Source organism: Cynocephalus volans, chromosome 6 (genome assembly GCF_027409185.1).
Source record: "Cynocephalus volans isolate mCynVol1 chromosome 6, mCynVol1.pri, whole genome shotgun sequence".
NCBI lineage: Eukaryota > Metazoa > Chordata > Mammalia > Dermoptera > Cynocephalidae > Cynocephalus > Cynocephalus volans.
In genome coordinates this window covers 32,206,349-32,346,729 of record NC_084465.1, presented here as the reverse complement: position 1 = coordinate 32,346,729, position 140,381 = coordinate 32,206,349, and the positions used below count along the sequence as shown (strand labels likewise).

Sequence of the window (140,381 nt, the reverse complement as noted above, 5' to 3'; positions counted from 1 at the left end):
AAAGAGGAAATGTACAAGGAAATCAATGTCCTGAAAAAAAATATAGCAGAACTTGCTGAACTGAAGAAGTTATTCAGCGAAATAAAAAACACAACGGAGAGTTTAACCAGCAGGCTTGTCAAAGTTGAAGAGAGAACCTCTGAACTTGAAGATGGGCTGTTTGAAATAACACAAGCAGACAAAAAATAAAGAAAAAGAATCAAAGACATTGAAGAAAATCTGAGAGAGATATCAGACAACCTTAAGCGCTCAAATATCCGAGTCATGGGTATTACAGAAGGGGAGGAAAACGGAGATTGCATTGAAAACATATTCAACAAAATAGTGGCAGAAAACTTCCCAGGTATAGGAAAAATCACAGATATTCAGATCCAGGAAGCTCAACGATCTCCAAACCTATTCAACCCAAAAAGGCCCTCTCCAAGACATGTTATAGTCAAACTGACAAAACTCAGAGACAAAGAGAGAATCTTAAAAGCTGCAAGAGAGAAGCATCAAATCACCTATAAGGGAGCCCCAATCAGGCTAACATCAGACTTTTCATCACAATCCCTAAAAGTCCAAAGGAATGGGATGATATATTCAAAATACTAAAAGACAAAGATTGCCAGCCAAGAATACTCTACCCTGCAAGGCTATCCTTCCGAAATGAAGGGCAAATTGTATATTTCTCAGACAAACAAAAACTGTGGGAGTTCACTACCACACGACCACCCTTACAAGAAATCCTCAAGGGAGTACTGGGTTTGATTCCTAAAAAATAACTACCACTGCACTAAAAACCCAAGAAAAATGAAAACCCACTAGTATAATAAAAATGGCATTCATGAAGAGAAAACAAGCAAACAAAAACGCTATCTACAACCTAAGAAACCAACAAACACAGAAACCAATCAGTAAATCAGAAAACAAGGAACAAAAGAGACCTAAGACAACCAAACAACCAACAAAATGCTAGGAATAAATCAACACCTTTCAATAACAACTCTTAATGTAAAATGCTTAAATTCCCCAATCAAAAGACACAGACTGGCTGAGTGGATTAAAAAGGAGGACCCAACTATATGCTGCCTACAAGAGACCCACCTCAGCCATAAAGATTCACACAGACTAAGAGTGAAAGGATGGAAAAAGATTTACCATGCAAACAGAAAAGAAAAATGAGCTGGAGTAGCTATTCTTATATCTGACAAAATAGACTTTAAACTAAAAACCATAAAAAGAGACAATGAGGGACACTACTTAATGATAAAAGGACTGATCCATCAAGAAGACATAAGAACCATAAATATGTACGCCCCCAATGTTGGAGCAGCCAGATTTATAAAACAGGCTCTATTAGACCTAAAGAAGGAAATAGACACTAATATCATAATAGCAGGGGACCTGAACACCCCACTGTCAATATTAGACACATCATCTAGGCAAAGAATCAGTAGAGAAAAACAAGATCTAAACAATACTCTAGACCAATTTGAATTGGCAGGTATCTACATAACATTCCATCCAACAACCTCAGAATATTCATTCTTCTCATCAGCACATGGATCATTCTCCAGGATAGATCACATATTAGGCCACAAATCAAGTCTCAACAAATTCAAAAAAATTGGAATTATCCCATGTATTTTCTCAGACCATAATGGATTAAAACTAGAAATTAATAACAAATGAAACTCTGGAAACTATACAAACACATGGAAATTAAATAGCATTCTACTTAATGACATATGGGTCCAAGAAGAAATCAAACAGGAAATCAAAAAATTTATTGAAACTAATGAAAACAATGATACATCATACCAAAACCTGTGGGATACTGCAAAAGCAGTATTAAGGGGGAAATTTATTGCATTAAATGCTCACCTCAGAAGAATGGAAAGATGGCAAGTGAACAACCTAACACTTCACCTTAAAGAACTAGAAAAACAAGAACAATCCAAACCTAAAGTTAGCAGACGGAAAGAAATCATTAAGATCAGAGCAGAACTGAATGAAATTGAAACCAAAAAAACAATACAAAAGATCAACGAATCAAAAAGTTGGTTTTTTGAAAAGATAAATCAAATTGACAAACCATTAGCATGGCTAACAAAAAAAAGAAGACAGAAGATTCAAATAACCAAAATTAGAAATGAAAAAGGCGATATTACAACTGATTCATCTGAAATACAAGGAATCATTCGAGACTACAATAAACAACTATACGCCAACAAATTTGAAAATCTGGAGGAAATGGATAAATTTCTGGACACACACAAGTTCCCAAAACTGAACCATGAAGATGTAGAAAATTTGAACAGACCAATAACAATAAAGGAGATTGAAGCTGTTATCAGAAGGCTCCCAACAAAGAAAAGCCCAAGACCAGATGGATTCACAGCAGAATTTTACCAAACATTCAAAGAGGAATTGACACCGATTCTTTACAAACTATTCCAAAAGATTGAAACTGACGCAAATCTCCCAAACTCATTCTATGAAGCAAATATCATCCTGATACCAAAACCAGGTAAAGAAATAACTAAAAAAGAAAACTACAGGCCAATATCCTTGATGAATATAGATGCAAAAATCCTCACTAAAATACTAGCAAACAGAATACAGCAACACATACATAAAATTATTCACCACGATCAAGTGGGATTCATCCCAGGGATGCAAGGTTGGTTCAACATATGCAAATCAATAAATTAATAAATATTAATAAAGTCAAACACAAGGACCATATGATCATCTCTATAGATGCTGAAAAACCATCTGATAAAATTCAGCACTCATTCATGACAAAGACCATCCATACGTTAGGTATAGAGGGAAAGTATCTCAACATAATTAAAGCCATATATGACAAACCCACTGCCAATATCATCCTGAATGGGGAAAAGCTGAAAGCTTTTCCTTTAAGAACAGTAACTAGACAAAGATGCCCATTCTCACCACTCCTATTCAACATAGTGTTGCAAGTACTAGCCAGAGCAATCAGAGAAGAGAAGGAAATAAAGGGCATCCAGATTGGAAAAGATGAAGTCAAACTGTCCCTGTTTGCAGATGACATGATCCTATATATCGAACAGCCTAAAACCTCTACAAAAAAACTCTTGGAGTTCATAAATGATTTCAGCACAGTAGCAGGATACAAAATCAACACACAAAAATCAGTAGCATTTCTTTTCTCCAATAGTGAACATGCAGAATGAGAAATCAAGAAAGCCTGCCATTTACAATAGCCACCAAAAAAATAAAATACTTAGGAATTGAGTTAACCAAGGATGTGAAAAATCTCTATAATGAGAACTACAAACCACTGCTGAAAGAAATTAGAGAGGATACAAGAAGATGGAAAGATATCCCATGCTATTGGATTGGAAGAATCAACATAGTGAAAATGTCCATACTACCCAAAGTGATATACAAATTCAATGCAATCCCCATCAAAATTCCAAAGACATTTTTCTCAGAAATGGAAAGAAGCATTCAGACATTTATATGGAACAATAAAAGACCACGCATAGCCAAAGCAATGCTGAGCAAAAAAAATAAAGCTGGAGGCATAACACTACCCGACTTTAAGCTATACTACAATGCTATAATAAACAAAACAGTATGGTACTGGCATAAAAACAGACACACTGACCAATGGAATAGAATAGAGAATCCAGAAATCAACCCATACACCTACACCTATCTGATCTTTGAGAAAGGCACCAAGCCTATACACTGGGGAAGAGACTGCCTCTTTAGCAAATGGTGCTGGGAGAACTGGATATCAATATGCAACAGAATGAAACTAGATCCATACCTCTCACCGTATACTAAAATCAACTCAAAATGGATTAAGGATTTAAATATACACCCTGAAACAATGAAACTTCTTAAAGAAAACATAGGAGAGACACTTCAGGAAATAAGACTGGACAGAGACTTCATGAATATGACCCCAAAAGCACAGGCAACCAAAGGAAAAATAAACAAATGTGATTATATCAAACTAAAGAGCTTCTGCACAGCAAAAGAAACAATTAACAGAGTTAAAAGACAACCAACAGAGTGGGAGAAAATATTTGCAAAATATACATCTGACAAAGGATTAATATCCAGAATATACAAGGAACTCAAACAACTTTACAAGAAAAAGACAAGCAACCCAATTGAAAAATGGGCAAAAGAGCTAAGCAGGCATTTCTCTTAGGAAGATATACAAATGGCCAACAAACATATGAAAAAATGCTCAACATCACTCAGCATCCGGGAAATGCAAATCAAAACTACACTGAGATACCATCTCACCCCAGTTAGGATGGCTAAAATCCAAAAGACTCTGAACGATAAATGCTGGCGCGGTTGGGGAGAAAAAGGAACTCTCATACATTGTTGGTGGGACTGCAAAATGGTGCAGCCTCTATGGAAAATGGTATGGAGGTTCCTCAAACAATTGCAGATAGATCTGCCATATGACCCAGCTATCCCACTGCTTGGAATATACCCAGAGGAATGGAAATCATCAAGTCGAAGGTATACCTGTTCCCCAATGTTCATCGCAGCACTCTTTACAATAGCCAAGAGTTGGAACCAGCCCAAATGTCCACCATCGGATGAGTGGATATGGAAAATGTGGTATATCTACACAATGGAATACTACTCAGCTATAAAAACGAATGAAATACTGCTATTTGCAACAACGTGGATGGACCTTGAGAGAATTATATTAAGTGAAACGAGTCAGGCACAGAAAGAGAAATACCACATGTTCTCACTTATTGGTGGGAGCTAAAAATAAATAAATAAATTCACACACACACACACAAACCGGGGGGGGGGGGGGGGGAGAAGACATAACAACTACAATTACTTGAAGTTGATACGACAAGCAAACAGAAAGGACATTGTTGGGAGGGAGTGGGGAGAGGGAGGAGGGAGGGAGGTTTCGGTAATGGGCCACAATATTCAACCACATTGTATATCAACAAAATAAAATTAAGAAAAAAAAATACACATAGTAGTTCTGTACATAGGCATTACTGAATAAATGTTGATGGCTAGCTAAAAAAAAAAAAAAAAAAAAAGACTCTGAATGATAAGTGCTGGTGAGGTTGCGGAGAAAAAGGAACTCTCATACATTGTTGGTGGGACTGCAAAATGGTGCAGTCTCTATGGAAAATGGTATGGAGGTTCCTCAAACAATTGCAGATAGATTTACCATATGACCCAGGTATCCAACTGCTGGGAATATACCCAGAGGAATGGAAATCATCAAGTCGAAGGTATACCTGTTCCCCAATATTCATTGCAGCACTCTTTACAATAGCCAAGAGTTGGAACCAGCCCAAATGTCCATCATCGGATGAGTGGATACGGAAAATGTGGTACATCTACACAATGGAATACTACTCAGCTATAAAAACGAATGAAATACTGCCATTTGCAACAACATGGATGGACCTTGAGAGAATTATATTAAGTGAAACGAGTCAGGCACAGAAAGAGAAATACCACATGTTCTCACTTATTGGTGGGAGCTAAAAATTAATATATAAATTCACACACAAAAAAAAAAAACTGGGGGGGGGAAGAAGATATAACAACCACAATTACTTGAAGTCGATACGACAAGCAAACAGAAAGGACATTGTTGGGGGGGAGGGAGGAGAGGGAGGAGGGAGGGAGGTTTTGGTAAGGGGCAACAATAATCAACCACAATGTATATTGACAAAATAAAAGTTAAAAAATAAAATAAAATAAAACTGGCACAGTATTTACGCTTCTGGCATTGCAAATGATTACAAGCTTCAAGGAACCAGCCAGCTCCACAGTGAATATATCCTGAATAGAATACACTCTTTACAATAGCCCTGCTCTTCACAAATTGTAGCAGAGGTCTCCAGTGACCTTTGCCCCCAAAACAAACACATTAATAACAAATGTAGGTTGAGCTTGAAGCTAATTAGAGCCAGAGCTACAGCAATGAAGAACTGGGACTTGGGAGAGATAAGATGACAGCAACCAGAAGCTTGGGCCAGGGTGGCCCAGGGCATATGAGCCAGACTATAGAGTCATGAACTGGATCAGAGCAGTGGAAATCCAATACAGCAGGGAGCATACCTACAGAAGATGGCAGCCAGGAAGGAAGGATAGAGAAGGTGGGCCTGAGACCAGATTTCTGTGGCAACAGCAAGAGGAAGATTAAACCCTGGAATGCTAAGGAGGTGGAAAAGCTCTTTCTGGGGCTTCCACTTTGAGCAGAAATCCTTACAGAGAAAAAAAAAAAAAATCACCCTTAGTCAGTGAAGTTCTCTGGTTACTGGATGACAAATCTTAAAAAAACAGAACATCCAAAATAAAAATACATTTTTATTGTTGAACTCAATGAATGAGCTATATAGGATTAGAGAGAGTTAAAGAGAGAACTAGTAAACTGAAAGATAGATAAAAAAGATTTTACATAGAATGTTGCAAAGAGATAAGTATATTAAAAATATGAAAGATTAAAGGACATGGAGAACAGAAAAAGAAAGTCTAGCATATGTTTTTGCTAAGCATATATTTTTCTGCAGCTAAGCATGGTTTTGTGTTGTTAAAACAAAAAACAATAAAAAATATGTAACAGAGACTACATGTGACCTATGATGCCTGAAAAGGCCTGTGAAGCCCTTTTTAGAAAAAGTTCACCAGCTCCTGATCTAGCATGTGTCAAAATGAAGTCCGAAAAGAAGAAAACAGAAAAATGAAGAAATATTTTGAAAGGTAATCACTGAGAATTTTTCAAAACTGATAAAAGAAATATGGATCCACAGGTCCAGGAAGTACAATATAAATATATATGACAGGATAAATAAAAATAATCCATAGCCATGAACACTGTAATGAAATTACAGAATACCAAAGACAGAGAGAAGTTCCTAAAAGCAAATAGTGATAAAGGATATATCTACTGTTTTGAATCATATTAATTTGTTGACATTAATACCCAGGAAAGAAAAGTAAAATGATGCAGGCTTCTCATCAGATAAATAGAAGCCAAGGTAACAATGTACTAATTGAAAGAACATAACTATCGACCTAGAATTGTGCACTCAGCAAAATTATCTTTGAAGAAAGAAAACAAGCATTTACAAGTAAGTTACCACCCTCGTATCTACTGTAAAGGAACTTCTAAGAGATATATTTGAAGGAGAAAAATAATCCCAAAGAAAGACTGAAATGCAAGAAGAAAAGGTGAATACATAAAATCATAAACAGATGGGTGAGTCCAAATAAATATTGTCAACACAAAATAATTGTAGAAAGTTGAAATATTAGACAGTAATATGTAATTGGAAGGGAAAGAGCAAACTAAACCATTCTCAAATCCTTATACTGATTACAAAATTGAGGGATATATTCTTAACCCTAGACTTTGTTAAGTTAAATATACATAGTTAAATCTGAAGTACAACTGATAAAAGAATGGAAATAAAGATTTAAAATTTCAAAACAATAGAGAAAAAAGTGGAATGACAAAAAACTGAACAAAAACTCAATTTTTAAAAAGTTCAAGAAACTTCTTTAGGTTTTCATCCACAAAAAAAATCCTCATTTTGATTATTTTCTCCCATAATAGAGCTTACTGGCCTGATTAGAAAGAGAATATCATAAAGAAGCCCAAACTCCTAGCAATATATTCACCTTCCCTCTTTAGAGAGTTCGAGATAATGCTTTTGTTTCTATCTGGTTGGTCATCCTTCCCCCAAAATGGCCAAGATGGCATCTTCTAAAACAGAAACGGCAACAAAATCAAGACTTCTGCTTTTCAGAATATACAACTAAAAGAATAAAAAGACAAACTATACACTGGGGCATAATTTTTGCAAAATGCTTGTATGATAAAAGACTTGTTTCCAGAATATATAGAGAATTTAAGAAAAAATAAAAGTAAAAAATGGTAAAAGATTTAAACACACACTTCACCAAAGAATACGTACAGAAGGCAAATAAGCAGGGCCAAGACTAGGTTGAGGTGCGTGAGGCACCTGCACTGCTCTACACTTGCACTTGCACCTGAGAATGAATGCCCCCTAAAATTCTGAACCTAGGGGCTTCATTTGCCCTGAGAACAAGCACATAAAAAGATGCCCAATATCATTATTCGTTCCAGAAATGCAACTTCAGATCACAATGAGATAGCACTACACATCTATTAGAATAGTTAAAATAATATTTTTAGAAAGTCAGTAATAACAAGGGCTACTGAGTGAGTATGAAGACAAGTGGAGTTCTCATACCTTACTGGTACAAATAAAAATTGATATCGCACTTGGGATAACTGTTTGTCAGTTTTCTTATAAAGTTAAACATACACATACCATATGACCCAGCAATTTGTGTCCTTTACCCAAATGGAATAAAAACCTACATTTGTGCAAAACTTGCACACAGATGTTTAAAGAGGCTTTATTCTTAATCGCCTAAGAATGGAAACAACACAAATATCCCTTAAGTGGGGAATGAACACATGTGTTATGATACATTCATAAAATGGAATAGTACTAATCTATAAAAAGGAACAGACTATTGATATACACAGCAACATGGATAAATCGCAAATGAATTATGTTAAGTGAAGAATCCAACTCTAAGGCTGCATACTGTATGATTCAACTTATGTGACAAATTGTAGGGTCAGAAAATGTATCAAAGCCTAAGGGTAAGGATAGGAGTTGATTATGGAAGGGTATGGGGAATTTTTTCATGTGATGGAATTATTCAAAATCCCAATTGTAGCAGTGGTTACACAACTGTATGTGCTTATTAAAATTCATAACACTCCACACTAAAAAGTGTAAAATTTACTGTATCTAAATTACACCTTAATAGAAAAATAAAATGAAGAACAAATACAAAACAATTATCTTTTTAGTAAAAAAAAAAAAAAGAAAAACATTTGCTATTAAGACTAACACTGAAAGAATCTCAACAACTATAATAACAAAAAAATTGACTTCAGGCATTAAAAAAAAACTGATCCCACATAGAAGATCAGAGATGCAGGAAAAAATAAATATCAAAGAAAGTGAAAATAAGCAGGTAAATATAAATGAACATTGGCTAGATAAAAATAATGTCATAAAGTCATACACACACAACACACAAAAATATAAAAGTACAATAATCATATAACATATCAGTTGTGAGCAGTCAAATGCTGAAAAGGGTATTTGCCTTCTCATAATTCATTAGGCTATATATGTGTTTTATGTGGTTTTCTGATTCTCTGTTATATTTAACAATAAAGAAACTAAATTTAAAAGAGAAGAAAGAGGAGGATGAGGAGGAGAAAATATTCTATATGCTGATATGAATCACACTCCCAGATATGTTAAGTGAACAAAAGAAAGAAGGTGCAATGAGAATATATATTTGTATTTGCTTCTATGTGCATAAAGACATTCAGAAAAGTATGAAAGAAATTTAAAAAACTAGTCAAGGTGAGTGGAAACAATGTGGCCAGAACAAGGATGGGCTCCAGATTTCTCAATGCATTCCTTTCAACATTGTTTTAATTTCTGAACCATGTGAATGTATTATCTCTTTTAAAAAAGTACACATTAAGACATCATTGGCTAGGAAATAGAGTACAGGAGACACAAAACGGATGGGAGAGTATATAATCAAAAGTGCTAAAGCCTGAATAGAAATTGTCAAGAATTGTGAAGGGTCTGAGATTTCATCCTCCCTGCAAGCTAACAAGCTAGCCAGCCATAATTTTATAGACGCTGTCAGAAGACATGAGACTCCTGGTTCAGAGGAAAAGGACTTTATTACTCATGGCACAGCAGAGAACATGAGCTTGATATTCATATAGGAGCTGCATGTCCTATAGCCCAATGTTGAATGGCCCAATTAAATACTGTGCACACAGTAGTTTGCATCACAGCTGGGGAAATCCAAACTTAGAAACACCAATCCTTTATAATGGACTTCAAGCAAATCTGCCCAACCTTTGCCCCACAGGAAGATATTATCGTTATTAAACTAGACAACAGATAAATCTGACCTTGGTTCTAGAAGAAGGCACTATCTCCGTCTCCCAAGGCTGTTCATTACACAAATAGCCTTGAAAAGAAAGTCCAGAACAAAGCTGTCAGTGCTTCTCAAGCAGAAATGCAAGAGAACCATAGAGAATTTTTTCCCATAAGGAATAACAACTGCCCATCAGAGAGTAACAAGGAGCCTCTGAGAGTCAGAATCTCGTGATTATTCTCATAGCTATCCAGTAAGGATGACCATTTCACAACATCAACTGTATTGTCTCACACAGCCAGTCAGAGCTATGCTTTCTCATCTACACTCTGAAATGTTGTCAGGTTTCATCTGACCCTACCCAGTATAAATAACGCCTCTTTAATGTCCTGCAACATTCAAAAGCACTTGCAGAGTAGACACCTAAAGGGGAAGTTATGCCTGTGTCCAATCAAGGTGGAAAGAGATCAAAGCAAGTGGATGCCCACCAAGGTAGTAGAGTAGATCCCACTATGCCTGAGAAAATAAATTTCATAACTGTGAGTAAATTATATCCAATAGTGTAATGAAAAATAATGTAACACAACCAAGTAAGGTTTACTTTTGGAGTCATCCTTAATTCTTCCCTTTCTCTCATCCATTATCCAGTCATTGGACAAGCCATGTCGTTAATGACCTGAAAACTTAGTGCTGTGAACTGATTGAGTTGCATTCCCCAAATTTCATATATTAGAAGCTTAATCCCCATTGTAACTGTTGAGAGTGGGAAATCCTATTATGGTAATTGAAAGGTGGGGCCTTGAAGAAGTGATTAAGTTGTAGGACCATGCAGTAGTGAATGGGTTTAAAATGGTGGTCATGGGCATGGTTTGGAGGGTCTTAAAAAGAGAGTGAGTGAGGAAGTTACTCTCTGCTCTTTCTGCTCCACCATTTTGCAATGTGATACTCTATTGTCACTGTCACCACCACCAAGGCTACCACCAGATGTGCTCCCTGGACTTTGGACTTCCCAGCTTCAGAAACTGTAAGCAATAAATTTTGTTTTCTTTATAAATCACCCAGTTTCAAGTATTTTGTTATAAGCAACAGAAACAGACTAATACACTTAGTCTCAATCTACTTTTGTCCATCACTCTTATTTTAACATATTATTTTAGTCTTATTTTAAAATGTCATATTTTAACAGTATTATTGCAACATCCTCTTAGCTGGTGACCTTAATTTCATTCCTGAACCACCATCCCTCCCCAGAAGAAAATCCGTTATTCTCACAGCAGCCAGAGCAATACATTTTAAGTAAATCAGATAATGTCCCTCTCATAATTAAACATCTCCAGAATAAAACGCTTCCTAGACTAAAATCCAAATTGCTCACCATGGCACTAAAGATCCTAAATGATCTACTCTCTGCCTACCTCTGTGACCTCATCTTGTAACCAGCCCCTTGTCTTACTATATCTAGGGTTGATATCCACCTTGGGGATTTTGCATTTTCTATTTCCTCTTGCAAGAATGTGCTACGACAGATCTTTACGACTACTCATTCTAATCTTCCATGTCTCAGCTCAAATGCAGCTTCTCCGGGGAGGCCTCCCTAATATACCCCAATCACCACCTAGTTTATTTTCTTCATAGCTCTATTCACTATTGAAAACTATAGTTTATTCATTTGCTTACTTGTTCACTGTCTGTTATCCCCTACTAGAATAACAGTTTCACAGGAGGCAGAATCTTTTCTGCCTTATCAATGCTGCTCTTCCACACCCAGAAACAGGCCTGATAATTAGTATGTGCTCAAAAATTCTTGACTTTGATATGTGAATAAATAAATACAGGATGCAAATATCAACATTATGAAATCTGTTAACATCACTCACTAAATTAAGCAAAAGAGAAAAAAAAATTGAATATCGACCTATGGCAAAAAGTCAATACATATTCCTGATTTTTAAAAAAATAATAAGCTAAAAATAAAATCAAACTTTCTTTTTCTGGTAAAGGGTATATACTTGTAACATCATGCTTAATTAAACACTGGAAGCATTCTCATTGATGTTAGGAACAAAAGGTCTGTTATTGTGGATATTAAACACTGTTAAAAAGAAATGAGGTATAAATACTTGGAAGACAGTGTCAACATTTTGCCATTTACAGTAGTCCTTTTCAACTTGGAATAATAAAATTGGTACAAACTTCTACTATTAAAGGAAACACTCAGAAATTAGAAAATGGAATGTGTTATTACACCTTCTCCATCAAACTAAATTAGTAAAATGTATATATCGGGTCAGATAAAGATAAGTTCCAGAAAAATACTAAAGCAAAGACAGTGGCTAGGAAGTATGAGAGTGTCAGGAGGGTTTAGAGGAGTGGGGTTTTGCTGAAGTAGATGTGGTGGGGAAAGAATGCCTCACTGGTAAGATGACATTTTAGTAGGGGACTGAAGTGAGAAAATATGCAAGGAATGAGGACAAATGGGAAAATAAGAAACAGTAAATATCTAAGGAACAGCTAGTCATCTCATGTGCCTGGAAAGCAGTGAGATAAAGGAAGAATAGTAGAAAATAAAGTCAGAGAAGAGGTTGTAGGGAGAGGGCAATGGATCAAACTGGGCCTTGTAGACCATTGTAGATACTTTGGCTTTGACTCTGAGTGATCCCAGCAGAAGATTTTGAGCACAGAAATAATGATCTAACTCATAATTTAACAGACTCCCTCAGGCTTCTCTGCTGTCAAAGAGATCATGGGAGGAAGAGTAGTGGACCATTAGGATAAACCATTAGGATCCACTGGAATCCACTGCAGTAACCCAGACATGAGGTGAAATGGACCAGGATGATAGTGGAGGGGATGATGAGAAGTGGTCAGATTCTGTACATATTTTGAAGATAGAGCTAAAAGGATTTGGTGATGGACTAGATGTGAACTGTGAGATAAAGAGAGGAAACAAGGATACTGCTAACATTTTTAGGCTGGGCAACTGGAAGGATAGAGTCGAATCTATAGAAATGAGGAAAACCGCAAATAAAGCAGGTTTGGGGTGTGGGTGGGTGTTAGATCACAGTTTGGTTTCGAGTGTACTGAGTTGGAGATGCCCACTGGACACTCAATGTAGTGTTGGTGTTTGAAATTCTCAGAAGAATCTGGCCTGAAAATAGGAATAGGAGAAACAGAAATCTATAGATGGTATTTGCATGCCACTGGACACATGAAATCAATGCAGTCACAAACAGAAGCCACACACTATAAAGCAGTTCATTTGACAGGACTGAATAAATTGACACACCTCCACCATCCTTGTCAAGGCAACAGACTCCATTTCCTAGTTGCTGTGGTTTCCAATTCTTATATTTACCTCACTACTAGTTTAATATGTTAAATATCCTAGATTACTCCCCTCCAAGCAAGAGATCTCCTTACAATCTCTTTATGGTACTAATCACACTTCTCTGTAACCTGTAGTTTTTTACATATGGTAGTGCCTAAGATCCATCAGAGGTGCTGCTTAATTAATAACATGAATAAGTGACCTAAATAATGACATAAAACACTTTCAAGTTGTTATTTGTTTTTAACGAGAGTGGTTAGCAGTATCTTTAAAATAATTAGCAGCAATAAGCATCTACTCAACCTAAAAATAAGAAATTTCAAGATTTATAAATCATAAAAGTCACGGAGATTATAGACCAGAAAGGATTATCACTGCCATCAAGTACACTGATTCTCAGTTCTGGTTTCCCTAAGTGGGCTTTCAGGTGAGTCAACTCTGGAACCAGACTGCTTGGGTTTTAATCCTAACTTAGCAACTTTCTTTTGAGAGGAGCAATCTGCCATGGGCCTTGAGTGTCCCTACATGTTCTTGCAGGCTGCTATGACAAAAATGCAAGGCCATGACCACTGTTTACCCAGTTCATTTCACAGGGTTGTGTTTGCAAAAGAAACCATGACGGTTGAGATAACATCTTCATCCAAACAAAGAGCAGGCTTTCTTCTTTGGTTCACTATAAAAGCAGTAAAAGTGCCGGCATTCATGTAGGCTCATTTGTGTTGCCCTGTAGGACTTGGGGGACATGGGAAATTGGCACAGACTTGAAGGACTGGCTACTGCTTTTGCCATGAATCCTTTGTCTCCAACCCAGCACCCAAGAAACAGTGACAGGCTAACTTATTAGCCTGCAAGTAGGGTAAAATACCTGACGCCTCAAAGTACTTGATACTTAGTAGCTATGTGACTTTGAGATAAAGAGGTTTCTTAACCTAAATTTCATTTTCCTCACTTGCAAAATGAGATATTAATATAACAGTTTCAACATCGAAAGGTCTTGTAAGAATTAAATAATATATATAAAGTACTTAGCAAATAATGTCTGGCATACAGTAAGCACTTAATAAATGTTAGCAACTAATAAACTATTTCTAAAATTTCCAAAAGGTTAGTGATAATTATACATTAATAACTCCTTAGAAGCATTACATAGTTACTCATTTTACTCAGCAGGAAAAAATACTTTTAAAATAAAGCAAAATGTTAGCAAATACATGCATTAAATTATTTAATCCTCACAGGCAGATGATATTATTATGCTCATTTTATAGATAAAGAAATCAGCACAGAGAGGTTAGGTAATATACAAGGTCACAGAGCTAGGAAGCTGTAGGTCTGGGATCCAAATCCAGGCAGTCTGGAACCAGACCCATGTTCTTAACCACTACACTGGGTCGCATCTCAGTGTAGGAATCCACATGGGTGGGGAAGAATAGAAAAGAGGTACTGATGACTAAGAAAAAGTCTAGGAACTGCTGATTTTCCTTTAGACGAGGAAGCTAAGACCCACGGATGTTGTGGTAAGTTAGTGGTAGTCAGATCCAGAATTAAAATGATTATTTTAATATCAGACACATTATCAGAGGCTCTTATTTGATATGAGAAAAATAAGTATGATTTTAAATTGAGAAAAAAATATCCAACAGATTTTTTTTTTCTTTGTTATGGAATGGATTTGACAAAGAAGTGGTTGGCACTCAGAGGGTTGGAGAGTCAGGTATTTTATTATGCAGTCGGGACTATATGAATTAGCGCTCCAAAATCTGAGCCCCAAGTTTAGGTCTTACAGGGTTTATATAGGCTTTTATATAGGTTTATAAAAGATATATAGGGTTTATATATCTTTTGCTTTCTCAGCATTCGTGTAGCTATTGTAGTAGCTATTGTGACAAGCAAGCACAGTTTACAGAAGTGGGAGTACAGTGCAGTTGATTATCAGTAAAGCTGATATAATAAGCAGGTTTTGTTTTAAAGGCAAAACAAGCTACTGAAAGAATTAATTTTGGATTTTCCCAACATTTCCTCCCTTTGATGCTCTCTCTAAACATTGGAGTGAGCATCACCTTCAGAATTTTTGTGTTTTTTTAGGGGCATATAAGTGGATTCTTGTGATGACAAGGCCATCTGTAATTTGACTCTAAATGAGTCAAAATGAAACTGACAAGGCAATTTAAAATACATGGGCCAAACAAGAGAGCTAAGAATAAAATAAATAGTGGACCAGCTAGCGGCAAAAGCCAGCATAGTCAGCTCCAAGTGTCTGTCCATGAGAACCAAGACTTTTTAAATTTTAGCCCCTTTGTATACATTTTCCCTGGCCTGGAGCAGGAGACAGTATGTGTGGTGGGGTCAGTAAGCTAAGTCCATGTGTTCAAGGAAGAGGCTATCTTTAGAAGGCACATTGCCACCATGAGATGGTTAAAAAACATTCCATTGACAGGAAATAAAGGAGTACTAGCAAAAACTTTTCTATACTATTTCAATCTTTTGGGGTTACTGTAGTCAATTCTATGGCATAAAGCAAAACAAGTAATACAATGAAAACTAAAGGCTAGGGGTGACATATGCTTATCATTTCATGAAAATAAATCAGTGTACTTGTCATGTCCCACAGCAGCAAGAACCTCAGGCTTCAGCCGTGTGTGTGGTTCAGCCAGCCCATGGAGTGGCTGAGGCAGGTTTTGTCAATTTGCAGGGCATCTCTGGAATTAGATCTTGAGCAGGTCAGAGAGGTCAGCCTTCATGGACCATGAGGGGGCACTGTCTGAGGAAGCTGCATGTTTTACCAGTGTATGATGGACCCAAGGAATTAAACCTGCAACCTTAACTACAGTAGGGGTAGTTCATAAAACTACGTGTGGCCTGTCCAGGTTGGCTTTGAAAAAGCCTTTTTCCAGTCTTTTACCCATACTATGTTACCAGTTGGAACTGGTGTGCCCAATTTCCTAAAGGAATGGGAGCTCGTTCTAAAACTGTCCTGATTATCTGTCTGAAGGTCCTGGCCAGTGACTGCAAGTATTGAGATATTTGTATCTCCCTCAACTAGTGGGGATGTCCCTGTAGTCTAACTATAAGTGGGGGTGCTCTCCCATACATGATTTGAAAAGGGGAGTATCCTGTTGGCCCCATCATACACTGAACCCATAACAAGGCTAAGGGAAGCATATCTATTCAGGGTAGTCCCACCTCCTGGCAAAGCCTGGCTAAAATGATCTTTAGAGAATGATTCATACGTTCCACTTTCCCTGAGCTTTGTGGCCAGTATGCTGTGTGGAGCTTTCATTGTATCCCCAGCATTTTGGCCAGTCCTTGAATGACCTCTGCAACAAATGCTCGCACATTGTCTGAACCTATAGTCAGAGGGAGTCCATATCTTGGTACAGTTTCGCTTATAAGGGTCTTCACGACCTCCCAGGCTTGCTTGGAACGTGGGCAGTGCCTCCGTCCATCCGGTGAATGAACATATCATTACTAACAAGTATTTGTAACCCTTGCAGGACTCTACTTTGGTGAAGTCTACTACCAAGTCTTTGAAGGGTGATGTCCTGACTGGCTGGACTCCAGGTGCCAGCCATTGCTTGGCATTGTTTTGGATGAAGGTCGAGGATCAGGACCTGACCTGGGCATAGAGGGAAGCCAATCCCGGGATGAAATAGTAATGACTCAGCATAGTCTTGAGGGCCCTTTTCCCCCAGTGAGTAAGTTCATGATACTCCAGGACTAGTCGGTGGGCCAGTCACTGAGGAATCATTAGTCTGTGGTCTGGGAGCTTCCACCATCCTTTGGGGGCTTTAATTCCACCTTATTTTTCTGCCCATTGTCTCTTTCTTTGTGTACTTTAATTGCTGTGCCATCTCTTGCACCAGCATAATTTTGGCAGTCTCATTCTGGTCTGTTGCAGGCTCTGTTTGGACAGCTGATTTTTTGGGTGTCTGGTTGGCCAACTGGTTTCCTTCAATGATCTTGTCAGTCTCCTTTTGGTATCCCCTGCAGTGTATAATGGCCACTTGGGTGGGCTCCCACACTGCTTTGTAGAGCTGGAGAATTTCTTTCTCATTTTTAACTGTCTTTCCTCCTGCCATCAGGCAGGGCCCCCTCTTTGTGCAGGGCTCCATGGACATGTAAGGTTGTAAAGGCATATCCAGAGTCAATGTAAATGTTGACTCACCCTCCTTTCAAGAGTCTGAGTACTTGGATTAGTGCCCATAGCTCCGTTCACTGTGCTGACCATCCTTGTGGCAAGGATTTTGCCTCTATAACCTCTTTATGAGTTGTTACCACATATCCGGCTCTTCATTGTCCTTCCTGAACATAACTGCTCCCATCTCTGAACAGTTTCTTGTCTGGGTCAGTTAAGGACAAGTCCATCAAATCAGGCCTGCTGAAGTATACCTCATCCATTAGTTCTTCACAATTGCAGTCCAGGGGGCCAGACTCTGGAGGCAGGAGGGTGGCTTGGTTCAGAGTCTGCACCATTTTGAGGCGCATCCAGGGGTTTTCACAGAGGAGTCCTTGACAGTGACTCATCCTGGAGTTGGTCAGCCATTTGTATCCCCAACTGTTTATTAGGGTGGTCACCGCATGTGGTGGCATGCTCTTGCTTTGGACCCCACACTAGGGGTTCCTTTTCAGCTCCTTTGGTTGCCTCACACAGGGGGTTAGCATTTTCTGAGTAACCCGGTATCCATATTTGACAGAAGCCAGCAGTCCCAAGGAACTCAGACTTTCCTCTTGTTATCTGGTCAGGGTATAGCACAAATATCTTGTTTCCTTTCTATTTCCAGTGAGTGGCGTCCTTTGGAGATGTGATATCCTAGGCACCTGACCTTCTGTTGACATATCTGCATTTCCCCAGGACACCTTATATCCTAAGTCGGACAGCAGGCTCAGCAGGGCTCTTGTTCCTTCCCAGCAGTTTTCTTGTGTGGGACTGGCCAGGAAGATGTCATCAACATACTGAAGCAGGGTGCAATTCAACCTGTCTCCTGGGAAAGCAGCGAGGTCTGAGGCTACCGCTTCTCCAAAGAGTGTAGATGAGTTTTTGAACCCTTGTGGCAGTCTAGTCCAGGTCAGTTGAGTCTTCCTTCCTGTGCAGGGATTTTCCCATTCAAAGGCAAACAGCAGCTGGTCTCTGGGTGCCAGTCAGAGGCAGAAGAAGGTGTCTTTGAGGTCAAGATAGGAGAACCATCTAGCCTGCACAGGGAGTAGACTCAGGAGTGTGTAAGGATTGGGTACTGTGGGGTGGATGGTGACAGCTGCCATGTTCACAGCTCGCAGATCCTGAACTAGACAGTACCCCTTTCTGTTGGGCTTCTTGACCAGCAGGAGTGGTATGTTCCAAGGCAATTAGCACTAGACCAGAATTCCTGCTTCCTGTAACCAGTGGATATGTTCCTGGATTCCCAGTTGGACTTCCTGAGGGACTGGATACTGTTTTACCCTGACTGGTATGGCCCCTGGTTTCAGCTCTATAATTATAAGGGCATGTCTTTTTGCCATACCTGGGGGTCCCAATTCCACCCAGATAGAAGGAAAGTCTCTAAAGAAGCAGTCTCTTAAGAGGTCTGATGGTCCTGTGTTTGAGTCTTCTTCGGCCTTGATGTATAGGTGCCATTCCTCTTCCCTGGTCACCGTTACAGCCATCACTAAGGTCTTCTATTTAAAGTCCAGTGAGCTGCTTCACCAGCTGTGAAGGCTATTAGTGCCCTTAGTTTTCTCAACAAATCTCTAGTAGGCGTACTGGACAATTGGGCAAATATAGGAATTCGTGAGTCACCCTGTGACCCCTAAGGTGACAAGTCCAGGCCCTGCAGAATGGCTGGTCTGCTTGTGGCCCCATAGCACCAATAATGGTGGTTTTCAGCCTGAGAATGGGGCCACTGAGCTGGTGACTACAGAGTGTTCTGTCCCATTGTCCACCATGAAAGTCATAGGTTGTTCTCCTACTGTCATTTTTACCATGGGCTCCTGGGGGCCCAGGAACAGGAAGACCTGTCTCCCCTAACCTAACCCCTAGTCCATGCCCGCAAAGCCAATGAGGTTCTGGAACTCTTGGCTTGACAGCTTAGACACATACTTTTTCTTTCCAGAGTGTGTCTTGCCTTGGAACGTTGGTTGGAGTTTCTCCCCACTTTTGGTCATTCATTTTTCCAATGCCAAGCTCCTTGTGGAAATCACACTGATTGGACTACAGGGGTGCCTGTCCTCCTCAGCAGTGGTTCTTATTCTTTGATGAAAAGTTCCGGTCTGGATTGAGTGCTGCTGCCAAGAGTGCCACCTTCTGTCTTAGGCATTTATCTGCTTCCTTTTGGGCCTGAGTCTCAACTGATGAATATCTTCTTGGCCACCTCCAGGAGCTATGTGGCATTCATCCCAGCAAAACCTTCTGGCTTTTGAAGTTTGTGACAGATATTGGCACAGGACTGGGCCACAAAGGCTGTGTTGACCATCCGTTGATTCTCAGCTGCCTCAGGATTGAATGGTGTGTAAACCTGGAAGGCCTTGTTTATCCTTTCATAGAACTTTGCAGGTGGCTTGTCCAGTTTCTGGGTCATGATGGTTGTTTTGGACATGTTAGTGGGTTTTCTGGCCCCTACTCTCAGCCCTTAGAGGATGGCCTCTCTATATCAGTGGAGGTGATTTCTCCCTTCTTCTTCATTAAAGTCCCAGTTTGGCATGGCATCCAGTGTTGCATCTTTTGCCCAGGTCTCAGGATCCAGGGTAGCTGCAGGCACCTGGTCTTGTAACCATTTCCTGGATCCTGCAAGGATGTGTCACCATTCCTCAGTGTTGAAGAGGGTAAGGAGTAGCTGATGACAGTCTCCCCAGGTGGGCTGATGGGTGAGGAAAATCAACTCCAAGAGACTGATGAGAACGTGGGGTTTTTCTGAATATGACAGAGTATGGCGTTTTCAATTCAGAAGGTCTGTAGTTGTAAAGGGCTGGTAGTAGAAGAGGGGGCACTCTGGCTGTATGTTGCCATCCAGGTTGATCTGCTGTGGGCCTTGGGTATCTTGCAGGGGCATCTGGAGGACTGGGATCTGTTGGGCAGAGTGGATTCACCTTCCCACCAGTTCAGGACTCTCTGGACTCTCTGGTGACAATGCCGGTGGGGCCTATGGAACTAAAGCCAGAGGGCTATTTGGCAGGCGATTCCTGGGGCCAGGCATCCCCGAAGGAGCAGGATACAATGGAGGCAACAGGTTTTGACCTGGATCTCCTTGATATATAGGACTTTTCGTTTCTTGCTGGTTGTGCTCCAACTTCCGGACTGCTTGTGCAGTGAGAACCTTACACCTTCCCTCAGGAATACAGAATCCAACCCAGGGTGGCAGAAGGGTCAGAGCTATTGTCAACCAGGAGTCTGTGTATGGAAATTGGTCTGGGTGCCTTGGCTTCCCTGTCACAACCTCATAAATCTGCTCAACGCTTCTGGAGGTCTATGGTCCCTTCTGAAGGTCACCCAACCCCAAAGGTGGGCCATTTCACATAGGGTCTGCAGTTTCTTGGGGGTCATTTTGATTCTGTACTCCCCAGAGTAGCCCTTCTGAAAATTCTTTAACATGTATTTAAGGATAGTAGGTTTTGAGGCACTTGTCCCCATATCAAATTCTAGCCTCCTATGCCTGTCTCAGGCACTTATATCCCAAATAGCATTGGTGCTGCCACTCAACAAAGGTCCAGAGTGCCCAAACAGCTCTCTCATAAACTGGTGTAAGAAGTCTGCAGGAGGCTAGGGATTGCAATGAAGGAACAAAGCCGATTTCATGTGCCAGATGGCAAGGCTTCCACATGTAAGGGAAGTGGCAGCCTGAGTCTTTTATCACCTGGCAGGCCAGGTGGATTTGTAGGATGTGCACAGAGACCAACAGCCCATAGACTAGTCCCCCTTTTCACAGGCAAATGACCAAATTCCAGGGGAATAAAGGTGACAGGGGAAGGTCGGATGGTGACAGAAAAGGTGTACTAGGATATGGCTCCAATCTGGGTTTCCTTCCAGGTAGCTGAGTGGAGGCTTCACCCCTGGGGATGTACAGAACTCATGAGTGGGGAGGGGAACTCTATGGCAGAGTGGGCAATGGATCTCCCAGAGCAAACAATGTGAAAAGATGTGTCACTCCTCAGGAGTCAAGTAAATGTAACCTAGGTCTGAAAAGAATCATTCGCCTCTCTTTTGGGGGATCTAGGAGGTGCTCAGACATAAATAAAGGCTCTTTTCTCCACCGCATGTGGGACCTCTCCCAGATACCTCCCTGCAGCAGAGATGCAAACAAAAGATGGGGGTTCCCTCTCCCTTGCAGAAGGGGAAGCAATCTGGCATCTGCCTGGCTGCATACCCAGGGGGACTTTAGATCCATCTTGGCTAAGGTGTACCCATATAAATCCCAGGCCTGGTCTCAGTCCATTCTGGACCTGAATCGCCATTATGCTGTATGATGTGACCATGGAACCACAGGTTAGGACCCACTCAGAAACCACAGCAGAGACTTGATTCCATATACAAACACTCATATATACTCACACAGAAGTTGAGATACTTTTCCCTCCCCCAATCCTGATCTAAACTAAACACAGCGACCTCACAACAAGGTCCCGACCAGATGGGCCTTACTATAAGGTCCTGCACAGATGGAATGACAAGGTCCAGACCAGATGGACCTCACTACAAGTTCCTTAACCCATACGGGTCTTCAAGGAGACCCTTTTGGGAGGTGATCAAGCTCCCCTTCCACCCGAAGGTGGGCCTGAACTGAACTGATAATTGGGGTGGGGGTCCTACCTGTCCTGCAGGTGGCGGGGGTCTGACTGGTCCTTCCCTCTGTTGAGTCCTGTCAAACAGGTGCTCCCTAGGATAAGTGAGGTCCCGTTCTCTGAGGTCCAGACAAAATGGCTGGGCAATGACTCCTCAGTCCTCTGTGGCGTTGCCAATCTGCCAGGTCTCCCCGCTTGGACTGGTGGCTCAAGAGGGCAGTCCGAATCACTTCCCAATAAACACACCAGAAAATATTATGGAACAGACTTGACAAAGAAGCAGTTGGCACTCGGAGGGTTGAAGAATCAGGTATTTTATTATGCCTGCAGGCCCAGATGAGCTAGCGCTCAGATTGAGCCCCAAGTTTAGGTCTCACAGGGTTTATATATACAGACTGTTCCACTTTCTCAGCATTCATGCAGCTAGCACATGAATATGTTTCGTTTTTTCAGCATTCATGTAGCTATTGTAGTAGCTATTGAGATAAGCAAGCACAGTTTACAGAAGGAGTGCAGAGCGACTGATTATCAGTAAAGCTGATACAATAAGTAGGTTCTGTTTTAAAGGCAAAACAAGCTACTGAAAGAATTAATTTTGAATTTTTCCAACACCTTTATCCATCTAGAATAAGGAGCTAATTATATTGGTTTCTATTACTCCCCATATGTATATTAACATGTTCTACTTACATAAATATGAATAAACTCTCACTACAGCAGATATTAAATGTAAATGACAAGGCACACATTATAGTGTGAAATGTAAAATGTTGTGAAATTCCAGCCCAAACAGGTAGCAAAAACATCATAGCTATAGTTTGAAAAGACTTTTTGAAATTGATGTTTTTTTCATTATTGTTATTGTTAAATGTGTTGTTGCTGCTGTTGTTTTTAAGAGAGCAATATATGCTTATAGAAAAACAAACCTAACAGAACAGAAGGGGATAAAATCAAAAGTAAAAGTAAAAGCATACCCTTATTGGCCTGATACCCTGATTTTATTCCTCATTATTAGGCAGTGTTAACAGTTTATCTTTCCAAAAATTGTCTATCAAGCTACAATTATATAATATCATATATATATTTATATTTGCTTATGATCATATGGTATACTTTAAATATATAAATTAGATTTCTGTGCAGTTTTAAACTTTAACACTATTTTACAACTTATCTGTAATTTAATATACTTAACATATTTAACATTTATTAACATGATCCTGCCTCATTCTTTTCAACAACCTCATAGTAATTTCATTGTAGGACTAAGCCATATTATTCAGCTGTTGCCCTGTTGTTGGACATTTGAGCTATCTCCAGCTTCTTATTTATTATTAAAAAATGGTGCTATAACAAACACCTTGTACATTTATCTCTGTATACCTGTGTAAGCATACTATAAAATAAGTCTCCAGAATAAGGATGGATAAGTCAAAGGGTATGCAGATTTTAATTCTGTTAAATACCATCAAATTGCTTTTCAAAAAGGCAACACTGTATTACAGCCTCAAGAACAACTCCTTGACTGTTTCCATACATCCTTATATTGTTTTATGAGCCTTAATAATTAAATACCCCTTTGTTGTGTGTTGCAATTTTATTTCCCATTATGCATTTGATGTTATGTTGTCTTTTACTATATAGCAGTTTTGGACTGTTAGGTAGTGAAATTTATCAACGTTTTTGCTTATGAGACTTTCCAAATTTCATGATAGGCTTAGAAACACCTTCTCACAACGAAACGTAAATGCATACATTCATTCATACATACATAAAATAAGGCATATCTCTTAATACTCATACTGATAGAAAACAATTCCAAGATACACAGTGTTAAGTGAAAAGCGCAGAATAACGTTACAGGTGACAACTACGTATTTGTCTTTGCATTGAAGACCTCTGGAAAGTGAACTGGTTGAGGGGAGGAATGGGTAGAAGGCAAATTTTCACTGTTCATCCTTTTTTATTGTTTGAGTTTTATTATCTTTACGTATTCTCTATTCAAACATAAATGATTTAATCTTATTGTTTAAAAACAAAAAAGCAGTCTACTATGTTTGCTTACAACAAAAGTCCCTCTTTCACCCATAACGCGTGATTCCATTTGAAGCCTGATATATCTAGAATGTTAGTGTCAGTACTAAAGCAGTAATCTAGTCTTGCCTTCTACCAAATAGATAGGTTTGCTGGATTTTTAAGTGTGTTAAGAGGCAAAGACCACGGATGGAGGAAAGGAGTAAGAGTGCCGGGTGAGGAAAGTTTGAAAGCCTTCGATTTACTAAAGATGAAAATGGTCAGCACGGAAGACTAAACGTTTCCTAATGCCACATCTGGGTTACACACACGCCTTGCTTCCACACTAGTACTATAACCGTGGTAAGCATTCGGGATGCGAGATGACGTACACCTCCTAGCTTGATGCTGCTGCCTCCAAATCCCAAATCAGAGAGGCGGAGCCAGAAAAGAAGCCAAGGATGGGATGCTTTGCACGGTTTTTCAAGTAAAGGAGAAACATTCCCGACCGGCCGGGCAGCCCCAGGAGCCCCGGCGGTATCAGCGCTCTGCTAATAGCCCTCGGAGTCCAGCTGCCTCGAAGTACAGTCATCGGCTCAAGGCCGGGTCTAAGCGTCCAGCCAGGGGAAGGCAGCCAGAACCTGTCCTCCTACCTGACCGAGAAACGCAGCTACTCCTGTCGAAGCGGTTTCGCAGGCTCCTTGAAAGCAGCTTCCTTCCTCTCCTCCGGATTCTGTTGCCGGCCGTATCCTAGCAGCGGCCCTGGCACCACCTCCTCTCGCCAGGGCACCGCCCCCAGGGGAAGAGGTGCCGCCCGCGCGGCAAAGGAACTCAGCGCGGGGTATGGGGGTGGGGGCAGAGGCGAGGCGGTCTGGGAGGAGAAACGCGACAAGGGGAAGCGGAGGGGCCAGAGGCTAGGGTTGTTAGCTGCTGGTTAGCTGATGCTAACCTCCCTCCAACATCCCTTTTACACTTGTGAAAGTTCCCAGTTCTCCAAACCAAACGCTGACAGCAATTTAAGCTTACAGATATAAGAAATCAGAATGAAAGGAAATATAAATATGAAGTGAGAGGCGAGAAATTGACAAAGGAGAACGCAGGTGCACAATAGGTGCCTACTTGCTTTTGATGAATTTAGAACTTGGCTCTTAGCTTGCTGGTAGCTGTTAAATAATTCCTCTTCTAAGTCAGGAGAAACAAAGCTTTTGTTAATAACTAAATTATAAAGGGCTTTTTTTTTTAATCAGTAAATTCTTAAAATTAAGTTTTTAAAGAAGCACAGCTTAGTATTGGGGGAAGGTCAAGTATGTTTCTGTTGCACATGCAGTAACAAATGCAGCTAACACTTATTGTCACTAAGCACCTTACATTTATTTCTATTTATCCTTACACGATTTTATTAAAGAGGAACTGATCTTAGCCCCATTTTACTAATGAGGAAACTAAGGCACACAAAGATTTAGTGAATCAGGATTAAACTTAAGCAGTCTGACTCTAGACCCTAGATTTTAAATCACTATTCTATGCTACTGCAAGGGTACTTCAAAAAGTTCATGGAAAAACAGAATTAAATGATAATAGGAATCTTTCCATAAACTTTTTGAAGTACCCTTTGATATTTAAAAAGGATGGTAGGATAATAAAATTTTTTAAAAATTATACATAGTACAGGTCCATTTCTTCATAATGTTCAGTGTCTTCATTTCTTCATACCATTTAGTGGAAATCACACTATTCATCTCCCCAATAACTTCTTAATGTCCAGTTTCATTTTTTTCAGTCTTCATCCCACTTTTAGATATTTCTTACTAGGATATGAAATGTGTATTATATATTATTCTCTCAGATAAAATTGGCTTTGTTTTAGTAACGATCTTAAGTAAAAACAAATGCATTTTAATCACTTCCACACATTTATGAAGAGCAAAGAAAAAAAGGGAATACAGGTAACCACTAGGTACACCAGCTGTGTGTGGACAAGTTTTACCAAACATTCACCCACTCCCATCTCCAAAATCATAATGTAGCATAAATTATAGTAGTAATGAAAATTCCACTGGTTTTAAACACTCACTTTTCTGGTTCTCCTCTTTAAAATTTATCATTCACTGTCCTCCATGTTAGGGACAGTACGAAAACTTTCAGTTTAGGAACAGAGGCAGGAAATGAGGGAAGAAAAACAGGTAGTAGATAACTTCAAGTGCTTCACAGTGTTAAAGGTGACTTGATACCCACTATGTGTTCATATTTTATTTATAGCTTGCTGTGGAACTGACTTTATTCAGTCTGACAACAGAACTCCCTGGGTAGTCTATGCAGCTTGGAAGCATAAGACACACACACACACACACACACACACACACACACACACACACCACACACACACACACACCACACACACACACACACACACACACACACACACACAGTTGTTTGGTTACATTGAATACATGTAAATGCAAACTGAATGATAAGACACACACACACACACACACACACACACACACCACACACACACACACACACACACACACACACACACACACAGTTGTTTGGTTACATTGAATACATGTAAATGCAAACTGAATGAAAACATCCAATAGGAAAAAGACTCTCAAAGTCAAAGAGTAATTTTACAATATTATTTTCCATTTTACTTTTTACAATAAATCAGGATTTCTTGCCGAAAATGACTTATCTTTATTTTTCATGAAATATCTGCCTTTATCTCATCATTTATTTATACAATAAACATTTCTTTTAATGTACTTTTATTTTTACAAAGATGCCACCTAGTGACTTTATGAAGTCAAGCATTTCAGTTATTTTCCATTGTTATTCCAGGCTAAACTTTTTCTTGATATAAACGAATAATGAACTAGAAAAAATATTAGAAGAATAATTTAGAAAAATAAACACCTGAAAATTACGCTTTGGAAATTATCTGTGGACTAAATTTGGATCATAGTACCTTTTGAGAGCTCAAGAGATTGGAAACATTGGCCCATGGTATGTGTTTGATATTCAGGATTTTCCAAATTTTTGGAAAGTAATATGGACATATACTTTATATTATGTAACACATTCATTGGGTCTAGGGAAGTAGTCCAGAAATTAATATTTCTGTGGCAAAATATATTAATATTTAAATTAAAGTGGGTTAAAGACCACAAATAGCCTTATATGAATTCAGGTCAAGTTTGCTTCCAAATGAGTTATGAAAGAATTTCATTTGCAGAGATTTTTGGAATTTGGAATTTAGGTAAAAATTGTGGGCACATTTTATCCTGAAAAAAAGGAATCCACCTTCCAGTTGTAGAAAAACAGTAAAATGCAATATTCTCTAATAAAATAATATTTATCTTTAGAAAAGCTAAAAGGATCACCTTAAGAAAACATTTGAAGATCATGAGGAATCCCAAAAAAGAATCTTTGCAATGCTTTCCATATACAGTCATAAATAGAAACTAATCTCTCATAAATTACGCTTAAGCACACCACAAAAAAATTGGCTAATTTAAACCTAAAGATCACTTCAAAAATTATTACCAATGCATGACAAGCTCAATTTATGAATTCTATGGCAATTCAAACAATTTTGACTTTGGTTTTGTTTCTTTTTTGTTTCTGTGTGATTTGCTATGTTCCCATTCCCCATCACTATGGTCATGGAAGCACGTGTTGATACGACGCCATGCTCAGCCTGGATCCCTTTATGACTCCTGTGTGCACTCTCTGCCAACCCTCCGTAGATATGCAGTATGAACAAGAAACACACTTTTGTTAAGACACTGGGATTCAGGAGTAACCTACACTAAGTCACTACTTTCCTTACTACTTTTCTCCACTATCTAGAGTTTTGGCTTACTCCTTCTAAATACACTTTCAGATAAATTTCTCCAATCCCAATCAATAATTCAAATCCCTTTGACATTCCCACTTGGATTTCCTGTGAATCCTGTCTAAAACAAAACCTCATCCTCCTCTAAACCAAACTCCAATCTTCTCATTTATTTTTCCCCCCCAAAATTAGCATTACTAAACTATTACTGTAGCATGGGCTACAATCTCATTGAACACTGAGTTTTAATGGAAAGATCACTCAGCAAATGCAAAATACTAGTGATACGTTCAGCAATTTAGTACTTAACCCTAGACCCCAAAACATAGTTGTGTAGGATGTTAATTTCTGTTTGTCTTTATAACCATGGAAGCTGGTAGGAAAAAAAAGCTGATATTAGCCTATATGTGGGAATTTTCCTATACAGATATTGTTGGTTTTCTCCCTTTGAAAAGAGACACATTCATAGATATTGTTATTGGCATAATTAGCTTCACTTCTCTGACTGCACCTCATGATTAGAAAAGGAAATAGATAACAAAATATAAACTCCTTCTCTTCTATCCCCCAATTCTGTGGGAAAGGCAAGGTGAGGGGGAATTAAGAATTAAAAGTTAAGGGACACAATGAAACTTGAGGCCTGGTTGCACATGATGGCTGCTACTGTTGGCATCATGTTCATTCTATTCAGATGACAGACTACTTGTTCCTCCTGGTGTAGGAAGGATGGCAACACTGAGACCTGAGACTTACTCCTGTAGGGTCCCATACATCATGTTTGCTCAGGACAGTCATGGTGTATACCCGTTGTCTTTATGAAGTTATTAATTCTTTCTTTCACGTCAAAATCATTCCAGGTTAAATGATAAATTATATGGTTATCCTAGATATAAGCTATTTTCACCCCCCAAAAAAGAATGCCCAGAAATTGGAATCTTTTGCACTAAGTCCAGGTGTGGAAGAACCAGGGCATCAACTTTGCTGACATTTTCTTCTCTGTTTGCAAAGTTTAAATTGATTAGCTTCTCCTTTTGAAGTACGGTATCTGGAGTACAGTGATTACCTTGAATGAAGTCTATGGAGAAAACTGAAATAGGCCACTCTGAAAATTACTCAAATTAGTCTCGAAGCCTCCAGACAACAATGAAGATCTCTGAACAGAAGAATCATCTACACAGATCAGGATGTTTAATCTGGAAGTTTACAGAAAGCAACCGGAAAAAGATTTGAAAGAGTAAAAATAATCAGGTGTAAGGTTGTGTGGGGAGTTGGAACAGCAGTTAGTAAATGCGAAAGAATTATGGGCCAAATTGTGATGCCTTTTAGACACCTACCTTATTAACATTATTTGTGGGCAATATAAGATCTTTGCACAAAATGAAATCCAGTTTACTAGTTCTGTTCACATTTGTTCTTTACAAGTAACTTTGACAGAAAAAGTCAAGAGAGCGGGATTTAGGTTCACATGGTGCAGCCTATACAGTAGGCAGGAGTGACAGCATCCCAAGCACATTCACAAAGAATAACATAATAGTAAGAGCATGAGTTCTAGAGCTAGACTGTCTAGGTTTAAAATTTAGCTCTACATCTTGCTAGCTATGTGACCTTGGATTTGTTACTAAACCATCTCTTTGCCTCAGTTCCTCCAGGGCCCCATGTTGCATAATTGCAGGGGAGTAGTACTCACATTGGATTCTGGTTTCCTTATCTGGAAAATGAAGATAATTTGCAGTATCTCACTCTTGCTGTTGCAGTGCATATTTAATGAGTGAAATCAGTCAAGTACTTATGACAGTGCATGGCATTCATATTAAAGTGTCAACAAAAACTATTATTACCATCATACTATTTTTACAATGAGTATCACTATTGTACCATTAGCATTTCTAATGCAAACACCAGTAAGGTACGCTTTTATCAATAAAACTACGGTAGCACTGCTGGTGAAACATAAAAGATGCCCGAGAATCATAGCAAAAGTGGGACTGACAGTATGACAAAGGCATAACAAGCCACCTTTCTGTTTTTATGTGACCAAAGAACCTGAAAAATTGGTTGGTTAGAAAATTAACTTGAAAGCATTCATGCAAACATACTTTAGGATCATATATTTTGATCTCAATAAATATAATGTATTATATATTACAGGAAATTTTTAGAACTGAAAAAGTTGTTATAATGCATAAGTTCTATTTCTTTTACAGAGAAGGAAATAGGCCATTCTGAGAGGTCGACAGCTTGCCTCAATTTAGTCACTGAGTTCATGATCGCACTAGAACCATGGGAATGAGAACCCCTGGGCTTCTGACTCTCCCTCTAATGCTTTTCCTACTTTTCCACCAGAAAGAGCTTTCTCGCAATCTAACCTCTAGGAAGTAACTCAATCCATCTTATTTAATACTTATTTAGCATTCATCTTACAGCTCTATCAGGAAGAGATACACCAGAAAAAAGAAAAAATACAATTTTTTTCTCATTCTGAAAGGTTCTGTTTTGCCACAAGAGATAGCAAAATATACACACACATGCACGCATACAAACACACACACACACACACACACACAAATACACAGAAAAACAAAAGTATTATCTATGAAGGAAAGAGATACCAATTAAATTTAACCAGGCATTTAGAAATGATGGTGGGCCAGGAAGAAAAAGTGAGGACAAATGAAAAGTAATTTTACTTTTGTTTAACCTTAAGCTTGCCAGTTTCTTCTTTCCTTGAACAGCATTTGTCTTTTGTTTGATGTCCAGCTGTACTCATATTAGAAATTCAGTGAAAATTACTTAGCGATCCCACTTTGAAGTTATAGCTATATGACTTAGAAGTTTTGAATATAAGCCTATCCATATACCAGGTAAACTTCAGGAACTCTTAATATTTCCTCTTTTACAGAAATTCTAACTCTATCATGATACAGTTGGGTTGATCAAGAAAATTAAAGTCTAAGTGCCAGAAAGCTAACTTTCTTAAATGAGACAAAAGGAAAAACTTTCCAATTACCTTTGTACAGTAAGAAATCTTTTTTCCAAATAACAAATCAGTTTCTTCTGCACAATGAATTCTAATTTGATGGCCTTCAAAGATAATAGAGTAATAACAAAATATGATAAAATGAAGACAATATGAAAACAAAGTAAATGGAATAAATAATTCAAATATAGGCTAAAACAAAATGACATAATGAATTTGGTAATCAGTATGTAAATATATATTTAAATTTTACTTTATATTCATAGGATCACAGCTAAAGAGGTTAATCACAATTTTAAATTTTATCACCAGGTACTTTTGACATTTATCACATTTGAAAATATTCTCTTATTACCTCACTTCAAACAGTGACCTATAAATCTATTTAGACAATAATAATCAAGTGCCTTTTCTCTTTCTTTTCAGGATAAAAAAAATTAAATGACATATTGAAGATACTACTAAAGATACTTTACCTTTCAATTATGGCATCTGCAATAAAGATCTGTAGAAATTTTTCTAATTAACTTACAAATCTTCCCACAACTTCTCTGTTCAAAGAAATATAATCTTTGAAATAATTTGAGTGAATACAAACTAAAAACTGATTCACGACCCTATAACCATAATCACTAATTTTAACAAGTTTCCTAAATATGTTTTTATCAGTTTTCTTGATGTCAATAATATGGAAATATTTTTAATATAACAGAACACTTAATCATATTAGCTTCCCATCAACCCACCAAAGTCATTTAATGATTATATTGGCCATTTCCATTGGTTGGCGGGAGGCTCTTCCACTAACGGCTCCCATGGTTTCCACTGAATCATTTTTCTCGCCAGACTTAGTTCATTTTCTGCCTGTAAATAAAAATTTTTTTAAAGATTATTTGGTTTTACTGTTCAACAGATATTTATCGAAGCTAATAACTGAAATTATTAGAGCTAATAGGTTCATATTAATACCTCGTGATCTATTCCACCATCAAATACTGGACAAAACCATAATCAAATCACCCTAATCCTTATAGCCACAGGATCCTGAGTAAGAAAGAATATATTTTTGTCTCTTCTGTTTGATTGAAATCTGCTATAACTAGTGTTCAAAAGTGTAACTGGTGAGTTTTCAGTCTTGATTACATTTCAGAAGTTTTTCGAGGATCAGAAGTATGTCTCTTCATCTGTCAGTGGCTTTCAAACTTTATTTTACCACAGTCCACAGTAAAACAAACAAACAAAAACAAAAACATCTAACTGTGGGATCCACAATGCACACAATTAACTAAAATAAAAAAATTTTAAATCATTATCTTTACTAGCTATTTTCTACTGTGTTTTTTGAATGCTAATCACATTCCACCTAACTGATTTCATGACCCATAATCACTTGAGACCTAGAGTTTGTAAAATAGTGATCTGTGGAATGTAGACAAACACAGTAGGTGTATAATAAATATTTACTGATTAAATTAATTCCTTAATAAGATTATGTTTCATTTAGTTTTTCCTTTCAAACACAATTTATAACATACTTAAATATATTTTAGGTACCTTGTTATTTCACATTTTTCCTATAACAAAAAGACCTATGACAACTCTAGCCAAGAAGATGAACATTATTAAATACTTGTCAGGATGTCAGAGAAGGAATTCAAACACAGAATAACTGCTTAGATTATATCAGAGGCTATTGTATGGTTAAAAGGCAATGCCCCATTTATGCCAGTGATCCAGAAAGCCAATCTATGTTTAGCAACAACTATACAAACAATGAGTTAAAGAGTAGATTTATGGAAATCTAGGGGTAGAGTTAGTGCCAATGCTGAAATAAGAAAATAACTTAAATACTGATAAAATATTCCCTCCATATTTCCGACTGCCTTGTGCCCTAGGTCTCTCTTGAACATTCACGCATTCACTATCTCCCTGCAGTGGATTGAATTATGTCCCCCCCAAACTCATCAAAGACTGAATTGTGTCCCCCAAGTTTTACGTATTAGAAACTTGGTCCCCACTGTGATTGTTAAGAAGGTGGGAAATCCTATTACGGTAATTGAAAGGTGGGGCCTTGAAGAGGTGATTAGATTGTAGGACCATGCAGGAGTGAAAGGATTAAAAATGGTGGTCAGGGATGTGGTTCTGAGGGCTTTAAAAGAAAAGAGAGGCTGTCTCTATCTCTCTGTCTCTGCTCTGCTCTGCTCCACCATTTTCACAATGTCATAGTCTGCCAATACTGTCACCACCACCAAGGCTCTCCCCAGATGTGTTCCCTAGACTCTGGACTTCCTAGCCTCAGAAACTGTAAGCAATAAATTTCGTTCTCTTTATAAATCACCCAGTTCCGTAGCATTTTCTTATAAGCATCAGAAACGAACTAATGCATTCCCTAAGACATTGCAGGTTGTGGGAAGGGTGCCTAACCTTGATCATCATGGAGAACCAGCCCTATTTCAGGGACCTGAACCCAGCTGCATCTGGTCCCATTTGCCCACTTCTTCCCTATTCTTTGGCTTCTGACATGCTATCCTTTCCTCCTTCTTCTCATACCATTCCTCTAGAAATGGGCTGTCCAATATGGTAGCCATCTCCCACATTCACTATTGAACACTTGAAATAATAGCTAGTCCAAATTCAGATGTACTGCAAGTGTAAAATATATACCAAATTTTAAAGACTTAGTATAAAAAAGAAAGTAAAAGATCTCAATATTTTTTATGATGATCATATATCTAAATAATAATATTTTGGATATATTGGGTTGAATAAAACATATTGAAATTAATTTAACCTTAATACTACCCATGAAAATGTGGAGAACAGCACAGCTAACTTAAAAATACTTAATATGCTTTAGGAGGGTACTGCATGATAAATTAATGTATCAGCTAAACTAAAGTTGCAATCAAAATAAAATCAGCCCCCACAGAAAAGAGAAACAGTAAGAAGACAATAGTAAGAGGTATGCAGTAAGTTCCCATAACCCTATTCTCTAGAACCACAGCCAACCTGACAAATGAACATAAAGGCCAATCTCCACAATAACCAACCACAAAAAAAAAAAAAAAAGGGCCAGGAAAACAGATCTTCAAATAATGGAAACAGTCTACATTCATATAAAGCTGTCTGTAACCATATTTCTTTTTTTTTTTTTCCAGAGCCATCTAACAATTCTTTTGAACTGGTATATTGTGTCTGTTAGTGATATACCTCCCTAATCTCCATACTACCCAATATTTCCTTTTATTTGTGCATTGATAAAAGGCAAGAAAGGAAGAAATGATTACATTTTAAAAAGATACAAAAAATACGAAAATAAAATGAAAGAGAACTGAATATTTACCAGACTCATATAAGAGGAAGACATTCTAAAACTATAATATTAGAAAGGGGGGGAAGATTGTGTACAACAAAATTTGACTAAGTAAAAATTTTTAAAACCTCTACACAAAGTATGTGCAGACAATATGTCAAAAGTTTAGGGTTAATAATCTTTTATTATAAAAAACACTCAGAGAAATATGTTTTAAAAATAAAGAGCAAATGATAAAGCAAAAATATTAACAATAAAATTTATAAAATACAAAATACAAGAACATATTTTTAAAGTTTAACTTTATTAATAATTGGAGGAAAAAATGAAAAAATTAAAAAAAGAAAAATATTAGGCATAATTTTCCCTGATTATATTAAAATAGTATTCTTACCAGCATAGATGTGTTAAAACTGATATTCTGAAGCACTGCTGTGGCACTAGAAATTAAATGCTTTTAGAAAATAATTTGGTAATTAGGACCAAGAATTTAATTCACATTATGTAAGAGATGTTTGACTAGTAATTTTATTCAAGGTACTGATTCTAATGAAATAATAGAAAAATGGAAAAGCTGTTTGTACAAACATATCAATCAAAGCATTATTCATAAAAGCAAAAGGCTTTTCTCTATTTTTAAAAATGTTCTGTAATGACATAAAATATTCTTATAAAAAAAATTTCTACAAAAAGTTAAGCATTTGATTCAAATATTATTTCCCAGGCTGTTGGCCATGTTTCACTGAAAAAAGGGGTCATTTTGCCACATATTCAGCTCTTAAATTATGTAAAATAGGCAGGGAGTAAGAAATTATTCTGATGAAAAAAATTTATTCAAGATAGCTAAAAATACTATAGATGATTTAGAAAACCAACTATCAAATCCTCAAACAGTATTTATCTAGCCTAATACTTTTGTAGCTTATTTCTGTAACATATCTATAACCTAAGGGAAAAAATTAAAATTCAGGTTGAACAAATTTAAACTGCAAGTTTTCTTCTTCTTGAATAAATAATGACTACACAGAGAGGGAAAGGAAAAAAATATTTCCAAACAGAGTAATTTAAGATTTAAATATTCTGAATGTAATTAACAATGTTAGTGATAATTTTCTCAATCCCAGTGTTTCTTTATAATCATGCTTATATTTTACTATTCAATATCATTATTTGTTAGGGTAAATAGTTGGGAAACAAAGTAAAATCAAGCTCTCAAATACACCGTGCAATTAATTTGGTCAAAAAGCTCCAACAGCTAAAAATAAAAAGTACAGTTTAATCTTATGATTCAAAATACCTATATTTTTCCATATTAAAAATATGCCACGTCCTTAAAATAAGCAACTGTGTCTAAAAAGATAAAACTACTAATATAACAGTAATATAGTGTTACTAATTTAAACAGGTAGGGCTAACAAGAACATGCTGATTAAATTCAAAGAGGGTATCAAATGCCAAACTTCCAATAGAAGCCTAACAAATTCAAGCTATAATCAGTGATAATATTTAACTGACATACGAGGGTACTTCAAGTTCGTGTGAAAATAGCATTAAAAGACAACATGAAACTTTCTATGAACTTTTCAAAGTACCTTTCTAAAAATTAGAAGTACCGCATTTTCTAAATGTAATTAGTCTTATATTTGATGAGTTGATATAAATAAAGAAATTTTATTTTCCTTTCTTTCTGGAATGTTAGTTTTGTGCCTCTATACAAAATGAACATTTAAAACTAAACATCTAAACATTCAACTTTTTCCTTACCTGAAGAATTACCTCTTCTATTTGGCCATATTGAAGTTGGTCTTCTAATTTTTTAACATCTGGCTCCTATAATTTCAGAAAGAAAAAGACATTTAAACAAAGGAGTATGATATCTGAATGTTTTAATATCCTGTTTTAAAAATCCATACATTAAAAAAAACTTATAACAAGCATAATTATTCTTTCATCATACCCTTACTAAGTTTTTACCAAATATTTGGTGGAAACCCATTTCATCTCTCTGCTATTTTATTGTTTTTCTGTCTTAATATTAAAAGTGTTAAATGTTTATTGACGTGATTATCAAGGGTAAGAAATATGATGCCTAATTCAGTATTTCTAAAATACAGATTTTAAAATATCACTTTGTTTTTCTTAGTATTTCCCATATTTCCTCTGAGAGCATTAGCATTAAAAATAAATGCTACCCAATTACTCAGAAATTCCACCCCTAGGTATATACCAAACAGAAATGAACTCAGACATTAAACAAATGACATGTTCAAGAATGTTCACATCAGCACAAATTATAACCCCAAACTAGGAAAAAACCCAATGACCATCTAAAATAGAATGGATTAAAAAATTATGGTATTTAGATATGACAGAACAGTACACAGCAATGAGAATGAACAAACTATATGCAACATAGGTGACTCTTTTAAACATGATATTAAGCAAAAGAAACCAGACACAGAAGAGTACATACTGTTTCCATTTACATGAAATTCAAAAATAGGCAAAATAAATCCGTGACGTTAGAAGTTCCATTCATATAAAGTTCAAAGACAGGCAAAATAAATCTGTGACGTTAGAAGTCAGAGTGATAGTTACCTTAGGAGGGTGATAATTTGGAAGGGAACAAGGGAGGGTTTTGGGTTCTGCAAATGTCCTCGAATCACTTTGTGAAAATTCATCAAGCTCTATACTTATGATTTCTGCACATTTTCTATGTACATTAGTCTTTAATAAAACATTTTTTTAAATGCTAATAAATATAGTACCTAGACCATTCAATAACGTTTATTTTCTAGAAGTTTTTTGAGAGCCAAAAACCACACCCTATTCATATACATGCATATATAATAAGGCTTTGACATTATCAGGGTATTTTTTGGCCCATAAATGAAATGAAAAGAGGTAGAAAAAACCAAAGTTGTTGTTTTCTGGTTATTTTTACAGGAAATGGCATGTTCCTGGCCTCAGGGCACCTGCTAGAGAACCCAGAATATCTTCTCCATGGCTTATTCCTTCACTCGCAAATTTTTAAGTATCACCTTCTTAGTAAGGACTACACTAATTCATATTGTGATAGGCTGAATAATGATGCACAAGGTATATATTTGTTAATCCCTGGAACCTATGAATGTTACCTTATATGGCAAAGACTTTGCAGATGTGTTTAAGTTACAGATCTTGATATAGGGACATTTTCCTGCATTATCCACATGGGCCCTAAATGCAATTATAAGTGTCCTTATAAGAGAGAAGCAGAGGGAAATTAGATACAGAAAAAGAAAAGGTAATATGACTATAGAGGCAGAAAGCAGTGATGCAGCCATGAGCCAAGGAATGCCAAAAGCCACAAGAAGCTAAAAGAGCCAAGAAATGAACTCTACCCTAGAGCCTCCAGAGGGAGCCCAGACCTGACATCATCTTGATTTGGGTCCCTGACACCAATTTCAGACTTTTGGCCTCCAGAAATATAAGAGAATAAATTTTTACTGTTTTAAGCCACCAAGTTTGTGCTAATCTGTTACATCAGCCATAGGAAATTAATATAATACATATTGTAACATCCCCTGTCCCCACAGTGGCACACACCAACATTACTTACTTTCCTTCAGTGCACTTACTATCTTCTAACATTATATGTACTCAATGCTGGGGACTGAATGTCCCCCCAAACTCACTGAAGTTTAAATTGTGTCACCCAAAGTTCCAGGTATTGGTAACTTGGCCCCCACTGTGACTATTGGGAGGGTGGGAAATTCTATTATAGTAATTGAAAGGTGGGGCCTTAAAGAGGTGATTAGATTGTAAGGACCATGCCACAGTGAATGGACTAATAATGGTGGTCATGGGTGTGGTTCTGAGGGCTTTAAAAGGACAGCATATGAAAGTCTGTCTCTCTGCTCCACCATTTTTTGACATGTGAGACCCCGCATTGCTGTAACCAGATGTCTTCTTTGGATTTCCCAACCTCTTGAAACTGCAAGCAATAAATTTCATTTTCTTACAAATCACCCAGTTCCAGGTATTTTGTTATAAGCAACAGAAATGGACTAATACACTGATTTACTTACTTCTTTTCTTATATATATTTTTTACCTCCCATCACTAACGTGTAATCTCCAACAGGGCATTTTATCTGTTTTGGTCACTGCCACATAGCTAGGCACAAGCTTCTATGCCTAGAATCATACATGGCATAGTCATTCAATGTTTCTTGGTTAAATAAATAAATAATAATTGAAAAGGTGGAAAGAAGGGAAAAAAAAGATGAGCATGTTTGAGAAAGATTATTTAGCAGAGATTTAATTCAGCTATGAGGTCAAAAACCAAAATCAAAAACAAAACAAGGAAGCTATGCACTGTTATAAGAGACCTGTGAAAGTAAAGAAGGCAAGACATGTTCCATGATATCTCCAACTCAGGAAAAGCCTGTGTTAGGAAAACAACTTAAAATTTGTCTCACTGATAGTTAATCAATAATATAATTTTTATTTACCAATGACATGATGGCATTAAGCTTAATAATGTACTGAATGCTCACTATATGCTTGGGACTATGTTTAGCTTTTTACATAGACCTCTCTCAGTCCTAACAATAAGTGTTCAAAATACACTTATTAAAGAAATTGAAACAGGGAACATGATCAATATGCCAAGTCACTCAGAGAGTAAGTATTAGAGCTAAGATGAAACTCTTGAACAGGATACAAACCAATGCTCTTCACCAATATGTTACTACTGTCTCTAGTGGTAATCTGAAAAATAATAATTTTATTTCCACTTCTGGCACAGTATATAGATACTTTATAATCACAACAATATTCACTGAAGATTTTCTTTGTGGCTCTACGCAGGGTTAAAAAACTGATAGTTTTACCAAAAATAGGAATCAGCCATACAATTGTTATGAAGTGCCTGGGGTTGTTAAAAACTAATTATATTTAGCCTTTTGGATAAACAAACTTTTCCAAGGGATCTTATGTGCCAGGTACTATGCTAGATTTTCAGGATACAAAGATGAATCCAATATCATTCACAAGTAGCTTACGACTAGTAGAGGAGTCATAAGTAAAATACAGTGTGACAGGTACAACAGGAGAGAAGTGAGGAAGTTGTCAAACTGTACTTAGAAAGGTAAGAAAAGGCTTTACAGAGGAAGTAATGACTCTTGAGGTCTGAGTAAGAACTACCAGACAGATAGGGTAAGGGCATTACAGGAAGAGAAAAGAGGAAATGCAAATGAACACAAAAATAAAATTGAATGGAATCCACAGAACTGCCAGTAGTTTGGTACTGCTGAAGTACAGGGTAGAAAATAGGAAACAACAGGATAGGATTGAGAAGACAACCAAGAATCAGACCTTGGAGGGCCTTCCATAACATGCTAAGGACTTTATTCAATTAAGTCAGTGATTCTCAAACGTGACTATACATCAAAAATCACGCAGATACAGGTAGCTAGGTGAGTTTCATACAACCAGCTCAGAATAAATCCTTAAACTTAACCTTTGAGAAATACTGAACAGGAAACCACACTAAGATGTTATGCAAGAAAGTACCACGTTAAGATTTACAGATTGAGGGGGGTTAATGAGAAATAAGAAAATGGTTAACAAACACAAAGAATGATTATACACTGTAATGATGAATAAGCTAACTATCCTGACTTGACCATCACACATTGTACACAACTATTGATAGTCAAGTTTGTATCCCACAAATATGTACAATAAATTATCTTTCAATAAAATAAAATAAAAATATTTACAGACTGAATAAAAGCACTCTGTTATTGGCAGTGTGGGGCATATTATGAGGTATGATGGAACTCCAAACAGACAAATGTTGAAACAGCAGAGAAAAGGATTTTAAAACTCATCAATGAAGAAGTAACAACAATGAACTATTCTTTGTTTGACATTAGCTATGAGAGAAAAGAGAAAAATAGGACAATAAGTAAATGAAAATATAGAGATAGCAGTTTTTCTTTTCAGGTAGGAACAATCTAAATACATTTTGAGACTATATGAAAGATGATAAAATGGGAGAGGCTAGAGAAAGCATAGAGCATAAATGAGTAAAGGGAAACAGGTTACAGAGAAGGAAAACAGATAAAGAATCAGGGCAGAGTTGAAGAGATTCACCTCATGAAAGAAAAAGGGACTCTGTGATGCGAAAAAAATGAATAAGCTTCTTTTCCTTAAGAAAAACATGAAAACAAAAGAAATGTCAACTTCCGCTTTAGAGTCTTTAATCTGTAAATTACTAACAGAATTGCTAAGCTAAGAACAAATGTTCCAAATCAAATTGCATTGTTTTGCTGTGTACCTCAAAAAAAGATAAAAATTCTCTTTGAACTAGTTTAGTAATCTAATAAGAAATACACACTAGGATCAATTATGTATGTATGTAAATTACTTTCAGAGTTCATAAACACTATTTTGGATAATTACATAAAGTCCATGAAATAATCACTAATGTGAAAATTTAACAATAATGAACTGTGTGCCTGTCTAGGGCTTTTGATTAAGAAGCTATAAAACACTTGCATTAGTCTGTTTGGGCTGCCATAACAAAATACCATAGACTGAGTGGCTTAAACAACTGAAATTTATTTTCTCACAGTTCTGGATACTGGAAGTCCAAGATCAAAGTGATAGTTTGGTGTCTGGTGAGGGCTCTTCCCTTGGTTTGCAGCAGACAGCTGCCTTTTTTTTTTTTTTTTTTTGTCGTTTTTTCGTGACCGGCACTCAGCCAGTGAGTGCACCGGTCATTCCTATATAGGATCTGAACCCGAGACGGAGCGTCGCCGCGCTCCCAGCGCAGCACTCTACCGAGTGCGCCACGGGCTCAGTCCAGACAGCTGCCTTTTTGCTGTATCTTCATGCAGAGAGAGATCAAGCACGTAGTCTCTGGTATCTCTTCTCATAAGAACACTAATAATCCTATCGAATCATTCCCCCTCCCCTCAAACCTCATTTAACCTTAATTACTTCTTTAGAGGCTGCATCTCTAAATAAAGCCACAATAAGGGTTAGGGCTTCAACATATGAATTTTCAGGGGACACAAACATTTAGTCTCAGCATAACAATGCTCAATATAACTTTTGTTAGTTAAGACAAACTAACTTGGTTCTCTTCTTTTTGCAGCAAAGCGCTTTTTAAAATAATTTTTTTGACAGTTTTCTTTAAAACACCACATTTTTTTTTGTTTTGCTTTCATTCTTCTCCACTCTGAGACTAGAAAAAAGAGATCAGGATTGATGTATCTATAGATAAGAAGCAAAAGATCAATAAGGGACTAGATAGAGAAGTAAAAAGACAAGCTGCAAAGTTACCTCAGAGCAAGGCCTTGATCTTATTGTTGCACTCCAGTCCTTAATACTGCCTTGCATATAGAAAGCATTTTATAAACAGGAGTTTGCTGAATGAAAGGGAGAAAGGATGGAAGAAAAGCACTGAAGGAAGTAGAATAAAAATAAAAAGTGTGGCAAATATGCAAAAAACAAGCAAATGAATTTTTTATTGCTGTTTAATATTACATTGCATACCATAAATCCAAGAAAACAAAACTGATTTAGCTACTTACCGCTTCAACAATATCCAGCCTCTCATTTGTAATCTGTTCTGTATACTTCCTATATGCTGCATTTTTTGGAATTTGCTCAAGAATACCAAGAATCTTTCTGTATAATATTCTTAGCTTCTGAAAAGACAAACCATACAAATTTCCATAGGTTAAAATATCACCAAATATTTAATGGAACACTTTAAAAAGTCTCACAGACAAAAAAAAAAAATACTGCACATTTTTTAAAAAAACATTTAAGTCTTTGCTGAAATTTCTTCATGTCCATGCCCTATCCCCACCCTTTACAACTTAGGAAAAATGTAAGTATAAATGTAGAAACCCCTTCTGTATGTTCTTTGTATAAAAAAAGTTGTATATAATTCAAAGGTATAACAAGTAATAATAAAACTAACTTATTGCTAAAGACCTTTTTCACAATCAAATCACTTACTAAATCATTTCTCAATTAAGGTCCTAGGCATTACAAATTCTTTTTCAATTTTTCTTATTTAAACTTCTGGAGAAATATATTTCACATTTGTTTTAGTTTAATTGTATAAAATCCATAGACGCTAATACCTAGTTTCATTCACAAGTTAGAATCATGTGGGTCTACTTATACAAACAGTGAATTTTTTTTTTAAAAAAACAAGTATATTGGAAAATTTGGGGCTATTAGCAGTTAACTACTACTTAAGAAATGACAAGCCAGCCCAGCTCCAGGGCACATATGCAAATTTTTGACTGGGGGATGGTTATGTTTGGTGGTCCTAAGGTCTCCTCAGCCCCCTCATTGTTCAAGGGTCAACTGTATATAGTCATGCATCACTTAATGACAGGGAGACATTCTGAGAAATGCTTTGATAGGCAATTTAGTCGTTGTGGAAACATCACAGAGGTATACGTACACAAGCCTAGATGGTATAGCCTACTACACACCTCGCCTATTGCTCTGACCACTCTACTATATGCAGTCCCTCACTGACTGTGTGCATGGCCGTATAGCTATCAAATACACACACACACCCCTTGAGGGTCTTTAGGAACTGTTTTTTTTTTTTTTTTTTTAAAGTAGTCTGCATATTTAGCCATTATTATTTATTTATATATTTGAATATGCTGTTCCATAATACAGAGTATTTTATTAATTCAATGTAGAGATTGTCAGATAATATATAATCACAATGGGGGGGAGCCATTTAACCTCATTTTTTTAAATTTTAGCAAAGTGTATGATAATTGAAAAGCCTGATCAAGAGACTAGGGTTCTAATTATTCCCTTTCTATTTCTGCAACCATCACTTGGGGATAAATCTGACAAAGTCTCTAACAGTCACCTGTGCAGTCTATCTTGTATGTTGCTTTCATTATGTTCTATAACAAGTCATCACAATTATTATCTGTGTTCCAGAATGCGCAGGTACCAGTATGCACAGGTACAAAGAAGAAAGCACATCACAGATAATCCCACCTCCCTAAAACACTCGCTAGTCATACTTTGTTTTATTCTTTACTAGATACTTATAAAAATAATTTTTAACCCCCCCCCAAAAAAATGGATGTACACATTAAAATTTGATTAAGTAGATATTTCATTCTTATTTTCCTAATATAAACAATACACACAGTTTTTTTAGAAAATATCTAAATGCAAAAGTCTTCATCTGATTTAAACTTTAAATTTTGATTCACAAATACTTTTCATTCTTATCCTCTTTAATTTAAAAATACCATGCACATATTAGTTTTTAACATTGGATTTTAATAAAGTTTCAATCTGATTAAAATTTGGCTTTTCTTTTTTTTTAATTTTCATCTTTCCTGATTAAAAATATGTCTGGTCCTAGAGAAATACAGATGAGAAACAGGGATGATTAATATAATATAAAGGAAGAATGTTATGAATAGGTGGATATCTAATTTATCATCCAAACTGGGACACTTGTGAAAGTGAAAGGATACATTATTAATCCTTATGCCAAAACATAGGTGCAAACCAAAACAGTAAAGGCAAACAAGACATATGGTCACTCTGAGTGTGAACATTTCAATAATTACGTATATGAACCCTTCTAAAGAACATTCATTTTTTCAGTAAAAACACACTCCTCAGTACTCCCATGTATAGTAAATACTACACTATGTGCTACTTGGACATAAAGATAGACTGGACATGGATCCCACTCTCAACTATGTTTAAGGCTTTGTAGGTAAGACACAGAAGAAAAATGATAAATACTATAAAATAAAAAATAAGTGTGTGTGCAGCAGGAGTAGGAAAAACGTAGAGCAGAGAAACAGTACTTAACAATGGTTAAGAGTATAAGAGTATGCTAACTGGTTATGTGAATTTTTATTTTGTATTTATTTATTTTTTGGGGGGGTGGCTGGTGGGTATGGGGATCCAAACCCTTGACCTTGGTATACAAGAGTGTGCTAACAACTGGAACCTGACTGCCTGGCTTTATATTGGTCCCACTCCTTAACTGCTCGGGATAAGTTACTTCCATCTCTATGCCTTCATTCCTCATCTATAAAATGGGGATAATAATACCTGCTTCATAGGGTATTGTATAACATAGAACAGTACCTGGTACACATTGTTTCAATAAATGTTAGTATTATTATTCTATGAGGGAAGAAGAAATCACTTCAGCAGAGACCAGAGAAGGGTTCATAGAAAAGGTAGCATCAATTATGATACCCAAATTCCCAGCCTGGGGAGCAGAAAGATTCTGATACCATCAAGAAAAATAAGTTCACAGAGGAAGAAACATATTTACAGTAGGAGAAAATCATGAGTTTAGTTTTAGACAATAATGAGTCTAAAGTCATTATGAACTCATCATAATGAGTGCAAGACATTGATTCAAACATTGTTGAGCACATACTGTGCTAGTCAGAGTTCTAGCACTGAACAAAACAATAAAAAAAAATCCCTACCTTTATGAAACCTACATTCTAGTAGACACAGACAACTAACAAGATAAATCAGTAGAATACAGTATGTTGAACAGTGATCTGAAGGATGATTATAAGAACTCTGACTTTTATTTAGAACGGAATGGAAAGACATTTGAGGGTTCTAAGGAAGGGACTGGCATGACCTGACATATTTTAGCTGACTGACTAGTCACTTGGCTGAAAGAACACCAAACTGAGGCAGTAACAAGCAAAGAGAGGCAATAACAAGCAAGGAGAGGCAGTTAGGAAATTAATGCAATCGTCCACAGCAGTGATGACAGTGGCTAAGAGGGTAGTAGCAGAAGGTAGTGAGATGTAGTCAAAATCTGGACGTATTTTGAAGGTAGATTTCAGAGGATTTACTGAAGTACCAAATGTGAGGTGTGAGAGAAAGGAAGAAATAAAAAATGATTTCAAGGTTTTTGACTTCAGTCAAAAGAATGGAGCTGCCATTCACAGAGATGAGCAAGCCTGAGGGAAGAGAAGGTTTTAGGGACAATATCAGGAACTCCATTTTGGACATGTTGTTGTCTGACATACAAGTGGTGATGTCCACTAAGCAATTAAATATACAAGACTTTCATAAAGGAAGTGGTCAGTGCTCGATATGGAAATCTAAGAGTTGTCGGTATACAGACGGTATTTAAAAACATTAAACTCGGTCCAGTCACCAAGAGAGACCAAATCTAAATAAAGATCCAAGAACTAAGTCCTGAAGAACTCCAAAATTTAAAAGTGGGGATATAAGGAATAACCAGAAAAGGAGAAAGCAAAAGTAAGGGGGAAAGCACGAGACTAAAGAGTCCTAAATCCCAGTAAAGTGCTTGATGGAAGGAGTACCAAATGTGTTACATGCTGCTATTAGGTCAGTTAAGATGAGAAATGTGAGCTGACCATTTGGATTTAGCAGCATGGAGATCACTGTGACCTTGAAAAGAATAGCTGTGGCCAAGACTGACTGAAGTGCATTGAGGAGGAATAAGAGAAATTGGGGACAGTAAGACAGACAACTTTTTTGAGTTATATATAAAGGGAAGGAGAAAAATGGTGTCATTATTGAAGGAAGGAGAAAAATCAAGAAAGTTTTATTTTTTTTGATGGAGGCATTTCTGAATATCGATGGGAAAGACCTAGTAGAAGAGAAAAGGGGACAATTGCTAGTGCGATACTTTCGGTAAGCTTTGGTGTATGGAATCCAGGGCACCTAAGCAGAAACGGTGAGGCGGGGTTAAAGTTGGAAGGTGAGATTTGGGAGGGCGCTGACACAAGTACGCACGAGTGAAGCCACGAGAATGCCAAGGACAAAGCCAATAAGAAAAGTGGTCGAATTAAGAGATCATGGCAAAACAGAAAAAAAAGAAAAAGAAAAAGAAAAGTGGCATCTGATCAACGAACGACGTTGATACCGTCCTGTCTGAAGAGCTCTCGTGGGATTGTAACTTGGGGTTTGAACTATCCGAACCCTGTTCACTTTGCAACAAGGTCGCAGGGTTGTAGTCTCCCTTGGGCACTCAGGAATGAAGGGGGAAAAAAAGAGGTACATACCTCGTGTGGAGTCTCACATACAGCCAACCCCACAAGGCCCGTGGTCTGTTCAAAAACAAAACACGATTCATGCTGTTTACTATGATTGTCACCCGTCCACCACGCTAAGAAAAAGCAAAACCACGACTCCCCTGGCTACACCCGGTCTACTGCCAGCTACACGTCTCTCAGTACCGCTGGCTCGGAGCTCTGTTTCTCCGAGCGTAGCCACTAACCCGATCATCTGAGGGCAGTGCTAAACGAGGCCCCCCAAAACACAACCGAGTCGGTCCCTGTTAGGGCCACCACCCTCCGGAAGAGGGGCTATCGGGCTGACTCTACCCCCGCGGTCTAAATTCCAACAGTGACCTCCATTCGTCTCACCTTCTTCAGCGCACCCGCCATGACAGCGCCGACGAGCCGACGACGCGCGGCTCTCTGGGAACCTCGCTCAGACCCGCTCAATCGACCACCGAGGCCGCCGCTCCGTCACCTTGGAAACAGCTCGGCTCCACCCCCTCAGAATTTCTCGAGGAGCAAAGACTGCCTTGCTCATCCCAGAAGGGGAAAATTGACGCGTGCGCGACGAGAACACACGCCTCTAAACAAGGCTTGGGGGCAACAATCGGGGAAAGGCTTACGGGTTAGTTGTCTTTTGTCTCTACCTCCGTCCTTGCCACGGCTGACAGCTTGCTCAGAGGTTGAGGGAAGCCACCAGATTACCAAAACGCTTCTCCGACATAGTCGCTCTAAGAACCTGCACTCGGCTTAAGCTTTGGCGAATTTCTCAACCTGCCTTCATAAGTTTAGTAATATGAGGCTGGTTCTGGAGCTTGAGCATCGTCTAAAGTGATCTCTAGGCTGCAAAGGTTAAGCCCAAACACGAGGATGTCAGTATTCTCGCTCTCACGAACCAAAGCAGTATGAGGTGTGAGGCCCTTTCCCATCGCTCTTTTCCATTTCACTCGCTGAAATACATCAACCATTTTCTCATTTTCCCAGTGGAAGTGATACCAGACCGTACCACTTTTCCCCGCTTACTTCCACACACATTTATTGAACACTCATATGTATCAGTTACTGGGACATAATTTGTAAGACAGGATCTCAGATCCTGAAATTCACAGAACAATAATGAAGGCATGCGTTAATAAATAATTTGGTAAGGACTTTAAAAAGTGGCTTGTGCCAAGTGCAATGGCAGCAGGGAAGAGGAAATAACTAAGCAGAAAGTGTGGCTGATTGGAGTTTATGCATTGTCTAAAACGTCAGTGAGAGAAAAGCACAACAAGTTGAGAAAACGTATAAGAACAGACGTAATTGATGTACATATAATTGTACCTGGTTTGATGTGAGCGGAAAGGTAGATTTGATCTAGTAAGGTAAACTGGTTAAGATCATGAATGACTTTGTATACCGTTCTACAGAATTTGAATTTTACTCTGTAAAGAATGAGAATTAGAAGATTTTAAGCATCTGAATGGCACCATCAAATTTGTGTCTCAGATACACAAATAACTCTGGCAACAGTTGAGGAAGATGAGTTGGAAGAGGTGGGGCAAGATTAGAGGCATGTAACTAAAAAAGGAAGAGAAATCTAAATCAAACCTAAGCAGATGAAAGGAAATTATAAAGATTGGAGCAAAAAATAAACAGAATATCAAAGAGAAAATCAATGAAACCAAAAGTTGGTTCTTTGAGAAGATCAACAAAATCCTCAAGTCTTAAGTGAGACTAAGAAATAAAGAGATAAAATTCAAATTAATAAAAATCAAGAAAAAAGAACCATTACTAAAACATACAACTTAGAAAAATAAATAGGAATAATAAGGAATACTATGAACAACCATTGCTAACAAATTAGATCACTTCAATAAAATGGGAAAATTCCTAGAAAGACACAAACTACCTAACCTGACTCAAGAAGGAAAAAAACCTGAACAGATTTATAATAAGTAAAGAGATTGAATTAACAACAACAAAAAACCCCAAAACAAACAAATAAACAAAAAAACTATCCAGAAAGAAAAGCCCAACTCCAGATGGCTTCCCTGCTAAATTCCCAAACATTTGAAGAATAATCCTTCAGAAACTATTTCAAAATATAGAAAAGTAGGAAACACTTCATAACTCATTCTGGCAAGGATTACTCTGACACCAACCAAACAAAGAAATCACAAGAAAAGAAAACTTCAGACAAACATCTTTTAAAAATAGACACAAAAGAGCTGGCTGGTTAGTACATGGTGCTGATAACACCAAGGTCAGGAGTTTGGATCTCGGCACTGGCCAGCTGTCCACCACCCTCTACCTCCCCCCTCCCAAAAAAGTTACAAAAATCCTCAAAAAAAAAAAAAAAAAAAACTAGCAAACCAAATTCAGCAACATATATTCATAAAAAAGGACTGTAGGGCCGAGCCCGTGGCGCACTCGGTAGAGTGCTGCGCTGGGAGCGCAGCGACGCTCCCGCCGCGGGTTGGGATCCTATATAGGAATGACCGGTGCACTCACTGGCTGAGTGCCGGTCACGAAAAAACGACAAAAAATAAATAAATAAATAAATAAATAAATAAATAAATAAAAAAGGACTGTACACCATGACAAAGTGGAATTTATTACAAGAATGCAAGGTTGGTTTAACATTCAAAAATCAATTAATTTGATGTGTCATTTAATAGAAAAAAGAACAAAATTGATGATTTCAATAGATGCAGAAAAGCATTTAACAAAATCCAACAACCTTTCATAATAAAAGAACACTCAACTAGCTAGAAATAAAAGAGAAATGCTTCAACCTGATCAGTTATTTAGGAAAACCTCACAGCTAACATAATACTTAAGGATGAAAGACTGAATTATTTCCTCCTAAAATTAGTAACAAGACAAAGATGCTTACTCTCGCCATCTCTATTCAACATTGTATTGAAAGTTTTAGACATGGCAATTAGGCAAGGAAAAAATGGGAATAGGCATCCAGAATAGACAGAAAGAAGTAAAACTATCTCCATTCACAAATACATGATTTTGCATACAGAAATATTAAAGGATACACACACACACACACACACACTATTAGAACAAATAAATTCAGCAAGGTTGCACTATATATGATCAATCAGGGTCAGCTCAGGCATCCATAACAAAATATCATAGACTGAGTGGCTTAAACAACAACAAAAAACTTACTTCTCACAGTTCTGGAGGCTGGGAAGTCCAAGATCAAGGCTAGCAAGTTAGGTTTCAATCTGAGGCCTTTTCTCTTGGCTTGTCAGTGGCTGCCATCTCTCCGTGTGCTCACATTTACCTTTCTTTATGTGTGCTGAGGGTGAGGGGAGTAGGTGGAGAGCAAACTCTTTGGTGTCTATTCTTATAAAGGCACTAAACCCATCATGAGGTCCCCCCTCTCCTGACCTCATCTAAACCTAATTATTTCCCAAAGTCCCCATCTCCAAATACGATATCATTGGGGGTTAGAACTTTAATGTATGAATTTGGGGGAAAATAATTCAATCCATACCAATCAACACACAAAAATATATTCTATTCAATTTTATCAATGAATAATCTGAAAATGAAATTAAGAAAACAATTGCATTTACAATAGTAGCAAAAAGAACAAACACTTAGGAATAAATTTAACAAAATAAGTGCAACACTTGTGCACTGAAAACTTTAAAACATTAAAAAATACTAAAGATCTAAGTATATACAAAGATATCCCATATTCATAGATTTGAAGACAATATTGTCAGGATGGCAATATTCATCAAATTGATCCAGAGTTTTAACACAATTCCTATCAAAATCCCAGCTGTCTTTTCTGCAGAAGTTGACAAAATGGTCCTAAAATTCATATGGAAATGCACAGGACCCAGAATAGCCAAAACAAACTTGAAAAAGAACAAAGTTGGAAGGTGCACACTTTCCTGTTTCAAAATGTATTAGTCCATTTTCTGTTACTTATAACAAAATACCAGAAACTGGGTAGCTTATAAAGAAATGAAATTTATTTCTTACAATTTTGGAGGCTGGGAAGTTCAATGTCCAGGCAACACGTCTGGTAAGGGCCTTCTTGATGGCAGGAGCTCTCTACAAGGTCTAATGGTGACCAAGGTATCACATGGCAAGCATGACATGAGCAAGAGAGCTAACCTACTCACTTGCCCTCCTTAGAAAGCTATGAGAAACACTTCCAGATAACCCATTAAACCATTAACCCATTAATAGTTTAATCAAGTCATAAGGGCAGTCACAATCCAATCACCTTCTAAAGACCCCACCTGTTAATTCCATAACCAGGTTTCCCACTGTCTATTACAGTGGGGATCAAGTTCCCAGTGCATGAATTTTGGGGGGTCACATTCAACCCATAGCACAAAACTTACTGCAATGCTACATTAATCAAGATGGTGAAGTATTGACATAAAGATAGACATTCAGATCAACAAAATAAAATTTAGAGTCCAGAAGTAAACCTTAACAATATGTTCAATTGATTTTCAACAAAGTGACAAGATAATTCAATGGGAAAAACAGTCCTTTCAATTGCTAGTGCTGGGACAACTGCATAGCCACATGTGAAAGAATGAAGGTGGATCCCCTCCTCACACCATAAAAATTTTAACTCAAAGTGAAGCACAGGTCTAAATGTAAGAGCCAAATTCTTGGAAGAAACGTCATAAGAAACACTGAGGAATAAATGTTTATAATCTTGGGTTAGTCAATGGTTGATTAGACACAATACCAAAAGCACAAACAACAAAAGAAAATAAATAGATAAATTAGACTTCATCAAAATTCGGTTAAAATCCCACCCCAAATGAGTTTAGACTCTGTGGTATGAATGGTGGCATGTGTTTGGGAAAGCAGTTCAATATTTCAGGAAGACCAAGTATAAGAGTCTAAGAAAAATGAAAAAAAAACTATTCAAAAAAAAAAAAGGTGGTGAATTTGACCATGTTAACATTTTAAACTTCTGAATAACAAAATGTACAACTTAAATAGTAGAACAACCCACAGACTAGGAAAAGATATTTGCAACTGCATATACTCAGCAAAAGATAAGTGATGCTTAGAATATATGAGGGTACTTCAAAAAGTTTATGGAAAAGATAATGTGAATCTTTCCTGAGACTTTTTGAAGTACCCTCTTATGGGGGAATATCCATAATTCAGTAAAAAAAAAAAAAAAAAAGAATAACCTGAACAGGTCTCCGTGCTTCTATTCTTGCCCCGCTCTCTGGAGTACATTAAATGAGTTAATATACATAAAGCAACTGACTTAGTGCACGGAGATAGCACCACACACTTGATTTGTACTAATTTATCATTTTGCTGTATTATTCTCAACCCAGTAGCTAAAATAATTCTTTTAAAAAGTACTTTGCTGAAAATTCTCCTGTGATTTATCACTCAGGGTGTAAAAACCAAAGTCTTTACGTTTGCCTGCAAGGCCCTGCATGAACTTGCCCCCTCTGCCCCTCACACACACACACATACACACACCCACACACACGTATACATACACATACATGAGGGTACTTCGAAAGGTTGATGGAAAGATGTAGAATTGAAAGATAACATGAATCCTTCCATCAACTTTTTGAACTACCCTGGGGGGGGTGGGGGTCAGGGAGAGAAAGAAAGAAAGATTTATACAAATCAACTCACACAATTACAGATGCCTAGAAGTCCCGTGATCTGCCATCTGCAAACTGGAGAACAGAAAAGCTGGTGATAGCATTCAGTCTAAGTCCAAAGGCCTGACAACCAGAGAAGCCAATGCTTTAAGTCCTGGTTAGAATCTGAAGGCCAGGAACAAGGAGTACTGATATTCGAGGACAGAAGAAGATGTACATTCCTGCTCAAACAAGATTGAATCCACCCTTCTTCTGCCTCTTTGTTTGGTCCTTCAATGGACTGGATGATGTCCAGCCACACTGGGGAGGGTAATGATCTTCTCTGCCTCAGTCTACAGATTCAAATGCTAATTTCCTCTGGAAACACTCTCGAAGACAAAAGACATACCCCGAAATAATATTTTACTGGAAATCTGGGCATCCCTAAGCACAGTCAATTTTGAGTCAACAGGAGGAGAGAGAGAGAGAGGGAGAGAGAGAGAGAGAGAGAGAGAATGATTTTGGAATATATATATATATACACACACACACATACATATATATGGTGTGTATATATATATATCCCATAAGTCCTATATATCTCCTATTAGTTCTGCTTCTCTGGAGAACCCTGACTAACACAAATTGTATCCCCCAAAACTCGAATGTTGACATCCTAACCCCCACTACCTCAGAAGGTGAACCTTCTTTGAAAACAGGGTCATTGTGAGTGATGAAAATGATGATGGTAATTATGGTAAAGGCTTATTCTTATGCAATCTGAATTAGAATCTAAGATTTTAAATCATGCACAATTATAATTTAGGATAGAGGAGAGCTGTATTAACACACACATATATATATTAATGACATTTTAAAGATACATGCATGTGCATGTATATATACACATACATAAATATAAAGAAACTCTTAAATTGTAACTAACAATCTGATGCGTCCATTTGCTTCTCTGAAGTGAGTCATATATTTGAATACATTAGATCACTCTTTTCAGGAAATCACATTAGGATTGGGAGGAAACTTCCTTATTTTTCAAATCAGACAATGCCAATAAAGTCACTGGAACTGAAATCAATTGAAGTTTATGAGGTCATGGTCTTTGTTCCCTGTCCCTCCAAATTCTAAGAATTTTCTCATTGTGGCATGTGTTCTAGAATACAGAATCATGTGATTATAAAAGAAGTACATATTTTCATTTGTTGTGACCTTGGATTCAGGTTTCTACTGGACCATATTTGCTAAAGACATCAAGGCTAGATAGACTTAGCTGGCCCCGGCTAAGTTAATGTGTAGCTGACCGATTCCACACAGTGGGAAAATGTGTAGACTTTCTGAGCCAATCCTTTTGCAGAAGGTGGGACTATGTATGGAGTTGCCTAGAGAGTCATATTCTATAACTAATGACAGCGGAATTAGCTACAAAGAGACATTGTCCCTGGCATCTGTGATATCAAAAGGAGATTTGGAAATGTCTTAATGTGAGTAACGAGGGGATCAAATGCACTATATTCTTAGGTGGGAGAGATTCTCTAGAGGGATAAATGTTCTGGACCTCCTCTGGAAGGAGACAGATTTTAGGAAGTTCCTTCTGCAAATAAAGTTAGTAGACCAGGCTACTGAGAGCAAAATCTGGGTCTCATATTTTACCCAATTTGTTCTTCAGGACCTCTAGCCTGTCCAAGAAGAGAGCTCTTGTTTTTCCAAAATTAAGTAACTGGGAGAGTTGGGACCTCCTACACTGCTTCCCCATGATGCAAGGCTCTTTTGTGAGGGGCTTGATCTCACCAAAGTTAGGCAGTTAAAAAGTTTCCCTAGAATCTAGGGCTCCACAGCCAGTTACTGAGAGAGGCACGAGGCCTAATCACTGAAAAGGAAGAAAGCATGTCATTTTTCAAGGCGTGAGGGACTCATTCCTGAAAATCTGCAGGAGACAAGTACTGCCCTTGCAAGTTTCCCCTTAATTTTCATGATCAGGGAGCAAAGGTGAAAATAATCTCAAATCAGAATGTGTTCCTTCCTCTCCCATCCTTGGAAAGAAAAACATACAAACAAACAGACAGACAGACAACCCCACATATTCTGCTTAATTATTAAAATAGACTACGATATTCAAATTCCAATAGTGTAGGTATTATCCATCTCTTGTGCCTCCAGCTATATCAGCTATGTTCCAAATGATTTGTATTTTTTCCTGTCCTCTTCTCTATCTATGCTATGGACAATTTTTAAAAATGTCCTTAACCAGATAATTGTGTGTTTCAGATATGACGGTTTTCAGAACCTCATTCTATAACCGTCTGAAACTCACCCCGTTTTATCTTAGTGACTATCAGCTTCCATATATTTGAGTTAACCAATGTGAAAATGGGGATATCAAACATTCCCACCCATATTAGGATGAAGTTTAATATTGAGGTTAAATGTAGGTATCTCTATTGAAAAATAGAATGAATCTATGCGAGGATTGAGTATAAAAATTTCCAGCCACCTTACCCCTGCCATCGGGTGATAACCCCACGTCTGCATACCAAATGCTATTGCTTCCCATTTAAAAAGCAATAAATAAATAAATAGAAATAAGTGATAAAAGGCAAAGAAATTTGTTTAGTAGATAAAAGCTATGTTATGAGATTAAAGTAATCAAACACTATTAGCATAAATGGTAATGACTATAGTAATAAAATGATAGTAAAATAATTACTTTAAAAATAAATACCTTAACAGAATTTAGAAATAGAGAGATAAAGATAAAATGAAGTATAAGAAAAAAGTTGAAAATGGTAAAAAAAAAAATTATAAACATTAATACTGTATTTTTAACTAATCTTATCCAACATAAAATGACAAATTAAGTGAAATAAACAAGACAAAATGGGAGGGGGAACAGTAGCTAAAACAGAGAAAGGACTTCAGAAACCTGAGATGAAAGATATGATCATTTTGAAAAACTGGATAAACAGCAGAACAACTAAAATCATCATTCATTAAGCAAATGTAGGAGAGTACTTCAAAAAAGTCATGGAAAGATTTGTATTATCTTTTAATTCTATTTTTCCACAAACTGTTTGAAGTACCCTCACATGTTGATTGTTTACTCTGTGTCAGAAACTACCATAGGAACTAGGGATACCAGGTATCTGTCAAAGAACTAGATTGGTAGGTCTCAGTCATCAAGGAGCTTTGTTCTAGTGGCCAGACACAAAGTAAACAAGTAAACGAATTAATAAATAAAATTAGCAAAAGGAACCATTTCCAAAAGGGAATGAACAGCGTACCTAGTTAAGAAGACAAGAAAACCTTTCTAAGAAGGTGACATTTGAGACATAAAGGAAAAGTGGGACCAAGTCATACAAAAACCAGCTAAAGAGTGTTCCAGGCAGAGGCAACAGGAAGGTCAAGAGCACTGAGGAGGGAAAGTGCTGATGGAAGCGTGGCTGGAGTAGGAGAATAAACAGCAGGGCAACAGGGAATGATTTGAAAAGATCATGTAATGGGAATGGTTTAAATATAGCGTAGTATGATCTGATTCACAGTTTTAAAAGATTTTCCAGTTGATATATGGGAAGAACGGATTGGAGCAGGGAAAGAATAGATGAAAGAAATGGTTGGGCGACCACTGTAGGACTCCGGACGAGAATAATGATGGCCTGAGCTGAATTGTTGGCAGTGGAAGTGGGTGAATTGATTGTATAACCTGGAGATAAAATGAACAAGGTTTACAGCTTGATTTGGATGTGGGAGGTGAAGGAAAGGGCAGAATGGAAGAATGGCTCCTAGATTTCCGGCTTCAGCAACAAGGTGGGTAAAAATTCATCTGGAACATTTAAAAAAAAAAAAAAAGAAGAAGAAGAACAAAAGAAAACAGAACAACTTTTAAAAGTTAAAGCAGACCAATGAATATTTGCCAAGTTACACACTAGAAAATTAAAATAGTGAAACAAAACAATGACTTAAAAAACTAATGTCAGAAGTAAACAAAGAATGAAGTCCTATATTTTACACCCTCATACAAAGTAAAACAAAGGTCTTTGGGCTAAAGCAGCTACCAAAACCCCAAAGATATTCCCTTTGTTACATCCAAGGATAGGGTTCACTATATTAAACTACATAGGAGCTAAGGTTTGTGGGTAACTTCAGGACCAAAAACATTTGACCAGAAGAGGCATTTTTTATAATATTAAGGACAATGACTGCCAGATTGCTCCAGCTGACTCTCCCTCCCGCCTCAAATTCAGCAAGGCGTACTTATGCAGAAGATTCCGCCAGAGGAAAGCAAACTGAGAAAAAGTTATGTTTTACTGGGGGCTCTGGGCAAGACTCTCAGAGAGTAATAAAAGAAAGCAATAAAAGGATAAATTTAACTGACCTAAGGGAAATGTACAAAAACAACTGGAGTAATGATTAAAAAGAAAAAAAATTGGTAGGGACCCCAAAATTGTGACTGAAACTATTGAATTTGTTATAAAGGTATCACAGTGGAATTTTTAACAGTCTTTTAGTGTACAAATTTCCAATCTTCCTTTAAAATATTATGTTAGCATCATGCATATGAATCCATATACTTTGAAAAGCTTGGTAAATACTTTAATTATGGAATTTTTTTCTAGATTTCATAATCAACATAGCTTTAATTCCTAAGTGCACCATTTTTTTACAATATATAGCATTTTATAATATGCAATATATAATATTATATAATATATGTGTAATATATAATGTAGTAAGAGTCTCAGGAATCTTATTATGCATTCAGGCAACTTGCCCTTTCTCTGTTTCAATGTAATTCTGTAATATAGAAATATTATAAAATATCAAAGCTGAGTCTTTGTTTTCCACAGAGAACTAGTTAAGATGACTTCATAAGCCAGACAGTTATTTGCCAGTAGATGGTGACAAAGATACAGATGTTAATGGCAGTCTTGGCAACCTTATACCACTGAGGGGACAAAGAACTTTTTTTCTTTTAGATGTTCTAGCAAATTCGTTTGGGAAAAAACATAACAACCAGTACAACATAAGGGGGTCTGGGCTAAAAGATCTCAGATACATATAAACAGGAGGAAAAAAGAAATCTGGAACAGGAATAACTGACACCCAAAAAGAGCCCACTTGCTATGTAAAAAGTCATTACTAATAACAGGATAAGGAGGACTTGATAATGTAGCCCTATATAATCTTAAAACGCTATTGCTTGCATTGTTGATAGTTGGAGGATGTATGAGATTGACTTAAGGGGCATAAGAGAGGGAAGGAAACAGGGGAGTCAGTATGTTTCTGTCAGTGCCTAGAGGAAAGGGAGTAGGCAGGGAAAAGGAACAGGCCAAAGAAAGGTGGATACGGTTAGAATAAAATCCAGCTGAGCAAGAAGTGGAGCCAGCACACCCACAGTAGTTCAAGGCAAGTAAACACGGTGGAGAAAGGGAGCCAAATGGAATTTACATAATGTCTTAAAAGCATAGTGTAGCTGTGACGGCTGTGGGGACATGGTGGAGAAACTCAAGGACACTGAGAGGCAAGCACATCAAATAAAACCGATTTCCCTGTGAGTTACGAGAAAGAGGATGCAGAAGGGAACGAGAGTGTGATGTGCTTGCAACTATTACCATGTAACTATGTAAAACAGCTTATAACTATTACCATATCTCTTAAATGGTGGAAGGCAGCTCTTTCTTTCAGACCACATCACCCACACTGACGGTTCCCAGCCTGCCCGTTCTACCGGGGACTGCAGGGGCTGCTGCTGTGACAGTACCCATGGGAGCAGTCATGCAACGATGCCTCCTTAAATGGCTCTTTATTTCTGGGATCCTCTAGGCATGAGCAAGGAAACCCTTATGTAGAAAGAAGCTGGCTTTCAATGTCCTCGTATACTCCACCAGGTATGCCTGCTCACCTCTACCTGTAGGCTTGAACTGACTCACCTTGACAAATTATGGACCTGAGCAAAATGGCTCTAAAGAGTCCTTTGAGAAATCATTTGTTAGTTCTGCAAGGAACACAATGCAAAAGAGATAGCAGGCAATTTCTCCCTCCCTGTTCTTAATTTGGAAGAGTCAGGTAGGTTTATATGTCTTTGCTTCCTGAGCTCCACCCATTTCCCATTCCCACTGAAATTCACATAACCTTCTTCTAACAAGTTTACCTGCCCATATGCCAGGTAACTTCCAAACTTCCATATGGGAAGTTTGCTTTCTCTTCAAAGTCATTGAAACGGAGAAGAACCCTCAGCAGAAATATAGCTCTACAACTTACCAGGCTTATGGCTTGGGCGAGTGAGTGCTTTAACATCTCTGGATCTCGGCCAATATTTCTATCTGTAAAGCACACAATGAGTGGACGAGGTCATTGTTTCCTGATGGTGGTTCAAGAACCCCTGGCTGTTCAAGTCTGTGTTCCAAGTCATTCAGTTCAATGAAAGTTGTAATATTTGTTTCCACTTACATTTTTAAGTAATAAATAAAAATTATTTTCAATTTAACATTAAAACAAAAATATTTGAGAGCCTCCAACAGTACAGCAGGTGAGTGCATGCTGTGGTTAGTGGAGGTCAGATGAAATTGGAAGCACTTTATCAAACCTGTACACAGAATACCTCAACAGTTTGACTGCTTTTTTGGTATTAAGTTGTTTTAAATTTTGGTCTCACTGGGCTTTTTAATTGCACTGAATTATTGCTTAAGACAGAAAGTATAAGGAGCTCTGAAGTCAATCTTTGAGTTAAGGAAAAATACAAAAATGCTAGTATGTAAAATTTACTTCAAAACATTTGGATTTTTATCTACCTGATAAAAGTATTAAAAATCATAGCAATACATCGCTAGGATAATAAAAAAAAATTTTTAAGAAAAAAATATAATGATTTTTTCCATCCAATTTCTCTTTTCATGTATAGAGAGAATAAAGTAAATCTAAGCCAAAATGTGGGTTCAATTCACCAAAAGAGAAATACTATATCAAAAAATGTGAACAATTAAGGCCCTTGATATACCTTTGCAAACTGCTTTTTAAGTAGTGGTATTAATTTACAATACAACCAGCAACATGCAAGAGATGCTGTTTCACCAAGCCTCTGCCACCACTATTTTTTAATTTTAAAGAATTGTTAAAAAGAAAAGTGCAAATTAATATATGACATAGTCCTACTTGTCTATTTTTGTTTTTGTTGTCTGTGTTTTCAATGTCATATCAAAGAAATCATTGCCAAGACCAATGTTATGAAGATTTTCCCCTATGTTTCTTTCTAGTAGTTTTGCAGTTTCAGGTCCTTCGTTTAAGGCCTTAATTCATTTTGAGTTGATTTTTGTGTGATTTTGGATATGATAAGGGACCAATTTTATTCTTTTGTATGTGAATATCTGGTTTCCCCAACACCATTTATTGAAGAGATTATCCTTCCCCCATTGTATATTCTTGGCACCCTTGTCAAAGATCGGTTTTCCGTATATATGTGGATTTATTTCTGGGCTCACTATTCTGTTCCATTGGACTATGTGTCAGTTTTTAGGCAATTACTAAACTGTTTTAATTCTGTGGCCTCGTAATATATTTTGAAACAAGGAAGCAAGTAGGATTCCCCCAGCTTTGTTCTTCTCTCTCAAGATTGCTTTGACTATTTGGAATCGTGTGTGATTCCATATGAATTTTAGGATCCACCCATCCCACTTCTGGGTATGTATCCAAAAGAACTGAAATCAGGATCTCAAAGAGATGTCTGCTCTCCCATGTTCAATTATAGCTTTACTCACAATAGCCAAAATATGGAAATAACCTGAATGTTCATCGACAGATAAATGAATAAAGAAAATGGAATATTACTCGATTTAAAAGAAAAAAGGAAATCCTGCCATATGTGACAACATGGACCAACCTAGAGAACATTATGCTAAATAAAATAAGCCAGTTACAGAAAGACAAATACTACCTAACTCCACTTCCATGAGATAGCTAAACGAATCTAACTCATAGAAGCAGAGAGCAGAATGGTGGCTGTCAGGGGCTGCAGGGAGGGAGAAATGGAGAAGTGATGGTCAGTAGGCACAAAGTTTCAGTTACGTGAGGTGAATAAGTTCTACAGATCTGCTGTACAACACAGTGCCTATAGTTTACACGGTATTGTGCACTTAAAAAATTTGGTAAGAAGATACATCTCATGTTACGTGTTCTTATCACATAAAAAAGTACATGATAAACACCCAGAATTAATGTTAGCATGTTTCATATATGCTTTAAGTTAAAAAAAACCCAAATTATTATGAATAAAGTTGAAGTACCACAGTTTACTTTTCCCTCTTGAAGGTAACAACTGTGAGTCTTTGATATATACTCAGTCTGTATCTACCTATCTATCTATATTTTTTGTATGTATACATAGTATTTTTATACTTTTTCTGCATAGAACTATTTTTTTATATTTGTTAAAAGGTAAGTAATTATTTGCTATACGTATTCGGCAACATCCCCTTTTCTATTAACATTTTGTTTATAAGACCATTCATACTGACACTTAGATATTGATTTATTGTTTTTAATTTCTGCATATTATGTTATTATGTTATACATTTATTTCTCTTTAATAGGTAAATTTCACTGTTTCCAATTATTTTCAATTGCAAATTATGCCACATGTTTCCTTGTGCTTATGTACAAAAGCTATTTTAGTGTTAATACCCAAAAATGGAATTGCTGAGTTGTGAAGTAAACAAATCTCCACATTTTATAGACAGTGCCAAATAGTTTTCCAAGTGGTTGTTCTAGTTTTCACACCCATCAGCAGTATCTGAGAGGTCCTCATCCTTCTAATACTGGTGTTAGTAGAGTTTTAAACTAATAGCTGTGAAATGTATCTTCTTCTTGTTTTAATTTTCATGTCCCTGATTTCTAAAAAGGTTGAGCATTTATTTATAAGTTTAATGACCATTGAGATTTCTCTTCTATGAATTGCTCCTTTTTATATCCTTTATTTATTTTTCTATTGGGTTGGTTGTCTTTTTTCACAGTAATTGTGGGAGTTCTTTATGTATTCTGGATGCTATTTCTCCTTACAATTCTGTCAGGTTTTGCTTTATATATTACATGCTGTTTTCAGGTGCACACAAGTATAAGATTAATATACCTTCTTCTTTTTCTTTTCTTTTTTTTTTTTTTTTGGCAGCTGGTCAGTACAGGGATTGAACCCTAGACCTTGGTGTTTTCAGCACCACGCTCTAACCAATTGAGCTAACCAACCAGCCCTGGTATAGCTTCTTGGTGGTTGTTCCCTATATCTTTATGAGTTTTCTTCCCTTTCCTTATTCTTTTAATTTGTGATATTTCTGATATTAATATTATTTTTAACATTTACTTGGTATATTCTATCCCTTCTTTAAAAAATTTCTGCAAAATGTTATTTTAAATGTGTCTACTTTAAGCAGCATACAATTATTTTTGATAAGTGTGTTAATACATTTTTTACAATAGATTTATTATAATTACTGAGTTATTTATATTTCTTACCTTTTTTTAACTTATGCTTCTCTTTGCTTTTTATTTCCTTATTTTGTGCTGATTAAATTTTTTTTCCTATTTTCTGTTTTGAAAGCTATTTACCTTTTATTTTTCAGTGGTAACCTATCATATTTTAACAAACATTTTATTTTTATTTTTTATTTATTTATTTATTTATTTATTTATTTTTAAGATGACCGGTAAGGGGATCTTAACCCTTGACTTGGTGTTGTCAGCACCACACTCAGCCAGCGAGCTAACCAGCCATCCCTATATGGGATCCGAACCCAGGGCCTTGGTGTTCTCAACACCGCACTCTCCTGAGTGAGCCACGGGCCGGCCCTTAACAAACATTTTAACTGTGTGTTTTTAACAGCATCTAAATGTAATCTGTAAAAGTTTAGCTTCCTACTGAAAAAAAGGCATGGATTCATCATGCTCAGATCACACCTTCCTTGTTCCTTTACATTATTGTCTACAATTTTAATTCCATCATTTTTATGTGAAAGTAGGGTTTTTTCTACAGGCAAGAGTTAATTTTATTTTCTAATATAATTTCATTATTATTGTTGTTGTTGTTGTACCCTTCTCTTCCACCTGGATTTGTTTTTTCTTCATAGTCTTAGTGTTTGGAATTTTAGTTCGAAGGTTCATCTTAAGTGAAATTTCCTCTCTCTCCCCTTCTCTGTCCAGGGATTTTGTCTGAAGTTCCAAGTCTAAAACTAAGTGGTACTTTTTGGCTCTGGGCCTCTGTTTCTTTGCGATACTGCAGATGTCACAGTTCTAGTCCACAGACAAAGAGCCAGCTTGGCCCATGTGCTGATCTGGGGAGAAGGACTGTCTCTGCTCCGCCACTCCCCAATATCCCTCCCTCTCCCAGTCATCCCAGACATTTGGTTTATAAGAGCTGTGGCCAGCAAAGGTCACAATTTTTCTTAGCTTCCTTTTCAAGGCAGGAAGTCTGGCCCCAGTCTCAAATTTCATGTGGTCAGCCTGGCCTCTGTATCCTTTCACGGTTGTTTTTGGTTTCCATTACCCAGAAAGTCAATTCCTACAGTCTTGAAAGACAAGCAGGTCTGCAACTTCAATCATCACCTAAGTGTATGTTTCCTTTTTGTTTCTGCCCTACAGAAATGTTTATATTATTTTTAACATGGCTATGTCTTGTTAATTAAAAAAAAAAAAAACCTACTGTTGCTTTGTGTTTGGGTCAAAGCGGTGGGCAAAATTTACAAACCTACAAAATTATTTTGACTAAATTTCATTTAATCACTTTTAAAATAAATATTTGGTAATATAACAGACAAAAAAAAATAGACGTTACTCATTGAATTTGCATTGCTTCTCTTAAAAGTAAGGTTAATCTATTTCCACATGATTGTTAACCAATTAAATATCCTCTTTTTTGGAAATGCTTGTTCATATTCTTTGCCTTTGTGTCTATTAGAATCTTTTTAACATTTCTCCTTCTTTTACAGAAAATTGATCTCTAGCTTCTGTCTTCCTTTGTGTGACTCACTGTCTCAACACTTCTACCCCACTTCTATTCCAGGTTCTCAAAGCTTCATACCTGTACTGGATAACAGCCTTCTGACCATCTTCTTCACCCATGACAATTGTTCACACAGTGAACACACAGTGGTTCTTCAACCTTAGTGTGCATCAAAATCATCCAAGGGCCTGTTAAAACACAGATTGCTGAACCCCAACAAACACCTGCCCCAGCCTGTCTCCAAGCCCCAAATTTCTGATTCAGTAAGTCTGGAGTAGAGTCTGAATCTGAATTTCTAACAAGTTCCCAGGTGATGATGATGATGTTGGTTTGTGAGCCACACTTGAAGAACCACTGTTCATGCTGTCTATCCTAAGTGAATCATTGTGCACTACATGCATGGATTGAAACAACACACTGTACCCCACAAATATGTACAAATAAGTGTTTCTTTAAAAAAAAAAACCAAAAAACAACATTGCTTACATTCCAGCACTCCATTACTCAGTACCCTCCAGAAGTTTCCTACTGCCAATAGCATCATGTCCACATATCCATGTTTGAGGCTCTCCAACTTTGAACCTTATTCTACCTACCAATTTTATTTCCAGTCTCTCTCCAGCAGTCTTACAGCTATGCAGTGAATTCCTCAACCCACTATACTTTTTTCAAAAGATTTTATATAAAGTAAATTTTTTTCTTGAAGAATGAATTCAGTTCTTATTCAGTAACAAGCAGTTCATGTGTTTAAATAGTTCCAGACTTATTTTTGTCCACAAAACTCTTTTTATTTTATTTTTTTCTATTTCAGTCTTGAAGACTTTATTGGATTTACATCCCACTGTTAACTGCCAGTTCCCTTGGGTTCTATTTAAGACACACAAGGAAGAGAAATATGGGGAGAGAGGTAAGAATTCACCATGAGTGTGTTAAATCAAGCTTTTTCTTTAATCAATGAGTTAGGCTCATTTACATTTAATGATATGACAGATATATTTGCTCTGTTTTTTATAGTTTTTAAAAATATTTTTCCTATGCAGTCTGTTTTTATTTTTATGTAGTTCTTCAGTACTTAGGAAGGCTAGCATTTTTTTATTTTGTGGTTAACTTTATATTTATAATATTACGTAACTCTTGGTTTTTAATTTTTCTAGACAGTAGCGATAAGCTCCCTGCCAGGAAAAGAATGATAAAACTATCATGTTTTTTCTTCCTTTCCACTCCTTTTCATATCCTCCTCCACTGATTTTAGTATAAAATTCCTTTCTTAGTGTTTGCCTTCATATATTAAATATGATTATACTTCCATTTTTCGATATTTCATATTTAATGTATCTCTTTTTACTCCCAGCTACTCCAGATGAGGCAAACAATAGCACTCACCTCCTCTTGCTTTCCTCTTAGGTGTATCATTTCTATATTGTCAGGGCATATAACATCAACATTCTGCTTGGTAACACTAATTCCTACATTTCTATTATTATTAATTCTAGTAAAATATTTTCAGTGTTCTCTGCTGATCCATTTGTCAGAGTTATCCCAGTCTTTACTGTTTGACTGAAATAATTCTCTAGCGGTTTCCTAAAAGGTCTCATGGAAACTTTCCTATTTCTAGGTAAGAAACAGGCCTGAGTTTTACAAATTCAAAGCTTTTATGTTTATTTATAACCGCTATCCTTCAAGGATAGCTTGGCTAGATAGAAAATTATTTGCTTATATTTTCTTTCCTTGAGTGTCTTGTAGGTGTTGCTTTGGAGAAATAGTATGTCGGATTGCTTTTTCCCCTTATAAGTCATTTGATTTTTTTCTTAACCTGGCAATACAAACTTTTCTTTTTTAAATAGTTAGAATTCACTGACATTACTAGGTTTTATCTCCATATTGATTTTTTAGGTCATTTGTCCCTGGCACACACAGTGAATCCTGTGAGTATCTGAATTTAAATATTTTATTTAAGGAAAATTTTCTTGGTTTACATGTTTCAATTATTGCTCGCTCCTATTTTTTTAGCTTCCTTCCTTAGGGTCTCCAACTATGCATTTGTTGAACCTTACTTAACTGTTTTATTTGTAGATACAGACATAAATATTTATCTATCATAAATATAGGATATAGCCATGCATTTCTTAATGACAGGGATTATTTTCAGAAATGCATCATTGGGTGATTTTGTCATTGTGTGAACATCATAAAGTGTACTTACACAAACCTAGATAGCATAGCTACCACATGCCTATATAGTATAGCCTAACGCTCATAGGCTATAAACTTGTACAAAATGTTACTGTACTTAATACTGTAGTCAGTTGTATCACAATGAGAAGTATTTGTGTATCTAAACATAGAAAAAGTACAGTAAAAAATATAGTATAAAAAATAAAAAATGGTACATCTATACCACTTAGCATGAATGGAGCATGCAGGACTGGAAGTTGCTCTGGGCGGGTCAGTGAGTGAGTGCTGAATGAATGTGAAGGCTTAGGACATTACTGTACACGACTGTAGACTTTATAAACACATTTAGGCTACACTTAACTTATTGAAAAATAAAGTAATTGCAATATGACATTAGGACAGCTACAACATCATTAAGCAATAGGAATTTTTGAGCTCCATTATAATCTTATGGGACCACTCTCCTATACATGATTTGTCATTGACTGAAACATTGTTATGTGGTGCATAAATGTATACAGGAATATGCTTTACTGTCCTATTTTTAATGTATTATTTATTTCCATTTCCTTTTGTTTGCTTTTCTCATTTTTAACCTAAGTGTTTCTTACTGTGTCCTCCCTTTAAACCTTCAAATTTAATCTTCACCTCTGTGAGTTTTTTCCTTTTCTGAGTTTAAGTCTTTAATTTTATCTTCTATTTTCATTTCTTCACTGAGTTCTCGCATTTATACTTTTTAGACTTCCTCGATAGATAAAGTTGTGCTGTTTTTGTTTTAATTAATGGTAAAATACATGATTATAATATTCATCTGCTCAATGGCAACATTTTCCAGGCAACTGTAATGAATCTGTTGGGAAGTTTTACTGGTTTTCTCCTTATCTTTCATAGTATTTTTATATCTATGCAATAAGAATTTCATGTTTATTACTCATTTTAAAATAAGTTGTATGTTCCTGGACCATCTGTGTCCGAGAGATAAAGAGACCGCTTCTCACAGCTATGATTTGTATGTGATTCTTGGCGTAGTTCCACCTCCACTCTGAACCAGGCCAGATTCAAGGTGAGAGTATCACCACCTTCCTCTCTGTAGTTTCTACTCAGATTGCTGCAATTAAAGGAAGTTACTCTTGCTATAGACCTCACTCTGAGTTCTTCACCTTCAGAAAGTATATAATTGCTGGTATGTCTAAGATTTGCTGATGCCAGGTTTTCTCCCTATTCTATACTTCCTGCAGTCCTTGCAGTTTTTGCAGTCTGCTGATTTTATTACTTCTGGTTTTCTGAGTTTGTTTTGCATTGTTTCATTTTTTGTCATTTTTCTTGTTACTTTTGCATATATTTACAGGGTAAAAAGAGACGGATATCAACAAGTCCTAGTATCTATTTTGATATGGAAACTATTCTTTTATTAATATTCCATAATGTTGCACTCAATGTTGTGAAAATAGCAATTGCATAACTAACGTCTATTCAATTTAATAACTGAATTCTCTGTCTTTTTCATGTTATTTGCTATTAAGCTAGATCTTCACTTCATATACCTAAGTGACTGATAATTTGAACTTAAATGTAAAGCTTTTTCATATCCTTGATAAATTCCATTATTGAGTTTCCCCCATTATTTCAGCATATGACATGATTTTGCATTTTGATTAAAAAAAAGTTAGCAATTGTGTTTTATGTTATTTTGAAGGATATTATTCATTCTCATTTTGATACTAAGAACTGTCACTCTTCTAGAACAAGCACTATGTTTTATGTCAAATACTTCTATAACTGGCCTGGTTTCCCTTTTCTTAACAGCTGTTAGAAAACTTATGACACAATTTTTGGTTCACTTAAGGTAAGTGAACACATCACAGTGCTATGCATTTTTATTCTAGCTACACTTTTGTATTCAGATCCATTTTAATTCATGCCATTTTGTTATATTTTATTCATTACTGTAAGTCAATTTTAATTCTTTCTGCAACAATTTTTTTCTTCTCGGGTTTTGAAAACCCCAAAATTTGATGCTCATAGAAATTGACCAAAAATGTTAATAAATATTTATAAGCAAGTTGAACTTATTCAACAATACAGAATCAAATTGACATCAACCCATTATTAAGATTTTCTTTGGATATGCTTATTCAAAGTATGGTTATTCTCCATCCCGTTCACTTTTCTTCATCTTATTCCCAGTGTTGCTAGGAGAGTTTCTGTCAAAGAAATTTTAGAAATCATGACCTTAGTCTAGTGTTCTTTTTGAAAAAAATACCAAGCACATATTAATTAATTTTAAAATGTTCAAGGAATAAAAGGATAGATGAACAGTTCTAAAAATAAGGTTCTAACAATAAATTTAAAATAAGGTTCAAACGATAAATTTATTCACAACCCATACTGGAGAATCTATTTCTGTCCTAACTGCTTACAAACTACCTGCTTATATTCTATGCCAGATGGAAAAAATCATGACAACATCTCCCCATCCAAAACCTCCTTATGCCCTTTCATTCTCTATGCTGCTCAAAAATTACCAGCACTATTTCTGTGATCAGAACTGCATGTTTTTTTGTCCCAGGAATTAACTTGCCTTGGCCTAGACACCTGTCACTTTAATGTTTGCCATTTGCCTAAGATGTGAACATATCTCTCTTCTCTCCTTTTACTTTTTTTAATGGACCTTTAAAAAGTTCTCTTTATACTTTTAATTCTTGCTTATTTATTCATCTACTCATTCATTTGTGCAAGTTTAGCTAACTTAAGACTTTAGCTTCTGTAACACTGTTATCACCAGTCTTCATATTTATCCTTGTTATAGAGACCTTTGCCACCTTTTGTATACATATACTCTTAAAATCTGAGCTCATGAGAGCGGTTGCTCTATATCACAGTGATTTCATTCAATGCTTCACCCTTTTCTTTCTCAGCGAGACCTTTGTGTACATGGTTAGGAGTTTATGTGCTTCAGTCTACCCACTTCTTGCAGAGGCTCAGGCTATTGAATCACTGCTGTCTTTAAACTCTACCAAGTCTTTTTTCTCTTATTTCAGCAACCTGTCTGAGATACCCAGTTCTGTTTTTCTTCACTAATATAAATCTATGATAATAGAATTTATATGAAAGATATTTCATATGTAAAGGTGAGAATCAAGTAACAGTACCAATAGTAAATATTACCCAATATATAAAAATGTGGATCATTTGTTTTACCAATTATATTTGAATACATTGATTTCATATTAACAGTATGTTTTCCCTCACTTGTTTCAAAGTTTAATTGAAAAAATCTTAGGTAAAATATCTTCTTAGATATGATTTAAGAATAAAAATATTAAAGTTATTTTATTTTATTGTATTTTATTTTATTTTATTTATTTATTTATTTATTTTTTAAATTTTATTTTGTCAATATACATTGTGGCTGATTATTGCTCCCCATCACCAAAACCTCCCTCCCTTCTCCCTCCCCCCCTCCCCCCCAACAATGTCCTTTCTGTTTGCTTGTCCTATCAACTTCAAGTAATTGTGGTTGTTATATCTTCTTCCCCCCCCCCCGGTTTGTGTGTGTGTGTGTGTGCGTGTGTGTGTGTGTGTGAATTTATATATTAATTTTTAGCTCCCACCAATAAGTGAGAACATGTGGTATTTCTCTTTCTGTGCCTGACTTGTTTCACTTAATATAATTCTCTCAAGGTCCATCCATGTTGTTGCAAATGGCAGTATTTCATTCGTTTTTATAGCTGAGTAGTATTCCATTGCGTAGATGTACCACATTTTCCGTATCCACTCATCTGATGATGGGCATTTGGGCTGGTTCCAACTCTTGGCTATTGTAAAGAGTGCTGCGATAAACATTGGGAAACGGGTATACCTTCGACTTGATGATTTCCATTCCTCTGGGTATATTCCCAGCAGTGGGATAGCTGGGTCATATGGTAGATCTATCTGCAATTGTTTGAGGAACCTCCATACCATTTTCCATAGAGGCTGCACCATTTTGCAGTCCCACTAACAATGTATGAGAGTTCCTTTTTCTCCGCAGCCTCGCCAGCATTTATCGTTCAGAGTCTTTTGGATTTTAGCCATCCTAACTGGGGTTAGATGGTATCTCAATGTGGTTTTGATTTGCATTTCCCGGATGCTGAGTGATGTTGAGCATTTTTTCATATGTCTGTTGGCCATTTGTATATCTTCCTTAGAGAAATGCCTACTTAGCTCTTTTGCCCATTTTTTAATTGGGTTGCTTGTTTTCTTCTTGTAAAGTTGTTTGAGTTCCTTATATATTCTGGATATTAATCCTTTGTCAGATGTATATTTTGCAAATATTTTCTCCCACTCTGTTGGTTGTCTTTTAACTCTTTTAATTGTTTCTTTTGCTGTGCAGAAGCTTTTTAGTTTGATATAATCCCATTTGTTTATTTTTCCTTTGGTTGCCCGTGCTTTTGGGGTCATATTCATGAAGTCTGTGCCCAGTCCTTATATAAATAACTATTGCTAAATTTATTTCTTTCTTTCTTTTTTTTTTTTTTTTTTTGTCTTTTTGTGACCGGCCGCACCTCGCTCAGCCAGTGAGCGCACCAGCCATCCCTATATAGGATCTGAACCCGCGGCGGGAGCACTGCTGTGCTCCCAGCACCGCACTCTCCCGAGTGCGCCATGGGGTCGGCCCCCTATTGCTAAATTTCTATATTGCTACATATTCACTACAGAGATTCTGGTAGTTACATGTTTGTTTTCTGAATTCTTTTTTATTACCAATTCATTTCTATGCAAAATAAAGTCTCTATAAATATTCCCAGAAATACCCTGAACAGTTTTTCTATTTTTTGCTTCTACTTAATCTCTGCCTGACTCTAGCTTGAGGTCTTAATAGATAATTGTAGTCAAAATGAAAGTTAGAAATTAACTCAGAACAATTTGCAACCTACCTGCTAGCATGGGATTTGTAAATCTATAACTACTTCAGCTCCTGGGAGCTTAGTTAATTACGGTGAATCAAACTAATTAAATTATTTACTAGGTCTTTATTAAAAACAAGTCCTTTATGCTATAGAATGCATCGTGGAATTGGCTTAAGACACTAACTTATCCTAAGTGAGAACATATGGCATGTGGTGAAGCTGCAGGTTTCTCTAGCCATTGTTTAGATCCCCAGGCCTTCAATTCAATTCACATTTATTGAATGCCCACATTGTACTGTGAACTTAGAAGAAAACAGAGGCACCACAGAGGCACCACTTAAACAGCAAAGAGTTTCTTTTGAGCTACATTTTAGTGACTGCGGCCCAGGAGGCACTTCTAAGTTACCTTGAGAAATGCTCCAAAGAAACCAAGAAGTTGGGCGTATAAAGAAAAAAGGGTCAGTCAGAAGGGGAGGAAGTTACAAAATTGTTTGTCTAATATTATGATTGACGCCAGCTAGCATTTTTAAGTAATCTTGGCAGTAAGGGATTTGTTGTAACAGCCCATGAGACAACCCTCAGCTAGAAATTCTACATTTTGACAAGAGAAATAACAGTCAACAGATGGCTGGCAGATGTTGGTCATTACTCTGCCAAGAGGTTGTGACCCTTGTGATTGATTAGGAAAGTTTATAAGTTTAGGATGTCTTTGGATATGACGGATTGCAAGAGTTCAAGAGTTCAGGCTACACTTGCATGAGATGTACCTGAAGCTGAAGCTAAAACGGGCTCTTGGCCATACTGATGCCATTTTCCTTCATCAGTACAAAGCCCAAGGGTTACAGCTCCTGTCCTCAGAGAAGTTACAGTAAAACCTGATGTAGCAAATGTACATACATAATTACTACACGAGGCAAAAAAAAACTATGATAGGGAAATAAAAGAGGAAAAGAGATGGGTTCTGGAGGATTAGAAAAAGTTCATGGAGATGGAGAAGGAAAGTTTAAGTTGGGTTGTAAAGGAGCAGAAGGACTTCTAGACAGAAATGAATGAGTGGCAAAGAAGGGCGTTTGAGACAGGTGACAAGGAGAACAAGAACCCAGAGGGAAGAATGTGCATCACCCATTCAGAGAGTAAACGGAAGTTAAGCTAAGGTAGCAGGTGGAGTCCTGAGGTGCATGGCAAGCCCAGGTTGTCTAATGCAGTGCTTGGTAAGTCGTTGGTCTGGCTACTTATTGAATTGTTAGTCACTGAGTGAAGCTGTCATCACAATCAAACTTGCTAGGCACAGGGGCGGCTCTGAGCTTGCCTCCACTCTGGGCCACTTACACAAGGACAACTGAGGGTGAGAAGATACTGCACAGCATCTCTCCTCCTAAGGTGGAGCCTTGCAATGGGGAGGGCCAAAATTCTACCATGTATTTGCCTGTGCACATTCACACTCACACTTCTGGAAGCATGTAGCATAATGATTAAGTCTGTCTGGGTTAACATCCTAGCTGTTCCCCTCACTAGCTGTTTGAACTTGGGCAATTTTACTTAACCCTCTAAGCCTTATTTCCTCCTTGAAACATGGTCACAATAATATACCACCTACTTTGCAGGAATGCTGTGAGGATTAAATGAGATAATACATATAAAGGACCAGGACTACATTACACAGCACCTTTGTGCAGTTTAGAAAATTTTGACCATTTCTCCAGTTGGATATGACTCTTCACCAAGGTACTCATATTGGTGAGTGAAGATGAAGATGGATATACATTTTTCACTCCTTCAACCCAAGCATGCTTCTGCAGGGTGCAACCGGCACAGTTGCACACAGAAGCCATGAGGAAAGGGTTTAGCATGATGCTTAGTTACCACAAAAGCTCAGTAAATATTAGCCATCATTATAATTATTAATTGGCAAACCATTCCAAAACACAGTGTTGAAGCTCAGTCGGTAACCATCTGGTTAAGTCTGTTATGAAAAGAGACCAATATTCATAATGCACACCTAAGTCTTAGAAGAGTTCAAAATACAGAATTGGAAAGGAAACCAAAGGGTGTCCACTACAGTGTAACTCTCCTCCCACTAGATGGCGCTGGCTTTCAGCTGTACACAGCTTCAGCTTGTTGCAAGGGAACTGACTTCTGTTCAGAAATGTTTTCTATTTTCCAATAACTCAATAGCCACGTGGTATTTGTCTGCCACAGGCTTCCTCCGGCTCTTCTCAGGGAAGGAGTTATAACATCTCTCCCAGAGCATGTAAGTTGCAGAATATACTTAATCACAGCTCAGAGGAAATTATTCTAACTTGTTAGTGGAAGGCTATAGGAGGTCTCTAAGCTGCTTTGGAGAAATTCCATTAACTTCTTAACACTTTGGTGCTGGTGGGTTAGCTCAGTTTCTTAGATTATGGTTTTGTAACACCAAGGTCAAGGGTTTGGGTCCCTGTGCCAGCCAGCCACCAAAAAAACAAAAACAAAACCTTTCTAACACTTTGAATTTGAAACCAGAATATTATCAACTATGAATTTACCAAATAACAGCATCACTTTACTATTTGACCTCCTTGGGCATTGTTAGAGTGTGGGAGTGGAGGCAGCACATGATAACTGTGTAGTTATTAAAAAGTTATTCTCCAGATAGATACCTAGTCTCCATGCCAGAGGAAGGGGATCCTGCCCAACTCAAGTCCTGAGAATAAATATTTTGTTATTTTTACCTTCATCTTTCTTGATGTGCCAGGTTCTAAAGAACATGTGGGAACAATAGACAGGCTTCTGAAAAATCTTTTGGTTGAAGTTGTGTATACAAATTATGAGAATTTGCTACTTAAGAAATAATTTAACAAATTTCTTTGTAAAATCAAAATTTTCTTGTATTGCTTTTAAGTCCAGTTGTGAATATACCACGTTTGCGTATTTTCTCCCTTTTTGTCATTTCCAAGTCCGACAAGTTTTGAGGACAAAACATGAAATCTCAAGGGTACTTTTTAAGAGATTCTGCAAACCACACAAATGAACTTTGTAGGTAAAGCAAATGGATTGATTAGCAATCTGTACAGAGACTTTTGTCTGTTCCAGCTGTGCATTCTGGGGCAGGCATTGTGTTGCTGCTGCTCCATGTCCATTTGTGAACAGAGAGCACCCTTTAATTTGGAGCAAAATCTGCATCTAAATTTTAATGCTAAAATACCTGCAAAATGAAGAGACGGAGGAAAGGTTGTGGAATCTGATTCTACCTGAAATGCTCCTGTGGCTTCCTCTTGCCTCCTGTAGTGGTTCTCAGGCCCAGAACAGTTGAGGGACAGGCTCATCCCATGGTGTTTGAAGGTAACAACGCTGTAAAGGAAGGATGTGTGAAGATGGGGTGGGGGGAGTATACTAGAGTATCGAAAGGGAGTGTGTATTTCAAAATGCTCAGACTAAACACACAGCCTTTGGAGGTTCTGATGAATAACACCACTCACCCTAGGTCACCCCAAGAAGAAAGCCTTTTCTCATCTCCACTGCCCTAAAGGAAGAAATAAAGCCCTGAATTTGTTAGTTTAGTGTATAGTGTTCTACATGTTCTAACTCTTTCCTAAATCTCTTGGTCATTTTATGCAGGCTCTTCAATGCATTTTGTGACCAGATATAGTCAATGTCCATAATTCCCCCATATATGCAACATAATAGCTAATAAATACATGCTTAATGCATAAATGAATGCAGTATTATTGAGAGGGGGATACACATCATTTAGATTGCTCAGAAATAATAGCTTAGGACTAAAATAAACCAGTCTAAATCTTGTTTAAGAAATCTGTTAGCCTCTGTTTTAAGATCTAATTAATATCGGATGCAAAGAGATGGCAGACATTACAAACACATATTTTAAAGAATCTGAGACTTTAAAAGTAAAAAATGTTCAGATTACAGGACATACAATGATAGCTTTGTAGATTCTAAAATTGAAAAGGAAATCGATGTTCATCTAATTCCAGGCTTAACTGCAATATTTCAGCTGAGAAAGGGAGGATTTAAAGAAGTAAGAGACGGCCCCATTTGGAAGTGTCTAGGCACTTTTCTTCCTGGTGATCTTACATCTGGTGAGGAAATACCAAAGGGAAGGAAGCAAGCTCTAAGGAGAAGCTGGAACTGAGGACCACAAAGCATAGCAAAATTCTGAACAGCTCTGACAGTGGTTACTATGCCTTCCTGACAACTTGCCACCCAATGTTTGACGATTCTCTAAGAAATTATGATAAAAGAGTTTTAAATTCTACTTAAATTTCTGTTAAATGACATTCTTCTTTTTATTCTACAGAAGTTGCTAGTATAAAGTTTTAAAAAACTGACTTTTGTAAATCAAAGGCTGTTATAAAATAAGTCTAACAAAATGAGCTGAGGACATCTTCCGAGAGAGAAGGCACAGGAAAAGGAGGGAACATTCCTAGATTTAGGAAGTTATATATGTGTCTTGCAATTCCCTAAACCTAAGAACACTGTATCTCTTCCTCATAACATCATGATATACCGAGAAGCAGAGTAGAGGGGGGGAAAGGATGGGAAACCACGAAATGGAAGTCTAGGGAGTTAGTGAGATGGTTCTGGAATAGAAAACAAACCCAAAGGTTGCCAGATCTAATGGTTAGTTCTTAGTCCTCATCTTACTTGACCTGCTAGCAGAATTTGATACAGTTGATCACTCCCTTCAGCTGCAAGTATTTTTCTCCCTTTGGCTTACATTCTATCTCTTAGCTTTGGTTAGCCTCAGGGCTCATCCCTTAATCGTTTTTATTTTTATGTCTATGTGTACTTGTTTGACGAACTATTGTAGCCTCATGGCTTTAAGTATCACTAATTTATTTCTTCAGCTCGGATGTCTCTAACCTTGGACTCACATCCATCTGCCTATTTAACCTTTCCTCTTGGATTTTGATAGGTATTTTGAATTTTACATGATCTAAACTGAGTTCCTGTTCCTTCTCTTTAAAGCTTTTTCATTTTAGTTAATGGCAATTCTATCCTTCCAGTTGCTTAAGTTCTACCCTGGTCTACTTACCCTCTCACAAATCCAGTGTCCAATCCAAGAAAAATACTGTAAATTTTACTTTCAAACAGATAAAAATCCCTGCATGTTAGATGGTGATGTGTTCTACTCATTATTATATTCTCAGTACATAGAACAGTATTCTGGAGCATAACACTGCTCAGAAAATACCTGTTGAATACGTGAATGGATGTAAACACATGTAAGAAAAGTAAGTAAAAATGGGTACATGTAAGATGATTCTTTTAAAAAAACAAGAATTAGATAAGTCAAAGGGCAAAGTTAACAATTAGATTTTTTTTTTTAAACAACAAACTTATTTTTGCTTACTCTAGAGAAATGCTTCCTAAGCTTGGCAACACATTAGAATCACTGTGGAGTTTTTAGTATCCTGATGACCAGGAATTAAATTAGAGTATCTGGTGGAAAGCCCCAGGCACCAGTGTTTACTAAATCTTCCCAGGTGATTTCAGTGCAAGCCAAGCCTGAGAACCACTTTTCTATAGAAATCATACATAGTGTTTATATACTAATTCCTTGTTCTAAATGTTTTACAATAGAATCTATGTCTTTTTTCCTCCTAAGGAGCTAGTCTAATATTTCTTATAAGGTTTCCAACCACCCAGCATGATGGCACTGTATACAGAACATGAGAAAATGAACCTAAAATTATTAGAACAAATGAATACTGAAAGGAGCTGAATCAAAATAAATATGTAAATAAAGTTAGCTTTCTATGTGCCAGCAATAACCAATTCAAATATACTGGGGAAAAACAATTCTATTTAAAAAGAAATAAAAATTACAAAATACTGAAGAATAGATACAAAAGGAATATTTGAGACCTCAATTTTAAAAGTAAGAAACTTTATATTAATTCAAAAGAAAAGTTTTGAATAGATTGAGACATCCTTTTCCTGGGTGGAGAGACTCAGTATTTTAAACATGTTGACTTTTGAGCCTCATATTTCTGAATGTCCATATCTCTCCTAAGACTGGAACATTTTCCTTCATTATTATTTTTTTAAACTAAGCTTTTTCCTTCTTTCTCTCTTCTTTATCTTGTATTGCTGTAATGTATATATTTTTCTTGATGATGGCCCATAAATCTCATAAGATTTCTTTATTCTTTCTCATTCTTTTTTCTTTTTTCTCCTCTGACTAGATAATTTTAAGTGACCTATTTTTAAGTTCACAGATTCTTCTGCTTAATCAAGTCTGCTGTTGAAGCTCTCTATTGCATTTTTCATGTCATTTATTGTATTCTTTACCTCCAGAATTTGTTTTTTAAAAGTTGTTTCTGCCTCTGTTAAATTTCTCATTTTGTTCATGTATTGTTATTTCACATTTTGTTGAGTTGTCTGTGTTTTGTTTTAGCTTGTTGAAAATCCTTAAAACAATTATTTTGAACTCTTTGTCAGGCAATTCGTAGATCTCCATCTTGGGGGTTCAGTTACTGCAAAATTATCATGTTCTTCTGGAGGTATCATGTTTCCTTGGTTTTTCATATTTCTTGAAGTCTTGTGTTGCTGTCTTCATATTTGAAGGAATTGCTTCCTGTAATATTTACTGACTAGCTTTGCAAGGGAAACATATTCACCAGTCTGCCTGGATAGGGATTCTGAGTCTCTCTCAGATCTTTTCTATGGGTGGCCTACTCAATCTTTTTTGTTCTTTGTTGGGGTCTGGAGGGGGTAATTTTTAAGACTGTATGCCTTATTTTGATTCTGTAATGCTAGGTCAGGTTCAGAGTCTCCCATTTGTTTTCCTTAGTGTGCCCTAAAATGCTCAAGTTTGTGTTCCTTCTCCCAATCCCACAAAGTCAAACTAGCTGAATGCATGTGCTTATGAGCTTCCTGCAAAAGTCTCACCTTTGTCATCCAGGAGGGCATGCCTGGGGAGCCAGCCATGGGAGAGGGTGAGGTGAGGCATGTGGGGTATTGGTGGTAACTGTGAGCCAATTGGAGGGGTCTCCACTGGGAAGACATCCTAAGTAGCTTGTGGGCAGACCTCTTGATGGAGTCTAAGAAGTGGATAGTAGGATACACAGGTCTTCGTTGAGTTTTGACACCTGGTTGCTCACTACACTCTCATTTTCTCCCATGGGAGGAATCACTTGGTCAAGGGGGTCTCTTTTAGCACTGAGCTGTACCACCTTGGAAAAGGGGTGATGTGGGTAAAGAAAAACTGTTCTTGACCTCTTCAATGAATCTATTCTTGAATTTTATGATCTCATGATATACTGAAACTTCTCTGATAGACTCCTGGATTCCCACAAAATTTCTCTTCATCTGTGATTCCCACAAAGGTGTTCTCATCTGTGGGCGGTTGTCAAAATTGGTGCACTGTGAGGAGCTGGCAGTAGAAAACTCTTATTCCTCCATCTTGCCAATGCCACTCCTCAATTTTTCTTTTTTTTTGTCTTTTTTGTGACTGGTACTCAGCCAGTGAGCGCACTGGCCATTCCTATATAGGATCCTAACCCGTGGCGGGAGCGTCGCTGCATTCCCAGCACCGCACTCTCCCAAGTGCGCCATGGGGTCGGCCCCCACTCCTCAATTTTAACCCTCTTACACTTCAACTCAGTTTGGCAAGGTACACAAACTGTGGGCAGAGCCACTAAACAACCAAGTTTAACCCCTTGGTGCTAAAGCTAGAAATTCAACTTTGAGAACAATGCATCACGGCAACAAAACAGATCTGAGGTGTTTTAACTGTAGTTATATTGAGGGGAGGGCAGAATTTGCTTTCTTGAACTTAACTTTAAGCCAATGTTGAAATGACTATTTGCCCTGAGTGATGTTTCCCATCTTTGAAATAACAAACCAGATTATTCATCCCCTACTTAAAACCATTCAATTCACTCCCCATTACACTTGGAATAAAAATGAGTCTTCCATCCATGACCTATCTCTCATCCTTACCTTTCCTCACTGAACTTCACATTCTCTCACTGATTTCTTAAATAAGACACATTATTTTTGCCTCAGACAAAAAGAAAAGATAAAACTTGAAGTTCCTGAAGTTTCTGCCTGAAAGTTTGTCCTATTTGCCTTTCTGTGGCTGGTAATTTCTCTTCGTAAATGGTCTCAGCACAAATGTGTTCCCTCTCAGTCCATCCTTTCTAAAGGAAGCTTCCCCAAATCAGTTACCAACTATTGTCATGCATATTTTCTTCATAGAATTATCACAATTTATTTTCTTACTTATTAAACATTCACCTTACCAGTTTAAATGTTAATTTTGAGAATAGAAATCTGATAGGTCATTGGTATACCTAGTGCCTGGTGCAGTACCGACATTATAGAGCCTCAATAAATATTTGTCAAATATTTCATTGGTGAGAATCTGACATTCATCTAATTCTCTGGGTGGGTCTTACCATTCTTAACTTTTTAAGATGTTCTACAGCCAGTGAACTGGTTCACTACTGTTTCTCACCCAAAGCCCCTTTGAAAGTCGGCTCCCTCTGAGAGTGAATGGGCCAAATCTCTAAGATTGAAGAACTACCCAGACATTCCAAGCTGCCACCTCAACAGAACCCCAACCCTCAACTTGATTTTAATACTTTTAATATTACAGCATATGTGAAAGAATTGTGAAAATTTGCTTTATTTGTGTCATAATTACATATTGAATCCTCAAGTGAAGCCACAACTAAGAAAAATATTTAGTAGAAATATCTTTTGGAAAATCCAGAGTATTTTGTACCAGGACTTACACTATTCTACTAGTGATAAATTTAAGTTTAGAAGAAATGATCACATTTTTTCTAATTTCTTAAAAGAATCATGAAGCTTACCTTTTATACTAAAATTGTTTTAACATACATGAAATGGTGAGTCAAATTTGAAGTGTAAAACATAAAAATCTGAATGCAAAAGGGTCAAGAGTGGGATCTTTTAATGGTAGAAAGGATGGATTTTCATTGAAATTTTTGAATTTTAGCATGGTAAGTTTTCTTCATCAATATTCTTCACTATATAATTTCTTCTGTAATAGGCAATGTTAAAATGCTCTTTTTCATAATCAAATATCAATGAAATGTCATTGTGCATTAGCAACTTCAATTAACATTAAAACCTAACAGGTATACACAAAAAGATCAACTCTTTTCAGAAAGAATGAAATACAATACTGAATTTTCAATAATTCAAAATTTACTTTGGTTTCCAATAGAGAGCTTTATTATGCATTCTTATGATTATGTTTGATTTGTATTAAATAAGATACTAAGAATAGTTCAAGTCTCCTTGCCTTAGAACTATCAATTTGGGATAAGTAAGAGGCCAGAATTATAAGAGAGTAGAAGAAAAAGAAAGGTTCTTAAAGCATGGTCCATTATTATAAAACCATTTTATCTTTTCAAAGCTCAAATTGTATGTGTGTGTGCACGTTCGTGTGTGTGTGTGTGTGTGTGTGTGTGTGTGTGTGTTTGTTCTCTGACTCTCTCCTCTTCAGCCTACTACGTGTTATCTCTTTTACCAAATTCTGGCTTTTATATTTACTTCTTTTCTACCCAATGTTAAATTTCTGGGACTAGAACCATGTGTTTCACACATCTCAGCATGCCCTCAAGTGTCTAGGATCACATTCTGCATATACTAAAAAGTGCGTCTGCATGTACAGAATAGACAACCAAATGGGACAGTTTCTTTAATGTTTATTTTATGTCCTAGACGTATGATATTGTAATAGTAAGTTCTGTATTTGTATAGGGATTACTATTTTTTCATAACTTTCATAATTATGCTCTTTACTCTCATAACAATGATGTGAAATAACAAGAACAGTATTATTACATAGGAGAAAATTGAGGCACAGACATTGAAATGATTTCCTTAATTCACAAAAACGTTGACAGGTCTTACACTAAAATACATATTCCCTGCCTTCTTTTAATACAAGTTTGTTTCCCTTAGATACATTTGAAATGCCTCTCACGGTGAAAATTAAGAGCTTGGTACTAAAAAAAGATAAGAAAGAAATATCAACCACCTTTTAAAAAAATTACTATGACACAATTTTAATTGAATTAAACTTTTGTTAAATTAGACAGGAAATAGCTGCTAACCCATATGAACAAATCACCAGGGTTCAGCAAAACATTTAACACATATTTGGTGAGTGCTTTCTATGTGCCAAGTACTTTACTAGACACTGATGACAAAGGGTGGATGTAACTGAGACCCAGTACAGCATACTCCCTACTTTTTGTTCCTCATTGGTTTGGTATTACTACATGTAGCACTGCCTTACCAAAAACTACCCTCTTCTCATTTGCCTTTGTGCTGCTGCGTGGCAACTAAATGACCAGGGTAATGTCAACAATGTGAGTTCTTCCAGGGACCTGTGACATCAACACTCCTGATGAAGTTCGATGCTAATACATTTAACCCACAGTGTCAGGTTGACTTTTAGTCTGAAAATACAGTGCACAGCACAGCAAACAAACAATTATCAAAGTTCTGGGAAGCATACTAGAAATAAAAGATTTATTTTCTTATTTTTTTACTCTGTTTTATGCACAATTGAAATAAAATTGTTCATTTTTATCACAAACCCCAAGGAGAAGATAATGAACAAGTGCAAAAAGGGAGAAAGAAAGAGGAGAAAGTCTAAAATAGGCCAAAGTAAGAATGGAGCCAAGGGAGATATATATTGGTATTGCTTACTAAACAACAAAATAATAGGATATCTTAGAGGAGGACCCTCCGAGGTGTTTGAACAACAGCATTTTGCCCAGAAAGCAGAGATAAATCTGCAGTTCTGACAGGCTTTATAAAGAATGGGCTGAATCAGGAGTGTGTTAAATGGCTTTGTTGAGGGTGGATGTGATTGTAAGAGTAATCATAGCAAGAGCCAAATTTTTAATTCACAGTGAAAGGCAAGGAACTTGTCCTCAGAAACCCATAGTACCTGTGGGCAAAGTTCAGAGTATAGTAGCAGCAGATGCCTTAAGCATGAAGGCCTGGGTGCCACACTGCTCCCTGGTAGTTCATGTACAATGCTACCCAAATCCCTCATTCCCAAAATAGAAATGGTTGGGTCCAAGGACAATTCCTCTAACACTGTGCTCTAACCATTTTAACCTAAGACTCTTCATATCAGTTGCTATAATTATCATCTTGAAACAGGACATGGCTTTCTTACTATATATGGATAGAAAGGACGTGTATTTGGATGTTAGTATCGTTGTATGAGTATGTGACTTTCTCAGAGCAACAGTTCTATTCAATAGTCCTTTACTGTTAAATCACATCTATCCCTGAAACTCACCCTCTCCAGACAAACCAGAGGCACATCATTCAAAAATCTAGGATATACTATGTTTCCACTTTGAGCAAACCCACAAGAAGAACCAACTTCCAAAACAGTCAAATGTGGAGGTGATTATTAACATTATAAACAGATCATTATTTCAAATATTTGAGATACTCAAAGTATGTTTAATTGTGTGTGTATAGATGACTAACTATTCGAGAAATAAACCTCATAAAAATGGAGGGTGTCATGGTCATTGTGTTATTATTGTTATTATAAATCACTCACATATTATAGATGAATAAATTGAATCTCAAAAATTTGAATAACAAATTTAAAGTGACAGAGACAGTAAGTGGTAAAGACTTGTTCTTAGGTCTGTCTTCATAACATGTTCTCATTTATTTTTATCATACTGTCTTTCTTTTTTGTCTTTTCTATCATTTTAAGCATTATTTTATTATTTTTAAATGTTTTTCTTTGCATTTTATTCATTTATATTTATTGGAACATAGTTGATTGTACATATCTGTGGGGTACAGCTTTGAATATCAATACCTTTGTGCAATATTTGATGTTCAAATCAGGATAGTTACTATATTAAACAATATATAATGTAATCTATTTTCATGGCCCTTTATCAATTCCTCCCTTACCCCCCTCTCCCTCTCCTTCCTCTGGTAACCTCAGTTCTGTTCTATTCTTTTGAAAGTTCAACATATTATTGTGACTATTGTTTCTTTCTTTCTTTCTTTCTTTCTTTCTTTCTTTCATTTATTTTTTAGCTCCCACTTATGAGTGAAGACATGCGGTATTTCTCTTTCTGTGCCTGGCTTGTTTCACTTGACATAATTTTCTCTAAGTTCATCCATGTTGCTGCAAATGGCAGTATTTCAATCTTCTTTATGGCAGAGTAGTATTCCATTGTGTAAATACATCTCATTTTCCTTATCCAGTCATCCAACGATGGACATTTAGGTTGGTTCCATGTCTTGGCTATTGTAAATAGAGCTGCAATGAACATGGGAGTGCAGGTATCCCTTTGACATCATGATTTCCATTCCTTCAGGCTTATACCCAGCAGTGGAATCACTGGATCATATGGCAGTTTGTCTGTAGTTGTTTGAGGAGCCTCCATTCCATTTCCCATGATGGCTGCACCAATTTACAGTTCCACCAACAGTGTACGAGGGTTCCCTTTTCTACACATCCTTGTCAGCTTTTGTTATTCTCTGTCTTTTTATTAATAGCCAGTCTAACTGGGGTGAAATGATATCTCACTGTTTTTTGGATTTGTATTTTCCTGATGCTGAGTGATGTTGAACATTTTTTCATGTGTCTGTTGGCCATTCCTTTCAGAAATGCCTATTCAGCTCCCTTGCTCATTTTTTAATCAAATTATTTGGTTTTTTTTACTGTTACATTGTTTGAGTTCCTTTTATATTCTGGATATTAATCCTTTGTCAGATGAATAGTTTGCAAATATTTTCTCCCACTTTGTAGATTGTCTTTTCGCTCTGTTAGTTGTTTCTTTTGCTGTGCAGAAGCTTTTTAGTTTAACATAACCCCATTTCTTTATTTTTCCTTTTGTTGTCTTTGCTTTGGGGGTCATATTCATAAAGTCTTTGCTCAGTCCTACTTCCTGAAGTGTTTCCCCTATGTTTTCTTTTAGGAATTTTATGTTTCAGAATGTTTGTTTATGTCTTTAATCCATTCTGAGTTGATTCTGTTATATGGTGAGAGGTATGGGTCTACTTTCATTCTTCAACATATGGATGCCCAGTTTTCCCTGCACCGCTTATTGAAGAGGCAGTCTTTTCTCCAATGTGTGTTCTTGGTGCCTTTGCCAAAGATCAGTTGTCTGTATGTGTGGGTTGATTTCTGGGTGTTCTATTCTGTTCCACTGGTCAAGTGGCTGTTTTTATGCCAGTACCATGCTGATTTGGTTACTATAGTTTTACAGTGTAATTTGAAGTCAGATAGTGTTACACCATGTCAACAAAATCAAGGACAAAAACCATGTGATTATATCAATAGGTGCAGAAAAGGTATTTGACAAAATTCAATATCTCTTCATAATAAAGACTCAGCAAATTAGGTATAGAAGGAAATTATTTCAAAACAATGAAAGCCGTGTACAACAAACCCACTGCCAACATCATCCTGAATGGGGAAAAGTTGAAATGTTTTCCCTTAAGAATGGGAACAGGACAAGGATGCCCACTCTCACCACTTGTGTTTAACATAGTATTGGAAGTACTAGCCAGAGCAATCAAGCAAGAGAAAGAAGTAAAAGGCATCTAAATTGGAAAAAACAATGTCAAATTGTCCCTGTTTGCAGATGAAATGATCCTATATATAGAAAAGCCTAGAGTCTGCCAAAAAAAAAAAAAACTCTTAGAGTTGATAAACAATTTCAGTAAAGTTGCAGGATACAAAATTAACATGCAAAAATCCCTAGTATTTTTATACTCCAATAACGAGCTAGCAGAAAGAAAAAAACAAATAAACTAGACCATTTACAATAGTCACCAAATAAGAAATGGAAAGCATTTAGTAACCTTAGAAATTAGGAAAGCACTGAGACCCTCAAAAGAGTTTTCTTAGTGAGGTGGAGGGGACAGAGCCAGATAGCTTTGTGAATGCTGACAGTGGCCCAGGTTAGCCCAAGGATAGCCATGTCTGAACAAATTTAAGGCAGATTATTTTCATTAGAAAATCAGTAAGACAGTAACTTTATTGGGTTTTTTGTTTGTTTTTGTTTTTATTTTTGTTTTAGAAAAAAATCAGCCATCCTCAATTAAAATCCCAATTTCTGCTTGCTTTACATCTGCCACTCACTATTTTTAGATTATAATATGCTTGATAATTTGACCTAAAACTTCTCAATCAGATTAGATGTCACTTACTGCCCTATCTCCATCTATTTATCAGAGTGGCAGTTACTAAATACAAATCATATGAAAGGCAGTTAAATAGTATAACAAGAAGATTGTGTTTAATGAGATTTGACCTGAGTCTAAAAGATGAAGAATGAAAAATAGTATGCATTAAAATTTTTCGAAAGTGGATTAGGGTCTGCTGACGCACAGACTCATGGGTTTATCTCTTGAACAAATAACTTTAAAATATGTTTTAATTCCATTTAAGTGGTTTAGTTTTGTTCCTTCAGCAGGAACCCTCCCTGCAGCTGAGTTGGCAGATCATTTGTTTTCATGAGAGCTCTTCGAACCAATCAGGACACAGATAATATTATACTTCTATGGGCTTGTGTTTCTTTTGATGAGAGTCTAGCGAAGTCATGGGTAATATTTTACTGTGTGCCAGGAACCTCTTGTGTTTCAGTTGTACAAGGTCAGATCTTAATTTAACCACCAACTGGATACTTAATTTTAGATACACAGAGAAACACATTGGCTCCAGGGTACTTCCTCTGGTTTAGGAAGGCAAGTCCCTGGATAAGAATGACAAGACAATCATTCCAAAAGGTGAGATTATGAAATATTTGATCTGTACCTTACCAACTAGTTTATTGAGTAGTTCAGTACTGGGAATATTTCAAACAGTTGGAAATACATTTTGTGGAACTACTCATTAGTTTCTTTTTGGTTGATCCCCCATGGGCTTGTGTGTCTAGGGCCTTTTTAATTATAGAATAAAGCTAGGGTTGTTGTTTGTTTATAGACCATCAACTCAATTGCATAATTATTAAACATAACAAAAATGGTATCATGAGAAAAACAGATCAAGAATGAATATGTTTGTAGAAGTGTCAATATATATACGATGGAATTCCGGAAAGGTCTTAGCTGACCCCCTGGTTTTCAAAAAATAATTAAATAATTTTTGTGAATAATATTAAAATAAATGTCTATCAAGGCTTTTTCATCACTTGTTGCAAAAGATGGGTGCCTTATGCTCAGACTGAAAAATTCCTTTAAATTAGTTAGAAAAAACAAACTTGATAGAATTGGAAATTTGCTTTTGCACAGAATCTTGAGCGTGGAAAGTTAAAATTTATCTGACACCATCACTTATCTGGTTCTTAAATGAACAGATAACATCCAAGGAATATTCCATATCTATTGATTTGATTTTCATGAAATAGCAGTGATATGGATAACGGAAGTCCTATCACTATTTTATGCTGAGATCACTAAATTAGTGTAATAAAATATCATAATTTTGCACTTCAGTTATTTTACAGGGCTACCTCATTTTCAAATAAAAATTTGCCTAAAATCTTTATATTTCCACTGGAGTTGTTAGATGAATTTGCTTGTTGTTTGCTTCAACTCTTTTAGAAAAGTTTTTCTGAGGCTTATGAATTTTTAAATTACAAAATGAGACCCTCTTTTCATTAATTCCATTGGGGTAGCTGGGTCATCTGTTACAGTATAATGGTTAAGACTCTGTGGCTTCTATCGTCAGATGTCTGGCTTTATATCCCACATCTCCACTGCTCACTAGATGTACGGGTTGAGCAAATTACCTGACCACTCTGTGCTTCAGTTTTCTCATCTAGAAAGTGGGGGAAAGGTGTATTGTAGAAATTAAATGACTTAAGGAATGTGATGCTCTTAGTGTAATGCCTATCACAGGTAAGTGCTCAATAGATGTTAGTTATAATAATTATAAAATTTGATATAACAAATATTTATTGAGAAATGGCTGTGTGCTTGACTGTGCTAAATCTTGTTGGAGAGGGGAGACATTGGTGTTATTTCTGGAGAAAAGTTTAGAATGCATTATTTAAAGGCAGAAAATTCTCTGAGGGCATGGATTCTACAAGTCTGTGTCAAGACATGTGCCTGGAACAGAGCAAACATTGAATACATTTCTTAAATGAATGAATAGGATGGTCTGAAAATCCTTAGGATGAAAAATAATCACTAAGTACTGGTGGGCCAACTCTCCTCCTTTGTCTTTTTGATTAGTAGAGCAAAGGAGTGTAGTAGATGCTGTGCATCTGTATTTCAACAAGGTATTTAACAATCTCTTGATGATGGGCTTGTTATCAAAAAGAAGACATTAATACTACATGGTGGTGTCTTAAAGAGGATTTGTAACTGCATAAACAGCTTTTCTCAATGGGTGCTAAGTAATGAATCAGTGTCAACCTGGAGGCCTCTGTCCTGTGCCAATTTCTGTTCAATGGAGCATAACGCCATATAGAACACATGCTTATTAAGTCTGCAAATGGACTAATAATTGGAAGGATAGAAAATGGATTAGATCTTAGCAGATGGTAATAAATGTCGAATCTAAAAACATATGAAATGTAATAGGAATAAAGAGTCCTGCACAGAATTGCACAGCAAACAATGTGGGAAAAAATACAACTTGTAGAATTTGGGGCTATAGGGATCTGAATTAAGTGTATAACATGATAGCCAAAAAGTTCACCTGAGCTTGGGCTAAATGAAAAGATGTATAGTGTCTAAGAAAATGGAGGTGGTCACACCCTCTTCATGTTGTGTTGCCTGACTGCACCTGTGTGCTGCACTCAGAGCTGTGATTTACAGCCCTCTTTAGAAAGAAATGGATCAATGAGTATGTTTACAGGAAGTAGTCAAGACGGTAAATGTGTTAGTCCATTTTTGTTGCTTATAACAGAATACCTGAAAATGGATAATTGACAAAGAAATAAAATTTATTTCTTACAGTTTTCAGGGAAGTCCACTGTCCAGGGGGCTCATCTGGTGAGGGTTTTGTTATTAGTGGTGACTCTGTAGCGACGCTGGGTATTGCATGGCAAGAATGGGCTGAGCAAGAGAGCTAACCTCCTCATTCACTTTCATTATAAAGCTATGCAGACCACGCCCATGACCAGCCATTAAACTATAAATGGATTAATCCATTCATGAGGGCACAGTCCTCACAATCTAATCACTTTTTAAAGGCCCCCCACCTTTCAATTACCATAATAGGATTTCCCAACCTCTTAAAACTGTTACAATAGAGATTAAGTTTCCAAACATGAACTTTTGGGGGACACATTTGACCAATAGCAGTGAAAGAGTGAAACCATGCCATGGGAAGGGTAGTTGTCCAGCCTTGGGAGAAGTTTTAGTGGAGTCCCAATAAACTTTCTGGGAGATATTTAAAAGACACTCATGTAGCAGAGGATCAGCAGGTTCTCAATATGGCTCTGAGCAAGAGAACTAGGGCCATCAACTAAGGGTTTGAAGAGATGGATTCAACATCAATGTTTTTCCTAATCGTAAAGTTGGCTAGAGGGGAATAGTTATGTGGAGAGATAGCAAACTCCCTGTCACTGTGGTATCTATGCTGAGGCTGGCCAGTGACTTGTCTGGCTTGTTGTAAATGGAATTTACAGGTGGGACTACCTGATGGTTTGGTGATTCCAGGAAAGAGGAAGGAGAAGAAAAAATTAGAGAGTCTTTTCAAGGGTGAGGAATAGAACTGCCCCGAAATACTAGAATCCTACTTCCCCATTTTAGAGGAATTCAATCACAGAGTAATAACAGGTAGTGCCTACTGATTACTTGTGACTGGTCAGTCAGAGTTAAACACGAAGCTAATGCAGACAGGCCAGAATTTGAATGAAGGCTCAACCAAGGAATTCAGCCACTTCCAACAGAAAGAAATCAGTGGCCTGTATATAATTTCAAAACAAGATATGAAGAAATGAAAAGGCTCATTATTGTTTGAATGAATTTTGAATGGGAACATATTTGACTTGAGCACCAGACGGGAACTTTTGCCATGTTGAACAAAATACACCATGCCCAGGAACAAATATTTTTAGAGACAAGATATGTATATATATTTATATTTGTATATGTCTATATAGATGTATAAGAATAATACTTTTTTAAGATCTAGAGATATTTAATTTTTATTGTTATTGTAGCTAATTAATGTATTCAAAACATTTCCTACCCTACAAGCAATTGCATAAACTAAAAGTAGCTTTTTTTATTATCTGTAACAGGTCTCACCTTCTTCAGGAGCCACTACTCATTAATTCGTGGAAAATAAATTTTTGGTTTCATGCAAACAGATATAATAACTTAGGTACCGAAGCCTCTGCTTGGATGATTCAGAGAAATAGATCAGTCATTCAGATTTCTGCTCCTTCCCAAGCCGAGAAACTCTCCCCACCAGGTTTTACCTGCTTTACTATAAATTTGAGCAGTTTCCTCTCCTCTCAAGGCCAAGGTTCCTAGCCTGCTCAGCCCTGAGAGGTAGTACCAGACCAGTTTTCCTGAAAGGACTTTGTGAGATTTGGCTCCATAAAGTCAATCTCAATTCCTTTTTTTTGTTGTTGGTGGTGGTAAAAAACACTTAAATTTAAATTTACCTTCTTAGCAAATTTCAAGTATGCAGTAGAATATTGTTTACTGTAGTCACATTGTTGTACATTAGATCTCTAGAATTAATTCACCCTGTTTAACTGAAACTCTGTACCCCTTGGCCAACATTTCCCTATACCCCCTCCCCGAGCCCCTGACAACCACCATTCTACCCTGTTTTTATGGGTTCAACTTTTTTAGATTCCACATACAAGTGGCATCTTGCAGTATTTGTCTCTCTGTGTCTGGCTTATTTCATCTAGCATAAGGGCCTCCACGTTCATCCATGTTGTCACAAATGGAAGGATTTTCTTTTTCTTTCAAGGCCAAATAATATTCTGTTGTAAATACATAGCACATTTTCTCCATTCATCCCCTAATGGAAACTTAGTTTGTTTCCATACCTTGCCTATTGCCAAAACATTAGAAATAACATAAACATATAAGAGTGCAGATATCTCTTTGAGATACTGATTTCAATTCCTTTGGATAAATACCCAGAAGTGGGATTGCTGGATCATTAAGTAGTACTATTTTTAAGTTTTTGAGGAAACTGCACACTGTTTTTGGTAACAGTTATACCCCCCCCACTCCCCAGCAAAAGGTATGTGAGGTGATGGATTTTTAAATTAGTTTGATTGTGGTGAATATTTCACAATATATATGTAGATCAAATAATCAAGTGGTATACCTTAAAGACATACAATTTTGTCGGGCCTTAAAAACTAACACCACCTTAAGTGACATTATAAGTGGCGCCATTATGGGCCCACAAGGGCGTATTAACGTGGCGGCCTAAGATGGCGCCAGGAGGAAGTAGGGTGGGGGTGTCTGTGGGAACCTTGCCTTAGCCCTTATTGGCCAAATACACACTTCTGCGCTCGTGTTTGCAATAGCTAGGCATTGAGACAGGATGCATGCTCTCTTGACCTTTAAGCTGATAAGATTATGTAAAAAACCTCCCTTCCCCATCTGCCTTTAAAAGCAAGTGCTTGTGTGGTGATAAGCGGAACTGCTCGACAGTGCTCGACAGAACCCCCGCCGTGTCTGAGTGTCCTTTGACCAGGCTGGGTTGGGGCCAGCGGTGTGCTCACCTCTCTTCACGGCTCTCTTCCCCCGTCTCCTTCCAAAGGGGACAGGAGAGAAAGAGGAATCCCGGGCCATTCGCTCACCCACCAAAAGGAACGAGGCTAAGGGTTGCTCGGGTTGGCCGGCGGCAGACCTGACACAATTTTTAATTATAAACTTGAAAAAATAGTAAATCTTAGTTCTTTAAAAGTGGCTGGTCTTAGTTGGTTAAATGAACATCTTTCTTAAATATGACATGTCATTAAATATTCTTCAAGTAGGGCAAGGCAGTGAGCTCAGTTTGTTAAGAGTGCGGCATTGTAACACCATCTCAAAGGTTCAGATCCCCGTACCAGCCAGCTGCCAATAAAATAAAATTAAATTAAATAAATAAAATAAAATAAAATGTAAATAAATATTCCTCAAATAAATGAATTTTAATAAGTGTATAAACTGTGTTAGTATTCCACTGCTTGTGTATACAATAGTGTCTCATACAAATTCCCTATTGTTGGATATTGCCATTGTTTCTAACATTTTGTCAATTTAAATACAGTTGAGATGAATAGTCTCACATACAAATCTTTTTCCATATTTCTGATTATTTCTACAAGATAGATTCCTAGACACAGAATTTCAAAGGATAGGGCTTTTTTAAAAATCATATTATCACACTAGGTTGTGATAAAGACACGTCTATCAATAAGGTACCTTCCTACGGGCCATTTGCTCTACTCTGCTATTCTGTAAGTTTACATTCCCCTTGAAATCCACAAACTTGAAACCTAAAGCTCCTTCTTATACTGTTGTGAGTGCTGTTTTCAAAAGCTGAAATCCATTTTCCTGCATTTCTGTCATGATTGAATTTGACTTGGAAATCAAATAGTAGAGAGTAAAAATTGCTACTTTGAAATATAAGCTAGAGATAAGCAAAACCAGTATAACTGATTCTATCATTAATGTATTTACATAGAAATTAAGCATTAATCAGTGGAGTATCAAAATTGGATGTGAATTTGGCAAAACCATATGCATGATCTAAAGGGGAAATATCTATTCTTTGGCTAATTTTAAGAGTAGTGTATATTTGGGGGTTTTTGTTGTTGTTGTTTTGTTTTGTTTTTTATTGGTTTTGAACAGTCGTGAGATACAAAGCTGATTGTCACCCCTTGTGCTGAAGATGTGAAGGCCAGATTCATACCGGCAGCATACCCATTACCACAAATTGCAATTATACCTCATGTCCCCCACCCAATTATCCCCAACCTCTCTCTCCCTTCCCCTTCTTCCCCCCACTCTCTTTGTAGCTCAAGGAATGTTCTCTCCCTCTGCAATTCCAACGCACCACTGTGGTCTTTCTTTCCTTCCTTCCTTCTTTCTCTCTTAGCTCCCACATGTGAGTGAGTACATGTGATATTTATCCCTCAGTGCTTTGCTTATTTCACTCAACGTAAGTTTCTCCAGGCTCATCCACATTGTTGCAAATGGGAGAATTTCATTCTTTTTTATGGCAGAGTCGTATGCCATAGTGTATATATACCACAGTTTCCTTATTCAATCATCCATCGATAGGTATTTAGGTTGGCCGAGACTAAAAGAGTAGTGTATATTTGATCACTCAAATATTCATTCATTCAGCAAATACTTACTGAATTGTCATCACATGCCAGATATCACACTTAGTGTCTAGAGATCAATATGTCCATTTTTCCTTTTCATATCCTTTTTCTAAAATGTTGAGTTGTATTTCTTTGAGGCAACATAAAAAAACAGCAGTTGTTTTCAAGACTAAGATTGTAGGGGTGTGTGTGTGTGTGATATTTATCAGTAGAACATATTGTGCTGTTAAAAAAAAGGTGCTGTTTAAACTATCTAGTTCTCTCCATCATCCATAGGATTTCTCTCTAGTAGAAAAGGCAAATACCATAAAGAGGGAATTGCTGTAACTTATTACTTGTAAGTGAGTAAGTGACTGGAGTGGAACCCAATTATGATGGAGTTAGACCTCTCTCTGAGAGCTCTTGGGGACTAGTTGAATTGTTGCTGAAATCAGCCTAATGAAGCCATTTATCTGACTTGTCACTTTGTGCTACAGGATTCTGAAAAAATAAAAGTATGTAGGCACTAAATAAATGCCAAAGATATTACAAAAACTTTTTATATTAATTTCACTGTATCTCTAAAATTATACATATAAATGGTCATAGTACAGAAAAATGAGAATTAGCATTGTTTTATATATAACAACTATATTTTCTTAACAATATGAAAAAATGAAAATGTCCCTTAACTTTTGCTCTTCCTCTGATAGGATAAATTCTGATGATTTCTCCGGGACCTCCAGTAAAGGAACTCATCACTCAAGAACCATAGCAGTTTCCAGGTAAAAGAAAAATTCCTTGGGGAATCACTATTCCTTGTGACACACTTTGGAAACCTGCAACTTATTCAGAACCCCGGTGTCTCTGTTTTGGCCGGTCTTGTGTAAAATTGTAAAACAAATCAAATTTTACTGTAATGCCCTTTTCTTATCCCCTGATATCACTATCACTTCCCCCTAGATCTCAGTCTCAGACCTCTGCCATCCTTCCAGCCTCAGGCCACCCCCAGTAACTATGCCAAGAGATCCTGTTTTTACACTGGGGGCCAGTATGGTGCTATTGTCAGTTTTAAAGGGATGCTGGATAGAAGAATAAGTCCTAAAGGACAGAATCTCTTACTGATGTTACAGAATGACATTGGTGTGACAGGTGCTGGGGGCAGTGTGGTATTTATGGACACAGAGCCTTTTCTTGCACCATGGAAGCAACTGTCCCACTCTATGTACTCTTAAGGCCAGCCTCGCTTTGGACCCTTGAAGAACATTCCAATTTTATAGTACACAAGACAGAGTGTGAGGGTAGGTGGGGTAAACAGACTTGGATATAACCAGGAATAAGTGATCTAAACAATTTATGGGGAACAAAGTTATATTCATCCTTGTTCAGGGGAAAGGAAAACCTTGGTTCTGTGCTGTGGGAGCTACCATGTTTCAAAAGAAGCTCTGAGGGGTGTCACAAATTTGCCAACCACCTTAACGGTAAGGAATGAGCACGGATCATGGATTGGAGGTAGTTTGGCAAAGAGGTACCATACACTCGTGTTCATTCCTGCCTCATACCTTGCAACGTCATGCCAGCCTCCTGACCACTTCAGTCAGGCACCAACTGGAATGTTGATCCTATTTTTTGGAAAGTAATCTTTAGACTCCAAGACAATAAGTACAGAATGAAAGCAAGCTTAGGACACCTCATACCACCGTAAGCAACACAAAGCCTTATTGCATAGAGCCAAAGAAAAAGATTCATGTGTCCCTGGAAGCTATTTTTTATTTTTGGAAGTTATTGTCATCAAGAGCTGGCTGTTAAGAGCAAGATCAAAGTGTTTTCTTTTAAAGGCAACAGTCTGGGATGTTTTCCTGTAAATTCTGAAACTTCTGAAAGACCTTAAAAGTGAAGATATTCCCTCTTCTGTCCAGATTCTTCTTATCAGGCTCTGTGACACTGGGTGTATCTTTTAACCTCTTGAAGCCTAAATTTTCACTAATGTAAAATGAATCTGTAATACCTATGACATAGAATTAGAGTGAGGATTTAGAGCAAGTTGGTATATGCAAAATGCTTTGCACGGTGTTTGAAACAAAGCAATCACTTGGTAATTTATGGTTATTATTTTTATCAACATTTTTATTATGACCAAACATATTCTAAAATTCACATGATCACTAAACTTATCCTTTTCCTACTATCTAAATTTAGGATTTAACTCATCCCATCTGTAAAGTAAACTAATAATTATAGATATCTGAATAATATATTTGACATTTAGCATTTAGAAATTCTTAATTTAGAGATTTTTTTTTCTTTACCAGGAGTGCAAGAAAAAGCTCCCGAAGTTTCATGAGTTCCCTAAAATTATATGCAAAATTTTGAAAGGCATGTGTCCCTTTGGAGAAAGAATCCATAGCTTTCATCAAATGTGTTCCTGACCCTAAGCAAGCTTAACTGGTGCTTTAAATGAAAAGGCTAATTGTATGATATGATTCCCCCAATTATTTTGTAAACCAGCTACGTATGGAAAATAAATGATCTCACTAATGGGTTTTTCCAGAATAAGATTGAGTGTTAAAATATTATCAAGAAAGAATCAATTAATTTTTCTAGGCAGGGAAGTGGGACACCCGTGAATAGGTCTTAAAAGGAGTCAAAGTATTATCTGGCCTTTCCTCATACTCCTGAGTGGTGCTTTATTGAAATAATTCCCAATAGACTGTTGCTGGCCCTCAGTAGGGACTGAGCCCTAGTCATTTTAAATCTGAGGCACAGATAAATAACTCTCCTCTGGCCTTTCTCATTGCATCTTGATATCTCTAAGTCCATTCCAAAAATGTGTTTTTGACTGTCTGTCCGACACCTTAGGGCACCTGCACACAGATCTTCACTTCATGCCAAGCTTCCAGTAAAAGGCTGGAGACAGCCTGTATTGTGTTGGAGTTGTTCTGCATAGTAAACAGTTTCCCCACCACTTTTACCCTACTGTCATTAGCAAGGCAAAACAGGTAAGAGCCTAGATAACGTTCTTCTTGGTGTTAGTTAAAAGAACATTTAAAAAAAAGAACAAAAAACTTTCCATAGACCAACTCAGAATTTTCACATACTGGAAGCCCACATTTTACACAGGATTAGATTGAAGCTGGTGATTTAAATAGGTGAAAGGCTTTGTATCCCATTACTAATCCCAGAATCATGCCAACCTTCTATCACCACAGGTTTAACTTTGTCATCTAATTGTGCTGTCTGAAGGTCTCAGTGCTTGGCCACTGACAATGAGTCAACAACTTTTTTCCAGTGACCACTGAGTGCAGCCACGGGCTATAGTTGGCTAGGAATGGGAATAGAGGGAAAAGACATAAAAGAGAAAGAAACTAAGGGTTTTTTTCCCCCTTCAGAAAACTAGTAGTCCAAATGAGAACACAAAACACAAATATGTGAAGAACTAGCAAAGCCAATACAGAATGACTGAGTGTAAATCTAAATGTTGGAAAAATATTATGTAAGAGGAGATATTCACAGATAAAGAAGGCTGCAGAGGAACTGAAGACTTCTAGCAAGGACTTCCATAGGAGGAGAGTCCCGAGCCCAGCTCGAGGCAGTGTGAGCCACGGGTGTGGAACAGCTGGAGAGCCTCGTGGATGAAGAAGAAGAAGATGTAAAAGCACAGAAATGGGAAAGATGAAGCCAAGCACAGAGTGAGCAATTGCAGTTGTTTAGTTGGAAGAAAGACTCCATAGCTGAGGGAAATGGCCAGTTCTAAGAACAAAACAGAGCCTGGATTATGTTTTAGCGTGCATTTGTTAACTCATGAATTCATTTATTCAATGCACTTTTAGAGGCCACAAAAAATTTGTCTAGGCACTAAGGATGCAGACTAATTCCCTACTCTTATTTGGTTGTATTTTAGGAGGTGGGGACAGACAATGAATCAATAAACAGTCAATAAAAAAATCAAATACCATTTGGATCTATTTGGTGGGTAGGATCCCTAGGACTCACACTGGCCTTGTGAGGAGACGACGATATCACTGCGGGAGTGAACACACTTGGTGGAACACTGTTGCTATCTCACGTGCAGTCACCAAACTGTATCACTTTTCTATCCCTTCTGTTCTGAAGTGATAGTAAGGCCCCTGGTACAGCACAATGAACAATAAAATCATAAGGATGCCACTGAGTTCATGTGCAGTCTGTCCACAGGTCAGGGACCTTGGCTACTAGAGTGTAGAACTGTCCTCAGAGTTCGAGATTACCTATAAACACTGTTTTGTTTTCCTCCCCTTGAACAGATGCACTACGATGTAAAATTTCACAGAGAGTACATTTTAGCCTAAAAAGTACCATGAATCAAAGACAGTTTTATATTGGTTGGTCAACCCAGCTGCAGAACTATTTTGACTTCTACATCTTCTAAATTTTCTCTCTAAATAAGATAAAGCAGTGGACTCAATAGTAATGAGAGATACTCACTCTTCTATTTGGCTATTTGGAAGAAATAAGCCAATGAGAAATAATGTACATTTTTGTGTATTAATTTCAAGGGAGATGGGCCAGTCAAGAGCAGTGGTTTGTAATGGATAAAACTGTGTAGGAGAAGGAATGAGGAATTTACAGGAGGGCTGGTCTCTGGTCTGCAGATGGAGTTAAGATGGTCCTTATCTCAACTGTTCAAAGGATATTCTCAGACCATGCAGACCTTACAACTTTCTCTGTAAGACAAGCCAAAAAACAAACAAAAAAATGGTACCAAACAGTAGCTGTTCTAAGTTCAAGAAGCATCATTAACCTCACAGCCATAGTAGCCCTATCCTTTCTTAAGAACAATCAAATCCTGAGGCCCTTTCACTCTGGTAAATGGCATATGTCTATCTTTGCTCATTTATTATCCAGAGCACTAAATAATTAGTCCTATTTTTGTTTAACGTTGTTAAAAAATGCTCAGGTGACTTCAGGAATGCCACAGGCCATAAGCACTTTGGTGCAAATGCAAAAGATGCTTCCTCCTTGGGGAAGACATAGTGCTCTGCCAGAGTGCACAGTTCAGTTAGAGGAGGTGTGGCTGGATTTCCTGAACCAGCAACAGCTGTGTAGTGCACATCCTGCACACCCATTCATGCCTATGATTCGGTTGACACAAATGGGTGGATTATGGAGAACTGAAATAATCATTAATAAATTATGTAAGTCAGCCCAGAAAACTCTGTTTTTGACTCTTTTCTTGAAATCAGGAGTTCATTTTAACTCCACTTACTGTTTGCCAGGTTGATTTACCTGCTGACAGTTCCCACAATTAAGACTTACTTAGTAGAGCTGGTCTTTATCATGCCTGTAGCAGTTCTAGCATCCCTAAGTGTATTAAGGATGCCCTTCTGCCAAGGTGTCTGAAAGGGTCCTTCCCTAGCCGGGAATACAAGTAGCACAAGTCCATAGGGATGGATTCCTGGAGAACCCAGGCAGCCGTGTGGATTATCACACCCAACAGAGTGAGTCAGTAAGTAAGCATTCTATGTGCTCAAGGCTGTTTTTGTCAAAATAACCTCCTATCTTACCTTAAAGCTTTGAAATTTTGAAACCTGTTTGCTTCATACTTGAGACCAGATAGTAGTTTCTCAGGAAGAAGAATTGTTGAAGTTCTCAGTTTCTTCCATTTAAAATTTCCTTAGTGTCTTCTTTGCCCCCGATCAAATTTTCCGATAGGGGAAAGGGGCAAGGCCAGGCCACTACATTTGTGAGGTTCCTGCTGTTCTCTCTATTTCAATTCAACTCAGCAAATGTTGGTTGAGAAGCTTCCCTGAGCCAAGCACCTTCTAGAGTTGCAGGAGATGCCGAGATGAGTGAGGCAGAGCCTTCATCTCAAACAACGTAGAGTCTGTTAGAAGAATTTGAACACAAATGCAGAAATAGCTGCAATTCAAGGCAGCCAACTTAAACCATTGCTGGTTTGTAAAGAATGCAAAAGGATTGCTGTTCTCTATTACTGCTACTGAATCACTCGTCCTCCTTGGGTTCAGTTTTAAGAAAAAAAGCTGTGTACAGCAGTGTCTGAGAAAACTCATGGGCCATAATTACTGTAAATCGATGCTCAGAAAAAGTGAATTCTTATAAGCTCAACTGCAGCCATTACTGAAAAGAAAGTCAAAAGAAAATGCAGACACCCACAGGGCAGGTAATTAAAAGCTGCAAAAGTTAGAACACTTTAAATTAATAAAATAACCTCATATATAATACAAATTGAAATGTTAACTGTATTTGATTTGTTAAATAGGGAAAAGTAAATGCAGTTTAATTTTTCATTTTGCATTTTTTATGTTAACTCTATATGCTCTTGTGTGTCATTTGTTAATAATAAGAAATTGCCTCTTTCAAAATTGCATCCAGGCATGGATACTGATGATGATCTCGATGAAGACCATCTTGCAAGTTATGATATTCAGCTCAGTATCGAAGAATCCATCGAAGCCAGCAAGACCATATTTTATCCCGATAGGTAGTACTTAAATAGACTATCCTCAACAAAATTTCTTTATGGCATTCATTTTGTTGTAAGATAAAATGAACACTCTTTTCTGCCTCCTTCTCTAGCAAAATTCTTACCCTTCTTTTCTGGCAGGAAATCTAATGGCTTTAAAGGGCCACTGTGCAGAAGTTTTATCAATCTGATCTTCCACTAATACCCACCTCATGTAGAAAACGAAAACAACCCAGATGGGAAATTCCTATTTGAATTTGGTTGTATAGGATTACCTATTTTTCCAAATTAACATGGAGTCAAGAAAGGATGAGTATTTTGAACAAATTTGCAAATACAGTTTATACAAACAATGTACAGACAGAGCTCTGTATATTCTACAGCCTGTTCTGCTACTGACTCAGATATCTCTATTTTTGCATCTTGAAAATATTAAGAATAATGCAAACCCACCTAGCCCATAAGTTCAATAAATGTAAAAAGAGTCGTAGGCTTTTATTATATATGACAAGGTAATATATAAATCACTACCTATTTAATTATCTGCTATCCAAATGACAGAAGTTAACAAATTATAGAATTTAAAACGGCAATAGCAAGCTTCTGTCTTGAACGACACACATATACTTCGATCAAAAATAAATTTTAGCTTACCTTTACATTCTATTACAGTATTTTGAATCTTGTAATCTGGAATTTAGTAGTGCTTTGAATAGATTCAGTGTTATAAAATTATTGCTTTTGAGCTTTTAAAAAATGAACATATTACATTTAAATTTCTAGTCTTTTTAACTTTTCTCTTATCTCCAACAGATTTTAGAATTTTAGAGTTCCCCAGAAGGCATTTGCAACCCTAGAATGCTAGCAAATGTTTCTGCTTAATAGAATTAATAAATCTGTTATGAAATTCCTTGTTTGCATTTAATCAATACACATGCCAGAGAATTGCCATGAGGGATTAAATCATGAGCTGCCGAGCCAGTGATTAGGAGTTTGTTCAATAAATGCTCTGCCTATTTTCATTTGTGGATCAGTTGATTAAAGACTCTAACATGCATTGTAGACCATAAGCTCCCAAGTAAGCGTCTAATTAGCAAATTATTAAGTTCAAAGCACAAACATTTATTGAGCATAGTTATCAAAGTTGAAAAAAGCCTTAGTGATCTTTCCATTTAAGTCTATCATTTTTCTGATAAAAAACCAACACCCAGAGAGGCTATTTGCCTTGCTCCCTCCCCGCTCCCTACCAGATCACAAAAGCAGGCTGTGACCTGAACCCAGATCTTCAGACTCTGTCCCCAGTTGTTTATTCCTTTTTCATGGCTTAGAGGTATCTCAGAGATAGCATCATAATCTTGTACTATGTCATTTTCACTAATGTTCTTAGGTCCAGCATGTCTCATATATATATGACTCCTAGACATTTACATTTTTAAAGCAGACAAAATCAATTGTGTACATTCCCTACATATCCTGATTATCAAAATTATGTACAAAAAACTCAAAATAAATTAGAAAAAAAATTTTTTTAAAATATGCCACTAGTATAAATATGGCTTTTCTTTCTCTGGTAGATTTGTACCGCTAAGTGATCAAAACAGAAAACTTGTCGAGGCCATAAAACAAGGTAAATGAGTGTATTGTCTACAGTAAGATGGATTGAAGTTTCTGCCTTGCAAAGATAGATATTTGTGATCAGTCCATATGTTTAATTTAGGTCACATTCTTGAGCTCCAGGAATATGTGAAATTTAAATATGCTTTGGATGAAGCTGATGAAAAAGGATGGTTTCCATTGCATGAAGCTGTTGTTCAACCCATTCAACAAATACTTGAGATTGTTCTGGATGGTAAGAGAACATAAAACCCCTTTGACCAAACCAGAGCAAGAATGCAGAAGTTATGAGTGTTTCTAATAAACATAATAAGCACAAAGGAAAAGCAGAATTAAAGATTCTTTGAAATTTGAAAAAGGCAGTACCCATGATTTAAACTCAGAGAAGAAAAATTACCACATTTTGTGATGTTCAGGGCTCACCTTTGCATCCCTTTATCTAAGAATGTGACATGGGTTGGTGGGAAAGTGTGGCTATCACCTAAAAGTAATAAAAGTTTGTTTATATCGTGAATTAATTGACTTAAGTATAAAGCTTTTTCTTTTGGAATTCCGTTTTTAATTTTTTATAATGAGCTATCTCCTGAGTTAGTTTCCAAAAGATTATTAAATGGTACAAGAAGTAATACTTACAGTCTTTGCCCTTATATTATATTAATTTTTTATAAAGTAAGAATTAACTAATATTGTGGTAAATCAACCCAGTGTTAAACACTACTAATAACTTTTATACACAGTGTTTTTCACATCTTGGCATCTTACAGAACACTTTGAGAGTGCCCTATCTCTCAACTTTCAATGTTGCTTGCTAATTCTATGTTCTGGGAGATAATAATAAATATCTGATAATTAGCTATCCAGTCAGCCAGCTAGAAAACTAGACAGCTAGACATACAAACATAGATAAGGTTAAGGTTGATATTTCTGTCCTATCACATTCGGACATAATGATACATTCATTCAAATACATTCTCATTCCCACATTTACAGACTCCATTTGACAAAAAACAATTTCAGATGCAATTTAAATAATAATACAAAGGATCAGAGAGTTGTTTTACAATGAATTAAGATACAGGAATTAGCAACCTGTTTTTTTTTTTTTAAAGAAAGAGCAGGTTGAAACACAGATGTTGGTTTTCTAGCTGTCGATTTAATTAGCAAGTCTGTGTACACCTGCTTATCTTCACCATCATTTGGTAAACTTTTATTGTATTTCCTTTTAGTCTTCCCCCTTTCATCAATTGATTTTTTTCAACGTGATGTATATAATTTTGAGTTATTCTGATCTATGTGATATTCTTTAAGTAAACATTCTTAACTTTTCAATACAATGCTTTTGCATCTCAGCATCCTATAAAACACTCTGGGAATTCAAGACTGGTGATGGAGAAACGCCCTTGACTTTGGCAGTGAAAGCTGGTCTAGTGGAGAATGTAAGAACTTTACTAGAAAAGGGAGTATGGCCCAACACCAAAAATGACAAAGGAGAGACGCCCCTCCTGATTGGTAAATGGCCTTTTTTCCTAGAACTTTTATAGTTTGAAACAAATGATAAAAATGTAATGAGTATTTATTGGAAACGACTATATATTGGCTAAAATTATGTGACCTCAGGTTGTTCCATTCCCTCTCTTTCCCTAACCCCCATTTCCTGCCCTGTGATTTTGTTTTCCTATCCCACAAAGAAGTCAAATGTGAAAGATGGCTTCATCCTTCAGCACCCAATTATAGAGTGCAACTAACCAGGAGGGACCTCATCTAGCTTCATGAGGGCAGAGGTGCCAGTTCTAAAGGGATATTCTCTAGGTAGGGTCCAGTTGTAAGGGGGGTGGTCTGTGCAATAAGTAGCCAGAAGAAAGAGTCAGAAAGGGGACTCCAAAGAGAGACATCAGGTCCACATCAGAATGATCAGGCCAAACTGGAAGGAAGTGGATCCAGCAGATTTTGAGCACACAGTTGCAGAGATTGGCACCTATGAGGGAGTTCACAGCTGTAACACAATGAAGCAAGGATGGTAAATGTGAAGGTGTTATTTATCAGCTTCTTCTCAGTCTTACATATCCTGCTATTTGTTGGCAGGTCTGTTTGTGGGAGTGGAGAGAGATGAGGTTAACTACAAATGACCAGAGATAACATTTCCTTTCTCTTAGGACCACAAAGTGATGGAGTAAGAATCTGGGCTTTGGAACCTGAGATCTGTGGATTTAAAGCCTAGCTGTGAGATTGCAATCACCGGCCTTAGTTTTCTCACATGTAAAGTGCAAATACAACACCTACCAGACAGAATAGTTATGAAAATTAGAGAAAATACATATAAAGCCCTTACAGGTGACAGGTGCTCAGGAGAGAAAGTGTATGTGTGACAGGAGGAGGATGAAGGGCCCTAAGATTATTTACCCGCAACTGTAGAGGAAGATAAAGCACCACAAGCCAAGATCGTAGCTAGTTAAGCACCACCGCAGCTCCTATTCACAGGAGAATCACCAGAATGTTTAAAACAACCTGAATATTGTTAAAAGAAAACTGAGAAAAGTCAGAACATTAGTAAAATATTAACATTTGATGGCATAAATTCAACAACATCAATGCAACAAGCATTTATTGAGAAGTCACCTTAAGCCAGATGCTGTGCTGGGCAGCGTGGGTAGAAAGATGAATGGACAAATCTTCCTCTTCTACACAAAATTCTCCATCTAATTTCCTAGACTCTTCCACTTAAGCTTGGTTTTCTTTAAGCATTGATATTGAAGAATTTTAAAAATACTGAAGAATTTGTAAAGAATTCTAAATTTAAAATTTTTAAATTCTAAAGAATTAAAAATAGATACAACATATATATAAAACTTCAAAATTTTTAAATTCTTAGTTTACTTAATCATTTATGTTACACCAATAATGTGGCTTATGAGTTTTTATTATTTCAGTCATTTATTGGTTAAGAATGTCTTCGTGGGTTAGCTTGGGAAGGGTTTTCTACCACTTGCATTATTATTTCTATGGGAAATACATGCTTAGTTCCAAAAAATCAAATTGGAAGTAAAGTTTTGATATTTTAAATATTGTTTTAAGGTGAAGATGTCCTGTCTATGTTGTTATATTCATGAAGACTAATACCAGTAATCAATATGATCTCTGAGTCAGACAAAAGAAAAACAGATCAAGAGGTTCATTATTTTAATACATTTTTTGCTAATTATAAAAAACTGCAATAGGAGCAAGGCAATAAATGAAGAAGCATTTCTCTTGGTTTGTTTAGCTTGCTTGATGTTTGTTCTGCAATAACACCGGCTAGGATGAGGCAATTCACTGTAATTAGGCTGCCAGTGGCAGATGGGCAATTCAGAGAGAGGCATTTGTCGACAGACTCTACTTGAGACAGTGGTCAGGAGGAAAGCTGGAATCTCACTGCAGTGATGGCTTGCCTGCCTCCAAGTGAAGCAGGCAGCGTTTGTCTTCATCTTCCTATTATGCCATTTGGAGCTGCCTCCCTCGCCTTGGCCTTAGTTCCTTTCTGCATTCTGCCTCCTCGCTGCCCAGAGTGTTCTATGTGGTCTGTGTTCTCTCTCTCTTCCTGTTTTTCCCAGCAAAGGCCCAGATTTTGAGTCTCTCTTCAAACGGAAGACAATGTAGGCTTTTTCTCTAGCCTGTAAATTTCACAAGTGAGAAAGAAATCTTTTTCCTGCTGTCCACAGTGCCTAACACAGCCTTTCATATAGTTAGCATGGATTAACTGAATTAACGAATGAATGAGTGAATGAACAAATGAGTGACTGTAACTGATCTGTTTCTTATTAAGATTTTGCTTATTGACAAGAGAAAAAATGTGTTACACCTTTCAGAAGTATTTACATCAAAGTTAGGACTATCTTTTAATAATCTAAAAGGGAAGAAAAACTTTCAACATTATGATTTCAGCTGTCAAAGACATGCAGAGGGAAAGAGAGACATCTGATTTAGTGAAATTCTGAAGTATGTAGCTGTCATATACTTTACCCATTTAGAACAACTGACCTATCTAGATTCTAAAGAGTCCTATTGATAACCTCCCACTAAAAGAGAAGTTCATTTAATACTTGCTGCTATCTTTTGGGGCGGGGGAGGAACTTGTTTCTATAGAAGAAAACGTGATAAATATTATTTATATATGGGGCTCCAGAATCCTAGAAGTGATAAAATTATATTAATAATGATAATCATTTATTGAACACCTATTCTATACTCGGTGCTATACTAAGCATTTTATATACATGCATCAATTTACACAACTCAACATCAGATGTTATTTACCTTTTGTTAGTGAAGAGATTAAAGTTTAGAAAAATACACACAGCTTTCTGTCCTAGTGATGTGCACTATTTTCCATGAAACTCTTAACCCTCCTCTGGGTCTTAAAGAAAAGCTAGTATCATCTTACATACTTATACCCCACAAATAAAAATTTGGGTATGAGAAATAGAAGGGGTCTGAGAAATACAACATCTCCTTGTAAAAGAAAAGGGAATAGCCAATATCTATTCTGCTGTTAAATTTGGTAATTAATTTAATAACTTCTAAAGTGTTCATGTTAATATGCCTACTGTTGGCTCTTCTTTTTAAAAATCATGTTTCAGCTGTAAAAAAGGGTTCCTATGACATGGTGTCTGCTCTAATCAAGCACAACAGCAGCCTTGACCAGCCCTGTGTCAAGCGATGGTCGGCAATGCATGAAGCAGCCAAGCAGGGCAGAAAGGACATCATAGCTCTGCTGCTGAAACATGGAGGCAACGTTCACCTGAGAGATGGATTTGGAGTCACACCATTAGGTGTTGCAGCTGAGTATGGTCACTGTGACGTGTTAGAACATCTAATCCACAAAGGTATGTGGAAAGGAATTAACTTTCCTTATTTCTGTCCTGCCTCTCAGGCTCTCCTTTCCTCCATCCCTCACTATCTCATCTTGCTCCCCTGAATGAAACTGGGCATCAGGCTTTCGTGCCAGCCCCCTCGATAGACCTCTATCCACAACTCAGCTAAGCCCTATGCTGGGTGACCTACAAACCAAGCCCAGCCCCAACTGCCCTCTAGGGACAGCCCAGTTTTCACAGAGATGGCTCACCAGGGTCTCCCACTCATCTTCTAAACTGAATTCCTTCTTTTTTTCCCTCTTTAACCAGGGCCAAAAGCTTGGATTTATCTCTAATATTTCCATCACCTTCTTTCCCAAATCCAAACAGTCGCAAAGTCCTATAGCATCTCTCTTGTTCCCACCTTTGCAATCCGTCTGCACTGGGCCCTCACATCGTCCCTTAACCAGTGTAATTGTTTCCTAACCACTCTCCAGGCTTCCAGTCTCCCCATCAGAGAATCCATACTAAATACTGCAACTCAGTCCCTCTCCCTGCAGAACAGCTACCATCATAGAAACTATTCAAAACAATTCCTTCTGCAGCATCCTGAATGGTTTTTTCAGGTTTATCCCTCACTACTCCCATCTTGTATTCTTTAATCCAGCCCAAATAGACCAGCAGTATTCCAAAACATATCTGGCATTCCTTCTGTCTGGGTTTGGTTCAGGTCCTTGTCCTTATCTGGAAAATGCCAGAGCACAATTCAAAGTCAATCTCTGGAGACACTTCCCTCCTAAATCCTTTCCTAATTGCCCTCCTTTAACCCCCCCTCATGCTTTATACCACTATAGAACCAGGAGTTAAGAGACATAATTCCTAAACTGGTTTCTGCCACCTACTTGTTGTGAGACCCTAGCCTAGTTTTTTAAACGTCTGGTCATCAGTTTCCTCATCTGTAAATGAAGTCTAAGACCACATGATCCCCAAGGATCCTCTGTGGGGAAAGACTAACATTTTACCTCCCCATACAACCTCATTTAATTATTAAATAAGCCCTGTGAAATAAGCTGTATTACTCCAGTTTATAGATGCACAAAGGAGGTTCATAGAAGTAGGCAGTTAGACAGTCACTCTTCCAGTAAGCAGCAGAGCAGCATCATACCTCCTGGTCCTGATGTCACTTGAATGTCATACAGTTTGTGCTCTCTGAGGATATTTTGTTTCATTTCCCTTCTAAGCTCCTTAAGTCAGACATTCATCTTAGGCTCATACATAGTACTTACACATAGAGGGCAGTCAATAAATATTTGTTGAATTGAAATAGAGTGTTAATTATTATCTTTAAAAAGTCTAACGATCCATTTTTCTGGAAGCACTTTTCCATTGTGAAAATTGACTTGTTGGTTTATCTCACATTTTTATGACCCAAAGATTTTTTAATAAAATGAAGCATGCTGTATAACTGTTTATAGAAAATATTGAGAACATAAATGCTCTTAATTTTATACTTTTAAGTCTTAACCAGAAAGGAAACAACATGTTACTGTTAAGGGGACTATCCTAACAATGCTCTCCGGTTATCCATGTGTTCTGTGCTGCCAGGTGGTGATGTGTTGGCTTTGGCAGATGATGGCGCGTCTGTGTTGTTCGAGGCAGCAGGAGGTGGCAACCCTGACTGCATTTCCCTCCTGTTGGAATATGGGGGAAGCGGAAATGTACCCAACAGAGCAGGGCATCTTCCTATACACCGAGCTGCCTATGAGGGGCATTATCTGTGAGTAATAAATTATAAGGTGATCACTCAAATTAAAAATGCAAAATTGTATATGTAGTATAATCACAAGTCTCTATATAATACCTTCCAAAATCCAAAGAAAAATAGACAAAATGTTCTCAAGTTTTGCATTTAGATCCTTAGAACTTGTTTGATTTCCCTCCTTTTTATATTCTTGTACTTCTACAAATAAATTTATACTACTTTTATAATGAAAAGAAACCCGGATCATAACCCTTGGCTTGGTGTGGTCCACACCACGCTCAGCCAGTGAGCGCACCACCGGCCATCCCTATATAGGATCCGAACCTGTGGCCTCGGCGCTACTAGCGCTGCGCTCTCCCGAGTGAGCCACGTGGCTGGCCCAAAAGAAACTCTCTTTTAAAAGGAATTGAGTTATAAGTGAGAATTCTTCACAAGCCACCCGCAAGTGCCTTTATGTTAAAGAATGTGTTAAAAAATGAGTTTCTAAAAACTTTGCCCTTGGCAAAGGATTAAAATGTATAAAAATACTATCAGTATTATTCCAATTATTTCCTAGCATCTCCAGGATATCACAGTATAATGTCAAATATATTCATGAATGGGAAGTCTTCATTATAAGTTTAGATTTCTTTATTCTATACAAATGGTTGGATAGATTTTTAAATCACAAAAGTCACGCTATTAAACTATACACCATGAGAAGATGGTTTTAGGCAGTTAAATATGTTTCATAAGTTCAAAAACTTTGAAGTAGTTGGGCTTTATCATTTTCAGTGGCCACATTGGCTAAATTAAGTGGCCAATGACACATAATTGATGCTAAGTGACACGTCGTTAAAGTTTACCTGGATTTACGCCCGGTCTTCATAAATTCACACATGGTAGCTCTGAATTAGGCACAAGAGATCAAGTTATCCTTGCTTGTGGTTCTCATACATGTCTAGTTGGTCAAGTGTGAAATTCACAACTATTTATTACATGAATTTAGAAACACAGCCGCGGTCAGTTATCTTAATTGAACTGATGAAAGGTTGATGGAATAATAAAGACTCTTCTTTTGGCTGATATTCCATTGCAAATGATGTGGAAACAGAATATACATAGCCAGAATTTAAAAAGAGATTGCTTAGGAATCAGTGAAAAAAGAATAATTAATGAGAATTCAAAAGGCTTAAATTCTAGTCCTTGCTCTAAATCTGTGTGGCCTTGGACAAGTCATTTTACCTCTCCAGACTTCACACTGTTCTGTTAAATGAAACAGCTGGACTAAAGGATATCCAAGGTTACTTTCAGCTCTCACTTCCAATGACTCCACAATTCTTTGTGTGTGTGTGACCGGTAAGGGGATCGGAACCCTTGGCTTGGTGTCGCCCACCGGCCATCCCTATAGATGATCCGAACCCGCGGCGTCGCTGTGCTCCCAGTGCTGCACTCTCCCGAGTGAGCCACGGGGTCGGCCCCAATGACTCCACAATTCTAATGGTCAAGATTGTGAAGCGTTATTCTATGGCATTGGAAAGGCTTACTTTAATTTTAATTTTTTATTAGATAGTATTGGTTGCTTATAAAAATGGTATTGTCCAGAGAAGAATTGGAAAATGAGGAGTTCCAAAGGAACAATTCTAGGTCCAAATATATAAGATCCAGCACGTTTTCCAGGAATATCTAGAATAGGAAGCTAAATCAAAACTGACTAAATTACACTAAACTAAATAGCAGTTGCTTAACAAAGTGTAATTGTTTCAGTATAAGACTATCTAGAAAAAACAATAGAAACTAAATAAACTGTATTCACTATTCACTTGCCTAGTGAGGAAGCTGATTTATTTAATTTCTTGATTTTGTTTGTAACATGTAGATATTTGCCTTTTTTTTTTTTTTTTTTTTTAGCGCACTGAAATATCTTATCCCAGTAACATCCAAACATGCAATTCAGAAAAGTGGGCTAACACCAATTCATTCAGCGGCAGATGGACAAAATACACAGTGCCTAGAACTGCTCATTGAAAATGGTTTTGATGTCAACACCTTACTTGCTGACCACATTTCCCAGAGCTACGATGATGAGAGGAAGACTGCGCTATATTTTGCTGTTTCTAATAATGATATCCGTTGCACAGAAGTCCTTCTGGCTGCAGGTGCAGACCCAAACCTAGATCCCCTCAACTGTCTACTTGTGGCAGTGAGGGCCAATAATCATGAAATTGTACGGCTGCTTCTCTTCCATGGAGCTAATGTCAATTGTTATTTCATGCATGTAAATGACACTCGTTTCCCCAGTGTCATTCAGTATGCCCTAAACGATGAGGTGATGCTGAGGCTATTGCTGAATAATGGCTATCAAGTGGAAATGTGCTTTGACTGCATGCATGGGGACATCTTTGGAAATTCATTCGTGTGGTCAGAGATAGAGGAGGAGGTATTGCCAGGATGGACATCTTGTGTAATAAAAGACAACCCGGTGAGTTACATACTCTCCTTTTTCATTTTGGGTCATCATCCTAACTCTTATCAACTTTCAACCACTTAGAGATGTTACCAGAAAAAAGTCAACTCTAATTTCTTGTATTCTTAAATTTTTGTTTGCAGTGATATGGGAATATAAGCATAAAGCTAGCCAAAAAAAGATGCTCTTTATTTTTCTTGAACTGGAAACTGAAGGTAGAAGAATGTTAGGACGTATGCAATTATGTTTATTTGGTAGACTATTGAGGCTAAATGGAAAAAAGCATGATTCTTCCATGTTATGTTGACTACAGTCACAGCAAAGCTGTGCATTCAGGGCTGATAGTTTCACAGAGACAAGCAAACTATTTTTCGTTTTTGTTTATTACAAGAAGGGATCTTTTATTTCCTGTTAAAAAGAAAAGAGTAATTTTCATAGCAAAATTGAGTGTTGATGTATATGGTATATGAAAATTACTACTAAATTTAATTTTATCAATTCTCTCAGTTCTGTGAGTTCATTACAGTTCCTTGGATGAAACACTTGGTGGGCAGTGTTATTCGAGTATTAATAGATTACATGGATTACGTCCCTCTGTGTGTGAAACTGAAGTCGGCACTAGAAGTACAGAAAGAATGGCCAGAAATCCGCCAAATTCTAGGTAAAAACAAAAGTTTTGCCTACAATTGTTTTTATTAAAAATGCATATGGGATAAGTTGCTTAACATCTTCATTGGTACTTTTTTTAGTGCTACTTTATTTTCAGAATTGTGTGGATTTTTAAATCATCCTTAACTCTTCCTCTGTTGTAAGATATAATTTTTTGTTTTTCTTGATATTTTCCAACTCTATAATTGCATAATGAGTACATCTATAGCAATATTAACATTCTGACTATAACTCACTTTTTTGAAAATTAACTTCTATAACATCATACATTATGTAGACTGCAATCTCCGTGCGGACAGGAATCTGTTTTGTTTCTTTTTGTATTCTCAAGGCTTAGCATCATGCCTAGTTAGTAGTAAATATGTAATAAATACTTATGGAGTAAGTAAATGAATGAAAAAAATTAGAATTATCCTTTTTGACATGCTTTCTTTCAGGTCTTTATTGACAAAGTTCTACCATCAAAGGTTTGTATTACAGACAGACCATTTTGCATTCTCTAGGTGAAAGTTTAGTTATAATCATGAAAGTGACTCATATTATAAAAGTTTCAATGAAAGTACATTTAAAATTACTCTAAATGCAAATAGAAAGAAAGATCATAGATCAGAGTTGTTTTCTCTTTCAAAATATGCTTGGAAAAATGAACTTTCAAAACCTATTTGGACATTGATTTTATGAAGCCCAAAGAAGCATCATAGAACTTTACATGACACTTAAATAATCTGGCACTTTTAATATATCTAAATCAGCTTCCCCCTGGAGTGGGTTCTATAGTAGAAGAGACTTTGTGGCAACTGAAATGGGAATCTTAGAGAATACAATGGATAATGTAATATCGTTAGTCTAGAAATTGAACTCTAGGGTCAGATAGACCTGGAATGGAATGGAATTCTGGGTTTGCCTAGGAGCAGGATTGCTGGGTTATACAGTGCACATGTCATTCAGGTCTGATGTTTTCCTGAAAACAAGCAACAATTTGTTGTATCATTTTTGTTTCTCTGAGGGAAGGAAGATTTTATTTCCTGTAAAAAGACCAAAATAGTTATACAGCCTGTGTGATTTTGAGAAAATTACTTATGCCTAGGTTTTCCCACTGAAAAATGGGGCTAGGATTGTATTTATCTCATAAGGTTGTTGTAGAGATTTAAAGAGATAATGCATATAAGGTGCTTAGCACAGTGTCTAGAATATTAAAAATACTTAGTAAACTTAACTATTTCCAAACTAAATTATTACTATTTTTATTACACGGTAAGTTTATGTGAAGTATCTGAAATGTTTATGTGAAATACATCATTAAATATTGTAGAGTTAGGTGTTATCATGCTTACTTTTATGAATAAGGAACCAAGGCTAAGGGGAATTACAAAAGAGTCTAGACCCTCTGAATTCTTCAGGCTGACCTCTCAGAGCTCCACCCCTGGCCTGAAGCCCACATTGGGAGTGAAATCAGAATCAAGCAAGACAGGGACAAGAAAGAGGCCACATAAAAGTGGGGGTGGCAGCAGAACCAGGAAACCTTATTTTCAATCATTGCAAGAAAACAATAGAACAGGAAGCTCTGAAAAGTTAGAACTATCTCGAATCAAATATTCTTCTAAAAGTTCAAGAAAACTAAATTCACATACAAATGAGCAACAGAAAAGTATCACAGTTAAATCTCACAGTTATTATAAGAAAAAACAGAAAGAGGAGCAGAATAATATCCCACAGACAATGAAAACACACCAGAAAAACCCACTTTCAGAAAATATCAAAACTGAAACCTTCTATTTTCTAAAAGGCTTAAGGAAAATATGAGACTAGACATGAAAGAACATGTCAGAATTAGAAAAAAATTCAGAAATGAGGTAACAGAACTGAGAAAAGAATTAGGAATAAAAAGAATTAATACCAAATATGAAGGCTGAACTAGAATAAAAATGAGAACTACTAACAAAGTAAATAATATCTTATGAGAAATAAAAGATGAAATGGAAGAAAATTGCAAAAATCAAATAGAATGAAGGAATAAATAAAAGGATTTGAAAGACAGTGACAAATACTGAAGACAGGAAATGAAGAGTCGACATATCAATAACAGGATTCCTTGAAAAGGAAAACCAAATCCAAAGGAGCAGAACAAATACAAAAACAGAAAGATTTGAAACTACAAGTTATAAATCACTACATCCTTTGGCATGTAGGCAAATAAACAAACAAACAAATAAATAAATAAAATAAGTGACTTATGAAAGAAAAAAATGGATTATCAAATGGAGTAACACATTCAGGACTACCCATGGAAGCAAAATGTGAGCCAAGAAAGCGCACACAGCAAAACTGACTTCCAGTGATTAATGCAGACAAATTGTTGTCGGCATGCAAGAACTCAGAAAACAGTGTTCTGCTGATTGCCTTCTGAAGAATCCACTAAGAAGTGACCTTTAGACAACCCAAAGTGATTAGAGAGATTTCAACATAAGGACTAGCTAAAACAGGACTAGCATTTAAACAGAATACCAAAACTAAGTTTAAAGGGAGAAGATATAATATGTAATGGTTATGTGCTCTGATAATCTAGATATGGCACAATGATTTTTTTAACACATTGGTAAATAAACATTTATTTCAAAATATTGGTGGTGACATAATATTAATATTGTTAGGCTGAGAATGAGAGATGTATTCAGTAAATGAGTAATTAAAGTATATTCTAATTCCATTATTCTTTGCATCCTTGAGAACCAGAATTGTCAGCGTGGAAGAAAAGAAATACAGATGTATTACGGAGAAGGTTAAAGAAAAATTCTGTAGTCCTGAATTTGAACTGGAAGCATCAATGTAAACTCATAAGTTATTTTACCTTGATAGTATGTGTGTTGCATGTGTGCTGTGTTTTGTGTGTGTGTGTGTGTTTCTACAGAAGAAGCTTGGAAGTAATGATGAACTCAGTAGCAATGAGTATCCATAGAACCCAGATTTTGGTCTAGAAGTGCCGTTTTCTACAAAAAAGAAACAAGGGTTTCTTGGAGAAATGGATGACTCCAGACTTGGGGAAGGATGTGTGCAGGATGAACCTGAAACATCCGGTCATACCAGATAGCAAATAAATTATTGAAGATTATAAGAATTACATCAAAAGAATTTAGGACTGAACTTGAAGAGGCTCCCACTGCCTAAAGATAGGACAATACAAGTTTCAAAAAGGATAATTATTTCAGTGAATTGAAACCTAGCCAATATGTTTACTTATATGATATTTTAAAATCTGGTTGGTTCCAGAGGACAATAAAAAATCAACTCATTATCTTGAAAATTGATAAAAGAAAATATTTAAATATTTATTCTATCTTGCCTATATGATTTGTGCCACTAGTATCCAAAGAGTAGATGAGCAAAAGTACCCCTTTATAAAAGTATTCCAAGTAATAAATGAAAAAGAAACAATATAATTGGATATCACCATTTTGCAGCCCCCAGGAAACTAATGGATGTAGTCAATGAGCATCAGCTGCTGCTCACATCATATTATGTGGCCCCTGATGAAAGAACCTAGCACTAGCTACAGTTTTGCCAAAGAGATCAAACCTTAGTCTGATCAAGTCTCTGGATCCAGTTATCAATTTCAAAAAATAAAGAAAGCAAGACATGGAACAGCACCATAAAAATAAAGTCTGCAAAATTTAGGCTATGGAAAACTACAGGGCATTTGGATTCTTCAAAGATTAATTGAAAGGACAAGAAGGGGATGGAGAACAGAACCTTCTGATTAAAAGAGACTTAAAGGACATACCAAATTACAAAAACATATATCGTCAATACTATAGGGTAGTGATAGTGCACTTAGATGATGAAACTCTAAAGGAATGGATTACTAGACAAGTCAGAGTTGTAGTTACTTATGTGGGAAGGAAGGGATGAAAATTGGGTGGACTGTGGAGGGAATTGTGGGGTGGCTGGCAAAGTTCTATTTTATGACCTGGGAGGTGATTAAAGATGTTCACCTAGTAATCACTTATAATAACTTATGAAACTATACATGTGTAGTTTCTCTACCTGTATTTTATTTTATAATAAAAAGTTAAGACAGTTTGGAGATTGCAAGGAGGACACAACACTAAGTCTTAGATAAATAAATTTCCCAAAGTTAAGGATGTAAAAAATAGCAAAGCAAGGATCTGACCACTTGTCTGTCTTACTTCAAAACACAGGCTCTTTCTACGATACCACTGTACTTCCTGTTATAGACAGCACAGACATTGCTTCTAAATGGTAATTAATTGTCCATATGTCTTTATTGCAAAGGAATCACCAGTCCTGATGATTTTAGAAAGACAATCCAAGTAAATAAAACCATCAAGTTTTTTGTTCTTTCAATCATAGGTTATTGCAGCCAGTGTCAGTTGATTGCTATGAGCGTTGTTAGCCACTGGATGTCAGGATTCCTCCAGGAATGTACACATATAAGGCAGTGGATTTGTTAGAGGAAAAAAATAATTTTTTTAAAAATGTGGATTTTTTTTTTCCTGCCTATTTTGGTAGCAATAATTTTGCCTCAATAATTTTTGGGAAGCATTCTTTTAAATATTTAGCAGGATAACTGGAATGTTTAGAATCTCCAATGAAACAGAAATTGATCACTTTTATTATTGAATTGAAAGCTAGTTAACATTTATTTAATGATTACAATGTACCAAGCACTTTTTAAACACTTTACATGAATTAATTTGCTTAATCTTCAAATAACCCTGCTAGGTAGTTCCCATTGTTATCTACATTTCATAGATGAGAATATTAAAAACACAGAGGTTAAGTAACTTGCCCAAGATCACAGAAATACGAAGTGTCAGAGCCGGGATTTTGATCCAAGCCAACTGAGTTTGGAGCCCACATCTAAGCCTGTGTGCTGCCCTTTCACTAACTCATATTGCTGGTATAATGTATCAGTACTGTAATTATGATATAGATAAAGTAAGAATTGAAAATAAAGACTAACATCAGATATCCAAATAATCTTAGTATATTTTTGAAAATATAAAATGTTTAGGTGTCAGACACTGGACACAAACCTCAGACTGGATCATGGATGATATATGGAATCACTTGCACCAATGTTTCCTGGACAATTATTCATTAGAAAGATTGGGAGAAGAGAAAGTAAACAAATCTATCTCTATAATTCTCAGTTCTTGAAAAAAAAAATAGAAGGAGATATGAGCATTTGCTTTCTTAAATCAAGTCCATTCATTCATATCACAAATTCTAGTGGAACAACCACTGTGAGCCAGACTCTTTTCCTGACACAGAGACAGACTAAATCTCTGCTGTCCTGGAATTTACATTCTAGAGGAGTGGTCTATAATGTTTAATTACAACTTTAATTTCACTTAAAATCACCAGTTGCTAAAGTGTGCATACATTTTTTTTTTCAGAATGACACTATTTATGTTATTCTGAAACAGCCCATCTTACAGATCAATCCACTCTACCGTTCTTAACTTTTACTTGTTTTCCCCATTCATTTTAGAGAATCCTTGTTCATTAAAGCATTTGTGTCGGTTAAAAATTCGAAGACTTATGGGGCTCCAGCGACTCTGCCAGCCAGCCTCCATGGAAAAGCTTCCTCTACCAGCAGCTATTCAAAGATACATATTATTTAAAGAGTATGATCTCTATGGACAAGAGCTAAAATTACTATAATTTAAAAATAATATTTTAAAATATGACTTTTAAAATATTTTTAAATGTGATTCCCTCAGATAATTTCTTGGAAGCATTTTACATCCTTAAGTGTATTTAAATCCATTGACAATTTTATTGGTAGATCATGTGTTCTTAAATGAACACCACGTTTTTCATCTTTAAAGATCTTTTCATTTTTTAAGACAGTCAATATCTTGTATTTGAATTTCTATTAATTATCTTCCCTGGCTATGGGTCCTCAAACTCTCCCTATCAAGTGACTCCTACAATATCCATGATCAAGTCTCTGTTTAAAAAACAAATAACCACGTTCTCAAATCTACATCTCCCTCCAGTCGCTGGCCTGTTTCCCTTCTCTTTTATAGCCCTACTGCGTAAAAGAGCTCCTTCCTGCCTGCAGATTCCCACGCCGCTGTAATCTGGCATCTGCTCCCTCCCCTGCCCTTCTCAAGGTCCCTATCAACCTCTGTCACTAAATTCAATAAGCATTCTTTAGTTCCTCTTCCAGCTGATTACCGCAGCATCTGACGCTGTCGCCTGCTCTGTCCTTGAAACGGCACCCCTTTCCCTGGTTTTTCACGATTCCTTCTCTTGGCTCTCCTCCCACTGCCCTGGCCGCTCTGTCTCCGGCTTCTTTCTTTGTTGCTCATCTCCCATCAGTCCTTTAGTACTATATCTTAAGCTCTCTTCTCTTCTCATACTATGTTCTCTGGGTAATTTCATTCACTTTCATGATCTCAATCATTTGTTGGTGACTATCAAATTTATATCCAAAGCTCAGCTCTTTCTTTCATGTACTTGAGATCTCTGTAGACAATTGGCCTAATTGACATTTAAACACAAAGACACCTTAAATTCAGCATGTCCCTAAATGAACTTACTACCTTCCTCTACAAAAAGGCTCTTTCTCTTACATTTTCTAGCTCACTAGTTAGCACAATGATCACGTCAGCCTGGACCACCCCATTTTCCTCACCCAGTATAACGAATCCCTTTTATCTCCTAAACTCATCTCACTGATCTGGCCCTAAGTCTGGCAATTATCTCCTTTTTCCTGGGATAATACAGCACTGCTTATCTGGCTTGTGGGCCTGCTGTCTTGCCCTGTCCCACATACATCCTACATAAGCATTCAGAGCGATCTTTCACAAATGTAGGTTGACTTTTACTCCCCTGCTTAAAAATCATTCCCGTTGCTCTTAAGATAAAGTCCAAAGTTCTTACATGGCCCTTCATGATCTAACTCCTGCCTTCCTCTTTAGCTCTTTCTCTTCAGGTCTCCCTTTCCTCCCTTCCTTTTAACCATATCAAATGCCTTCTAGAAGTTTATTCTTTAAACAGTGATTCCCAGACTAAATTTTTATACACCAGTAATTTGTGTCTCACTAATTTTAAAAGTAGGGTTGTCTATTAAAAAAATAGTATCGCCATTATTTCTTAAATGAGGGGTCATTTTAATGCCAAAAACTAAGACAATCATAAACAGTCATTAGAATTGAATGACATTAGCTTTGAAAAGATTTACCACACTGTCTTCATTTCTCCATTGATGGATGAAAATTCACGTGGTCCAACCAGGATCTGAGGACATTTGAATGGGAACCACTGCTATAGAATCAGCCATGCTCTGTTGCACCTTAGGGTCTTTGCATTTCCTTCTCCCTCTACCTTGAAACTTTTTTACACCTCCTTCTGCCCCTCTTTACCTGATTAACTTGCCTCACCCTACAGGTCTCAGGAAAGATGTCACTTCTTCTAGGGCAGGAGGCCCCAGCACAGAACCTCTCATGCTGTATCATCGGTACCTGTGTTCCCCACTAGACTGTAAGCTCTATGAGGGCAGGGTCTATGTTTGTTTTGTTTTCCAGTGTTTCCTTGGGGCCAAACACATTCCCTAGAGCACAGAAAGAGTTCAATGATTATTTGTTGAATATATTGAATGAATGTTCAAATAAGGACCAGACAAAAATAATCAGTGACTTCATGGTGAAACAACAGTTTTGAATCTCTAAATTGGATTGCAATTATTTAAATTTATTATTCTTAGATTTAAATAATGTATTTTTCCTATATCTGTTTTTTACTTTGACTTACAATATTCTTTCAATAGTTATACATACCTCCCTGATTTATAAATTTTTTGAATTATGTTAGTTATCTTTGGAAGATTAATAGGTATGAAAAAAACTGTACGGTTAATTAGGGCTATAATTTTAACCCCTTGTATTTTTAGAGTACATGTTTTTATGTATATTAAACCACAATATATTTCATTTGAATTGCAACGTTTCGCGTAGAAGGTTTTATAGTTTTTGTGTTGCTCTCTTAGTTGTGGTTAAAATGCATTGTTGCCTGTAAATGTTGCTCTAAATAAATAAAAAACAATATTGAGGATGTAAATCTCCTATATGATACTTCAGATATTAAATTCTAGTACACTAAAGCCTTGACATTTTCTTTAATGTATTTTTGTGTAAATATATTCAAGAAATACATGGAGGTAAAGACATAATTTAACTGCACATGCTATAGGTTTTGAAAGTGATTCTTTTAGCATTTGTGAAGTAGGAGAAAAATGTTCCTTATGAAAATGAAGCAATTGCTGTGTTCGAAATAAATCCGATCTCTCACCACATTTTGGGCTTTTCTAGCAGTGTTTTTGTTTTTGAGGGGGCTGCATGGAAAGAGGAATTAATTTCTAATTAGGACTTTGTTTCTCCTGTAGTACGTGACTTTATCTGGGAGAGGGCAACAGCTCCTCCTTCCTTATCAGTCTTAGGAGAAGCCAAACATTCTCCAGTGGTGCCTGTTTAACCACTGTGGAATCTACGTGACAGACATGAGATGCCCCCTTCACATGCCGCCAAGATGTCTGTGGCTGTTTTGGTCACTGTGGATTTTGTTTTGTATCGTACAGAATCTGGATAGAAAGATGCAGATCTGAAATCTCACTTAAGTGTTTTGTTTACTTTTTCTGTAGGCCATCATTTAATAGTATCTTCATTTCATGATAAAAATAATTTCAATAAGCACATTGAAAGCAAGTGTCTCCTGAAGAATATAGTTTAATCATTTTAATTAGTCACATGATATGTTTCCAGGCAATAGGATGACAGTGCAGAAAATGTAAAAATGATTGTATAAATGTGCAGCAAATATTCATAAACAACACCCTCTTCGATGCAGGCTTTTGAAAAATCAGTACATATGGATAAAATGGAGTCTTTTATGACACAAAGAACACATTTAAGCCTTTTTCTTGTCATTAACCTTCTGCCAGAAATTTCTATCCAAATTTTGGTTTTAAGTCACATTACTCTGATGTATATAGCCACCATCTAAATCAGAAATTATTTAGAACATATAAAAATTCTAAGCTGCTTCAAGTTATTTATGAAACAAAATCAACAAGACATATATATACACATACATACACATAAGTACATGTATATGACATATACATATATAATATAATACACACATATATATACACATGTGCATTGTATCATGGCATGCTATTGCAGTGCCATGTGTAATGTAGTAAGCAAGGACATACACTTTGTACTCAATGAGACGTTATGTTAAGTGAAATAAGCCAGACACCAAAAGACAAATACCACATGATCTCACTTATATGTGGAATTTTACAAAGACAAACTCATAAAAGCAGACAGTAGAATGGCGCTTACCAGAGGCTGGGAAGTGGGAGTTATTGGGGAGTTGTTGGTGAAGGATGCAAAATTTCAATCAGGAAAACAAGTTCAGGGGATCTATCGTACAACATGGTGACTACAGTTGATAACAATGCAGTGCATATTTGAACATCACTAAGTAAGTAGATTTTGTGTTCTCATCACAAAAAGAAGAAAAAAGGATAAGTATGTGAGGTAATACATATGTTAATTAGCTCGGTTTAGCCATTCCACAATATATACACACTTTAAAATATCATGTTATACCCCATAAATATGTTCAAATTTTGTTAATTAAGAGTTATAAGAATATATACTAAAAAGATACCAATCATCTTTACAGTGTCTTAAGTTAAATATGCAAATAAATATTATCCCTTAAGAACAGACTTTGAATCAGTGTGAACCAAGGTGTGCAAATTATTAGCTACTTGATTTTGAACAAGGAATGAGATAAGAATACAAAGCACTGTATCCATCATAGAGTAAGCGTGTGTGAAACCCAAGCTGGCATCATTATTATTATATTATATTATTATCACATAGTGGCAGTGACAGAGTTGCAAAAGTCAAGAACCTTGGTCTTGTGGCACAGGGATGCAGATTGTCATAATTAGACCATAAAATATGAAAAATAATGTTAAGGATGTATATGACATTTCATCCTCATTTCTAAATACTTTGAAAACATCCACAGAATGAAAACTTAGTAGATAACTGTCCCTAGCACATAAAACCCACATATTCTTCTGCTTAGCGAAGCCCTGATTATCAATTGTTGACAAGGAAAGGGCTTCTCAGGAGAGAAAATGTGTGGAAGCAACAGACTTACTTGACCTCGGTGGCCTGTGTTATGTAACCTCAGGGAGTGCTGGAGTTGTCTGGGGATTTGCTGTTTTTGGAAGGGGACAGTAATTTGAATCTGGGCACTGGAAGCGCCTGAGTTCTAATGCTGGATTGGCCAGTGATCCCAGCAGAGGCACTTGACAGGTACTTACATTCTGTGCTTCAGATTCCAGTAAACTGGGGACAGCCATTGCTCTTGCCCTGGATGTCCTCCATCCCAGATCTCCCAATGAGATTTAAGATAAAACTTCTTGGAAGCAGCCTATAGTGTTAGAGAAGGTAGAAGGTGTGGAGGGTGCTAAATGTGGCACTTACCTTTGGATTGAGTGGTGTGACACACCAGTATCCAGTTCTTTCTGTTTGAAGAGAAGTCCAGACTGTCTTCTTGGGGAAGCTACTTTCTTGTGCTTTGTGGAAATTAAATAACCAGGCATGACATACAGTGGTCAACAATCTATATTCCTGAATGTCTGAATACCCCTAAAGTTATAGTTCTACAGACTGGTTTAATATTGTTTTAAGGAAGAAACAATTTTAATCACCTTTGACTGGAGGATGCTAACATCAGCGGAGGCTTTATTTTGACTCGTTGGAAACCCCTCAACCTAGACTCTGCATCTGATCCCCTCATGGGGGGACTGCCCTTCACAATCACCTGAGATTTGCAAGAGGCTATCAAATCTGAACTTCAACTATTCTGAGTTGTATAGATCCTATAGTGATTCTACGGTATCCGAAGACTGTCTTCAACAGGAAACAAAGCTTTTATTTGACAATCAAAAATAAGGTTTAAAATACAAGTAAATTTAAGAGAGGCAGAATGGTACTATAACCTTTCTAAATAACAGGCCTTGATAAGGGAAGAATAGTGAGAAACAACTCCATAGAAGAAAAAGTGTAGGTATTTCCTACAGCTCAAAGGGTTTATCATTTGTTCTATGAATGTGGAAAGAATCTCGAGAAGCATCTAGTTCATTTTAATACATCCGGATAGACTTCTCCAATAACAATGACTTTCATTTGTCCTGTATATCACAGTTCACAAAGCATTTCACATACAGCATCCCACTTGATTCTTACAGCTACTCTAGGAGCAGGGCAGGGAAGGGGTTAGTTACCTCCCCTCTATAGATAAGGAGACAAACCTTACAGCTAACTAAGGTAGTAAATGCCAGAGCTAGGATTCAACCTGGGATTTCTGACTCCAAATCCCGAGCTCTTTCCATCTCATCATTCTTAGTTCATCAAGCATAGGAGGGCATCATTCACAGTAGGCAGAAAGTGGAAACAATTCAAATGTCCATCAGCTGGTGAGTGGATAAACAAATGTAGCATATGCGTACAGCGGAACACTATTCGTCAACATGCCACAACATGGATGAACCTCAAAAACATTAGGTTAAATGAAAGAAGCCAGACACAAAGGCCAAAGTCGTATGATTTCATTTATATAAAATATCCAGATAAGACGAATATACAGAGACAGAAAACAGATTAGTGCTTACCTAGGCCTGGGGGCTGGGAACAATGGTCAACTGCAAATGGAACAAGGAGTCTTTGTGGGGTAACAGAAATGTTCTAAAATTGGTTTGTGGTTATGATTGCACAGTTTGGTAAATTTGCTAAAACAAAAATCATTGAACTTTACACTTAAGGTAGGTCAATTTAATGGTATGTAAATTACACTTTGATGAATCACTTTAAATAAAAGAACAGGAGGAGCATGTCTCTCCCAGACAGGTGATGCCATGTTTACCACTCACTGAGGTGGCCCAGCTAAACAATGGAATCATCTGGCTGAGAGGAAAACACTTGGTTCTTGTGCTGGCAGCACATGATTTATTGCTTTTGATCTGCTGACAAGCTCATTAAAAGCAGATGATGATACAGACTTCAAGGGCAACACAAAGCTTGCTGCCATCACCAACCTTACTGCCCTTCACCCAGACAAATGCAGCTTGCTCTGTCAGTCTCTGACTTTTACATGCTGGTTGTAATAAGACTTTCCCACTTCTGAGTTTTTTTTGTTTTTTTTTTTTTTAATTTAAAAAACCCTAAATGCACAAACACATATAGATTAGAGAGCTGACAGTGTAGTTTTCATGTTCTGTTAAGGGTATGAATTGGCAAGGGATCATATTACCAATGGGATGGGGCTTTTGTAACACCTTTGAAAACTAGCTCTGATACCCTGAGGATGCAGCAGAAAGGAGACCAAAAAGAAATGGAAGGACTGTCAAAACAAGTCGGGGGAGGGCAGAACATACAGAGAAGGCAAACGTACAGAAGGCCATGGATCTCAAGAACACAAGGAAAATATGGAAGTAAAAGTCAGGAGCTGTGAGTCTGTATGAAAGGACTGTGCCTTTGATTTTCATGATAAAATGAAACAGCTCAGTAACCAGATACCAGTTTTCAAGCACTAACTGTCCCATATCAGGCACACTGTGTCCCCACATTCCTGTACTTTGACACTGACTTTACCTTTCTACCTCCCCTTCGAAGCAGGATCTCAGTTTTTCTGCCCTTTAAGATACCACTCCCCTGCAAGACTTGGAGTTTTCTAAATTGACAGTTTTCATGAACATGGAGGGAGCCATCCCAAGAAAAGATGCATGTCTTGGCTGCTCAATCTCTACATCATCCTTTCTAATACCACAGTGAGCAAATGAACCCCAACCCATCACACCCATGAAGATGGTTTCAACTGAGGTGGTGGCTGAAATAAATGAAGGACCTTCTGGTCCACCCCAAGTGAAATTCCTCTATTAGACCTTCAGATGATGTATATCAAATCTATTTCTTGTTTCTTAAGTGGAATTCCATATTCGTGATCTGTTGTATAAAAGACCTGATTGATGAAATTCAGCCATTTCTTTCTCACTTTTGGATTTTATTTTCTGGCAGTCATTTTTTTCATCTTTACAATGTTAACATTTTCAGTTTTTCTTTCCATTTGCTTGCATGGGACTCATTCTTACATGTTTGAATCAGATCAATAAATGATAGTTGGACTTACTACACACAAGGTAAAGCATTAGATGCTCTATGACAATCTCTAACTTTCATCCCATCTGTCTTTAATTTTGGCACATTTTGAAATGACAAACCAGTAGACCTCAATGTGAGAAGCAGCTTCGACTTATGGAACATAACTATATCCGATCACTTACTAGCTGGGTATATTTAAAGAGATTTTTTAATCCTTCAGAACCTCAGAACCCATTTTATCCTTTGCAAAATAGAGGTGACAAGCAAAAGAAACTGCTCTGGCTAGGTCAGATAAATTACAGTGCCTTGGGAGATCTAGGATAGGTCAGTAATCACGATCATCTGTCCTGGAAAAATTATCATAGGACCATTTAACTTAGAAGAAGCCATAATGATATCAGAAAAATCATAAAATAATCTGGAATACTTCTTATTACCCTTACCCTAGATCCCTGCATGTAGGATGTAACCTAATAACAATTTCAAATCTATACATCATGCACGACCAATAGAAAAACTGAAGTGATTAGGTGGGCTGTCCTTCTACCCTTCTCCTTTGATTTCTCTCCCTTCTTGTGATTATAAAATGCTAAGCTCTGCTGGCTCTCTTCAGAACACATTTTTCAGGGCAACCTGATCTATGTTTCTCGCTGGTTGCAGTCGTCAGACTGGCTCAGTAAATCCTTGCTGTATGTATTTGGCCTGTTTCTTTTTAGGTCAACAGAGGTAACATGTATTTCTTCAAGTGTTGTTTCACACACAGGAAGTGGTAGTACACATAATTATTAAATGAAGATCTTATTACTACATTATACTGCCTGGTACACTGACTGTATATAAAAGTATTTTGTAAAGTATAGATATTATACAACTGCGAGATATTATTATAAATAGCTCTAATAATTTTAAGTTTGACTCATGCTCACTACCACAGGTTGGCATAGCTGGGATGTTTGTTTGGCTGCCAAGCCTGAGAGTGAAGACTTGATAAGGGTTTTTCCAGTTCTCATCTGATCCCTGTTGCCTGTTTGGTTGTTGTCTGTCCAAAGCCTGACCTCTGCCTGACATTCTCCCCTGGGAGCCTCTGCAGCTATCTGGGAAGCTCCCAGCAAACAGACTGAGCAAAGTAGGAAGCTTAACTTCCTTAGCAGCTTTTGCATTAGTTCAGCAGCCTTATTACACACCATCTGTAGGGAATGTGGAAAACCCAAATCTTTCTGTGTAAGTGGGAAACATGTTAGATATGTTACAGAAAGCAGTCTTGCACCTACACAGTGAGAGATATTAGATAAGACTTTTTTTAAAAAGGTCAAGGGTAGAGGGAGAGTGAAAGGTTAGGAATACCTTGTTAACAGTAGATAGACATTTGTGAGAATGAAAGAATTTCCAGTTTCTCGAATTTGCAAATGACAATATAGCATATGATTTCCACGTTTCCTCATCAGAAAACTGAGGACAATTTACACAAGAAAGACATCTATAAAATGAACGAAAATGTCACCAGGGGATATGAACACTTAAAGGCCAGTTGGGCTCATTCATTAGTTTGTCACTGAGAGGCAGACTGACCATAAAGTATGAGCTTCAGGCCCTGTGAGTAGTGGGGTTTTCAGGAGTAGTACAGAATTCTGGGTTGGGGGCAAAGCCAGGTTATAATTAGGTAACATTTCTCTGAAAACGTTTCCAATAAACTGCTTAAAGGAGGGACCTCAGAGGAAAGAAGCCTGAAACACCTAAGAACCAGAAGTTTGTCGTGGTTCCTACTGTTGTTTTAAGTACATTTTCACTTTCAAGACTAACTTTGTATTTATAATTTTGCATTATTGCTCTTAAAGAGGTCCCTAACACTGTATAATCTCCAGGCTCTATAAGATCTAGATCCGCTCCTGCCTTCACTCCAACTCATCTGTTTTGTTTTGTGTGTGTGTTTTTATACTACTTCCTGAACACCTAATAATTAGGCTAGCCCTTGAGGCTGGTGAATGGGGCAGACATGGCCCCCTCCCTTGGAGAAAACACCTCTCCTGAAAAGACCTATTTAAAACAAGCAATCGTAAGTGGGATTCTGCTGTGGAAAAGAGTTTTGTGGGAGCTGGGAGAACTGAACTGACTTCGGACAGCAGGAAAGACCTCTGTGAGGAAGTGTTCCTTAAGACCTGAGCAAAAGTACAAAAGGCAAAGGCTTTCCAGGCAAAGGGAAGAGCATGAGCAATGGCTTGGGAATAGAGCAAATGTGGGGACTTCACCCCAGCATGGCTCAAGTGTGAGAGCTGGGGAAGTGGCCCACGTTGAGGCTGGAGGGGTGAGCAGGGCTTGATCCTGGAGGTTCTGTCTGAAGGACAGTGGAAGCCATTCGAGAGTTTTAGACAGGGGATGAGTTGATGAGATTTTGATTTTTGTTTTTAAACATTTCCCGTTTTATTATGAAGGATATTACAAAAGATACAGATGAAGTGACGCGGTAGGGGTGAGGTGTGGGAGAAGGGTCCTGGAGCTTCCACGCCCGTCCCCGGGGCGCCACCCTCCAGGCACCTCCCCGTGTTCAGCTATCTGGAACCTCCCTGAACCCCGAAGCTTCATTATTATTCTCAGGTGGAGACGAGGGGGAAGAGTTAGTAATAAAGTAGAAATTCAAGATCTGTTTAAAATATGAGAATACTTCAAAAAGTTCATGGGAAAATTTGTATTATCTTCCAATTCTATTTGTTTCCACAAACTTCGCAGCACTCTCCTGCAGGAGTCCAGGCTTTGTGATCGAACGTGACGATGGTGGTGAGAGAAGCAGCTCGTTACTGGGTGGACGAAGACAGCATTTGCAGAAATGTGGAAGCTTGGTGGTGAAGGTGGGGAGGGCAGAAAGAGGGAAATCAATACACCGGTTTGGGAGACAGGTTAATTTTTAGGTATCAGTGAGACACTCAAATGGAGATTTTCATGAAACATTCTTGAGTTTGAGGATATAAATTGTAGCTCAGAAAAATGACATATCATCGTAAGTCTTTTAGACTTTTGGGGTCCTTTCAAATCACTGAAACTACATATATTAAACCTGCAAATGACAAGAGCCTATTGTAGAATACATAAATATTAAATATAATTAAAAATTAAACATATCCATGTAATACACACATTTAACTCTGTCTTGTGGTTATAAATAGGAATGCCTATACAAGCATTTTGAAATATGAACAATTCCTGAAATTACCAAATTCTTCCTGAAATTTGGGGGTCATCGAAGTAGGAAAACAAAGAAACAATTGGTAGGGCCTCTGAACACTTGTAAATATGAATTGCCAAAAGTACATAAGCCACAAGCAAAGAAACTCATCTTTAGGAAGTGCAATTCTCCCTCCTGAGTGTTAGACCAAAGCAGGTATTGCAGAATTGTGTAGTTAGGAGGTCTCTGATTACTGTAAATACTTTGTATTGACATACCTGCCTACTGGCAGCCCTGGAACTGTTGATTTTTGGAGGTACTGATGAGTTTTGCTCAGTGTCTTGTTGATTCTCCATTAATATTAGTACACTTGCTAAAATGAACAGTTGCCTGTTAGGCAAATATGGTATACACAGCAATGGAAGATGGGATGACAGTTATAGGGTAACATTAGAGATGTCCACTTAACACTAAGTGATAAAAAGTCTAAAACTCTTTCACATGGCCTAGAGAAACCTTCAAATAAAAAATATTCAATATCTATAAGCAACTACAATGTGAAGGGCACGATGCTGATGGCTGTTAAAAAAAAAGAAAGAAAGAAAAAAAGAGGTGAGCAAGATACCAAAACAATTTCTTCAAAATAGTACATGAATCAGGTCCAGTTTCTGCCTCATCTCCTCTTACTCTCCATCCCTATGCCAAAGTCTGGTTTTTGCTTTTCTGTTTTCGTACTCCTGCACATTTGCTCAGAGGCTGCTCTCTCTGGTCCGACAGCGCTTTTTTGGCTCCTGCACCTTTCCGACTCCACCAATTTGTCAGCGGGGTTGCTTCTTCATCTGGGCTCCACAGCTGATCTCGGCACCTGGCTGGATCTTTGCACCGTGTTATTTTCAGCTGTCTATCTCTCTCCCATGAGTGTGATCTCTTTGAGGGCAGAGACTGGATCAATTTCTGTTTTTCTGTTTGTAATTTTAGCTTCCAGCACAGACCTGTCCCATAGCAGGTACGTGGTAAATGTGGGTTGAATAAACAAACAAATAATAGTAGTTTCAGAAGGAAACCAAAAGGGGGAAAAAAAATGAAAGAGGAAGTTCTCTTTTGAATAAAGGGAATTGCCAGTATACTAAGACTGTATGTATCTGAGTATATTTGACTGGGAATCAAGAGCTATGAAAAAATTCTTCCCAAGATAGAAGTTTTTTTTTCCTTTTTTTTTTAACAAAAGATGCTAATTTTCAAAAGGCAATTAACTCTAAAAACAATTCTACATTACAATTCAAAAATACAATGAGACCAAGTAAAGATATCAAAATATAATATGCTGATGCTTGGAACACATTGAGATTGGATTCTTTCATTCATTCATTCATTCATTTTAATGTAGAGAAGTTTCCAAGGAAATGTAAATTATTCATCATACTTAAGTCTAGCCAGGGTCAGGTGGTAGCATTTATCATTCAGCAAAACTTTACGCAATAGATTTTAAGTTGATGGAGAATACTTACACTGGGGATCCAGTGAACTAAGATCATTTATGAGCTTTGATTATTATCATAATCAGAGTGATTTGTAACAAACATACTAGGATATTTAAATGACCATTGTTCTTAAGGTAATGTTCATGAGAGGGCATAATATTTTTTAGTGATGCTGCCACACAGCAAAACACTCTAATGCCTCTTTACCTGGAGTCATTTTCAGACTCAATCAAGGGACATTCAAAATTTCAGAGAAGAAACTGCCATGAGACAATATTTATTCTGGGTTGGTCCAATAAGAAAAGTAAAAACATATGGGCTGATTTTCAAGAGATCAGTTTCAACAGAATAGAAAGAAAGAAGAATTTTCTTAAAATTTGAGCCATCCAACAATGGAATGTGCTTTTGGAAATGTACTATTTTCACTGAAGATGTTCAAATACTACATGATCACTTACAAAAGTGACAGAGCATTCATGTATTCAAGTCCTTTGAACTCTGAGAATCTGTGGTTCCGAGAACATCTGATTGATTATTTCATAGTCACACTGTATGTGTATTATAATCTGCATGCACCAAGCCCTTACTTCTCCAGGTCTGTGCCCAATGTCACCTTATTGCAGAGACTTTCCTACATGAAATATTCGCCATGCAATCTTTTCCTCTTCCCTCTTACTCTGCTCTTTTTCCGTAAAGCTTCTGTCCGATATGTTCTGTATTTATGTGTTTATTTATTCTTGTATATTATCTGTCTCCCCCAATTAGAACGTAACCTCCATGAAGGAAGGGACTTTGCTGGTTTTGTTCACTGTTTTAACCCCAGCAATTAAATTAGAATCTGGCACATAGAGTTTAGTAAATTGTCAAATAAAAATTAGCAAAAAAAAAAAAAAAAATATATATATATATATATATGTAAATGTTACAGAAAAATTACAAACATGAAAGAGAGAGAATGTAAAACACAATTCCACTATTTTTTGTACATAATTACATACTCGAAAACTGGCACAGTGGTCAACATATCATATGTTCCCAATACAGAATGGTTGAAGGAATGAACTTATGCTGTCATATAGATGTATGTTCTTCCCTATACCTTTTTTTAAAAAAACATAGTTTCTACACAGCTGTAATCATTGTTCATCTTTTTACCTAAAATGTCATATAGTTGAATTACTCATCTCATTCTCCAGATTTGACTATCATGATTTTATGTGATTGCCAAAAATCAAACCCATTTCAAATAAAAAAGATGTTTTTACTGAGGCTACACAAAAGTATATGCAACAGGATGAAAAAAAAAAAAAAAAAGCCCACAAAACACCAATAAGCTCACTATTTCTAATTTCATTATCATCTCTCATTAGCCCCACTGAAAAGTGTCATAGTTATTTTTGGAGGCAGAATACCATAGTGAGTTAAGAACAAAATAGCCAAAACATTCTTTCAAAAGAATAAAGTTAATACACTTACACTTCCTGATTTCAAAATGTACCAGAAAGCTAAAGTAATTAAGACCATGTGGAATTGACATGAGGCTGCACACATAGATCAACAGAACAGATTTGACTGTCCACAAATAAGGCCTATCATTTAAGGTCAATTTTTCACAAGGTGCCAAGGAAATTCAATAGGGGAAAACATGGTCTTTTCAATAAATGGTGCTAAGACAATATCTGCATGCAATAAGATGAATTTAGAGCCGTACCTTACGCATACACAAAAATTAAGTCAAAATAGGTAATAAACCTAAGTATAAAAATCTGAAACTATAAAACTCTTAGAAAAATACATAGTAGTAAATCTCTGTTGCCTTGGGTTAGGAAAAGATTCCTCAACTATAGCACAAAACACAAGCGATAGAAGAAAAAAATAAAAAATTGGACTTGATCAAAATTAGAAATGTTTGCTCATTAAAACACCAAAAGACAAGCCATGCAATAAGAGAAAATGTCTACAAATCATATATGTTATAAAGTATTTGTGTCCAGAATATATAAAGAACTCCCATAACTCAATAAGACAATTAACCCAATTTAAAAATGGGCATAAAACTTGAAAAAATAGTTTACCAAAAAATGTATAAGATGGCCAATGAACACATGAAATGATGCTTAACATGTAATTATGGGAAATTATTATTAATGAACATTGTTACTAGGGAAATTAAAATTTAAATTACCATTTTACACCTATAAAATGACTTTAATCAGAAGCAAACAATAACAGATGAGGATATGGGGAAACTGGAACTCTCATCCATTGCTGGCAGGAATGTAAGTTGGTGCAGCCAGTTTGGAAAAGTTTTGCACTCTCTCAAAAAGTAAATTTACCATATAACCCAGTAATTCCATCCTACACACACACACACACACACACACACACACACACACACACACACACACACACACACACACACACACACAAGAGAAATGAAAACCTACAGCCACTCAAAAGACTTGTGTGTTAATATTCATAGCAGCATAGTCAATAATAACTCAAACCTAGAAACAACGTATTCGATTGCTGAATGTTTAAACAAAATATCACATATTATACATGTATTGATAAATGCATATTTCTATGCATACACATTTTGATAGATTTTTATATATCTGTATGCTAAAATCATATAATTTTTATGATGTCTTGTAAAATATGTGTATATTTTATCACATGTGTAAGAATATGTGCATATATACAATTTCAAATTATCCTCTCTTCAGTTTTCAGTGCAGATACAAACCAGAGTTCAAATTCTAACTCTACCACTTCTTAGCTCTGTGCTCCCGGGCTAATTGCTTAACTTCTCTGAGCCTGTACTAGTAAATTAAGGGCCATTATATACACCTTACAGGACTGTAGGATTAAGTGAGAAAAAATATGTAAAAATGCTTAGCACTGGGCTGGCACAGTGTCAGTACTTAATAAATTATAGCCAATATTATTATTTCCCCTTTTGGAGTTTGATCTGCAAATCTAGTTTTTTAAACTACTACTCATGGTGAGGAAAAGGAAGCCATTTGTGCGGTGGAGAAAGCTACTTTTGCCCTTCCAGGTGTCTTCAATTTTTTCACCTAATCTCTCAAAACTTCAGTTGCTAAAATCTGTAAATGAGGATCATGTTATTCATCTCACAGGACTCATGATTAGGAAAACTATATTAAAGTACAATAAAACTATAAAGTACTGTACTATATTACCATGCCCTTCTGTCCCCATTAATGCCACCTACAATATATTTATAGGAGAACCAGAATAACTGCTCATAGAATACTATGGAGTCATTTCTCAACCCCTAAGATTATAATGAAAGAATCTTTTCATAGCCATGGTGGTGTTGGAAAGTCATTTTCAAAACAAATTTTATTCCCCTGTTGTTTGTACACACAGTAAAAAGAACTGAGTTGGTCCCTATCTGAAACACTTTCTGTCTGTCCTCAGGAGCTACCAGGCTCAGCTAAATATGGCCCTGGCCAGCATGTTAATAATCCCCACTGGTTCTGAGACCTCCATCCACCACTGATGGGACATTCTTTGTGTTCAAATGTCTAGCTGACGTCTGATGCTTAAAACAGCCTATGCTTTCACTCCTCGCTGCATTGTCACAGCCCCGTGTCACCACTCTTAAAAGGCTCCCGCAGCCATTCCTGCACCAGCTGCTGACCAGCCTGCCCACGTGCCTCCTGCCTGCTCCTGCCTGTCTTGAATGTCTGGTTCTTCAAGCTCCTTGTGGGTCTGACAAAGCAGGGACCATGTCTACCTTTGGCTACAGGAGAGGACTTAGTAAATATGAATCCATCGATGAGGACGAACTCCTCGCCTCCCTGACAGCAGAGGAGCTGAAGGAGCTAGAGAGGGAGCTGGAAGACATTGAACCTGATCGCAACCTTCCCGTGGGGCTAAGGCAGAAGAGTCTGACCGAGAAAACCCCCACGGGCACATTCAGCAGAGAGGCACTGATGGCCTATTGGGAAAAGGAGTCCCAAAAACTCCTGGAGAAGGAGAGGCTGGGGGAATGTGGAAAGGTAGGCTCTCAGGACTTTTCCTTTACTGCTCCCACAGTCCCACCCTGACCCCAAACCCAGACACCTCTGTTTTCTCTAACTTCTCAGCCCTCATCACTTTAACTTTTTTATAACCCATTTGTGCTGCTACTGAAAAATTTCTCAGGCTGAAATAGTTATGCAACTTCTGTGGCCACCCGATCAATCATAATATGTAACATTCTTAGCTGAGGTTTTCTGATTGATTAAAAATGGGAACCTCGAGAGGAAAATAATTCACAACCAAGGTGTGTGTTTAAATATTTTGCAAAACATAAGTCTTACTGGAGCTGTAAGTTGGTGATGTGGCATAGTATCTGTTTCTGATTTATGTATATATATATTTTTTTTTTTTCATTTAAGTACATTTATTTTCTACTATAAGAACTCAGTTTATTTGACTATGATAGTGGCTACAGTGAAAATAGTTCTTTTTCTCCATCACCAAAAAGTGTGGGGTGGTGGGAAGTATATGGGTTTCAGAGTCAGGGGGCCTTATTTCTAGTCCCCAGATTGTGAGACCTTGAACAGATAGTCACTTCTTCAGAATTCTCTTTCAATCTGTCCATTGAGGGAGTTAGATACAGTGTTTCTTTTGTGAATCTAGAACTCCTTTGAGATTTTGGTAAGTTATAGGCCTTCTCCTCAAGAAAATGCACATGTGCTTGTACAAATAATACACAGATTTTTGCATAGACTTTCAAAATGATGACACATATCCTGAAACCCATCTGAGGACCCAAGTTAAGTATGGCTGTGTAGATGATATCTAAGTTCCTTCCTGCTTTATGATAGTTATTCTGAGGCTCAGAAATGTGCTTATATCAGAGCTCGAATTTGTTAAGTTCTTGTGTACTGCCCAGTAAATAGTACTTTGAATTTTCCAAATGAGTCATTATCAAAAGGAAGTTCAAAAGACTATACTCTGGGAAAATAGTTATAGCAATAAAATGTTAATATAAGAAAGAAATTCCTGAATTTGTGGAAGAACATAGGTTCAGGAGCAACAGTTTAAAACCCCTGCCTTCCATTGACATCATCTAAAACTGAAATGGCCTAAAGCCAATGGCATGAGTCCCACAGTACTAATCTAGGTGCTGTTAGATGATCTTGATGATAGGGTGTGTGTGACACATTTGCAGCAAGATATGTGTGAGCTTTGTCCATGTCAGTCATTGCAGGAAGGGCCACTGCAATCAGGCCAGGTTCTGCCAAGGCCACAGTGGCCGCCTGTATCGAGGAGCTAGAAGGAGAGGGGAGAAGGAAGGACACAAATGACGAGCCAGGACTTGGGCTGGTCAATTCCTCCACAACCATAATTTTCAGAGGTGTTTTTTTTTTTCCTCTGATGTGGAATGAGTGTCAAAAGTTTAATAAAATATAATGACATTTTTATTACAGTTATTAAAGAGTTTCCTTAATAAAAAGAATAAAATTGTCTTAATTTCCAGGACATACAACCAACAGTAGCGACAACCCAACAAAGGCATTTTAATGTCATAATGTCATGACAGCGGTGAGAACCAAAGGACAAAGCCTGTTGTCAGCTGTTGATGAAACCCACCTGCTCCTGCCAAAGGTTTTGCGGATCCCTGCCAATGGCTTATCAGCTCGATTAGGGAGGCTGCTGTGTTGCTGAACTTTGCTTCCTTTCTCAGCTAGTTAACTTTTCTCCCACTACACTTTGCCTGCTGGCCAGCTGTCTCTGTAGTCACAGGACTGCTGAGCAGAAGCTTGCTGATGTAGGGTGTAAATCCATTCCTACCAGAGGAAAAACTCAGAGCAGCTGAGGGGTGGGTGGGGGAGCAGGACCGCTGCCTGAGTGAGGGGCAGCACAGTGGGGACCATGAGGAGGAGCTGGGTGTCTTGGTGATGAGGCTGCTGGCTCTGTAAAGGCCTATGAAATTGTGTGCAACACCTGTTGAATGACAGTCTTCTGCCATCTGGGCTCACACAAACTTAGGCTGCATTAGGACTCCAAGGGGTGCTGAAGACCCAGCAGCCTAGCTCCCCTAACTTGAGCATCTGCTGGATCTCAGGCACAGGGGCCAGTGAGTTTTCTCATGTTCTCTCATTTCCTTCTTACCTTCTGCACATGAGAACTGAGACTAGAAGAGGCTAAGAAACTCTTTCGAGGTTAACAGCTTGTAACTAGAACTGAAATTCAAACTAAGCTTTGTTGGCACAAAGACCATCTCAATATTGCAGGTGTCAAACAGCAGCAGCAGCAGCACCTGTGAACTTCTGATCACTGCCAATTCTAGGGTTCCCCTCTATCTGCTGAATGAGAGACTCTGGGGATAGGGCCCAACATTCTCTGGTTTAACAAGTCCTCCAGGTGATTATGACACATGCTAAAACTTAAGAACCACTCAATTATACTGTAGTTTCTTTGAGACCCAAAGAGGTTTAGTGACTTGTCTAAAGTCAACCAGTTGTTTATGGGCAGAAACAGAACCAGAGCTGAAAACTAAGCCTCTTGTCTCCCTGTTCATGCAATGACGCCAGGGAGACGATCAGGAGAAATGGTTGGCCCCTCCTTCTCATTGTCTGATTTATTCTCTAAGTGCACCAGCATTCACCTGCTCCCTATTCACACCCCACCACCTCATTCCGCACCCCCTCACTCTAGCCCAACTCCCCACCTCCATTCTCCAAAGGATCAAGGTTAACTCCAGAACAATGGCATATAGGAGATCTGGAAGAAGACAGTCCCCCTAGTGCCAGGATAGTTTATAAAGTCGGCAAAGTTTGTTTTTTGTATTCTCCTACCTCCCCTCCCTAGACATCTTTCTCCCTTCTGGTGTTATTCCAGATGTCCCCCACCTAGAGTGACTAACCATCTCAGATTGTCCAGGACCATCTAGATTTTAGAACTAAAAATCCTGCATCCTGGGAAACCCTTTAGGCTCACGCAAATGGGGACAGTTGGTCACCTTACCCCAGCCCGCACCTATCAGTACTTTCTCCTGGGTCTAGTCCAGACTCTCACCTGCTGCTTATCAATGTCAACTTAGATCCATTTAATTAGCAAATAGTCATTAAGCCCCTACTACATGCTAAGCACTGTGCTAGGTGAGCAAATCAGACATTCTCGCTGCCCTCACCCAGTTAACAGGCTATTGGGGAAAATGACGAACAAGTAATTAAAATAGACTATGATAGGACTTTATTGGGAGAAATACAATGTTATGGAAACGCATTGCAGAAATGATTTAAGGGGGTGTTGAAGAAGGCTTTCTGAAAGGTGTCATTTGGATGTTACAATGAGAACTCAAGTGGCTAGATAAGTTCCAGATATTATCTTTTCAGATACATTTATAGGGGAAAATCGCTCTTGCAGATAGAGCCTAAAGGTGTTTAAAAAACTAAAGGGGATAAAATTTAATGGTGGCATAAAAGCCAGTATATCTTGGATTGTGAGGCAGGCCCCTTTCCTCCAAATACTAAAGCAGCTAAAAATACACCTGCAAACACATATGAGCACACACAGCTGACATGGACTAGAATAATAAGATACGCAAAGGGATTTGGGGTGGGGTGGGGGTGAGGACAGCTCAGTCTACAATCTTTTCTTCCTCCAGTTAATCCATTTACTTCATTGCTGGGCATATAAGGCTTCCTCTCTCCCATATATGCCAAGAGGCTTGGCTAGAGCCAAGCTCTTTCTCTTGTGTTGTTGGGTTGTGACTTACAGCCAGCTGCCACCAAACATTCCTACATTTCTCTCTCTCTCTCTTACACACACACACATACACTATACCTCTCCCAGCTACTCCTAAAGAGGTGAGTAAATTAAGACTGGACGAATCATCCCAGGAGTGGCTGACCCCTTCCCCAGGCCATCACTTGGTGCCTGCCACTCCAAACAAGTGGGTACTGGAAGCTATTTTGTGATAGCAACTGGGCAAACAAACCTGAGACAAGTGCAGTGTTTTCCAAAGCTCAATCCACATGCGTCAGGCAGGTGCCCTCGGGGGTCACAAAAAAATTGCTAACATAGAGGAAAGACTCAGGGCTTTGAGGACAGGGGAGGACACCAGGGTTTTAGAGAAGATAAAGAGAAAGGACTAAAAAGATAGCATGAGGGAAAACCAGACTCTGTCAGCAATTTCCAAACACTTTTAAAAAAAAAAAAATCAGAAAAGATGGAAAGAGAAAGAGGAAGAAGGGGTCACTTGGGTATCTTTGTACAGTGAGTCGTATAAACAGGAAAGACAAAGATAGAATGAAATTGTGTTTGTCTGAAAGCCTTTCGTAATTGATACATGCTAAAAAATTTAAGACCATGAGGCTGGACACTGGCTTGCTTCAAGATTTTCTACTGTTTTCTGTTGTCCCACAGTACTGGTTACAATCTATTAAGTGCCAGGGGTGATTATCTTTCCCACCTGGTGTTCTGCAGTCTATCTCATTTAATCCTGAGCTAGCTGGAGCTAGCTTCAAGTTGATTTGCTGAAAAGGGTGACCTGAATGTTTTCCTGCACAGAGATGGGTCTGACCTCCTGCTGTCCTGAGTAGCAGCCTGCCCCCCAGGCTTCCCTTCCCCAGATGAGGGACAGGCACAGCGGAAGGTCTCAGATGGTGCGCAGTCTCAAGTCCCTATGCAGGGCTCTACCACAGAAGTAAATGCTGAAGCAGCAAATGACACCCCTGCTTGTGCATACACTGAGACAAGCCGAGGCAAAGGGCACTTGGCTCCTATCACTTCTGCTATTGATGATAAATTTGAAAAAGAATTTTCGAACATTAAAAAAAAAGAACTCATTAACGTGTTGCATATTTTTGTTGTCATTTGTTTGTTTGGTATGGAGAAATAAGGAAGAACAAAGTGAGATTTCAGAAGGGAGGGTTGAATTTGCTAAATTCTGAGTAGACAAGGAATCAAGTAGTTCAGAGTCAGTAGTCAAGAGATTGAAAAGTGCATCAAGGGTTTTCTAAAGCTGAAGTTCCAACTTACGTGATCAAATTGGCAAAATGATAATATTTTTATTCAATCAATTGAATTCTGGATATCCTGTGAAAAACAAAGGAGATATTTATACAAAAAAGTATTGACAACAAATCTCAACCTTGGTCACCTGAACCAGAGAGGTCAGAAGTAGGAGATTGTTAGCTTTTTCCATGACAGACTTTTGTATTACCTGCCACGTGTTACTTTTGAAAATTAAAAAATGTGCTTAAAAATGAAAAACTGAATGATGATGCCATACTCTTTAGGTTGCAGAAGAAGACAAAGAGGAGAGTGAGGAAGAGCTTATCTTTACTGAAAGTAACGGTGAGATTTCTGAGGAGGTGGACACCGAAGAGGAGGAGCAGGTGCAGGAGTCCCAGGAGGAAGAGGAGGAGGACGAGGAGGAGGAGGAGGAGGAAGAGGAGGAAGAGGAAGAGGAGGAGGAAGAGGAGAGGAGGACTGGAACTGCGAAAGGTATCAATGGAACCGCAAACTACCATAGCGGGAATTCTGACAACTCTAAGCCAAAGACATTTACGAGTCAAATAGAAAACATACATCTGACCGATGGCAACAGTGGAAAGAACACAGAGTCACCCGCTGCCACTCACCTTTGTGGGAACCCTACGGTTATCGAGGATGCTTTGGAGAAGATTGAACACAACGACCCGGCCACCACGGAGGTCAACTTGAACAACATCGAGAACATCACAACGCAGACCCTGAGCCGCTTCGCCGAAGCCCTCAAGGACAACACGGCGGTGAAGACGTTCAGCCTGGCCAACACGCACGCCGACGACGGCGCGGCCACCGCCATTGCCGAGATGCTCAGAGTCAACAAGCACATCACCAGCATCAACATCGAGTCCAACTTCATAACGGGCAGGGGGATCCTGGCCATCATGAGGGCTCTGCAGCACAACACGGTGCTCACGGAGCTGCGCTTCCACAACCAGAGGCACATCATGGGTTCCCAGGTGGAGATGGAGATCGTCAAGCTGCTGAAGGACAACACCACGCTGCTGAGGCTGGGCTACCACTTTGAGCTCCCAGGACCAAGGATGAGCATGACCAGCATCTTGACCAGGAATATGGATAAACAGAGGCAGAAGCGGATGCAGGAGCAGAAACAGCAAGAGGGATACGATGGAGGATCCAATCTTAGGACCAAAGTCTGGCAAAGAGGAACGCCTGGCTCTTCGCCTCATGCGTCCCCCAGGCACTCTCCCTGGTCCTCCCCCAAACTCCCCAAGAAAGTCCAGACTGGGAGGAGCCGTCCCTCATCTCCGGTGGCCCCACCTCCTCCCCCTCCTCCCCCTCCTCCTCCCCAGAGGCTGCCACCTCCTCCCCCTCCCCCTCCCCCTCCTCTCCCAGAGAAAAAGCTCATCACCCGAAATATTGCAGAAGTCATCAAACAACAGGAGAGCGCCCAACGGGCGCTGCAGAATGGACAGAAAAAGAAAAAAGGGAAAAAGGCTAAGAAACAGCCAAACAATATCCTAAAGGAAATAAAAAATTCTCTTAGGTCAGTGCAAGAGAAGAAAACAGAAGACAGTTCTCGACCTTCTACCCCACAGAGATCAGCTCATGAGGATCTCATGGAAGCAATTCGGGGAAGCAGCATGAGACAGCTAAGGCGGGTAAGTAACCCGAGAACAGACATGTGGGCACAGGTTTAGTAAATGAGTCGGCCTCCACTGCATGACGGTACCAAAGTCGCTTCTCAATATACTTAATAATATTTCAAATATTCTAGTATGTGAGAGTAAGCATATCAAGTCTGAAGCATTAGGAGCAGGCACATTTCCATCTGAAAGGTGGGCCTGGGCCACCTTCCCAGCATCTCAGTCCTAGAAAGGCCAGGACCATTTTAAGACAGTCCAACATTTAAAAATCCCAATTTCCTTAATAAGAAAATCAGAGAGTATAATCTACATTCCAAAAGGATTCAACACTTGTCAAAAATTTTGCCACAGAGTTGCAAGTGACTTAAAACCTAATTTATAAGATTTGAGTACCATGCAGCAATAATCGATCTATATTTGAGTTCTTCTCAGGGAATACTGCTAGAGCCATACCCTACTAATATTTTTCATATTATCATTTGTGTTGTTTCATTGAAAGAAAATCCCCTATTTTTGTAGGTCGAAGTTCCTGAAGCTCTGCGATAAAAACATGATCTTTAGAAGAGGATGCAGAACTGTTCAATGGTATTAAATAAAATGCATTGTGAGATGTTTCTAAAATAACTTCTTCCATTTGAAATGTTCTCTGACATTAAAATATAGCCTCACCCATTAATTACAAAGAGAATTTTAAGAAACAATAAGCATTTTTCTTCTGTAAATATGAAAATAAATTTTTTTATGTCATGAGATTTGTATTGGCAAGAAGCAGTTAATTTAAAAATGCTCTTCATCTCTGCGGATATATTGGTAACTCTAAACTGTAATGAGTTAACAAAATGTGCTGTTATTTTTGTAATTTGGATGAAAGTGTTTTTGTTTTTTTTTTCTCTTTTTTTTAAAGCCAAACTAATATTTTTCTGTGAGTTGATATATCTGTCAGGTGTGTATGTAACCTTGCTGAATATTAAAAATATTACATTCTCACCCAAAAAGGGTTTGGGTCCTTAGCATTTGCATTTCTTTGTTTCCTCATGCCCAAGAAAGTCTGATATCTTTGTGAAGGACTGGAATCCAGAACTTTCTGAAAAGATTCTTTCGGTAGTGAGATAAAAGGTTGGGAAAAGACCCCAACATAGTTAATATCATCCTGGATTCACTGATGTTAGACCCAGGACAGCAGCTGATGCGCCTATATTTCCATGAGGCCTATAGATACTCAGAAGTCAATTCAATCATTTATTACTAAAATCAACTATTTCTAGAAGGCAAAAAAAATTGAAAGTTTTTTGGTAGGGAGGAAATAAGTGCTAGGAAAATGCCTGGGAGATAAGCCCCCTAAATTCAGAGCTGCCTTGTGGCCGAGGCTAAAGACACACCATTCAAGTCTCCCTTTGAACTCGCTGTGGACAAGCCTCAGCCCAGTGGGTCTCAGCCTTTTTTTTTTTTTTTTTTTTTTTCCTACATAAATCATGGTGATGGCAACATTTACAAAATGCACCTAGGGACATGGGCATGTGTATTTGCAATCTCCAGGGCCTGCATTCAAATAAGACACATGCATCAGAGATTACCTTCACTCCACTCTAGTGATCCACTGAAATTTATAAAAGCTATAAATCCCTCCTAAAGTCCTTTGTATTAACTCTGATTAGCAATGCATCCTTTGTGTCTTACAGATTATAACAGTGGTTTTGGCAAGCTTTCTGGGCCACCCATTCAATAATTATTTGCTTTTATGTACAGAGCTTTGGATTATCCCCAAAGTAGAGAACTGTGTTTGACTAGAAAATTTCTACAATGGTTCTCGGGCCTGTTTCTTTTAGTCAGTTTCTGTTATTCAGCTGTTCTCTTACTCAGTAAGAACAACTGATATAACCACCTACAGAGGACTCCAGAGGCCCATCAGCTAAGTCAGTGCCCTGACTCCATGTGAGGGGGGTGGTGAGCAACTGACTGACATTTTCTGAAGTATCTAAGGTGTCTCATATGCTTTTCACAACATTAAAAGGTACTGTTCCCATTTTATAGATGAAAAAACTGAGGTGCACAGATGTTAAGGTTGAATGTGAAATCAGGTATCTCTGACTGTAAAAAACATGCTCCCTCTCTGCACTTTTCTGCTTCCATCCAGACTCAAAACTCTCAAAGGCTTCTCAGTCTTAGAACAGCAGTGGAGATTTCCATTTCCCTTGGTAGTGACTTCATTATTTTCACCTCTTTCCATCAGTGTTTATAATCTTGCTCACTCTTGTTGTTCAAAGAAATAAAAGCTAAAATTTAGGTTTTTGAAAGGCATGTGTGTGTGAATTTAGAACAGAAAGCCAAGACAGACCTTCCTTTCCCCTGACCCTTGTGTATGTGAGAACAGGGTTCTTCTAAATTGAAGGGGAGGAGTGAGAAGTGAACAGCTTCCAACCCCATCCTGATGTGACAGACGAGCAAAGGTCTGCTGATAAACTGGGTCATTGATAAAACCATGCAGGAACCCCAGCAGGGGGGATGTGGCAGCCCTCCTGAACGAGGGCAAGGCTAGCACTGTGTTGCCAGGAGCTGGTTGGACTGCGGGGACTGGCTAGGCCTTTTCACCAGAAGTGAGTGACTAGGAGACATATTTTCTCCGTTGCATTTTACAAGGCTGCCCTGCTGGAACTTTTAGTGCCTTAGGAGAGAGCAGCATGCACTTACTTGGCTCTTCACAAAATTTAAATAAAGATACAGACCCTCACACTCAACCATCAACAAAATGTCATAAAACCCATAATAAGACAAGTATGAAATTGTCAGATACTGAGTGGGTACATTTGTCATTAAGGAAAAACATTTCTAGAACACACTACTTCAGATTGTAGTACTGTAAACATACAAGGTATTATGATGATCATTAT

The 140,381-nt window shown here is 37.3% G+C and overlaps 3 protein-coding genes and 1 non-coding gene across 10 annotated transcripts; 2 read left to right on the top strand and 2 right to left on the bottom strand.

The window, feature by feature from the left end:
- Positions 1–29,095: 29,095 nt before the first annotated feature.
- Positions 29,096–46,697, bottom strand: NDUFA5 (NADH:ubiquinone oxidoreductase subunit A5). The gene is made up of 5 exons (XM_063100822.1): positions 46,662–46,697; positions 46,299–46,343; positions 41,808–41,924; positions 35,984–36,049; positions 29,096–31,770 (listed from the first exon to the last, which is right to left on the bottom strand). Exons 1-5 carry the CDS (start codon positions 46,680–46,682, stop codon positions 31,669–31,671), a joined length of 351 nt encoding a protein of 116 aa, XP_062956892.1. The 5' UTR covers positions 46,683–46,697; the 3' UTR covers positions 29,096–31,668.
- A 14,371-nt stretch (positions 46,698–61,068) lies between these two features.
- TRNAF-GAA (transfer RNA phenylalanine (anticodon GAA)) lies at positions 61,069–61,142 on the bottom strand. The gene has a single exon. It is a non-coding gene; the product is annotated as a tRNA-Phe (tRNA).
- Positions 61,143–72,136: 10,994 nt separating this feature from the next.
- ASB15 (ankyrin repeat and SOCS box containing 15) lies at positions 72,137–117,325 on the top strand. 7 transcript variants are annotated; one of them, XM_063100817.1, is made up of 12 exons: positions 72,137–72,209; positions 91,944–92,015; positions 97,603–97,711; positions 99,268–99,320; positions 99,411–99,542; positions 100,658–100,816; positions 103,921–104,166; positions 105,739–105,910; positions 107,786–108,356; positions 108,849–109,002; positions 111,738–111,836; positions 116,430–117,325. In XM_063100817.1, exons 3-12 carry the CDS (start codon positions 97,605–97,607, stop codon positions 116,594–116,596), a joined length of 1,860 nt encoding a protein of 619 aa, XP_062956887.1. In that variant the 5' UTR covers positions 72,137–72,209; positions 91,944–92,015; positions 97,603–97,604; the 3' UTR covers positions 116,597–117,325. The 7 variants fall into 7 exon arrangements, with proteins under 7 accessions (XP_062956887.1, XP_062956886.1, XP_062956888.1 ...); XM_063100816.1 differs by lacking the exon at positions 72,137–72,209 and adding an exon at positions 84,650–84,733; XM_063100818.1 differs by lacking the exon at positions 72,137–72,209 and adding an exon at positions 85,698–85,846 and having other exon boundaries at positions 111,744–111,836.
- Positions 117,326–130,459: 13,134 nt separating this feature from the next.
- LMOD2 (leiomodin 2) lies at positions 130,460–138,488 on the top strand. Its single transcript, XM_063100584.1, has 3 exons — positions 130,460–130,896; positions 136,135–137,508; positions 138,013–138,488. The coding sequence occupies exons 1-3, from the start codon at positions 130,624–130,626 to the stop codon at positions 138,037–138,039; spliced, it is 1,674 nt and encodes a 557-aa protein (XP_062956654.1). The 5' UTR covers positions 130,460–130,623; the 3' UTR covers positions 138,040–138,488.
- The last annotated feature ends 1,893 nt before the right edge of the window (positions 138,489–140,381 follow it).

Excerpts from the sequence above, each read along its gene's own strand:
- LMOD2 (XM_063100584.1), top strand. The coding sequence starts at position 130,624 with ATGTCTACCTTTGGCTACAGGAGAGGACTTAGTAAATATGAATCCATC. Across the intron at positions 130,897-136,134 it reads GGCTGGGGGAATGTGGAAAG|GTTGCAGAAGAAGACAAAGA; the intron begins GTAGGCTCTCAG and ends CATACTCTTTAG. Across the intron at positions 137,509-138,012 it reads GCATGAGACAGCTAAGGCGG|GTCGAAGTTCCTGAAGCTCT; the intron begins GTAAGTAACCCG and ends CTATTTTTGTAG.
- NDUFA5 (XM_063100822.1), bottom strand. The coding sequence starts at position 46,682 with ATGGCGGGTGCGCTGAAGAAG. Across the intron at positions 41,925-46,298 it reads TATGTGAGACTCCACACGAG|AAGCTAAGAATATTATACAG; the intron begins GTATGTACCTCT and ends TTGTCTTTTCAG. Across the intron at positions 31,771-35,983 it reads TAGAAGAGGTAATTCTTCAG|GCAGAAAATGAACTAAGTCT; the intron begins GTAAGGAAAAAG and ends TTTTATTTACAG.
- ASB15 (XM_063100817.1), top strand. The coding sequence starts at position 97,605 with ATGGATACTGATGATGATCTCGATGAAGACCATCTTGCAAGTTATGAT. Across the intron at positions 105,911-107,785 it reads GCCTATGAGGGGCATTATCT|CGCACTGAAATATCTTATCC; the intron begins GTGAGTAATAAA and ends TTTTTTTTTTAG. Across the intron at positions 109,003-111,737 it reads AGAAATCCGCCAAATTCTAG|AACCAGAATTGTCAGCGTGG; the intron begins GTAAAAACAAAA and ends TGCATCCTTGAG.